This window comes from Lissotriton vulgaris, chromosome 2_1 (assembly GCF_964263255.1).
Source record: "Lissotriton vulgaris chromosome 2_1, aLisVul1.2, whole genome shotgun sequence".
In the NCBI taxonomy this organism is placed as follows: domain Eukaryota; kingdom Metazoa; phylum Chordata; class Amphibia; order Caudata; family Salamandridae; genus Lissotriton; species Lissotriton vulgaris.
This window is the reverse complement of record NC_141687.1, coordinates 97,325,637-97,469,815: the sequence shown is the minus strand read 5'-3', so window position 1 is coordinate 97,469,815 and position 144,179 is coordinate 97,325,637.

Below are 144,179 nucleotides of genomic sequence, written 5' to 3'. Positions count from 1 at the left end.
TATAGGCTATATATATCTATACATCACCATCCCTTCATCCGAGCACGTATCAGATAAGATAAGATTAGATAAGAAAAAGGACTCAGTTGTTGAAAGCAGAGCTCAATAAAACGTTCAGTTCGAAATTGAGTAGGTGAGGAAAAATAATTTAGTCCGCCCAAAAATCCAAAATCTGACCAGCATGACATTGTAATGTCCACTGTTAGTAAAGACAATAGGTCTGATTAAAAAAATAATGTCCATCATAATTCGGGAAAACATTTTTTTTTGAGAGAAAGAAAAAATCATGACGTCAAAGGCTTCAATAGGAGTCAGCCTAAAAATGAGTATGTGAAATAAGCAGCAACCACTTCCAAAAGGAAGTCACTGTTATCATCTGAAAATAACTCAGCCATCCAATTTAATAGTGAGAAAGAACATACATGCACTTCAATTACCGGAGCCTCTAGTACCATCAGAGGACAACTAGGTGGGTTCTCAGTGAAGCTGTGTGCCAAGAAATCTTGCGCCGCTGCGAATATATTCCAATGACCCAGAACTCCATGCATCACTGCAAAGGCCATAATCCTGTGTGTTAGTTCGCAAGGTTTTGTGCGTTTTCGCGAGCCGCTTGTAGCGCAAGGCGCGAAGTTACCCTCGCGGTCGTTCAAGGGCGCGGCCATCTTGTTTGCATGACGTATTTCCGTTTCCGGGCGCGAAGTGTAATCTCGCAAAGTGTGCGGCTCGCCAGTACAATTTCGCGAGTGTTCGCGAGGAACATCTTGCGCGAAGTTACCCGCGGGGTCGTGAATGGGCGCGGCCATCTTGTTTCTCATTCATTGCTATGGTTCTGGGCATGCTTTTTGTATCTTCTCTAAATCTCTGCCATCCTTTGCTTGTTTGAAGTGTTTTCTGATCTATTTTACTTATTATCTATCCCTCTATTTTTCTAGCCCTATATTTTTGTGTTTACTGCTACTTTTTGTTAATTTTAAACTACTTCTTTAAACTCTTTTCTTTTCTTCTCTTCCCTATTCTATTTTCTTTATTCCTTTCCGCCCAGACCATGGTGAAGGGAGCCGGGAAGCATCCCGAGAAGGGGAAGGGTCCCGCACCCCGTGCCCGTCTCCCGTGCGGGCGTTTGAGGGGGGAGCAAGTGATGCCACGGGAGATCTTTAGCGCGGAGGAGGTGGCCGCACTAGTGTTCTATGTACAGCGCCACCTCCCCAGGACCATCATAGCAGGCAGCAAGATCGGAGGCGGGTGCAGGATGCGGGATCGCCGGAAGTGGTGGGATAAGGTGTGCCGGGCCATGTACCACCACTCTCGGGTCCGGCGCACCTACAGCCAGGCCACCCACCGCTGGACGGATGTCCTGACCTGTGAACGAGATCTGCTCGACCTGCTTTACCTCGAGATCTCCGGGCTTGGTGAGTAGTAGTAGTAGCTATTTCTTTACTACTCTGTTTTCTCCTGCTGTGTTATTATATTGCATTTTTTTTTTTTTACCAAGAGCAATAATGCTGCTCATTACATTGTAGGTAAATTATATTTCAAAATCTTCTGTGCATTTCAGGTGCACTGCTCTCCTTCTCAGTAGTGTTGCTACTATGCTTATTTGTTTTCGATTTTGTGTTCATTTCATTGGCCTGTGAAATTATGTATGAGTGTAGTTTAAAGAACTGCGTAATGCTACACACTAAGGTTCAGATGTTTAATTACCGGCGCATCCCTGCAAAGTAGCAGGGATGTGCCAGTAATTGTGCGCCACGCCACTATCACCCATGGTGCGCCGTATTCACAATGTGGCGCACCATGGGCCCAAAACATCACCAAAGCGTTACGCATCTGTGCCGTAAGGGCGGCGCATTGCTGGAGTTGCGTCGCAACGATGGCGCAGCTCCATCAATGCTCTGGGGTACCCTATCTCCCCAATGCTGCGTCAAGCTGTACGTCTGCTTCAAGCAGGCGCAGGGTTTGAGTCACGCATCATTGTCGTTAAAGTGAGTGATTGAAATCTTGTAGATTTCCCTCAGCCACTTTTAGGATGCGTTCCTGCGCAGGAACGCCCTCCCTTGTGCCGGAACGCCCCCTGATGGCGCAGGGCTTTACAACGTGATGCATCTCCCATATGCGTCACGTTGTTAATATACGCCGCACCATTGCGCCTCTTTTGTGCTGCCGCTGCGTCACAAAAGTCACGCAACAATGGAGCAAAAGAGCCGAAAGGGGCTTCTAAATCAGCCCCTACAGACTCAAGTCCAGTCCTTCCTTTGTACACATGGCGATAAGAAGAAATAGTGGTGGTGGATTGATAGTTTGAGTATTTTAATGACTGGTTAATGTATTAGGAAACTTTAGTGTTGTCGCTGATCTGCAATCACGATGGACTTTGGCTGTCACTTCGCTTGCTGCGGACTGCTGCCTGCCAATTCTAGGCAAACCTTTTTAGTACTTTGTGTAGTGAGTTAAATAAGAAGTTTCCAATTCGACGGTCCGCAAATCAAGCAATACTAATAACGTAGTAGACCACATGAGATTGGTCAATAATATATCCCGTGGAATAGTTGTCTATTTGCTATTTCGCCAAAATATTTTGTTAGTTCTTTTGAAATGTTTGATTTGGTTGACAAATATCATCCATGTTTTCTGTTTTTCTTTCTTTCATGTTGTATATCAGCTTCCCCCAGGGGCAAGAGGAGGACACAGGAGGAGGAGTAGGGTGCTGTTGAGCATGCAGGCCAGGATCGGGCAGGCGAGGGCTCCTTTGCTGGCCCCAGTAAGTTTTAATTTTAATATAGAGTACTTATTTTTTCCCCGCGTTCCACATTCGATTTTTTCAAAATCGTCTTTGATATTATTGTAGACTGGATCTAAATTCTTATCCTGCCTCGACTATGACTCCGTGTGGTATTACTAGATTATTCTTATTAGTCTGTCTGTGTAGCTAACTAAGATTGCACATTTGGCAATTCCATTGGACTACCATTCTAGTCAGCAATAGCTCTATGCACAGAGTGCAGTCCTCTGGGATTGTCCATAATGTCTTTTCAAGTCTTCTAAATGTTTATGCTTTGACAATTGCCAACAATAAAAAGGTGAATGACCACCAAGAAAGAATAAGATACTACTTTACTTTTGGTTTGGATAGGAGGACAATCCATTCTACTACTGTTGCAGGGACAAATCTGCACAAACAGAACTATGGACACTAAATAATGCATTGCTTAGCTTATCAATTATAATAGGTGCTGTTAGACTTTCCACATACCTCAGTGATAACAGACTTTGTAGTTTAACCCCCAATCTCCTTACTGACTAGATAGTGTGGCAGAGTCATTTAGCTCCCAAAGTCACCGATGATTATGATTATTCCCCAAGGATGTCAGAGGCACGGACTAATGCTTGAAAAAATTGCAAAACCTATAGCTCATCCACTCTAGTCTGGAGGACCAAAAACCATAGAGTCTATTTAAGTTTAAAAGCTTTATTAAAAGTAAACACATTTATTAAAATCAAGTTTGTCATAAAAGTAAACGTTTACCTGAAAATGGAAAAGTGCTTAGTGCTGACGATTAATTGGACACATTTCTTGTGGTCGAGCCGAGCTCTCACCTGGTTTGAACTTGATCCTGCTTGTGTTCTTAGAAGTCAAGCTTCTGTCTGTTAGGAGAAAAAGTGGTGCGTGTTAAAAATAAAAAGCAAGCATTCATCAGTTGTGCCAAAAAGTGCAGCAAGACAACAGCCTTCCCTGGAAAAAGGGACATTTTTACTTTAGAGGAGACAGTCACAAATTATTAAATTGTATACTGTTTTTTTCACATTTCTTTCTTCCTCCTAGACCAAATATTATATAGTAGTGAGTGGTGTATTCTAACATTATTAAATGTACTTTGTAGGTGGAACATCTGGAGGCGGGGCCAGCGCGGAGGTGGTGGTGGCATTGGACGAGGAGGACAACTCTGGGGAGGAGGCGGTGGAAGTGCCGGACAATTCTGTGGGGGATGACACAGTGGTGGCGGGCAGAGGTAAGCTATATATTCCTTACTCATTGAGATTGAAGACTGCAGAGTGTGCTTTCTGCACGGGTGTATTATAAATAAACCAGGTAGTAGCCTCCTCTAAATGTACTTCAACTTAGCTGTGAAGTTTTTGGCGAGAAGAATCCCAATCAGATCTGAGATAAACTTGATGGATGGGATGAACGAAAAGCGAAAGAAGGGTGTAAGTAAGTGTGGAAGGACGAGAAATGTAATGATGACTGGCAAAGAAGAATGATATGTGTTTGCTTGATCCCCGAGGTGGCTGGGAAGGAAAGAATATGGTATGGTGCATGGCTGGGTGAATGATGAAGCAAGGATGGGTGGAAGGAGAACAGCCTGGGTGGGTGAAACAGAAACTGTATGTGTGCATATACTTTGAATGGATGGATGCCTGGATCATTCATGGTACTATCTGACTCTTAGATAGCATATGTGTATCTAGAGAGAGTAGACGGTCACTGGATGAACTAAGTGTTACTTTGAAGAGCATGTAACACCGCACCCGCACGTCCGTTCCAGTGTAGGAAAGGCAAGGAAAAGAAGTTGTAATTTTGTCCAAATACTACCATGAATAGTAGCAGTAGTTTGTATTGCAACTGCAAGCACAGCATATATCCGGTTATTACGGTGGACACTCCCTACCTCTCTTAATAACTTTAGTTTAGTAGTAGTACGTCATTCATGTGTGGGTGTATCACTGTTCACTCAATAATAAGCAAAGCACATAAAGTCATCCCATATGTCATCAAATACATCCCATGTGAAGTGATAGATAATCAGATTATTTAGCTTCTTCATTTTCCTTTTCTAATACTCATGTGCACTGTAGGGTGAAAGCTAAATTAATTAAGCAGTAGCCCTTTTAACAGAGTATTCTCAGTGCCACCCGTAATAGAAAAGTAAGAGCTTCACCACCTGCATGTACTGGACCGGTACAGTAACGCAAGTCTGTCTCACTCACCATGGTGTGCGTCTGTTTTTCTCGGTGCAAGTTCACTGCGCTGGAATTATGCCGGCTTGCATAAGATAACGTACCAATTTTCCTAAACAAGAGAGAAGAAGAAGAATAAGACTGGTGTACTGTCATAGTCGACTGTAATGGAAGTCCATAGTGCTCGTAGAATTTGTTCCTTCAACTCCCACTAATGTTAGAGCAAGGATGAAGAAGTCGGAGGTTACATAGATACTGTCCTCAATAGTTATGTACTGTGCTTTCAATTTGCTACTTGTACTGTGACAACTTTTTGCTCAATCATTTTGTGTTAATCTTAAGGAGCATTGGTTACAGACTATGTCTTTCTTTCTTCATATAGTTGCTCCTTCCAAATCCAAGAGATCATCAAGGAGGAAGGAGCTGGCTCGAATGGCCCGGCAACGGAGGCTGGATGCCACTGTCACTGAATATCGGCGGCTGGTGGCCCTGGAGGAGGAGGAGACGCAGTCTGGTACTACAACAATTTCCACTGGGACAGCTGCATCCTCCTCCGTTCGGGCTGCCAGCCAGCGCAGTGCTCCAGCGGTACGGAGCCGGGCTACCAAAGCCAAACGCCACAGCCGAGCAGCAAAGACAGCAGCTGCCCCCCACAGGATTTGCAAGGCACGCCGGCGCCGCTTATCCCTCAGACTGTCCTACCTGGAGCAGGAGGTCCTGAACTATAAGAACTTGGTGGAGGGCCTCCGCTTCCAACATGCCACCCTCCGCAAGGAGCATGATGCCCTGGTTGCTAAAGTCAACAGCACCCTGCCATAGTGTCCCTTGCCCCTTTTTTAGAGACTTTTGGGGGGTGGGAATTGGGAGTTGGGTTTTTTGAGGACTTTTGAAGGACAATCGTTGGGGTTAGGGAGGGTCTTGCGGGAGATTATTTTGTTAGGGCTATAAAATAATACTTTTTGAAATTTTATCTGACCATACCTGTTTTTTACTGCTTTTGAGTCTGGTGGGTGGGGGTTTAACAGTAAGTTTGTTTTCCTGAATAGTCCTAGGACTTTAGTAGTACTACCGTCAATCTCTCGTCTCTCCTAATACTCCATTATACTACCTCCAACCAAACGCTTATCTTACCTGTAATTTCTGTTTGAAAGTAGGGCTAGGCCCAGGGCTGGCTCCACGGGAAATGGCGATTAAGGTTGCAATCCAGGGCTGCTGAAATTTCCTCCTCATTGCGGTGGTACTAGTGGTGTGACACAGTGGGAGTTGCATGGCTATGGAAAAAAAGAAAATGAAACCTCGTTTGTCCTTACTGTAGCATTACAATGGTAGGATAGAGAATATAGCAGGTGACAGTACACTAGACTACAACAGTGCCACAATGTAGCCTAACAAATGGTAAAGTATTGATAGTATAACTTGTACGTGTGTAGGATTTCTTTGACATTGGCTACTACTACAAGAAATAGTACTGAAGCTGAGTAAGTCTAGAATATATCCTCGGATTCCTTCACCAGCCTGTTGCTATGACCTTATCCTCCCCAGCAAGTGTGTGGAATTATTGATGTCATTTAGTCACACATCAAGCAAAACCACACAACCCGGGGGAAAAGGGTTAGGGTTTGTAAAATGGATAGGGATGGGGGTTTCTTTTTGGGTAGGTTTTGTTGAGAGAAAAAGAAAAGCGAGAAAAAAAAAAAGCACAGCACTGACAAACAATAATTGAACAAAAAGAAATTTTTGGGTACAAAGCTAACCATAAATCTTTTACGTGACATAAAGGAAGTGCATGCACTACTGAATGCATTTTTACAGAAAAGTAAGTAGTACTTTTGACAACCGTGAATGACAGAATGCGACAGTACAGGGCTACATTAAATTAGGTTTAAAAAATAGCCGAAGTAAAACCTATAGAATGGCTGTAGGGATCAATTTAAAAGCAGAGAGAGATCCAAGAAATGCAGTCACACACACTCATTGAATAAAAGAATGGATACTGTATCTGTATTGTTGTAGTTGTCCTGTTCAATTTGGTAAGTAAGTTGCATGCAGCAAACAATTCCTCTTATTAGCGGCACTCCTCCATTCCAGCGGACGCTTCGTCCATCAATGTTGGTGACCAGAAGACACCCTGTCCACTGCCTGCCTGGCGGATGCTGAATTGCGGCTCGCTAATGTGAGGCCTGACTCCATCCTTTTTTCCCCATTGCAGACTGAAACCCGGCCTGTAATTATTGAACGAAAAACAGCACTGATAAATAAATATAAGGTATGTACGCTGTGTAGTGCAAAAAGTCACACTTTGATTTTCCTAATAGACAGTACAACATTTTTGAAAGTGCGTACTCTGTCTGAGTCACCTTTTCAAGGATAAATAAGTATGGGCAAATTAATTTAGGGGATCTTTCCCCTCAAGCTAGGTGTACTGTAAACTGTGTTTTAGAACAAAAATAGACCTTCTCAGCAGTGCTTCCACCCAGACCCTTACTAAAGCCAGTTGCAAAAATGTAGAAGACCCCCGATCAGATCTCAAAAAACGAGGCCTAGCAGAAAATTGGTGACAAAACCTACTTTGAAAGTAAAAGTAGGCCCAAATACCCCCTTACCCACCGTGGATTGTATTCAAACCACTTGCAAGCAAGCAAATGTATCCATAGCCAGCATCGCTCCAAGACTCGAAAACCCCCCCACCCAAACACATGCAATAGAAATACTGCTAACCCTAACGAGCCCTAAGTTAAGAATAGTGGCAGAGGCTTTCTTTAACTATGCCAAATCCCCCCTTTCCCACAATGGATTTTCTTCAAATGACTTGCAACCAAAATTACAAATTCTCACAAGTGCTCTAAGACCCCAGAACTCAGTTGCAAAAATCTAGAACACCCCAAAACACATGCAATCCTGCTGTTAGGGCTAACCCTAACAAACCCTAAGTTACAAAAAGTGCCAAAAGGCTTTTCCTTATGGATTTTGTCCACTCCCAACCACTTCTATCCGGTATTAGACCTTCCCAGGAATGCCCCAAGACCCGCCAACCCACCCGCCAAAAAGCACAACACCCCCAAAAAGCCCAAAAGCAAAATCTCATACTTACAATATTTCTCGGCCTTCGGTCCAAAGGCGCAGTGCAGCTAGGCCATAACTCCAGTTTTCCAACACGGATTTCCTGAAAAGCAAATGCAATCAAGATTAGAGTGTCCCAGCAGTGCTCCCAGACCCCAAAACTCACCCACAAACAGCCAGAACCCCCCCAAAGAGCACCTCAAAGGCAAGCAAGTCAGCAAAAACACAAATAAATTTCCGCCTCCGATTTGGTCCAAACCACTTTTATCCGGTATTAGAGCTTCCCAGCAATGGCCCCAGAGCCGTCGACCCAGGAGAAAACGAGTAGAAGACCCCCAAACAGCCAAAGAGCAAAAGTACAAAAATGGGGACTTAGTCATTTTTTTGCCAATTTCCCAAATCACTCCGCGTGCGCTCTGCAGCTAGGCCCTAACTCCCCTCTGCCACCATGGATTTGCTTCAAACCTCTTGCAAACTAAAGTATCCGTAGCCAGCATTGCTCCCAGACCCCGAAACCCACCCACAAACACCAGGAAGCCCCCCAAACAGGCCCCCGAAAACGCTACATTGAGCAAAATGTCACAAATAGCAAAATAAAATCAGCGTGGATTTTGTCCCAACCACTTCTATCCGGTATTAGACCTTCCCAGGAATGCCTCAAGACCCGCCAACCCACCTGCCAAAAAGCACAACACCCCCAAACAGCCCAAAAGCAAAATCTCATACTTACAATATTTCTCGGCCTTCGGTCCAAACGCGCAGTGCAGCTAGGCCATAAGTCCAGTTTTCCACCACGGATTTCCTGAAAAGCAAATGCAATCAAGATTAGACTGTCCCAGCAGTGCTCCCAGACCCCAAAACTCACCCACAAACAGCCGGAACCCCCCAAAGAGCTCCTCAAAGGCAAGCAAGTCAGCAAAAACACAAAAAAATTCTGCCTCCGATTTGGTCCAAACCACTTTTATCCTGTATTAGAGCTTCCCAGCAATGGCCCCAGAGCCGTCAACCCAGGAGAAAACGAGTAGAAGACCCCCAAACAGCCAAAGAGCAAAAGTACAAAAATGGGGACTTAGTCATTTTTTGCCAATTTCCCAAATCACTCCGCGCGCGCTCGGCAGCTAGGCCCTAACTCCCCTCTGCCACCATGGATTTGCTTCAAACCTCTTGCAAACTAAAGTATCCGTAGCCAGCATTGCTCCCAGACCCCGAAACCCAACCACAAACACCAGGAAGCCCCCCAAACAGGCCCCCGAAAACGCTACGTTAAGCAAAATGTCAGAAATAGCAAAAAAAAATCAGCGTGGATTTTGTCCCAACCACTTCTATCCGGTATTAGACCTTCCCAGGAATGCCCCAAGACCCGCCAACCCACCCGCCAAAAAGCACAACACCCCCAAACAGCCCAAAAGCAAAATCTCATACTTACAATATTTCTCGGCCTTCGGTCCAAACGCGCAGTGCAGCTAGGCCATAACTCCAGTTTTCCACCACGGATTTCCTGACAAGCAAATGCAATCAAGATTAGACTGTCCCAGCAGTGCTCCCAGACCCCAAAACTCACCCACAAACAGCCAGAACCCCCCCAAAGAGCACCTCAAAGGCAAGCAAGTCAGCAAAAACACAAAAAAATTTCCGCCTCCGATTTGGTCCAAACCACTTTTATCCGGTATTAAAGCTTCCCAGCAATGGCCCCAGAGCCGTCAACCCAGGAGAAAACGAGTAGAAGACCCCCAAACAGCCAAAGAGCAAAAGTACAAAAATGGGGACTTAGTCATTTTTTTGCCAATTTCCCAAATCACTCCGCGCGCGCTCTGCAGCTAGGCCCTAACTCCCCTCTGCCACCATGGATTTGCTTCAAACCTCTTGCAAACTAAAGTATCCGTAGCCAGCATCGCTCCCAGACCCCGAAACCCACCCAAAAACACCAGGAAGCCCCCCAAACAGGCCCCCGAAAATGCTACATTGAGCAAAATGTCAGAAATAGCAAAAAAAAAGTCAGCGTGGATTTTGTCCCAACCACTTCTATCCGGTATTAGACCTTCCCAGGAATGCCCCAAGACCCGCCAAAAAGCACAACACCCCCAAATAGCCCAAAAGCAAAATCTCATACTTACAATATTTCTCAGACTTCGGTCCAAACGCGCAGTGCAGCTAGGCCATAACTCCAGTTTTCCACCGCGGATTTCCTGAAAAGCAAATGCAATCAAGATTAGAGTGTCCCAGCAATGCTCCCAGACCCCTAAACTCACCCACAAACAGCCGGAACCCCCCCAAAGAACACCTCAAAGGCAAGCAAGTCAGCAAAAACACAAAAAAAATTCCACCTCCGATTTGGTCCAAACCACTTTTATCCGGTATTGGAGCTTCCCAGCAATGGCCCCAGAGCCGTCAATCCAGGAGAAAACGAGTAGAAGACCCCCAAACAGCCAAAGAGCAAAAGTACAAAAATGGGGACCTAGTCATTTTTTTGCCAATTTCCCAAATCACTCTGCGCGCGCTCGGCAGCTAGGCCCTAACTCCCCTCTGCCACCATGGATTTGCTTCAAACCTCTTTCAAACTAAAGTATCCGTAGCCAGCATTGCTCCCAGACCCCGAAACCCACCCACAAACACCAGGAAGCCCCCCAAACAGGCCCCCGAAAACGCTACATTAGGCAAAATGTCAGAAATTGCAAAAAAAAATCAGCGTGGATTTTGTCCCAACCACTTCTATCCGGTATTAGACCTTCCCAGGAATGCCCCAAGACCCGCCAACCCACCCGCCAAAAAGCACAACACCCCCAAACAGCCCAAAAGCAAAATCTCATACTTACAATATTTCTCGGCCTTCGGTCCGAACGCGCAGTGCAGCTAGGCCATAACTCCAGTTTTCCACCGCGGATTTCCTGAAAAGCAAGTGCAATCAAGATTAGAGTGTCCCAGCAGTGCTCCCAGACCCCAAAACTCACCCACAAACAGCCGGAACCCCCCCAAAGAGCACCTCAAAGGCAAGAAAGTCAGCAAAAACACAAAATAAAGGCCGCCTTCGATTTGGTCCAAACCATTTTTATCCGGAATTAGAGCTTCCCAGCAATGGACCCAGAGCCGTCAACCCAGGAGAAAACGAGTAGAAGACCCCCAAACAGCCAAAGAGCAAAAGTACAAAAATGGGGACTTAGTCATTTTTTTGCCAATTTCCCAAATCACTCCGCGCGCGCTCTGCAGCTAGGCCCTAACTCCCCTCTGCCACCATGGATTTGCTTCAAACCTCTTGCAAACTAAAGTATCCGTAGCCAGCATTGCTCCCAAACCCCGAAACCCACCCACAAACACCAGGAAGCCCCCCAAACAGGCCCCCGAAAACGCTACATTGAGCAAAATGTCACAAATAGCAAAAAAAAAATCAGCGTGGATTTTGTCCCAACCACTTCTATCCGGTATTAGACCTTCCCAGGAATGCCTCAAGACCCGCCAACCCACCTGCCAAAAAGCACAACACCCTCAAACAGCCCAAAAGCAAAATCTCATACTTACAATATTTCTCGGCCTTCGGTCCAAACGCGCAGTGCAGCTAGGCCATAAGTCCAGTTTTCCACCACGGATTTCCTGAAAAGCAAATGCAATCAAGATTAGACTGTCCCAGCAGTGCTCCCAGACCCAAAAACTCACCCACAAACAGCCGGAACCCCCCAAAGAGCTCCTCAAAGGCAAGCAAGTCAGCAAAAACACAAAAAAATTCCGCCTCCGATTTGGTCCAAACCACTTTTATCCTGTATTGGAGCTTCCCAGCAATGGGCCCAGAGCCGTCAACTCACCCGCAAAGAAGTAGAACACCCCCACAAGTGCTGAGTCTTTCTTCATTGAGCATAATCCAGCCCTCTGCTTTGATGGAAATAGGAGTCTGGAGGAGGAGGATAGAGGAGCATGTTCTTCTGAACTTGTGAACCTGAGGAAAGCAGACTGCGGGCACCTTCAAATCAATAAGCAAACAAGTGAAGACAGTTCTGCTGATGGGCTTGTTTTTGTGATTAGGTGATTAAAGTTTGAATTATATTAACTGTGCACAACAAAGAAAGACAGACACACAGGAATGAAAGTGAATAAGGACTAAAAAGAAAGTTATTGATTCATTGCCTCATTTTCAGGGCTCGGTGTTAAGGTCCAGGAATAAGAATAAGGCTTCGTCATCATACTCTGCGAATTCAGGCAGGGTGAGCTCCGTGTCACCTGACAGAGTAGAAATTCCCTCATCTACGTTGCTGTCCACCTCGTCTTCATCCGGCGCACTTTCTCATACTCTGCAATCTGGTGGTATGAGGTGCTGATTCATCTTGATCATTGTTAACCTCTCCACATTTTTGGGCGAGAGGCGGCTCCGTTTGGGAGTTACAATGGCACCAGCAGCACTGAAAACACGTTCAGAAGACACCCTTGTGAGTGGGCAAGACAAGTAGCTTAAAGCCAGGTTGGAGAGCTGTGGCCACAATTCTTTTTTCCCATGCCAATACGCCAATGGGTCAGCATTAACATAGACCTCTGTTGAGTCATTCAGATAGTCCTTCACCATCGACTCAAGGTCCTCCTCCAAGGTTCCTCCACTTTGCTTAGATGTTGCTGTGACCTTTTGAGAGCCAAACCCAAGCCGAGCTAGCCAATCCTCTTCAGCCTCCAATGTTTCTGTTGTGTTTGGTGCAGATGATCCGGTTGCCGGTGTCTTTAACGGCTTAGAGGTCATTTGTGCCACAGCCACAGGTGCAGAAGTGGATTGTTTTGACTGGGGATGGCCTGCTGATGCTGATGTACTGCCTTTTCCTTCAATTTTCTGCTGTTCTCTTTCAAACCTCTTGGCTGACAAGGCTAGCCAACGTTTGTACTTTGGAACATGTTCATCATCAAAAGGAAAGAATGCTCGGCCTGCCAGCGCCTTTTTGAAGCGTGGATCCAGAATAGTAGCACAAATGTAATGCTGGTTTGAGTGGATCATTTTAAGACGTTCATCACCTTGTAGGCACTCTAATAATTTCTCCGCCAAAACAAAAGGGTCTTTGTTTTTTTCATCTTTTTGAAACACAGAACACACCTCCTTCAGTTGGTGCTCCAGCATGTACAACAATGGGATAGCTTTTCCCAAATTACAGTCCTCCTTGCTGACTGCACGCGTGAAGACCTCAAAAGGACGAAGCATGCGTGTCAGGCTTTTAACTATGTCCCATTGCGCCGCACCCATCCTCAGGTCCTTCTGAGCTGTACCCTGTGTTAAGAAATATTGATCGAGTACCGTATACTGCTCATACAGATGCTCAAGCATGTAGAAGGTTGAGTTCCAACGTTTTGCCACCTCCTTGATGAGTGCTTTCACTGGCATTCGACGTTCATGTAGCAGGCTCCTCAGATGCTTTAGGGCCTTAAAAGAATGGCTGAAATGGTTGCACATTTTTCGGCAGGTCTCCACTACCTCGTACGCTGGACTGTCTTTATCACTCAAGAATTTTTTGACAACCAGGTTTATACAGTGCGCCAAACACGGCACTCTGAAATACTGACCCAGCTCCATGGCCTTAACTACATTGGCGCCATTATCCGTGGAAACATAACCAATCTGGCGTTTTTTTGGGGACAGCCAGTCAAGGACCTTTGTGTTAAACTCATTCAAAATGTTTTGTGCTGTGTGACGTTTCTCCAAACCAAACATGGCTAGTGTTGCATGTTTCCGAGCAGCTTTAAAAACTTGGTCCGGGTCAACACCTGCGTTTAGCTTTGCTTTAACCCCTGAAAAAGAGACCCAGTGTGCAGTGATGCACATGTAATCAGCGCCTGCGCCACTGGTCCACATGTCTGTTGTCAGATGTATAGTGTGAACAGCACTCTTCTGCAAAGCTGCCCCAATCACCTCCAGCACATCTTCATGTAGTGCTGGAACCGCAACTCTGGCAAAATAGAACCGGCTAGGAACCTTCCATTTAGGGCAGAGCGCTGCCACTAATTCTAGAAAACCAACCCCTTCTACAAAAGAAAAAGGGAGAAGGTCCAGAGCTAGCATTTTAGCCAGCTTAGTGTTATACAGACGCGTCAGTGGGTGGTTGCGTTCATATTGCGCTTCTGTAAACAACATCTTTTTAATGTTGCCCTGGACCAAGCATTTACGGGATGATGATGATATCTTCGACCCAGTTACGCTCGCTGATGAACTTTTTCGCATTGGTTTTTCACTCTCTCCCACACTCTTAGTGTGGCTCACATGGGGTGTGCTGCTGACAGGGGTACTGGGTGTAAGTGAAGTGTTTGACACGTCTTCTTCCTCCTCGTCATCATCAGATGAAACAGCATTACCTGCAATTCGGGCTTCCTTGATCGCCTGTAGGTGCACAAACCATTTGACAGCGTGCTTTCTTTCAAGATGACCTCTCTGGCCTCCGGTACCATAGTTGGAACCAAACTTACCACGACTAATTGCCAACTTTCAAATGCTACAAATGGCAAAGTTTTCCTTTTTTGGGCAAACACTAAAGAAGTCCCAAACTGCGGACTTGAAATGTCTTTGGGGGCCGGAGGAGGCGGCGATACTGGTGGTGGTGACCCTGCTGCTAATGCCAGATGAAGTGGAGGATGTGGATTGCCGAACTTCAGTACGTTTTGCACTTTCACCACCACTAATTGAGGTCGAGGTGGATGGAGGTCCCTTCAGGCGACTAAGAAATATGGAAGCGGTAGGTGTTGGTGTACTAGTTAACTCCAATGATTGTGGTGTTTCTTCCATTGCCTCCTCGTCGACAACATCATCACGCTCAGCAGCTTCTCGGGCTAGGGTCAAAATGTCTTTTTGCTGCATGCCCGCTTGGGCTGCAGTGACCTTATGATGACTGCGTCGTCGTCGTGAGAGCCTTCATCAGCAGGAGTATCCACCACTTCTTGTTGAGCCTCATCACACTCCATAACTATGAGTTTTTCGACGACCTTCCTTTTACGCTTAAGTACCTTTGTCAGATCATGGTGTGGCTCACTCTCAGACGGCAGTGGTGCTGGTTCCCAATTGGGATCCGTATCATCAGAAGGAGGTGGGCTTGAAGAAGATGTAGACACCAACCTTGATCTTTTCCTTGCTAGGGATGTGGAAGACAATGAATGATCATCAGGAGGAGTGGCTTCCAATGATACCTCGGCTTGATTGTCGATTTCCTGATGTGCCCCTACTTTGGGAGGAACAACTATTGTGGGCACTTGTGACCCTCCATGCACCTCTGCTTGCCCATCTCCTTGCGCTGCCTCTCCTTCCACATGTACTTGGGCTTGTACTTGCACATGTGGTTGTTGTTGCGGCTGTGGTTGTTCAACACTTGTCAGATGAGTTACAACAACCTGTGTTGATTCAGGGACATTGCTGCTACTTTCTTGCGATGAGCCAACATCACTGGTCGATGGTGATTGAAGAAGTACACTGACTGCCTCTGCAGCACTCAAGGGCTTGGACTTAAGTTGGCGTGGTGGTGGTGGTGGAGGCACTGAGCCCAATGGAGTGGGGGTGCTTCTCCCAGCTTGGTCCCCAGCAGATCCCGCTGCTGCTGCAGGCGTACTTTTTTTTTTACTCCCAAAAAACGCGGCGCCCGGCACACCAGCCTCCTTGGTAACTTGCTTCTTCTTGGGGCCATCTTCCTCAGAGCAGGTCAGAACAGCAGCAGTTGCAGAGTTGTCTGTGGCCAGACGTGACGTCGCGTGACGTTATGCTGCACACACACACCGCTGCAGGACTTCTTCCTGGCACTGGTGGTTCTCTTGAGTCTTGTGCACCTAAAAGCAATGGAAGACAGAGGAACATCAGTTCAGTTATACACCCCCAAAAAATCGAAAAAAACTGAAAAATCAGCACAATCCCATGCCCTCCATGATGTTTAAATTCAAGACACCCCACAGAAAGACTAGGCCCATGCAACACTCACTAGTCACTACCCCTGGTGAAAAGGCCACAACAACAGGCCAAAAAAACGAAAATCACAGAAAAATCAGCACAATCCCAAGCCATCCAGCCCCTCCATGATGTTTAAATTCAAGACAGCCCACAGAAAGACTAGGCCCATGCAACACTCACTACCCCTGGGCATAAAGGTTGAAAACTAGGCAAAATGGTTGCAGGTCTAACAACACTGCCTGTATTCAAAATGGCCCCCTCCCTCCCAGCACATGGCCAGGGCCTGTAGCAGCACTCAAAAAGGCCCCCACCCACATGGCTTGTCCCCATGAACACCCCCAAAAAACGAAAATAGCAGAAAAATTAGCACAATCCCAAGCTATCCAGCCCCTCCATGATGTTTAAATTCAAGACACCCCACAGAAAGACTAGGCCCATGCAACACTCACTACCCCTGGGCATAAAAGTTGAAAACTAGGCAAAATGGTTGCAGGCCTAACAACACTGCCTGTATTCAAAATGCCCCCCTCCCTCCCAGCACATGGCCAGGGCCTGTAGCAGCACTCAAAATGGCCCCCACCCACATGGCCTGTCCCCATGAACACCCCAAAAAACAAAAATCACAGAAAAATCAGCACAATCCCAAGCCATCCAGCCCCTCCATGATGTTTAAATTCAAGACAACCCACAGAAAGACTAGGCCCATGCAACACTCACTACCCCTGGGCATAAAGGTTGAAAGCTAGGCAAAATGGTTGCAGGCCTAACAACACTGCCTGTATTCAAAATGCCCCCCTCCCTCCCAGCACATGGCCAGGGCCTGTAGCAGCACTCAAAATGGCCCCCACCCACATGGCCTGTCCCCATGAACACCCCAAAAAAACGAAAATCACAGAAAAATCAGCACAATCCCAAGCCATCCAGCCCCTCCATAATGTTTAAATTCAAGACAACCCACAGAAAGACTAGGCCCATGCAACACTCACTACCCCTGGGCATAAAGGTTGAAAACTAGGCAAAATGGTTGCAGGTCTAACAACACTGCCTGTATTCAAAATGGCCCCCTCCCTCCCAACACATGGCCAGGGCCTGTAGCAGCACTCAAAATGGCCCCCACCCACATGGCCTGTCCCCATGAACACATCAAAAAAACGAAAATCACAGAAAAATCAGCACAATCCCAAGCCATCCAACCCCTCCATGATGTTTACATTCAAGACAACGCACAGAAAGACTATCCCATGCAACACTCACTACCCCTGGTGAAAAGGCCACAACAACAGGCCCAAAAAACGAAAATCACAGAAAAATCAGCACAATCCCAAACCATCCAGGCCCTCCATGATGTTTAAATTCAAGACACCCCACAGAAAGACTAGGCCCATGCAACACTCACTACCCCTGGGCATAAAGGTTGAAAACTAGGCAAAATGGTTGCAGGCCTAACAACACTGCCTGTATTCAAAATGGCCCCCTCCCTCCCAGCACATGGCCAGGGCCTGTAGCAGCACTCAAAATGGCCCCCACCCACATGGCCTGTCCCCATGAACAACCCAAAAAAACGAAAATCACAGAAAAATCAGCACAATCCCAAGCCATCCAGCCCCTCCATGATGTTTAAATTCAAGACAACCCACAGAAAGACTAGCCCAAGCAACACTCACTACCCCTGGTGAAAAGGCCACAACAACATGCCCAAAAAACGAAAATCACAGAAAAATCAGCACAATCCCAAACCATCCAGGCCCTCCATGATGTTTAAATTCAAGACACCCCACAGAAAGACTAGGCCCATGCAACACTCACTACCCCTGGGCATAAAGGTTGAAAACTAGGCAAAATGGTTGCAGGCCTAACAACACTGCCTGCATTCAAAATGACCCCCTCCCTCCCAGCACATGGCCAGGACCTGTAGCAGCACTCAAAATGGTCCCCACCCACACGGCCTGTCCCCATGAACACCCCAAAAAATCGAAAAACACAGAAAAATCAGAAAAATCCCAAGCCATCCAGCCCCTCCATGATGTTTAAATTCAAAACACCCCACAGAAAGACTCAGTGCACCCATCACTGAGTACCTCTGGGCAAAAGGCCCCAAAACAGCCCAAAAATCGAAAATTCCAAAATTTTAGTTGCAGCAACTGTAATGCCCCAAACAAACTTACTTGTGAAATTTCTAATCCAAAAGTGATCCAAAGAAAGTCAAAAAGGCCTCAAAGCCAAATATCCAGCAGCATCCACAAAAAGTAATCCTTCCAGCCCCAGATCCAAATGAAAAGTGACCAGGAGATGGACAAAGCACTGGGAGGAGCCTGCTGGACAGGAACAGGAAGTTGAAGACTGTGGGGCACTTCCTTCCTCCCACCCCCCCCTCCCCAAAATGGACTCCTCGCAAAAAAAGTGCAGGCAAATGTCAACCTGAGGAGTTATTCAGATAAATATCATCATTTCCAGAAGGTTTATGCTGCTTGCTGGTGGATTTCTTGTGCATAATTGCAAATTTTGTATTTTCGCGAGTGTGAGATTGTTGCTGCTCGCCGCATCTAAAAGCTCGCAATTGCGAAGTCCCGCGATACGTGATCATGGCGTACTCGCGTTGACAAACTCTCGCTGTGCAAGTTGGCAAGCCGCGATGACGAAATCGTGCTCGCCAAATTCCCGCGGGATCCCGCAGCAAGATCCAAAATGGCGCAGCACTCGCAAAATATCGAGAAAAACAACTCGGCAAAGGCTGAATGACGGTAAGTAAACTCTGCGCGCCGCAAAATTGTATCACCAAGAAAAAAAAATCCGCTGTGTGCGAATTTGCGGATTTTCGGTAAATTCGCGAGCGTTCGCGGATTGCGAACTTACCGAAAATCTGCAAAATCCGCGAGCGGAACGGATTTTCCGCCCATGCTTAATGCACTTCTGTGCGGGTGTTAGCTACGTGAAGGGCAAATGTTTCGCGAGCAAATGTCAGGGCAACTTCTTTTTGTGACAATAATGCTCTTATTCTGCTCATCTTATTGAACTCTGACTTCAAGTTTGGAATTTTCGAACAGATGGAAACATCCAGGTTCCCATGGATACAGCACATTTTTACAGCAAACCACACGCTCACTCACTTACAACATAAGCTATGCCTTTCAATAACCCATAACAATCTTCATTATTTAAAAGTAAATAACTCCCGTTTGCTAATAAAGTAAAAGTCAGGACAATAGCAGGCACTGGTGTACCTTTCAAAACACATGCCAAATTAGGGCCGTCTTGGTTACAGGAGCCATGCAATTGGATGTGTCTACACATTAATGAGTGATCTGGTGTTTCCGTACACTCTTCCCCTTTCAGATAAACCTCCTTTCCGTCCCTAAGGCATCTATAAGTGAAAGGGAGAGACCAGGCTTCATGTAAATAGGAACTACCAAGTGGCTCGTATCTGCCAATGTCAAAATATTTCATGCAATTTGTAAACTGGAAAAGCGCAAAAGGTAAAGTTATCAACCCGTGGATAAGCCACGTTGCAGCCGTGACCTCTGCCACTGAAAAGGGCAAAGACTCCAAGCGTTCAATGTGTAACATGGAAAAAGAAGCTTCCCTCATTGAAAACAAACGTTGTTTTTCAGTTAAATTAAAAGGTGCAAACAGAGATGTGACATTAATGTAATTCCAAGGCACTTTTCAGTTTTTTAGTGTCTGCAGGGTACACGCAAACTGCATAATAGAACGCAATTGATTTTGACCATGGTACAAAACAGACACTTCATCCTGTACAATTTCAACAACAGATGACAAAATATTATCTAATGTGTAAATTCGGGAGGAAAGGGTGTTAATACTGTTATCCACAACTGCAAGCACCTTTTCCAAATTAACCTGATCGATTGCCCTAAGGCGGGTAGCCGCTTCAATCTGTGATGTTTTCCATAGTTCATTATAAACGGCATAGATCCATCTTTTAGATCTACCTTTAGCCGGGCCCTTAATGAAGTCATTCAAGTCAACCTCGTCGGTCAGTTTAGATAAATGTAATTTTACTGACGCCAATGTAGAGTGCTTGAGCCAATTCTGACATAATTTGCCTACACAATAAGTGGTAACAGAATGGTCACTCTCAAAACGGGGATCTACTCTGACTTGTGTAAAGCCCTTAGCTAGGCCCAACAATGATGCTGGCACGAATCTGCACTTCTGTGCCACATCAACCAACCCTTGGGATTCAAACTGGATATGAATTTAGCAAAAGGGTCTGCAACTCTCTAATCGAAAATTGTGTTGAATTTTCCCAACCCGAATACTCTTCAAAATCAGGGAAGGAAGGAGTATTCAATTTTTTTGAAGTAGCCAATCCAAAGCATGTTGTCTGTGAGATAGTAGAATTCAAAAACAACATATGATTTGGGATGAGACATGCACAGTGCAAAGCCTCAGTGCATCGTACCTGCCAACTTTTAGAACCCCAAACTGATTTGAGGTCAATTGTTTCCTTCCACAACTTGTAGCCACCTACAGCTGCCTGGTCTTGAAAGGACTTCGAATACAACAACTTAGTATCGGTAAGTCTAACCTTGGACTTGGAATTATCTGACATTTTAAAATAAAATGAAGCTGATTAAAGTCAGTGAAATAAGTGTACTTTTTCAAAAATGTGTTTGAGCTGCCTCTTAAAGGAGCTGGGCAATGTTCCCACTGGGTATAATTCACAGTACTCTTCCTAGAATTAGTTTTGTGTAAGTAATGATTGCCAAAATGCTGGAAACAAAACAAATTGTCACGTTCTAATCTAGGACCCCGATCAATACTGTGACCTTATGCCCCTATACTGCTATAATCCATTTATTCCCCTATAATGGCATAAACGACCAAGAGTAATATTTCAGAAACTCGTCTCTGGCCTAACACTATCAGAGCCACATTTCAGAATCACTTCCTCTGCAGCTTCCTCTGCAGCTCATTAGAGCAAATGACACAGCAGAAGCCACTATCTAAGATTCCTAGATTACACTCCGAGTTCTTCAACAAGATAAAACTCAGCAACCTGGGAAAACCCCGCATGCTATGTTTTGATTAGTAATAGAACTCTAATGAGCACTAAGAGACGATCACTTCCTAGTGACATCTTTATTGACGTCTTATGTCCAAAAACATACGTCAAACAAGGCACCTTTCAGGTATAAATATTACCAACGTTGCCTTAGGCTAACGCTGCCTCAATGACATCGATGATAGCGATGGTGTGGTGAACATAGGAGCAGAACGGCTGTCCCCTTCAGAGCCCAGCAGATACAAGCTGCCCACGGACGCTGCCCCTCCTCTTCCTCGACGCGCTGAGAGAGACGCTGTCTTTTTCTCCTGCCGAGAAGATCCAGCTCCGGCGTTTCCAGCCTACTCTTGCGAGTTACTGGGATATCGAGTCCTGGAAGGAGATAGAAGACCTCCAACATTCTATTCCAGAGGTATGGTGTTAACTAAACCCTTATAGAGAATTCTTGAAGCAAACCTTGGCAAAACCAACTTAATTAAAACTGCTACATACTTACTCCTTCCCAAGTATTAGGCTTAGGTCGGGTACACTGGGATAGGCATAGTTAGAAGCACCAGTTGAGTACGTTAGACAAATGTACATATGAATGTATATATTTTATTCATTTTAACCACTGTATGGCTAAGAAACCATATCAATGCTTTTACAGTATTATTTCGCAAACCTCATTTTACTGTACGCACTTTTTATACTAACTAGTCTTGCACTTGTGGCAATTCATTTCTCTTGCATGAGAAGAAAGACTGTTCAATAAATAATACCTTTTTATTGAAAACGCCCGTCTCTCTATTCTCTGCACTTTGGTGAAAGTAATCTGCACAAAACTGACTGAGTAAAATAACTGTCTATTGTTTCACACGACTCTAGAGTTTGACTCTTATTCTAAGGAGCAAAGTTGTCATGTTTATGCGGTTGTTGGAAAACTGAATCCCTTCTTGTCTGTACCAGGGAAGCTGATCACTTCCTATTCAGTCAAGAAAGTTTCCAGTGACCTCTAAGCTAGTTGGTAACAAACCCAATTAAGTTTAGCATAGTCAGTGGAGACCTGGAAGATCCGCACTTCTACGTCCATACTACTGTTTATGTTATTCCAATGCGCAGGGCCTATTGGGAAAATAGGAATTACACTACAAAATCACCATAATTAGCAGATTCTAAATATAAATCTTTAGCATCAAAGGCAGCATAATATTTCAAATCAGCAAAGAAAGCCTCTACGGGCTGAACATCCCAATCATCAGAACGTATGTTTTGTTGAACCACATCCCCCATGTTAACTCTAAGCACATTAGGAACATTAATAACTTCAGTCGGTCCATGGATTTGAAATTTAACTGCATCCCAGACCATTCCATCCAGGACAGGCCACGCGGTGATGTTAACAAACGCCAAGTCTCTTTTCAATCTGTGGGCTGAATGAGATGAGGAGTGGGGAGCCAATGTTCCATTCGGATGTCTAATGCATGTTCTCTCCTCGACATAATTTCCATTGATAAATCAAAAAAAATAAAACACAAAACCAATTGACATAAAAAGATAGAGAGCAAAAAGCCCCAGCCAAATGTAAGTCCAAGGGGAAATCAAAAAATGTTTTTTAAACAAAGTCGCATAGGCTCTCAGCCTTGTGGGCTTCCCTGATGTATGTGAAATAGTGTCAAATGAAAATCTGGATTCTGTGGCTAAACGGGTTTGCAAAGCAGGCATCGATAAGTCAGTTGGGTTGGTGTAATCTGTATCATCAAGCGAGTACCAGGCAAATCACTCAATAAAGGACTTGAAACTGCAGGCATCTCAAGGGCCACCTCCGGTGCACGATCCGAAGCAGTGGTCAAAACAGAATTTCTCACTATCGAAGGACATGAGACTGCCGGTGTCATGCTAAGAAGAATCGGCCACTCTGTGTATTTTGACATTGTCAATGGAGATATACCTGTTCTCTTCACGACCTGAAAGTGGTGGTAAAATGACTGTTCTTGTGCCCCACACTCCAAGCACGGGAACCGGAGCACGGTATGAGGGACCAAATTCCTTTTTGTTATCGATCTTCTCCCGAACCAGTTCTCCAACTTGGGGTACCCAGCCAACTACCGGGATCTGCAACGCATCATCCGAGGTGGAGGGCAAATGTTCCTTTGCAAGACTTTCTCTTGTATCTTGTAGAGTCTGTAAAACATTGCAATGTTCATCTACGTCAAAGGAGGTAGCCTAACCGACCGTGTCTAGACGGTCAAGGTCCGGGACATACATCTTGATACCAAAGAGCATTTCGTATGGAGTCCGCCCACCCAGAGACCTTCTAGGGAGATTATTAAGAGCATGCTGCACGCTATTGAGATGGGCCAGCCAATTTCTGCCAGTGCCTATCACTCGAGCTGTCAGTGATTGTTTTAAGACACGGTTCATTCGTTCCACAACACTATTACCTTCAGGCCGGTATGGAGACGTGAACTTGACTTGGACCCCCATCGAAGCCATGGCATCCTTTTACGCCTTAGAGGCGAAAGCAGGAACCTGATCCGAATGGAAGGTACCACAGGCAAAAATCCCTACAAAGACACACAAATCCCTGATGATAGTCCGTGAATAAGCGCTGCGATGAGGCCAGACCCAAACAAAGCATGTGCATGAATCAACTGCTACTAAGATGTACTTATAGGCAGTATCAGAAGAAAAAGGACAGCAGTGATCTAAATAAACACAACCAAATGGTTTATTAGAAATTAAGAACTGTGTTTGGGGCGGACCCTTAGCAGTTGAAGGCTTAATCTGCTGGCAAATGTCACATTAAAGGTCATAGTAACGCGTCTGTTTGTACAGTCCCAGCCACCAAAAACGTTGTTGCAACTGAGACACAGTAGCTGAAAAGCCCACATGCGCAGATTCAACCCCTTCATGGGCCACTGCGATCAGTAAATGTCTGCGATCAGAGTTGGGAATCAACCTCTCCTCCACTGCAGGTATTTTCACATAAGGAACCTTATCGGGGCTTAAGTGGTATGTGTACTTCGAAGGGAACCCCGCAGGATAATTATCTCCCTTCTCAGTGGCAGCACCAGCTGCCAAGATATCATCATCAATCTTACCTTTGGACCGCGTGACTGCTGCAACTAAATATGTCGATACCGCTGATTTTGCTGCTTCATCAGCAAGCGAGTTCCCGACAGCGTGAACTCCAATGCGCTGGTGACTGAGAGTATGAATTACAAACACGAGTGGCAACTGCTCCTTAAGCTCAGCCACTCGGACCCTGATCATTTTATGTTTTATTGTGCTACCCTTGGAATCACGAAAGTCATTCTGAATCCAAAAGAACAAGTTCTCTTTGTAAGACTGGACACAGTAGTAAGAATCACTTACAATAAGTGTCGTCACACTAGGATCTGCGTACTCTAATGCAAGCATCAGAGCACGAAGCTCTGCCAATTGTGCGGTGCAGTCCCCTAGAGTCTGCGTGTGCACTACTCTGGACTTGAACTCATCATTCACCATGGCACCTACCACAATGGCGCATGCCGAAACGTAGGCGTGTTTAGAACCATGCGCAACCTGCACCGAACCATCAGTGTATATGATGCAATGGAAATCCTCCAAAGGCCGCATAGCCAAAGGTGCAGGATGAACAAATTCATATAGCAAAAACTCCTGCGACCGTAAGGAGGCATCAAAAATAAACGTGACATCTGGAGATGTCAAAGAAGCAGCCCATTGTATCCACCGAGGGTGCAAAGCTTTAGAATTTGGTACACTGGCTTTCGTAACTGCTTCCAAAGCAGGACACGGGGTAACAATCAACAACCGTTTTCCCAGTGACAGAGAGCGTTCCTTCAGAATCGCCATCTGCACAGCCGTCAAAACTTTCTCCACAGTGGAAAATCGCATTTCAGCCGAAGTGTACAAGTGTGACTTGTAAGCAATAGGTACTGTATCTCCTTCGTTAAAAGTAAGGTATGTGAAACCCACCGTCCCAGGGATGATTCTTATCACCATGTTGGTGTGATTATTACAAGTCAATAAGTATTTAGAAGCGAGCAGATCAGCCAGAAAAGATTGGAGTATAGCCGAGTGCTCAGGCAGCCAGTTCGATTTAGTAAAATTTGGTTGTATCAAAGCATACAAGGGCTTGATACCCTAGGCATATTCAGGTATGTATGTTCTCCCGAAATTTAAAAATCCCAGCAAAGACTGTAATTTCTTCAGGGTTATCAGAGCGCGCAATTGTGCGCATTGTGCGCATTTCTCCAAGAAGTGAGTAGCTAATCCTCGTTCTTCATTGTTGAGGTCGTAGCCCAGGAACAAAACTGTATACTCTGCAATGTGCGATTTTGCAAAGTTGAATTTGTAACCGAAGTCCGCAAAGCTACAAATTAAGCGGTCAACGCGACACAGATGCTCCCACAGTTCATCATCTGTGAGATAAATGTCATCCACATATGAACAAGCATCTGGGTCAACCCTCTCTAAGAGAGAGACTATGCGGGCAGCAAACACTCCAGGACTATTCTTGTAGCCCATCTGTAAACATTTGAAATGTTTTTGGACACCGCCGCAAGTAAGGGAGGGCAAATGGGGAACTAAGACCATCCAAATGGTGGGCATAAAAACCATTAGAAATGTCAAGAGTGGTTTTAAACCACTTACGCACAAGACTATCCACTAAAGCAGAGCCGTAAGTATTCTGTACTGCACAGGTACGGCAATGCGAGTTCAAATGCCGGTAATCCAATACCAAATGATACGAACCGTCAGGCTTGGTCACAGTAAAAAGAGGGTTATTCATTGGTGACACACAAGTTTCAGTAACACCCTGATATTCTAATTGTTCAAGGATTTCCGCAACGGAAGCCTTCGCTTCGCACTTTAAGGGATATTGAGGTTGAGGCTGAGGCATAGACCGCAAAGGAATCTCGTGGTGAGGGGAAAATTTATCCCATCCACAGTGAGTATGGTACAGAGCCGGCGCAATGGCCTTAGCCCACACAAAATTCAGCGCATGCTCCTTTGAGACTGTGTGCGCGAAACTAGGGAGGATTTCCTCCTCCCCTCTAGGAGCTGTGAGCACAAAAGGTGGGGGCCAGTCAACCTTCGCTAACAAAATGTCATAGGTAGTCGTAAGATTCTCCCAAAATACCCCTTCTATGGTACGTTGAATGTCACGCTCCGCTCAATGAATAAGACTATTTCATAGAGTCTGTCAGGGGGAGCTACTCTAGTGTCAGATGTCTCCACAACAACATAATGGTCAGTCACAGTCGCCTTCAGTAGTGGACCCATGGCCTCTCGCACTATGGTAATCTCCGCTGCGCTGTCCAGCAAGGTCAGAGCCCATGTCTGATTCCGAAGCTGGGTTCTCACTATCTGTGGCATATCTGTGTGCTATTAAAGCAGGGACTTTCTTTTTCTGAAACTGGGGTCTCTTCGGTGTAGACTCGTCTTGCTTGCCTTTACCGTCTTTTGGGCAGGGCTGGTCGCGTCCTTGCTGGCCACCCCAACCCCCGCCGCCTCCTCCATGACCGGACGAAAAGGGTGATGACTCCTGAAAAGAATGAGGAGAGCGTTGGTCAGAAACCTGAAAACGATCAGGTGATTTTATCATCGCGCGATCGCTCAAGTCATAAACACTTTCGGTGGGCGCAGGCAATGGAGACGCAGGATGAGACTCCTGTTTCTGTTGTTGTTGTTGCTTCCCCTGTTTTTTTATGCCAATTCTGTTTTTTGGACTTGGGCTGGTCGTCGGTTTCCGACTTCTGCCCTTGGGGTTGTTTTTTCTCATTAGTAGAAAAAGGCTTGAAACCCCTACTATTGCGGCCCACGGTTTTATAAGCCGCCACAATAATCCTCGCCAACTGTCGGGGTTTTTCGGCTTTGGGAATCGCCTGCAAAGCATTGGCAACCTGAAAGTTCACCGCATCCCCCTTGACATTCGCAAGAATGAGATCGGAAACCACATCAAAGGTGCCACAGAGATGCATACCCAATTCCACCACAACCTCCGGTCCGTGTTCACCCTGAACACGTTTAAGGACCGTCGGCAGGACAGTGATAGACGGAGTGCCGTAACACCTCGCGTAGACCGCCGCAAACGTCTTTCCCCAGGTCTCACAGTCACCGATTTCAGGGGTCAAATACTTCGGAAAGCTAATTGTCAGAATCCTGTTTTTCACCAGGACACGTGTTAGGAAATACTGCTTCCAATTGGTCAAACTTTTCGGCAAGCCAGAAAGGAAATTCATCCTGTTCTTGGGGACGCTTGCCCTTCACATCGTTGACCATAACGGGACTGAGCTTCATTCCGCCCTGTCCGGCAGGAAGCACCGCACCACCCGGGGCCCCGCCCAGGAGATTGCGGGTAATGTATTGCACTAATGACCTAATCACGCTAATTGCGACTGCATGTAGTCGTCTTAACTCAGCTACGTTACATGCTCCATGCAGAGGATGAGGCGTAAATCCAGCCAAAACAGGCCAAGTTGCGCCTGGAATGGACAAAGGACCTAACCTCGGAGCAGCTAAAGAATGGGGTAGGGCGCCATTAAACCAAACTCGATGCTGCCAAGTATCAATAGGAATCTCCTGTGCCCTATATGGTGCATATTCAGCTGGCACAGCCGTGGGAGTGTACGTGTCGAACACACGAGTATTTGCATTCATAGCTGGGAAGGTCACCCATGAGTAGAAAATCTCATACGGGTAAGGCACCTCTGCACTCACTACCATGATCACTGCCATACCATCTTCGGGGACATTATAAATCTGCAAATGATTGCGCACCTCAATGCGGCTATGTTGCGCAATGTCCACCGCAGCCATATTGACACAGAAAGAAAAAAGGTACAAAGGAAACTTTGTAGCACAACTGGGTAGTAACTCAATGAAACCGTTTTATAAAGATTCAAGCTTGAAAGGACCTATACGCATACAGGTAGGTTAATCCGACACCACTGTTAACTGAAAACAATAGTGAAGGTGTTAAGGACTGAATGATGTACTACTCAATAAGACCACCAACTATTGGGTGCCATGTCACAGGGATTCCATGCTAAGACAGAACTGTGCATAGAGGCTTGGAACCTCAGTGAATTAGGGTGTGCCAAAACTCACCTTAGTACCCAAAAATCCCCTACCAGACTAGCAATCAGTGTCTCATTGGTCATAATAAACTCCTAATGCTTAGACAAACCAGAACATGGACTTAGTACACCTCAGGTAACGTGGAACACATGAACACTCTTTCGTTATACAATCATTTCAATCCAGAACAAGGAGTAAAAGAGAAATGTTTATTCACTAATGCAGTGTTCTCAAACACAGTGTCTTAGCTAATACAAGCAAACATATTATAAGAAACAAAGTAATCAGCATAGTCACTAGTCCATAGAACACAAACGGTGAAAGCATGGTATTATGCTAAAATGAATAGGGTTTAACCCCTTCAGCGCGGCGCGAATTTTCTCGGTGTGCTGAAGGTTCTAATGAGCCTATCAGCTCATGACGGAACGGTTCCATCATGAGCACAGCTCAACCGACGCTCATGACGGAACCGTTCCGTCATGAGCATGGAAGGGGTTAATAAAACCTAATTCTCACTTTCCCTAGCTAGTATATTATATTATATCTAAGAAGGTCTCTTCTGGTTTTAGCAGAGCGGCCCCATACCTCAAGATCCTAGTGGTAAGGGATCACATCATCAGCAACCAGCTCTCCTGCATGCGAAACACCATCAAGTGTGTTTTTATGCTCTCGTGCAAAGCAATATAAAATGCGCCTAAAGCCAGAACCTGGCTGCAGCTGCATGTATGTTATGTCTAGGAACGTGCGAAGATCAGTGCTCACAACAACTACTGTGTTGAGATATCCTTGAAGGTTTCAGCACTCACTGTACAGACACAGCTCGCCAAGCAAGGCTGATATCAGTGTAACAACATATTATTCTCGTATGAATCAAAAACATTCTAATAGGCTCAAAGCTAAAGCAACAACTATTGAAGTGTTTTTATCTAGTAACCTGAATCAATATTACCATTTTATGCCCTCACACGGCTATAATCAATAAATATCCCTATAATGGCATAAGAATCAGATCGATATTTCAGTAAATCGCCCTTGCAGTCCAAGGCACAGCAATAGCTACTTCCTTAGATTCCTAGAAAGCACAGCGAGGTCTTTCAACACACCAAACCTCCAGCAACCTGGGAAATCCCCGCTTGCTTTGTTTTGATTTGTAATAGAACTCCTGCGAGCACTGTAAGAACAGCCAGTTCTTAGTGACATCTGAATTGACGTCTTATGTCCAAACCTTACGTCAAACTCCGCACCTTTCAGGTATAAATATGCAAACGTTGCCTTAAGCAAACACGCGGTGGTGGTTCTGGAGCAGAGCAGCTAATCTACTTGCCGAGAGCCCAGCAGACGCGGAGAGCCCACGGACGCTGCCCCTCCTCTTTGACACGCTGAGAAAGACGCTGTCTTTTCTCCTGCCGAGAAAATCCAGCTCCGGCGTTTCCAGCCTACCCTTGCGGGTGACTGGGATATCGAGTCCTGAGAGAGAGATACCAGACCTCCTACATTCTATTCCCAAGGAACAGTGCTGACTAAACCCTTAGAGAGAATTCTTGAGTCATATTCTTGGCAAAAACCTACTTAACTTAAACTGCTACTTACTTACACCTTCCCACATATTAGGCTTAGGTCAGGTACACCGGGGTAGGCGTATTTAGAAGCACCAGTTGAGCACGTTAGCCTATGTATATATGTATGTATATTTTATCCATTTTAAAGTGTCTTATGGCTAAGAAACCATATCAATGCTTTTACTGTACGTACTTTACTTTACATTAAGTATTGCAATTGTGGCAATTCATTTCTCTTGCATGTAAAGGAAGACTGCTCAATAAATTATACCTTTTATTGAAAACGCCCGTCTCTCTCTTCTCTGCACTCTGGTGAAACTAAGAATGCACATCTGACTGAGTGAAATAGCTGCCTATTGTTTTCACACGACTCTAGAGATTGACTCTTACTCTGAAGGAGCAAAGTTGTCATGTTTTTTGCGGTTGTCGGAAGCTGAATCCCTTCTTGTCTGAGCCAGGGAAGCTGATCCCTTCCTATTCAGTCAAGAAAGTTTCCAGTGACCTCTGAGCTAGCTGGCGCAAACCTAAATTAAGTCTAACATAGTCAGTAGAGACCTAGATGAACTCAGTCCTACGTCTACACTGCTGTTTATGTTATTCCAATGTGCAGGGCCTATAGGGAAAATAGGAACTACACTACACTATGTGTTGTGTGCAAAAGCAGCAGAAAGGTAAAATGGTGTTAAAACTCCTAAAAAGCTCGTCCTAAATTAACACAGTATACAGGTTATATATATCTATACATCAAGTGAGGTTGGAGGTATTGCCCAAAAGCATAAGCTCCGTTTTGTCCCTGTTCAACTTCAAGCAGGAGAGTGTCATCCATTTGACCACCTCTACCAGACAACCTCTCAGGTTGTTAGTGGTGGTGTTAGGCTGGTTAAGGGCCACCACTAGCTGAGTATTGTCGGCATATGTGATGATTTTATGCCAAAAGGGCAAACTATCTCAGCTAGGGGGCTCATGTAAATGTTAAATAGTGTAGGGCTCAGGGAGGAGCCCTGAGGCACACCGCAACTGAGTGGCATTCTGGAGGAAGTGGTGTCGCCCTCGAAAACCTAGAAGGAGCGGTCCGCCAGGAATGGTTTAAATCATTTGATGACATTTCTTGAGACTCCTAGCTTGGTGAGACAGTGTAATAATATGTCATGGTTTACAGTGTCGAATGCGGCACTTAGGTCCACCTGCAAAGTGGTTTTGGCAAATAGGGCTATTTGTTTCAGTTGGTTGCTAGTGATTGGCAGGAGCGCTTATATACAAAGCCACTGGAATTATGAGACAAGGGATTGCACAACTATGCAGCAGGCTTAACTAAATTAGTTGGCAAGATAGGGATACTATGTGGTGTAATTTGGCACATTTTGTGATATTATTTTTTCATTATTTTGTGTTTTTATACCTCTGGGTTAAGGTTTGATTTCACTAGTGCTAGTTTAGCACCCAAATACAGGAAAATACAGGTGGTCTGTCAACCGTTGTATAAGGACTCCACTGTGCATCAACATGTTGTTGCATTTTTAATCTTTTGATCCATTTGAGCTGGAAACACATTTTTCTGCTAGAACTGAAATATGGGGCGTATGCAAATCCACAATGATGCAAAAAAGGCAACCACATAATTGCATATTTCCAGGGGCACTATTTATTAGTGGGGACAGGGCCTTTCAAAACAAATTGTCCAACAGACAGTAGTCCATATCTTCTGAGTTAAATATCCCTTGAGTCCTGTTCTATCTTACAGGGAAGGGAAGGGAAGCTAACTCCCAAGTACTGACTTTGCTTGTCAGCCAGTCATCCAGTACTTGCTTCAGTGGCTTTACAATAACATAATGTAACACAGTAACTCTAACAGTCAGTAGTCAGGGAGTGGTACAGAGCAGCTTGTCACTGTGCTACGGTATGCAACGGTTACCACGCATATTTTACAACGCGGTACCGTTACAACGATACTTTTACCACGCAGGCCGTTACAACGAAATGCGCTGGGGGGCTCTCCAGGATAGTAAATACTTTAATTTACTATCCAACTCCTTTCCCTAGAGTCCACGGGGACTGGAGTTGGAATAGTAAATTAAATAATTTACTATCCAGCGCCCCTCCACGCAAGTCGTTGTAACGACTTGCGTGGTAAAAGTAGCGTTGTAACGGTACGCGTTGTACAAGTACGCGTGGTACCGTCATACATCCCTGTGCTACTCTACATCTTAATTGCTCTGTTGATAAGTTTGGCTAGAGCAGGATATGCATGCTACAGATGACACACACATGAGGTGCAATTTTCCCTATGGCCTTGTTGAGGACTACTTGATGCTCACCTCTCATAGTCCACTTCACAGAGGGTCCGTTTGGGCCTGTTGCCTAGTGTGTTTAGTGGATGAACACATAATGGACTAAATAGGCAGATCAGCTTGACACTCTGCATGGACAGAACCTGGCTTTGCACTTACTGAAACCTTCTGCTCCAGCTGCATGGTATGACCCAGACAGCTCTGCAGTGTGTGAGGTCTTCCTCTTGGCCATCTTTCCCATCTCTACAAGTGTCAACTTGTGCTTGGAAAATCCTGAGATGAAGGGAGAAAATGGACTCAGACCCAAACATTTGACTGGCTCACTTGAAATGCAGATTGGCTTCTCCGCCTTGGTGTAGTTCCTCAAGCGGATGCTTTTTGCAATCAGCTGGTGCACCTTCTACAACTGTATGCCAATTTCAAACCAGCAAGTGTCATCCTGTGGGTTAACATACCCCCTGCTGTGCCACAGTCCAGGTACTTTGCCTTTTTTTAATATCAGCCTGAAAAGGGGATTTTAAAGGTAAAACTTTGTGCCAAGAAGCAGAACTAGAAATTTGACACATTTATTAATTGCCTTGTGCTTTCCAGCCCAAGCCTGCTTTTTTCTTTCCATTTTCTGACGTGTATTCCACAACTGTTACACCATCTGTAGGCTGTCACTACAGTCTTATCACTGCTCATCCTACCCTCTATCCTTCCCTCTCTCCCTATAGTCACTCTCCACTTTCCCCATGCCGCTGCTTCCTCTCCCGCTCCCTGTCATCTTTCTTCCCTTATCATTTTTCCTCCATCTGACACTTCCCACTCCTTACATTTCAATGTTGTCTTATTTTGTTATTTACCATTGTCTTCATCCTTTTGTATCTACATCCCTGGTCTTTCTAAATGTCCTCACTCCAAATGAAGACCAAAAAGAATATCACATTGACCTAAGAGCAATGTCAAGACTGCAATCACAACAATGCCTGAATGGTGAGGAAGGCAGAGGAGGTAGGGAGTGTTTAGGAAAGAGTGAAATAGAAGATGAGGTAAATATGGATAAGAGTTTAAACTGCAATGCAAACCATCACATGTCTAGTGTGTTGCTGCACAACGTACCAATAAAGTTGAGAAAAATCCTAATTTTAAGGCTTTCATTATTCACAGAAGGCATTTAGGAGTCCCAAAGTTAGGACTCCTAACTTCTGCGAATACTGAAATGAGTAAGTGCCTTCTGTGAATACCAAAATGAGTAAGTGCCTTCTGTGAATACCAAAATCGTAGTAAGTTTAGGATTTAGTCTTAAGTTAGTTCTGTGAATCGGGCCCATAGAGAACAGCGAAAAAGAAGAAAGTGAAAATTTGATAGAATATGGAGGGAAAAGAGAAGAATGTGACTAAGAAAGCAAAGAAAAGAGGAGTGTGAAATGGGAGATGGCAGAGTGAGTGATGTGTGAACAAATAGCACAACAATGACGCTAAGGCAAATTTAACAGCACATTTCACAAATTACTTTTGCTCCCTTTTTCACCAGAAGTCTGTATGTCACCTTGTCAGTGGGTTGGGCCGTGCTGTCAGTGGATGCCGCAGGAACAAATGACTAACATAACATTTTGAGCACCAGCACCTTGACACCTGGGGATCTAGATATGAATCCAGATTGGCACTTGACTGAAAACTGTTCAGTTCTGGACAAATCACTTAATCTCACTGTGTCTAAATGTGTGAGATGCCAGTGCAAATGTGTGTAATTCAAAGATAAAGGCCCCACTTGAGATCACTTCCCATAATGTATAGTGCTCCAGTGCTAACTAGCCAGGTCTGTGCATTATAAACATAGCAAATAAATGTTTTCACATTTGTGAACAGGCATTTAAGTTTTCCCACTTTGGAAATGCCCCTACCGTACAAGATCTGGGTGACCCATCCTCATTATGTGACAGGAAAATATAAGCCTCTCATCATTTTATTAATTCCAGTACATTCTCTACATCATTATTGAGATCCATTTAAATCTACTTCTCTGTGTCTGTGGGAGCGCATGCATGTGCTCATTGGGATATCTTCCCACAAATACTTCTTCCTTAGAAGCATTTGTTTAGTATGTGGCGTATGTTGCATTTAGTAATAAAAGACACCGTTTCAAAAAGGCTGCAGTGTTTTCATCTCTGTGTGTCAGACATGAAGACTCAACACAGGACTCACTTGGTACCACCTTGCAGGCATCTGATGCTTGCAAGTCTGGTGTACACTCTTGAAACTCCAGCGTTGCTACATGTCTTAGGGGATAGCACAGGCAAAGCCAATAAATTTGAAAGGAAAAACAGACATGCATAAATGCTGTTTGCATACATTAGCATATGAGAGGCAACCTTTTGGCTTTGCTAATGTGTGGATTCATACTGGCTTTAAAAAAATGCCTCCTTCCTCATTGCGTGAAGTGGGAGCCCCACCACCCTGGCTTGAACTACAAGCTACCCTCCCCGCCAAAGTTTTAATCTAATTGCGCCCCTGATGAGGAGGGGCTAAATAATGCAGGTAATCTAAAAAGTTTGGATGATGGTTGTGAGAAAAATAATTGGCATTTGAAGAGTCCAAGAGCCATGAGATTCAAAACAGCAACAAGGGGCCAGATGTACTATCATTAGGCATACTGATTTCCGAATTGCGAATCTCTTCAAATCACAGCACCGAATCACCCTAATCGCCACCACCGACAACTTCAAGACCCAGCTAGACAACGGCGGAATCGCAGCCCTCATCCTCCTGGACCTCTCGGCCACCTCACCAAGGACCCTTCCACCGCCAAAACCAACCTCCACGAAGGAATGAAGGCCGTCACCGAATGGATGAAGAACAGTCGCCTGAAACTAAACTCTGACAAGATGGAGGTACGCATCCTTGACTCCACCCCCTCCGTCTGGGACGACTCCTGGTGGCCGGCCACTCTGGGAGCTGCACCGATTCTCACCGACCACGCACGCAACCTGGGGTTCATCCTGGACTCATGCCTATCAATGACCCAGCAAGTCAACGCCATCTCCTCCTCCAGCTTCTACACCCTCTGCATGCTTTGCATGATCTACAGATGGATCCCCACCGGAACCAGAAGGATTCCCAGGCCCTCGTCAGCAGCAGACTGGACTACGGCAAAGCCCTATATGCAGGAACCACGGCCAAACTACAGAAAAGACTTTAAGGAATTCAGAACACCTCCGCACACCTCATCCTCGACATCTCCCACCACAGCCACATTACTGCCCACCTGAGAGACCTGCACTGACTCCCCTCCAACAAGAGGCTCACCTTCAAGCTGCTCACCCATGCTCACAAAGCACTCCACAACACCGGACCAACATACCTCATCAAACGACTCATCTTCTACACCCAGAACCACCAGATTCAATCCGCTGACCTCGCACTCGCCGCCATTCCACGCATCCACGAACAACCACCGGCGGCAAATCTTTCTCCCACCTCGCCGCCAAGACATGGAACACTCTCCTCATCCACCTGCGACAGACCCAGGACCTGCTGACCTTTAGTAGGCTTCTGAAGACCTGGCTGTTCGAGCAGTGTAGAGCCATCTCCCCCTCCCCCCCCCCCAGTGCCTTGAGACCCTCACGGGTGAGTAGTGCGCTCTACAAATGTTTGATTGATTGATTGATTGAATTAGGAAATCAGTATTCCTAATGAACGAATCTCTTTTGAGTTTCATTAGCGATTCCTAGTGGGTCGTAAATAGACCTACCCAGTGCTTAATTTGTAAACAAAATAAGTGCCAGGGCTCTAGTAAGGATGCCTTTGCAGCTTGCACCACCCATTACCACTGCCAGCATTTGCAAAGACAGTACCTACACAACTACTACCCGGCACACTTTTACAAGTGTGACAATTCAGCCTATTTTAGGCCCCCAAAGCTATAAAAACAGCTTAGGCGGTAGGTATTAGTTGTTTTTAATGCACACTGAATTAATATACAATTGTTGTTGTGATCACCTATAAATTATACAAACAGTGCCACCATGTGGCAGCTGTCTTAAGTGCCAATGTCGGCAATGAGGTGCTGGTGCAGACAATTAAGTGCTATAGCTGAGTACCAGAAAGCACCGGCTCAAATTACGCACCGGACCTACCTCGTGCATTTTTATTGGGCAGGTCACAATTTGCGACACATTTGAGGTCAGCAGACCACCATGTCTGAGATTGCTTTAAATAAAGCAAACATTTTTTTTTTAAATGCAACCGGGTTTCCTTAAAGAAAAACAGGATGTGTTTAAGAAGATGAAATTAAACTTTGTAGCTTCAATTTTTAAGAGTTGGCAGTGGTCCATGGGATCACTGCCTTCTCTTAACCCTTTCGATGCTGATGACGAGCTGAGCTCGTCATCACCCACGGGTGTCGTGTGCTGATGACGAGCTCAGCTCGTCATAGTGCCACTAAAATGGCATTTTCCAGCACAGGGGGGGGGAAAACGCCCAGCAGCCATGTGGTTAAAACATATTTGTTTTCCATTCCTGAAAAGGAAGGAAACGTAATTTGGACGCAAAACTTTCTTGCATCCTATTCAGGTTCAATATTTGGAAGGGATGCCCTAAACACACCCCCTCCAAATACAAAATCGAAAACACAAATTGTGATTTGATAACTCATAAAAGAATGTTTGCGGTTTGAAAGGGCCCCAGCGGCCATTTTGGACCGCAAAAATGCTTACTTTATCGGCCCATCAGACCCTAAATACTAGCTCTCAAAGTCAAGGAAAGGATCGCAGACACATAGCACCACTTAGTGGTAACACCAAATTATTACAAAAGCTCTGAAACATTGACTCCTTCAATTGAATGGCAGGAGCTCCAGCAGGCAATTTTTTATGTTGCCTGAACCACTGCACATCCCATACAGTTCCTGCTAGCATTGCCTCTGTTACTAAACTGTTAGAGGCCCTTGAGGATCCAGTGATGTAGCTAGACCTTTCGCCGCCTGTACTGTCCCTGTGTTTGCCGCCCCGTGATGGCTGCAGGTAAGAGCGAAGAGCGGGGGGATGGCGGAGAGACAGACGATGACAAGGGTAAAAGTGCTGCTGCCCCCAAAACTCACGCCACCCGGGGCAGACAGCCCCCCACCCCCCGGGACCCTCCCCCTCCCCCCACCCCCAGCCCCGCCCTGCTAGGCCACTGTGAGGGTCTACACAATAATGTGTTTTTCATCAAACTCTCAATTAAAGTGAGCAGTTCAGTAAATAAACAATCCAAGCCTTGGCTACTGCTCAGGGACAGTTGAGTCACCTTTGTGCTTTTTGTCATACCCAGAACAAACTCGAGGCACATATCTCACCCCGCTACAGCTATCCTGACAAACCCAAGAGAGCAGACAGCCCTCAAAACACCTGAAATACCCACCACTAAATTCCTACCTGCTGTATCTAAATCCAAGGTTGTCCGGAGGCCCTGTGTGACGTGGTGACTTTCAGACACCCCTTATTTTGCAGCCAATATGTCCACAAAGGATGAGCATTTTAAGCTCATAATTATAATGGCTCCAACATGTTTGGTGCTGTCTGGAAAAAAACATTAATAGCTGGAGGTCACCCTGATGACAGACAGCTTTGCCAAGCTCTGCAGATTACTACAAACTGCTGTAATCCCAGACCTTGCATTGACTAGGAAGCTGTGCTTTGTTCTTCAAACCAATTCGTGTTTTGTCTTGTGTGCAGTGCCCCGTGCCACCTCACTTCGCTTTAATTGTACAAATTAAATATAGCGTGCCTATTAGTGTCACTTGTCAATGCAGATTTGTAACATCGACTGCCCTTTTCAAAAAATCCATCTAAATACTGAAAATACCTATGTTCTCTTAGCTGACAGTAATCAGCCGTAAGATTGTTTGTACTTGATGTTATGTTCGGTGATTTTAAGGCTTCGCATGACACCATGTGGCATATTTAGGAACAGCACCTGGGTGTCAAAACGTTTCACTTTCAGAGCGTTAGAAGAGCTCGTTCAAAGGAACAAACAAAAAAAAGCCATATATAGCCATGTACACATGCCCAACAATTTTGAGTAACAGCTTCAGCTAATACTTTGTCCATTAGTAACCTTAGCTTAAGGTTACTTAAGGGTTGCTCTTGCTATCCCTCCCAGGGAACATAAAGAATAGCTGCCACGGTTTCAGAATTCTATGTGTGACATTTTCATCATTTCAGTGTAATAATGAGTGACATTTCAGCGACTATGATTGACACTTTCCCATGAGCAAAATCAAGCAATGAAGACAGGGAAAATACATACGTTAAACTCATTCGAGCAACCAGAAACTTTAAGAAGATGTTTAAACTGCTGCAAAGCACCAGGGGCCTCATTTATGAAGCTCTGCGTCACTTTTACGCCACCGGTGCGTCACTTTTTGTGACGTATCAGTGGTGTAAAAAATGCGCCTTGTTGCGCCATATTTACAAAGTGACGCATCTAGGTAGATGATTCACTTTGTAAACCCCTGCGCCAGGTATAATGTATGCAAGGGGGGGCGTATTGATGCAAGAAAGGGTCATGGAAGTGACGCAGTGAAATCTATGAGATTTCACTTCGCCACTTCTAGGACTCAAATGCGTCAAAATCTTACGCCTGCCTCACAGCAGCGTAAGACTGACGCAGGCCCTTTCACATGGGGCTTGTCCCATGTGAAAGGACACATTGCTGGCGTTACGTCACTTTTGTGACACACTCCAGCAATGCGTCACTTTTGCGCCTACAGATACGTCAGAAATACTGGCGTATCGGTAACTCCTTGCGACATGATGCGTCATACTGTAAATATGATGCATCATTGGTGTCGCAAGGAGGGCGCAATGAAAGTGACGCAACGCTGTTTTCACGCAGCGATGCGTCACTTTTCATAAATGAGACCCCAGAAATGGAGAGACACTTATGAAGCAAAGGGGTGGCATAGGACAGGAAGCGTTTAAAGACACACTTGTTCCAATAGTGTCTTCCATGTCCTCGGGTCTTACAGCGCTGGGATGCTCAAGAGTAGCCATGCGCTATAGAAGAGGGTATTCATTCATTCATTCATGTTAAGTGAGAAAGAAGCACTCGACTTCCTTGGTGGAAAGACTGATCAGCATGGACAATGCATATGACGTAGCGTGCCTGCTGCTAAGCACTAACATCAGACACAAAAGAAAGACCAAGGGGCATATTATCAAGCAACAGCGTTAAAATTATCGCCGCTTTGGCGGCAGGAAACTGCCACTAATACTGCGATAATGGGCTTGATAATATGCTCTTGAGAATTCCAATAGAAGCCCATGTTAACACCAGAACATGGGCTTCTATTGGAATTCTCAAGGGCATATTATCAAGCCCATTATCGCTGCTTTAGCGGCAGTTTCCTGCCGCCAAAGCGGCGATAAATTTAACGCCGTTCCTTGATAATATGGCCCCAGCTTCTTGGAAGTGTAAAGTGACCCGGAAGTAACTGTTTTTAGAGGTACATTTTTATACAAATATATTTATGCAAAAGGTGGGACTCGGCTGAGAAATGCCCAAATGGGTCACTCCTCGTCATAAAACATGATATAAATCAAGGATTCGTGGTATATCTGCTGCGCTCATGTATGAGACTAACAAGCATACATTTAAAATGCATTTAGTAAACTACGGTTGCGAATACACAATTGAGACAGTTCTTGTTAAAAAAACGTTTGCAGTAACAGATTAGGGTTGGCAATCATGATGTGCTCGTGATTTGCAATCTCAAGAAAAGAGCACTTTAAAATGCAGACATTGTTGCACTTATTTGCTTGCATTAAAGTGTGCTCCTGACATCTCTGCCTACATCATCCTCACGGTCCTGGATGAACGATGCCATCTGAAGGACCGTGGCCATTTTTTTTTAACGTGCGGGTAAATTATCATTGTTGGTGTTTTTCCGGTGCACGCTGGAATATTTTCAAGAGAGTAAGTTGACTTTAGAAAAAGGCCCAAAATGTCCCCGTTTAGAAACAACAATGTGGATAATTCTATGCGACTTAATGAGGGAGACAGAGAACAGATGTACATTTGCATATATGACACTTCTAGTTGTTTGAGTAGATGAAACTCACTTATTTTATGTAGGGGGGGTATTGTGATGATTTTAATTAATCAAACATTAAACTGAAACTGAGGGAAATATAAGTGACGTGCTGTTAGGGTTTTTAATATTCGCAGCCGTTTGTTTAACATATATGACCATAGAATAAAGTAAAGTGGTAGACTATCAAAACTTAAGAGTCACTCGTGTTTATTTTGCATGGTGCTCACTGGCACCTGCAGGCAGACCCTCATCAGTTTTTTTTTTCTTTTTTAAACATCTTTTTATTAAACAATAATAAACATATGCAATACAAAACAGACCAGAGCGCCATGAGTGACTGCCAATGCATACAATGGGAACATAGACCTCCGCTGGAAATGATAGACGGAATACAGAAATATAAAGCGCGGGCTCAGGTGTCCTCTGGTTCAATATTGTCAGGATCTATCTCAGGTGGTGTACAAATGTCTCCCCTGAAGGCGTTCCACGCACCCAAGACCTTGCCCCACTTCCGGGGTCGCCCCCTTGATACATACACGGACCTCTCCCGGAACATACACTAGTCGAGATCTTCCATCCACTTCCCAACCCGAGGCGCTAGGACCGCACCCCATAGCTGTGCAATATTGTGTTTAGCTATCACACAAGCTAATGTGACCCATAGTTTACCGTGTGTCGAAAGGTCAGAGGGCTCCCATACATTTCAGCAAACATCGACGCGCCTTCAACTCAATCCCCACTCTCCACACTTCACTCATCTTCAGAGGTACACAGACAAAATATCGAGTTTTAAATTTCGATATACAATTATATCGAAGTTTAAATATCGATCGGACAAAATATCGAAGGTAAGTAATATCGACAGTCTTAATATCGATATTAGTATGATATCAGTAATATCGAAGTTTTAAATATCGATGTCAATAATATCGAAATAAATAACTTCGATGTTACTAATATCAATTTTTAAATAAATTTAGTGTATATTATATTGTATTTATTATGTTTTATTATTTATTTTTAATGTAATTTAAATAAATATTGTCTTTTACTACTGTAGCGAGTTGTGGGTTTATTGGGGAATAGGGTGGGAAGTAATTTAATTATGTTAAATTAATTATTAATTAGTAGGAATTATTAATTAATTAATTGAGAATTAATTTTTTATTAATTTTAATTAATTGATTAATTGATAAATATGTTCTGTAGCGGGTTATGGGTTTATAGGGGAATAGGGTGGGAAGTAATTTAATAATAATTAATTAATTAATATATGTTTGTGAATATTTTAATTTATAATTAATTGGTAATTAATTTATATTAATTAGTTAATTAATTAATATAATTTTGTACATATTTTTTAATTATTAATTAGTTGGTAATTAATTAATATTAATTAGTTAATTACATAAATTAGAGTAATTTTTTTATATATAATTTTTTGTTATTCTTAATTAATTAATTGGGAAAAAATAATATTAATTATTAAATTAAATTAATTACAGCTAATGTGCTAATATATTTACTTTATTGTTATTGTTAATTAATAATTAATTGGTAATTAAATAATATTAATTAATTTTGGGTAAAGGAGTATTTTTAGGGTTCAGGGTCAGTTTTCAGTTTTTGGGTAAAGGGGTATTTTTAGGGTTCAGGGTCAGTTTTCAGTTCTTGGGTAAAGGGGTATTTTTAGGGTTCAGGGTCAGTTTTCAGTTTTTGGGTAAAGGGGTATTTTTAGGGTTCAGTGTCAGTTTTCAGTTTTTGGGTAAAGGGGTATTTTTAGGGTTCAGGGTCAGTTTTCAGTTTTTGGGTGAAGGGGTATTTTTTGGGTTCAGGGTCAGTTTTCAGTTTTTGGGTAAAGGGGTATTTTTAGGGTTCAGGGTCAGTTTTCAGTTCTTGGGTAAAGGGGTATTTTTAGGGTTCAGGGTCACTTTTCAGTTTTTGGGTAAAGGGGTATTTTTAGGGTTCAGGGTCAGTTTTGGGTTTTTGGGGTACAGGCGTACAGGGTAAAAATAAAAATAATTTACATTAAATCAATTAAATGAAATTAAAAAAAAGAAAATTACATTAAATTATTAAGTGTTGTATTTATTTTAAATGTATATGTATAAGTTTTAATTTTGTTTCAATATTTTTATTTAATATTTGTAAAATTATATGTATTTTAAAATTATTTTTACATTATTATTAATACATTTAAAAAAACAATATTTTTTATTTCGATATTTTTGTACTACGATATTATTTTTTCGATATTTTTGTACTTACCTTTATGAAGATATGACTCCGATATTTTTGATGTCGATATTTTTGTCCCGATATTTTTGTATTTCGATATTCTGTCTGTCGATATTATGTCAGACATTCATCTTCAGATGTATCCTAGTCCAGTAATCACGGACCCTTTCACACTCCCATAATATATGTAGAAATGTACCAGGCAAACCACATCCTCGTCGACAATCCCCATCCGCTGCCAACCCCATTCTCACCAGACCAGGGCCCGAGGTGTAGGAGCGGTGCAGAATCCGTAGTTGTACCATACTAAGTCTCATCAGTACAGCCACAACTCTAGGGGATGAAACCGGCTCCCTCCAGTCTTCTTCATCCAGAACCAAGCCATCTGCCATCCATTGCTCTCTTAGCCGCTCCAAGGGATCCCCAGAGTGATTAACGAGTTTCCTATATGTCAGCGATACTGCTTTGGTGGGTAGATGACCATCCAGCAGTCTGTCCTCCAGCGGGGAGGCCACCGGGAGGGACACACCACTGGGAACCGCAGCATGCAGAGCGTGGCTGACCTGAAGGTATCTGAATCGTTCCGCATCACGCAGCTGATACCTGGCTTGCAACTCCTCAAATGTCAGCACCCTATCTTTGCCCCACACATCACGCACCTGAGAAATGCCAATCAAATCCTATCGGTCAAACCCTTTCGATTTCCAGAGAGTACCCAGCTTCTCCGAACTCCACAATGGTGTAGCTAGCGTTATACATCGCTTGATAGCTCTGTTGGCCTCATGCCATACTCTCGTCACCGTCGCTGGAGGACCCACCAAAGGGAAACGACCGTTCCTCGCATACAACACTCTGGTGTACTCTCCCCCGGGCATCTGACCCCGATCCATTGCGTAACCCGGGTCAGCTGGTGAACCATAGATGGCATGGTTTATTGGAGCCAGCTGAGACGCCCAATAGAACTTCCTGATATTAGGGAGGCCGATGCCTCCATCATACCAGGGCAACATCAACTTTGAGACTCATCCGTTTTAAGAAGAGCTCTGGCTTCGCTGAGAAGGTGCTATGAATGCATGACAATGAATTGCAGTGCTGTCATGTGGACCATCACAATGAAATGCGTTTGTCTAACGCATAATGCGTGGTACCTGGCAGGGATGATAAAGATAGCAGCAGGAAGAGAAAAGGCGCTAAAAGACTGCTTCCACTTCTCTGACTCCTTACCAGGAAATAGGAGGACTCTGAGGGCTCTGTAGGATAAGTAATAAATCTTGTTATGTCTTCCAAGGTTAAAATTTGAGGGCCTCATTTACAATTTGACACAGGGCAGCTCTGCACAACACTTGGCTAAGCTGCCTTAGTTGAAAGAAAAGGGCAGAGATGTGCCATATCTATGAGATACGATGCATCACTGTCCTCTTACAGTGTCAAATGTCTGCCTAGCACCAACACAGGCTCCCTTGCACCATGGCAAAAGGATGCCTGCATAGAAATCAGGTTGTTTTTGTACAGGAAAGGACACATTCCTTCACCAAAACAACAGTTACTCCACCCCTTGGGAGGCGCAGAGTTTTGACGTATTCCCAGATTTACGCTATGTTATAAATCTGGGAATATATCAAAAACCATGGCTGTTGAGTGGGGACAGCCACCGCTCACCGCACACCTCCCTGAGGCACTGTGAGGCAGCGCATCGATTTGCACTGCGTTGCCTTACACCATATCTACGATGCCATGAAAAGCCACACAGGGTGACTCTCCGTGGCCTCGTACATATGAGTCTGCACTCTGCAGCACTGGTGCATCAAAAAAGAGTGTTCTGACGGTGCACTGGGTCAGTAAATAAGCCCCTGAGTGTACTCTCTTTAGTTACCCTGTCACTATGGTAAATTCACATCCATGTGAGTGCATGAGTAGAGACACGTTGACGTCTAGTGGAGAGTGGCAGATAGGGATTACGCTAATGCTTACTTTGTATAACAAAATAATGATGAGCCCAAGATTTATCTCCTGGAGCCTCTGCAGCTTTCACATCCCAATTTCCCATGCAGTGCCGCCAAAATCCAGTACCAAAGGTACAGATTTACCATCACTTTCCCATGATTTTTTTTTTATTCTGCCAGCTCTAATCTATACTTCTATTATAAAGGAAGAACTTTGAGGCTTTGAGGCGGGTAAACTCGGAAACCACAGTGCCAATCCACACACCCGATACATCGTTGGAATCCTCAGGGTGTGCAGATGGACATAGGCTATATAAATTTAAAAAATACGTTATATTTAAAAAATTTACATTTAAAAAAAAGTAGTCCCCTCAAAGTAGCGCCGGCCGCGACCTGCGTGCTGACGTCGTTCAGGAGCATGAGGAGGAGTGGCATCCAGGAACGCGAGGAGGAGCGGCGGACATGGCGCGGGGAAAGCACTGAGGAGCGACACATAGGCGGTGAGCAGCAGCAGATCGGCGAGGAGCATTGAACTGAGGAGCGGCGGCTGAGCGGCGGACATGGCGAGGGGGAGGAGCACTGACGAGCGGCACACAGGCGGTGAGCAGCAGCGGACCAGCGGAGCAGCGAGGAGCACTGAACTGAGGATCGGCGGCTGAGGTAAGGCTCCGGGGGACAGTGTCGGGGCAGGCGGGGGTCGGGGCAAGCGGGGGACAAGGAGTTACAACAAAAAGGCTCCGGGGGACAATGTAGGGGCAGGCGGGGGTTGGGACAGGCGGGAGACCCTCTGGCATAATTGTGTTCAAGCTCCCGACTTCCGCCAGTCGCTCCATACTCTGTGAACTCCTACTCTTATCCCTGCAACCTCTGCTCATCCTCGCCTCCCTGCAAACAGAGTGACAGAGCCCCACTTACCTAGAAAGCTCCCCAGTGCCTCAGGTGCTGCTGCTGGCCACCACTGCAGCACTGGGCCTCTGGCATAAATGTGTGAGGTAAGCCCCCGAAGGACAATGTCAGAGCAGGCGGGGGTCGGGGCAGCCGGGGGACAGGGCGGACGGGGGCCCGGGCTGCTGGCCAATGTCAGGGCAGTCGGGGGTCGGGGAAGCCTGATTGCTCCCGGACAAGATCGGGACGGGCTGCTAGTTTATATTTATAAAATCAGTACAGTGTACCAAATGCATATAAAACTTTCAAAATGCACCTTCAAACAAAAGAAAATTGAACAGCACCCACTGATTCTTCACATGTTTCTGTTTTATTCACAGAAACATATTCAGAAGGTGAAACACATTACCATATAGTACAGTGATTATAGAAAGGTTGCTCCAAAGGAAGAGGGCGAAGGAATAGTGCTCAAGTGTAAAGTATTGGGAAAGGGGTTTCACAGAGTGAAGGAAGTTCAAATGACCAAAAACGACAATGATTCTAATCGGAACTGGGTTATTTTTTGCACCAACACCAGTTAGCTAAAGTCCTGTGCTTCATTTGATAATTTTACATTGTTGCTCTTGGAAATTTTTACAAGCAATTTCAGAAATATATCATCTCTAGGCGGAACGGGACAAAAGAGGAATAAGTTAAAGGCCAATTCATGGATGAATTTCGACGTTACGACGCAACTAAGGGGCAGATTTACAAGCCCCTTGCGCTTCTTTTGCGCCGGCGTTGCGTCACAAAAGTGGTGAATCTTCTATGGGGGTCCAAAAGGAAAAGGGGCAAATTAAATACTCTACAGAGGAGATGGGGAAAAGGGGGGTCTAGAGGTTCCTAGGCTGGGCTTTTACTAAATGACGACACAGCTGCAACACGCCATCCAGTGGCTGGATGAGGATGACAACTAGGAGAAGCGGCTATTGGAGGGTACCCATGGCATGACCCCTCTCCCAGACCTCCTTATGATAGGCTCCCGAGTGTCAGAGAGTCCTCCATATATTATAAGACATGTGGCTGGGATTTGGGAATTCGCAATCAAAACTGTGGTTAAGATAGCGCTCTATGCCCTGGGAGCCCCGTTGTGGGCGGTGGTGACGTTCAAGAAAATAAGTCAAACTTTGTTCTTTCCTAGGTGGACGGAGGGGGGCTGCTCCATGATGGGGGATCTATATTTGGGACAAAAGTTCATTACCAGGGAGGAGGCGGGAGCAATTTTGAGCTAGATAGGGGGCAATATCTTCAGTATGCCAAGATCTCTGCGGTCGCAAGTGAGGTGTGGCCGATGATTCCGGAGGAGCCACCTACTACTGCTACGCTTCAGGCTCTCGTGACATTATCAGGGGCAGTAGATTGGTCTCACACATCTATAAGGCATTGAGAGGGGATCTGGGTATGCATCTGCTCCATATTCAGGCTTAGTGGGATGCGGTCCTGGGAGACCCCAGAATGGAAAAATGTGCATGAAGGGGTTAAACGTATAAGCTTCAATACCAGATTTAAGCTTACACAGTTTAGCATAGTGCACCAAACCTACCTGCCACCAAGTGTACTACATTAAAATATACCCGGATCGCCCTGCTGTGTGTACCCGGTGTGGGCATGGCGAAGCCCAGTTCCTACATATGATATGGAATTGGCCACAGCTGGGGCTCGTCTGGGGATCAATATTGGAGACTTTACGCAGAGTGATGGGGTGGACATTACCTCAATCCAATACAGAGATTTTGCTAGGACTGCTCCCTAGACCTAAAGGGAAAAAGCTTACACGTAAGAGGCCCCCCACGGTGAAGCAGTGGACTGGGGATCTGCAGGAATGGGTGACGGCAGAGCTGATTCGGATGAGGCAAGTCCGAAAAGATGAAAAATAGAAGAAGATGTGATGGCTATAGATATAGAAGAAGATGTGATGGCTTGGTGTGTCATTATCACATATCACCATGGGGGGCAGGGACTTCCCTCACAGGTAGTAGAGATACATGGTACTGGAAGTAGTAACTCCGAGGCAGTAGCAAGCCCACAGTCCTCACATAACCTGGGCGCAGAGTAAGCCATCTTTACACATACTCAGTATCTGGCCAGTAATGCACCTGTAAGTGAGAATGATTACATATGTGATTGGGGGGTGTCGGGAGGGGATAGTTAGAGTTATGATGTCATGTTTTCCTTCATAAGACTGACCAGGATACATCTTAGTACAATACTATACAGATTGATACGACTGTTGTGAAAACACATTGCTATTTTTTATTCTTTTCCCTTTCATGATGTAATTATATCCATGAGAGGATACCTCTTAGGTATACTTATACAAGAAATGTCCTGCTTACCCAGTGTATTGTACTATGTTTGCACGGCTAAATCAATAAAGACGTTTAAAAAAAAAAACTATTTGAAGCAGGATATTATCCAAAAGACTGGAAGGTAGGCTCTATTTTGCTATTATTAAAAAAGAGCAACCTAGATTTGGATGACCTTAAAAATTATTGACTAATCACTCATTTACCATTTCCCTCTAAACTGATCGAAAACATGGTTAATAATGAATTGAGCACCTTCCTAGACAAATCCAAGTGTCAGGAGTCTACACAATTTAGTTTTTGTAATCACCATAGTACCGATTTGGCACTGATTAGCTACAGAAGAAATCAGGCAAACCATAGATAGTGGAGGACTTTGATCCTTTTGGATCTTTCAGCCGCATTTGATACGATCAACCACACTCTCCTAAATGATCGCCTTGAAACAATTCATCGATTTCAACGTTACATTTCTTCTTGCCCTATACGCTCATCCACAAGCGGTAATCTTGAAATCCCCAGATTTAAAATAGCTGTCTGGGGTGTAAGAGGTTTATTGTATGCACCTCGAAGCTGTGGAACTCTCTTCCTACAGAAATTAAATTGAAGGCAAATCTGTTAGATTTCAGGAAACACCGAAAAACCTGGCTCTTCCGCAAATAACTCTGTCATCGTTCTGGATCATCCTAGTGTCTAGATACACCCACGTAATTGCTGCGCTTTATACATTTTATTTTCATTTCATTTCAATTATGCTGCCTGCAAGCTAGAAGTCAGACATCGGAACAGAGCAGGATTAACACGAAGTGCAGCAGGAGGCACAGAGAAGAGCCAACATTGCAATTTCGCTCATTGCCTGTATAAGCCCACACAAGAACAAAACAAAAAGGCGCAAGAGAACAGAAACACCTAAAAGCTGTGTGTGACGAAGGACGAACAACGAACAACCGCAACCTCTCAAGGCCCCAAAGGTCAGTGCGCGCAGCTAGATCAGCAGATGGTTCGCTATTGAGCGGTACTCCCCCTCCTCAAAAAAATCAAAAATAGCAAAAAAATCAAATAAAGCAAACATCTACGAAGAGAGCAAATCGAAAACGAAACCCGCTAAGCGCGCAGCCATTTTGGGGAGCAGCTCTCACGAAAACGAAACTCGCAAGGGGCACGGGGGTTCGAGGTGAAGCACATCAGATACTAGTGCCATCTTAGAATGGGGTACAGGAGGAAAGAGGCGATATTCTAGCAGACAATTGATCGATGGGCAAAAAGAAACAAAACACAAGTGGCAATATCGGCACAATAACACTAAAAGCTAGAAGCCTAAAGCAAAACTACAAAGCTACAAAAGGCGGCCAACTGAAGAGGTGTACAGTAAGAAAAAGGTTGCTGAGCGAACTCAGGCTTCAGGCAGAAATTCTGGCGGTGGGCAAAGAACAACAAAACACGAGCGGCAATATTGGCACAATAACGCTAAAACCTAAGAACCAAAAGTGAAACTACAAAACTACAAAGGGCGGCCATCTTGAGAGGCGAGAAGGAGGAAAGAGGTGCTTAATGAGCGCAGACATCTGGCAAAAATCTGTCGGGGCAAAAAGGAACAAAATACAAGCAGCGATTATGGCACAACAACGCTAAAAGCCAGGAGCCAAAAGCGAAACTACAAAGCTACATAGAGCGACCATCTTGAGAGACGAACAGTTGAAAAGAGGCGGCGTATCTGTCGGTGGGCAAAGAGGACCAAAACACGAGAGGCAATATTGGCACAATAACGCTAAATAGCAAAGGGTCAAAAGTAAAACTACAAAGCTTCAAAGGGCGGCCATCTGGAGAGGCGAAAACCAGATGAGAGGTGGCTTAACGAATGCAGAGTTCAGGCAAAAATCTGTCGGTGGGCAAAGAGGAACAAAAGTGAAACTACAACGCTACAAAAGGCGGCCATCTTAAGAGGCGAACAGTGGGAAAGAGGTGGCTAAACGAGCACCAATATCGGCACAATAACACTAAAAAGCTAAGAGCCGAAAGAGTACCCTCAGAAAGTATAACATAAACAACTGCATCCACAACCAAAGATCAAGCACAAGCAACCGGTCTCAACAAAAGAGCCTAGACACACCACAGGCCCTCAAAAGACCAAAAAGGAACAAAGTCCGCCAAGAACATGTAAATATGGCCGCAGCAATGGTAAAATGTCACAACAACAAAAGAAAAACAGACTCGAGAGCAATATGGACTCCCCAATTAAACAGAAATCAGACATCGCCAGCACGTTAGAAAGTATCCCAAAAAAACTGGCGGACGTCCATGACCTAGCCAAATCAATCAGCAAAGGGTCAGTGACATTGAAGACAGGTCACTACTCACAGGCAAAGCCTTAGGAAATATCGCCAAAGCAACAACAGATCTCCGGAGACACACAGCAGAAGTCGAAGACCGCAACAGTAAAGGCAACATAAGGATCTTGTGAATTCCGGAAGGAGAGGAAGACAAAGCGGGCTCATGTGTGACTCTTATAAAAAACCTCATCCCAAAGCTAACAAACCTGAGGTTCGAAGGACCATTCGAGCTGGACAAGGCGTACAGAGTGCCAGCAATCAAACATACGGGCAGAACAAACCCTAGACCGATAATATGCAGAACACTACGTTCATACCAAACGGAACCATATTCGGGGTAGCGAGGAAGAATCCCAACCTGGTATGTAATGGCCACAAAATCATCCTAACGCAGGATTACTCAAAGCTGACAGTCAACATCAGAAAGAGCTTCCTAGCCCAGAGAGACAGGCTAAGAAAAAAAAACATTGCCTTCTCATTCACGGGCCCTGCAAAATTCAGAATACACAATAAAGGAATCACAATGACTTTCGAAGACCCAGCTGAACTCTCACGGAATTTACAAGGACCTTCAATGCAGGAAAGGGAGGACTCAAAACCGACGGGCAAAAGAAGCGCCTCGCCAAGCACTGTAACAGATAGCGGCTAAGCACCAGACAATCTATACAGTAGAGTGAACAAACAAACGGACACACAAGCAGACCCACAAGAGAAAAACCTAAGGCCTTCCCAAACAAGGCCCATCGTGATGAAAGAAGAAGTTAACGAAACGATCAGAAACTACATCTCTACCTCGCAAGGAAGAAAAAGCGCAACTACCTCAAGGAAGAACATGAACAGTACAACATATATACCTCAAAATTCCACCTCGCAAGGGAGGAAAAGACGCAACTACCTCAAAGAAAGACTATACAAGGATGAACATGAACATTAAAACAAATCTACCTCAAGAGACCCACATGTTGCATCTATATATCCTTTATAATCCTTTATACCGCTTATAAGCGAGATCGAGAAAGACAAGGGGCTCGCTTTCCTGGGGTCAGGGCGGTAGGGGGAGGATCTTGCTGTCGCACGCCCACAGCACGAAGAAGCAATGGAGAAGGAGAGGGAGGGAGGGAGGGGAGGGGGGAAGAGGTGAAGCAGGGAGAAGAATAGTTCGTCCAGTAAGTCTTGTATGTCATCATGTTTGTCGTGTTCGTCTTGTTCATTTCTTTGTCAGCGAAGTAACCAACACTCGGTATGGATCGTCACCCACAGCCATATCGTGCTTAGCCCACCGCATTTCCAACAATGACACAGTCAGGTTGCAAATCACTACTAACAGACCTCAAGATCATCTCACTCAACGTCAAGGGCCTCAATCACCCAGTCAAGAGGAAGAAAACATTAGACTACTTAGCCAAAACAAAGGGGGACATTATCTTACTAAAAGAAACAAAGCTATACATGGAGGAAGCAGACAAACTCAGAGCCAGGTGAAGAGGCCTAGTGGCGTGCTCACCGGCTGTGGGAAAAAAAGGGGAGTCATTACCCTGATCAGTAGCAAAGCTAACATAACCATTGAGAACGTCCAGCAAGACAAGGAAGGTAGACTACTGATCTTGCAGCTGAAAAGGGGAGAGGAGACAATACTAGTAGCAAACATCTATGCACTCAATACAGACGACACTCCATTTTGGGAGAGGGTAACCAAAGATCTAGAATTCAGCTCACCACACGACATGATGGTTGTGGCGGGAAACTTCAACATGGCGTTAGACCAGACACTAGATAGACAGGCCAAAAACAAGACACGTACTCCGACACAAGACACTGACGAACCTATGCAGCAAACTCAATCTGGTTGACCCGTGGCGTTTGCAACGCCCCGATACCTGAGACTACACCTTCTACTCGCACCCACACAAGTCCTACAGCTGATTAGATTACATCCTCATATCAAGCACTCACACACACCTAACCGAATACACAGGAATTGCGGCCAGAACAATATCAGACCATGCCTGCATTAGCCTACACCTGGCGGGGAGACATAATGAACAGCTAACACGCAGATGGCAACTCAATCCAACAACCCTAGCAAAACAAGAAGACAGAGTCAAAATCCAGAAAGCCATCGCAGAATACATCTCAAACAACGAAACACCAGACATAGACCCCAGCATGTTGTGGGAGGCACTCAAAGCCACTATCAGAGGAGTACTAATAGAAATAAAAGCGAGAAGAGACAGAGAGGCGAGAGCTCAGCTAGCTCAGCTAGAAAAAGACATCAAAAGGCTAGAAACACAACACATTGAGGACACCACAAATCAAAACACACTAACGGAACTCACAAAAAAGAAATACGAATTCAACAGAATACTTAGCGAGCGAGCAGAGCTTTGGATGAAAAAAATACAAAGAGATCAACCTTTGTGAAGCAAATAAGGCAGGGAAAGCACTGGCATCATACCTCAAACGCAAACACAGACAGCACAACATCACATCAATCACAGATACCACAAGCAAAACACACACCCGACACTAAGACATCATGAACATCTTCAGGGAATTCTATAAGGAGCTATAAAACAAAGATGAGGGGCTAGACATAAAGGGAACGAGTTCCTATCTAGAAAATCTAAAACTCCCAAAAATAACGGCAGATGAATCAAAGGCGCTAGGCCAAGAATTCAAGACCCATGAGGTTAAGACTGCCATTAAGTCACTAAAAGATAACAAGGCCCCAGGACTGGATGGCTACACAGCACCATTCTACAAATCATTTCAAGAACAAATAGTACCGACCCTAATGAAAGTCTTCAACCATTGTTGGGGCCTAGGGGAAGTTACTGCAACAATGTCACAGGCGAACATCATAGTCATTCCAAAGAAGGGTAAAGATCCACAATGGCCAAAAAACTACCGGCCAATGTCACTCATTAACCTTGATTGCAAACTATATGCCAAGATAATAGCAACAAGGCTCAGCAAAGTGCTCCCACAGTTAATAGGCAACACACAGGTAGGGTACATGAAATGCCGAATGTCCAGCAACAACACCAGACTCCTCTGCCAAATCATAGAACACTGCTCAAACTCACACAATTCAGCAGTCACAATCACACTAGACGCAGAAAAGGCCTTTTACAGAGTGTCTTGGCACTTCCTAGGGGAGTGCCTACAGGCATACAACCTGGGGAAGACGTTCGACAAGAAAGTCATGGCCCTGTACAAAAAGCCAAAAGCGCAGATTGCCATTAATGGAACAACCTAAGCCCCATTCGACCTCCAAAGAGGGACCAGACAAGGCTGACCACTATCCCCACTACTATTCCTACTAGCTCTAGAACCAATGATCAAGGACATCCTCACCAACAAGAACATAGCAGGCATATCCATCAATAAAACCATGGCCAAGCTGGCGGCCTACGCTGATGACCTGTTAATCATTACAGAAGATCCAACAGAATCCATACCTGCGCTCATGAATACCATTGACACCTATGCTTCTCACTCCGGGTACAAACTAAACAGAGACAAGTCAGAGTGCATGCCCATGAATGTACACACAACCAGAGAGGTATTAGGCGACACAGGGTTGACGTGACAAACGCAATCTATTAAATACTTAGGCATCATCTTTCGAAAGAACTTAAGTATCACCCTCGAGCAAAACGAAGAGAATACACTGAAAAAGATAAAAGGCCTGTTGGAGAACTGGTTCGCCCAAATTCATCACCTGGTGGGGGAGAATAGAAACAGTCAAAATGATGATCACACCAATAGTTAACTACCTGGCCAGTATGCTCCCCCTAGCACTAACAGATGACTTCCATAAGAAGATAGACCAAGCACTGAACAAATTCATTTGGAGAGACAAAAAACCTAGATTAGCCCTACAAAAACTAGGATTGAGAAAAGAACTAGGAGGCCTCAATGTTGCAGATCTGAGAACATTTCAGACAGCCTGTATAGCCAGGCAGGGGCTGCACTGGATAATACAAAACCAGAAATACACACCAACCTGGATATCCCTAGAGAAGGCCATCCTCGACAACTCAGACCCCCTAAAACCCCCTCACAGCCAACAAACAGTCACTAAAAAGGAACCCAATATTCAAGATAACAAAAATAGCCCTCCTTAAGGTAGATCAGAAACTAGAGGTAAGCCTCAAAAACTCAAAGTGGGTGGCACTCTGGGCAAATCCAAAGATAAAATACAGAGGTAAACCCCTAGAGATAAAAACGTGGAGGACAATAGGACTCTCCTTTGAAAATAACAAAGACCCCCTGATTATGGAATAAATTCCTGGGTCAGGGTAAGACAATTTGTGTAAAGTAACAGGCCCAGGCAAAATATCTAAAGAAGGCAATGTGAGTAAAAGAAACAATATGTGCACTGAAAATAGCAAAAGTATTCAATTTAATAAATTCAAGATAAGATCATAAAAGTACTTTGTGATGTGTATGCGTAAAAGTACATAGAATAAAAAGTTATATATATCAATAATTAAATACAGTTTGAATCAATATCGATGGCAATAGCTCAATTCATATGGGAAGACAAGACTGTTTCTTCTACGCGTTTCGACACAGGCGTGTCTTCATCAGGAAACTACCATCTTTCATGGTGAATCTAAAAACAAGTAAACATTTAAAAAAAATATAATATATAAGTATATTATACAAAGTGCATATACATAGACCAATTTGTGGTACAGTGCATTTATTTTTTTTTGTCCTCATTTTGCGATTAATATGTATAAGGTTTGACTCGGGAGCCCATTCCATCAAAACCTTTATACATTCACAGCCCCTTATTGGTTAAACTGAGGAGGGGAGTTTCCCATTACCGGTTGTTTTGAGTTTGGGGTCTCTCCTGTGACCTTTATCATAATCAATAATTCTGTTTTTTGGGGTGAGCTAGCCTCCCTGGCTACTCGACGGGAATTATTCCTGTCTGAATTATTGTCTCCGCTTTAATCATTGGACTTTGTATCACAAGACCACATTCTCACATTAACTTTAAAAAAAAAATTCAAAAATAATTTTACTTGTTTTCCCTTGTTTATCATTTCTGATAATTGTTATTACTGAGTTTAGTCAGTTTCCATGTTTTTTATTTTATAAAAGGTTTCCCAGATTTCCCAAAATGTAAACTTTTTACTTGGTTTCCCTTGTCTATCATTTCTGTTGGTTTATGGTAACGAATGCACCCGGGAGCATGTATATCATTTAAGTGACACGCCCCAAGTAATTAGCAGTTCAAAATATACTTATATTAAATGCCTGTGCTAAAATTGCATGCCTGAATAGATGCAGTTCATGAGGCGGCACGTTTGGTCAAATATTCCGCTCTCGATTCAAGGCGTAATATTATTGAGCAGGCTCTTTCTGTTGAAGTACATAACCCGAGTTAGTTAATGGCCACGTTTGATTCTAAATGGAGCGACGAAGATTAGAGGTAAGGTACATACCTCGATATAGGGCCGTTAGGTTCTCACGAGGTGTTCGATGATTTCTCCAACCGGCAGCAACGGGTGTATGGTGGCTGTCGGTTGGTTTATGCAGCAGGATGACAGGACGGATTTGAATGTCCCGCCTATTCTTAAAGAGAGAGGCACCCTAGTTAAAGGTCAAGCAGATGGGGGTTACGATCAAAATAACCAAAGCGGTATGGCAGCCAAAGTTCTTATGAGTCTCACAATGTGTGAACACCCGGGGCTAATACCTAACCTGATGAATGTGAGATGATTAAGATGGTATATAGATGAGACATAATGGGGAACAGAATTGAGATGTGCATCTAGAGTAGAACCTGAACGGGCAGGAGTGGCAATTTTTCCTGTGGATAAGTAGTTATATGATGGCGTTTTCCCATGGCAGTTCGTTATTGAGACCGTGATGAAAGGTGTCAAGCGAAAATATCCAGAACACCTCTCTTTTTTTACGAATTAGGTCCCCACCATTGTCAGTGGATCTTTTCTAGAATGCGCCATTTGATGTCCATGGGTGAATGTTTAAACTCTAGCAAATGGCTGACTAGGTGTGCTGAGTGTTTCTTTGTTTTAATTGCTGACCTGTGCTCTGTAAGTCAAGTTTTGATGGTGCGGGAAGTTTCTCCCACATATCCCAAGTTACATGGACATGTAATGAAGTAGATAACATTACGTGTATTACATGTCCATAGTTCTTGTGCGCAGATTTTATAGTTATTTAACAGCAGGGTTTCTCCAGTGAGTATGTTATTACAAGATAAACCGGTTGCGCAACGAGTAGTACCTCTAACCGGATTCGTGCCATCAATGGATTTCTGAATAAATGGTTGGTTAGTAGTTGTAGCAGTGTATCTGGATCGTACTATCATGTCTTTAAGATTCTTATTGCGACGGTGAGCAAAAAGGGGCTTAGGTATCTTTTTTTTGGGTTTGATCTACATTTAGTAGATGCCAGTTGGAGTTGATTACTTGTTTGATAGTTGAGTCTAGTGTGGAATGTTTAGTTATGCATACAAGTTGGGAGTCTTGTTTAGGTTTTATAGCATTGAACAAAGAATCTCTATCATAGAACCGGGCCCTCTTGCAGGCTTCTCTAACTAGTCGATGAGGGTATCCATGGTCAAGAAATTTCTTCTTCATAGTTACTGCTTGGATGTCATAGTCTTTTAAGTTTGTACAATTGCGACCGACTCTAAGGAATTGTGAAAAAGGAATACCATTCTTTTGGTTTCTTGGGTGGTAACTTTGGAAGTGGAGGAGGGTGTTTCTTGCAGTTGGTTTGGTATATAAATCTACCTCCAGTTTCCCATCATTGTTTCTAAGTAGAATATCTAAGAATTCTATTTGTTGACAGTCAGTGTGGGCTGAAAAGCGTAGATTGAGATTGGTCAGGTTTAGCCAAGTCAAAAATTCTTTCAGAGTCTATTCCCCATCGGTCCATATAAAAAAGATGTCATCAATATATCGGTACCAATGGGAAACAGACTCATAAAAGGGGGCGATTTTGTTGTAGATGAACTTAGATTCAAAGAGCGACATATATATATATTCGCTATTGATGGAGCTACTGAGGCCCCCATGCTTACGCCCTTGATCTGGAGGTATAATGACTCTCCAAATTCAAAAACATTTTCCTTTAGGGCTAGGCGGAGACATTCATTAATGAAAGATTTAGAACAAGGTATGTGGTGCTGATCTATGAACCACATTACTGCATCTATTGCTTCTGATTGAGGAATGTTACTATATAATGATTCGAGATCTAGAGTTAATAGCATATCTCTAAGTGGATTAAATATAAGGAGTTCTACTTTAGATATTATGTCTCCTGTATCTTTTATATAGGAAGGGCTGAATGGAATGAAAAGTCTCAAGATGTTGTCAATGTATTTTGAGAGTGCTTCTGTAGGTGTACCTATAGTAGAAACTATAGGACGATAAGGGGGGTCGGATTGGTTTTTGTGTATCTTGGGTACACCATAGATACAGGATATTTTCTTGTCCGATTTGTTTAGAAAGTCAAATTCTTTGTTGGTTATAATATTTGCTTCAAGTGCTTTGGTGGTGATATTTTGAATAGTTTTAACAATTCTTTCTGTTGGCTTGGCTGTGATTCTTTTATAGAAGGTTGCATCATTTAGCATTTTTAGCATGTTGTTTTCGTAGTCATTCGAATTTATAAGAACAATACCTCCACCTTTGTCGCAACATTTGATGGTCAAAGTTTTGTTGTTCTTAAAGGCAGTAAGGGAGATAAATTCCTCTTTAGTGATATTGTATCTAGGTTTAGGGACAAAATGAAGTGCTTGTTCTAATCTTTGCAGAACTACCTTTTCAAATATGGCCACTTCTGGGCCTATTTGTTCGAAGGTAGGCGTAACGGTAGAGGGCAGAGCTACTAGATGTTCAGTTCTAGTGTCACAATCAGTTGTATCTTTGTTTGCAAAGAATTTTTTTAATCTAATCTTTCTGAAGAAAGAATGAATATCTTGATGTAATTCAAAAAGGTTGGTGTAAGAGTGGGGGACAAAGGAAAGTCCTTTAGATAGTAGCGACATGCTGGCCGTATCAAGGTTGTGGGATGATAAGTTAAAGATGGGTATTATATCCCTTGTTTCCAGTATTGTTTGTTGCGGGTTTGGAGATAGTGGTAGGGGTCTGGAGGATACTGATGGTTCTGGTAGTGGCCTCTGGATTAGTTCTGGAATCTTACTATTGGGCGCCCCCGTGTTGCACCACGCTGGCCTAAAAAAGGTTGGGGATTATATAGTCCTTCATCATGATAGTTTGAATTTCCTTCTCCCTCTGAATCAGACGTGTCAGAGAAGGTGTTGATTTTTTGGAAGTTTGGGTTCGATTCTCCCTGATAGTGGTCTTGTTTATAAAAGCTGTCATTGAGGTATGGATATGTACGCTCAATGGTGTGAAATAGGACTCTCACACCCGGCACACCTAGAAGAGGAAGGCAAACCGCTCACCTTCAATACTATAAAGGGTAGGTTTGGCCTCCCAGAAGTAGAACTATACAACTTCCTGGCCATCAAAACAGCGATCACAAAAGCAAACCTAAGTAGTCGAACCCCCTCAATTTTGCAATTTATGGAAAACCTAAACATGACTGGTCACCATGTATCGCACCTATATAAACTCTTCCGCCCAACTACCTCAAAACTTAACAAAAAAAAAGCGTTACTGGGAAACCCAGACGGGCAGGAACCTCACAGAACAGGAAACAGCTACCATGTGGTTATCCCCCATGCAAAACATAATATCACCAGTACTCGCACAAACAAAATTCTGGCTTCTGCACCAAGCACACTGGACCCCGGCACGACTTGCGAAACTAGGTCTAAGAGAGAATAGCAAATGCTGGAACTGCAATAATGCAATAGGGGACCTAGAACATCTAATCTTCCAGTGCAGCAAGGTCAGAAAATACTGGGATGAAGTGTCCGACTTCACCAACCAGACACTAGGCTGCACCTTGAAAAGAAAGTTCTGCATCCTAACAACAGCACACCTTAACACCGATATCAACACACAACAAGACAGAAACCTTCTAGACTTCCTCCTAACGAGTGCCAGAAAGATTGTACTAGCCAAATGGAAAGATACCTCCAAGGCCACCTTCAAAGGATGGCTAAATTGGGTAACGTTCTTAAGGGGAGCCGACAACACAGCACTAAGATGCACACCGTGGAGGAAACCCAACAGAGAGATGTGGTCACCACTAGATATCGCCCTAGATCCGTCAAAGCCACCATAGATAACACAAGCACCTGGTACCGGGCACAGAGCCACAGGCGATCTTCAACCAGCCGCCAACAACTATATGTTACATGTTCATGTTATATGTTTTAGTAACGAGTACAGGGCCCAAAAGTACAAGTCAGTAGCAAAGCTGTCACGATAGCTATTAGCCCAGAAGGACCGGTAACCTACCTCCCAACTACTACAAACAAAACAGATGTTACGTTTTTTATGTTCTATAAAAGAATAAGAGTATATTTGCTACAAATGTTACTTGTCTTTATTTGTACGTACCCTGTAAATGAAAATACAATAAAAATATTATAAAAAAAATATATATATATATTTTTTTGAATTGTTAAATAGTTTACTAATGCTTAATAGTAGATGAGCAGCGCCACCATGTGCTGGAATTGTGGAGCTCAGCAACCAACCACCTGTACAAATTAAGTACTGGGTTAGGTGTGAATTCCAAAGGTCTGATAGAAGAAGTTGGCAATCAGTTACCAGTGAAAACTAGCTACATTTCAATACCAACCTGCGCAGATGCAAGTAGATGGAAGAGATGTGTGAGTCTGGAGGTCAGTGGGCAATGACTGTATGGGTCCCCCTCTTTTCCAAACAAATTCCTTCCTCTTAAACAACAATACTGCTATGCAGTGAGGCCCACAAGAGAGTGATACATCGAAATGCTAGGAGAATAGTCACCACACCAACCACATGAAAGGCGTGGCTAGGTCAAGGTGCAGCAGATAAGGGCATCAAAGAGCAAAACGTGGTACAGGAAGGTCCTGACACACAGTCAGCGAATTCCTGCCCTCTGCAAAGCCTTCCACACTTCCCAGAGGTGGTGTAGATGTTCCTCCGAAGTGGCGCTGAACACTGCCATGTCATCCAGGTAGGCGGCACTGAAATCCTCCAGTCCAGCCAACACCTGGTTGACCAACCTCTGAAAGGTGGCAGGGGCATTCTTCAACCCAAAGGGCACCACCCGGAATTGGTAGTGCCCCTCTGGTGTTGAGAATGCGGACCTCTCCTTTGCCCCATCAGTTAAGGAAATCTGCCAGTACCCAGATGTTAAATCAAATGTACTGATGTACCAGGAAGCTCCCAAACGATCAATGAGCTCATCAGCTCTGGGGATGGGGTGCTCGTCAGTCCTAGTGACTGAATTGAGACCTCGGTAGTCTACACAGAACTGGAGTACTGGTGTGGCACCGGGTGCCACAGCCTTTGGGACCAAGACCACTGGGCTGGCCCAAGGGCTGTTTGAGGGCTCAATCACCCCTAGCTCTAATATCTTGGAGACTTCCTCCTTGATGCAAGCCTTGACCCTGTTATTCACTCTGTAAAGTTTGTGCTTCACAGGAACTGTCTCCAGTGCCCACATCATGAACACACTGCTGAGTGACACCAGGGATCAGGGAGAACAGAGCAGCAAACTGTCCCAACAATTAGCAATAGTCACTCTGCTGTTCAGGAGTCAGTGCGGGGGAGACTGACACACAGTCCACTGACCCATTGTGCTCCTTTGCAGACAGGAGGTCAGGAAGAGGCTCAGTCTCCTCTTCCATCCCAGCATCTGTTGCTATGAGCATGCCCACTTCGGACCTCTTCAAGTGGGGCTTCACAAGCAGGACCCACAAAGGGTTCCTAGGAGACTGCAAGTCCACCAAGTAGGCGACGTTACTCGTGCGCTGCACCACCTCAAATGGTCCGGTCCACTTATCCTGGAGCGCGCAAGGCTCCACTAGGGCCATGACCCATACTTTTTTCCAGGCTGAAACTCAATCAGAGTGGCATTCTGATCATACCAACGTTTCATCTCCTCCTGGCTGGCTTCCAGATTTGCCTGAGCGAGTTGTCTGAAGTGTTTAGTCTAGTCTAGTTTCTGAGGGCCAGCATATAGCTATATACATCCTGGGGAGGTTTACTGGGAGCTTTCTCCCACACTTCTTTCACCGGACTCAGGGATCCTCTTACAGGATGGCCGTCACAGTCCAGGGAGGCATGGCTTCCGGATATTAAGGTTACTAAGGCCAGGATGAACCTGTTACCCATGGCTGTCTTGGCTCATAGGGGGTGCTGACTACAAGGAAAGGTTGGAGAGGAGCCTTTCACTTCTTCCCACTCTTACCACTTGCCTGGCAATTCTGACAAGACCTACAGTGAGTATCAGAACTCTTACGCATTTGGGGCAGTAAAAGTGGGTGACAAGCCGGTCAAATGTCTTGCCTTGCTCCAAATGTCCTGCCAAAGGCACATCAAGAGCCAGACCCAGTAGGAAGGCTCTGAAGTGCATGAGTACTACCAGCACATGGGCTGACCCAGGCTCAGCAACATTAGGCTCACTATACAGGAGGCCATTCTCCCAGTAAATCCAATGTGATCTAGACTGATCACCTGCTGCCTGGTTTGCAGCCGGTTGCCGCAAACCAACAAGAGAAGGGCACTTCTGCTGCTCCTCGCAGAATTCTTCCCTGGAGGGGCCTCCTTCCTGCTGCCAATGGGTCAGCTCAGGCAGGTTCCCCTGTTCAGTCTTTTGTTCCCCTGTAGGCTCCAAGGCATTTCCCTCAAGGTTTGCCTCTTCGTGAACCGTGGGAACTTCAGGGGCTGGTTTCCCGCGCCCACTGCCTCTTTTTATGGTCCGCACCTGGGCCACGCTTTCAGACTCCAGGTCCTCTTGAATGCTATTACCGGCTGCCATTGACCGAGTGGTCACACAGGCCCATTCAGGCTGACCCAACATTTCTAAATGAGACCCTGCTCCACCGTCACCCAAGGTGAGCTCTCCAAATCAATGTAGAACAAGAAGAGTTGGAGGGTCTGTGAACCAAAAAGCCGAGTCTACAAGGTCCTCGTTAGAAAACTACACTTTTGGATTGCACTGAACCAGACCAAAGTGGTCACAAGACACTAGGTGTATGATAGATATCCTATCAGCCCACCCACTTGGCGGAGCCTCGTCATGTAGGACGTCTAGAACCAGGATGGTGTGTACAAGCCCAGATGAATTGGCTAGACAGCACACAATTCTGGTTCATACAGTGGAAGTGTCCATGCCACTGGGCGGTGCTGGTAAAGTGAAGTGCAAACAGAAAAAGTGAATAAGTGATGTTAAAATGACGGTCGAGGCAAAAGAAAAACTTTTTATTAATAATCACCAGGACGCCAGATTAAAAAGAGATGTAGGACAGTGTGACAAAATCACTGTCTACTTTGCTGTGTTGTTAAATAGGCCAACATGTTTCTGCCAACAGGTGAAACTACACCGGCATTCTTCAGGGCCACTTATATGAGATGTTGCTACTGCAAAGGTACACTCTAATAGTAATATATAAAGTGAAGAAGACAGACCAAAAGTAAAGGACTGTCAGACTAATGGAGTGGTCACACGGACCATCCTACTGTATCCTCTTGAACCATTTGTTGATAGAGGATGCAGTCCTCACATATATAAGTGGCCCTGAAGAATGCCGGTGTAGTTTCACCTGTTGGCAGAAACATGTTGGCCTATTTAACAACACAGCAAAGTAGACAGTGATTTTGTCACACTGTCCTACATCTCTTTTTAATCTGGCGTCCTGGTGATTATTAATAAAAAGTTTTTCTTTTGCCTCGACCGTCATTTTAACATCACGTATTCACTTTTTCTGTTTGCACTGCACTTTACCAGCACCGCCCAGTGGCATGGACACTTCCACTGTATGAACCAGAATTGTGTGCTGTCTAGCCAATTCATCTGGGCTTGGACACACCATCCTGGTTCTAGACGTCCTACATGACGAGGCTCCGCCAAGTGGGTGGGCTGATAGGATATCTATCATACACCTAGTGTCTTGTGACCACTTTGGTCTGGTTCAGTGCAATCCAAAAGTGTAGTTTTCTAACGAGGACCTTGTAGACTTGGCTTTTTGGTTCACAGACCCTCCAACTCTTCTTGTTCTTCACAGTTTCATTAGGGGTATTTGAGTTTGGACGGTCTATAAATATATTCCCCTTGACCCTCCTCAAATAGTTGTTTTTCTCTCCAAATCAATGCCTAGCAGACAGTCAACAGGCATGGCTGGCCTCACAGCTATTTTCAAGGTACCTGAGACCCCCACCCCGCACTCAAAGGGAACCTGTGCCACTTTGCAGAGGCACTCTAAATTGTCAGCGGCAACTACTGGGTGAAATGCGTTGAGGACCATATGCACTTCAGACACTAGCCGATAACTGACAGCTGTCACCCTGGCTCCGGTGTCTCTTAGAGCCTCCACACTATGGCCATTGATGGTCACCCACTTCCTGTACTTCTTAGTGTTATCAGGCAGATGAGCCCTTGGGACCATTTCACTGTCTCCTAAAGAGACCAGGGACATCTCTGTGGGACCCCACCCATACTGGACACCCAACACCTCCCCCAAGCCTACATTAGCCATCTACCAGGGCAGTTCACCAGTGGGTGCGGTGGTAACCTTCTTGGGACACCTAGGATCTTGGGACCCCTTGGACATTGCCCACCTGACCACAACCATAACATGTCCTGGAATCCCTGTGAACAGGCTTACCTGTCGGGAACCAGGGTTTCTTTTCTGTCGGAGGCTGGGAACCCATACCTTGGTTTCCTTGGGAATTACTTTGGGAATTTTGGGGCCCTTTCTGGAACTCCTTTTGTTTACCCTTGTCCCCCCTCTTCTGCTGGGGACCCTGCCCACCTTTGGGATAGTCTTCCACATAACCCTTTTTGACCCTGGTACTGATCCAGCGGTCCGCCTCTACAGCAAGCTTCCTGGGGTCAGTCAGCTTACTGTCAATCAAACAATTATCTGACAAGTGCTCCCATGCAACCAAATCATAGAGCCCCTGCATATCATTCACCTTGCTACCCTTCACCCAACCTTACTCTGCAAGAGTAAGGCAGATACCCCACCCATGTACTGGACTCCAGCTTCCTACAGTTCCTGAATTTCGGTCTGAACAGCTCTGGAGTCAACCCATACCTGGCTACTAAGGCTTCCTTCATGGGGTAATAGAACATATGATCTTCAGTGAACAATGCTAGCAATGTCTCCCTTCCTTCACTAAGAAAGTGTACCCACAACACCGCTCCTCAATCTCTCTCAGTGACCCGGTGGGACTTCATCGCTACTTCATAGGCTTTAAACCACTGACCAATGTCCTCATGCTTCATGAAATCCTTAATAATATCCTTGGGAGTGTATACCTTCCCTTCCCCAGGCACTGATGGTGTGCTGCCACCAGAGGGATTTATCTCTAAACGTTTTGCTTTCAGATACAACTCCCTCAACACTTTCTCCTGCTCTAAAAGCAACTTTTTCTCTTCCATGGCCAATCTCTTGCTCTCCAACCCCAAATTCTTATTTTCTAACTCACCCTGGCTTCCCAGCTTGAGTTTAGCTAGCTCCAATTCATGCACCTTGCTTCTTTCCCTGTCCTCCAACTCCTCTGGAAATGGGCCCTTTGATGAAACACTACTGCCCACCCTGAAAGCGCTTCCCCCCAGTCAGGCCCAAGATCCCCTCCTGCTGCCCATCTAAATTCTCGCCCTCCACCATAGGCTCTTCTGAATGCTCACTGGAATTTCAAGATTCCAACCAGGACCTCAGCACCTTTTGGTATGCCTCCCTTCTGGTGAGGCCTCTCAGAGATTTTAAATTTTTGCAGAAAGCTTTGAGATGTGGCACAGGATAGGTATCAACCCTCTCTTCTTCAAATTCAATATCCACAGAAGCAATGGATGCTGCTTTACTCATGGTGAAAATTGCCAGTGTTCAAGATGCAAAAAGCTCAAGGAAAAAACTCTACCATAATGTATGTGGTTGCATAATGGTCTGCACTCACTAGTAGTGTACACCAATCACTGAATGTAAATCACAAACATAGTCAAGGTAAGGGGGATACACTCTTAAAATAACCCCTGCTCACCCCCTTGGTAGCTTGGCACAAGCAGACAGGCTTATCTCAGAGGCAGTGTGTAAAGGATTTGCGAACACATACAGTGAAAACACTATAAAAGGACACCACACCAGTTTAGAACAATAAGTAATGTTTATCTAAACCAAAACAAGACCAAACAACAAAAAACCACAATACAGTTATCAAGATATCCTTAAAAATAGGTTATTCACTCATATAAAGCTTGTAGCAGCAAATAGCTACACCTGGAGTTATAACGACGTTGTGACAGATGAAAATCCCAAAGCATGGCACCGACCGCGAAGTGTGCGGCGTTGGGCCCACAAAGAGGAGGTGAGGCATATGTTCCTTACTGTGTCAAGGAGGGGAGCCCACAAAGGCAGTGAGGCATCTGTCCCTTACGACAGTGCGACGTTAATGGATTTGGGAGTCACTCACGCCGAGGACCGGCTCAGCATTGATGAAGCACTGGCGTCACTGAGTTCGGGGCTACGGTGCAGGTCGGGATGTCACGAGCGTCTTCCTTGGCTCTGGTGTAGGTAGCGGCCTCGATGTCGGCTTTTGAGTTGATGTGGCACTGCTTCAGCAGGCGTCGGCCCTACGGTGCAAGTCGGGGTGATGCAGCACTCTTCACAAGTGGCACCCATGACTTCAGGGCAGGTTACGGCATTGCTCGCCAACGTCAGTGTTGCAATTTCCTTCTGTGGCAGCTGAAACAGCAGTTCCAGTTGCAGAGAGACAGAAGGGGTGACATCTTTGTGTCCCTGAGATTTCAGAACAGGAGGCAAGTTCAGTTTCAAGTCCTTGGAGTTCTTTTCCACAATCAGGTGACAAAGCAAAAAGCAAAGTCCTTTTTCTCCTTGCCTTGCAGCAAGAAACCACTCTAGGACAACCCCAAACAGCAAACAGCACAGGGGCAATATTCCTCCTCAGTTTTTCCAGCTCTTCTCCTTGGCAAAGGTTTGGCTTGATTTCCCAGAAGCGATCTAAAAGTATGGGGTCTGGGCCCCTGTTTTTATACACCAAAATTCTTTGTTCTCTGACCGCAGAGAGTTGCTGTACCTGGCCAAAACCAGTTCTGTCCTCACTGGTGCAGCTTCCTGGCAGGAGATGGAGACAGCTTTGTTGAAAACAGACCAGGACTATTCAGGTGAGAAGAAAATCTCCTCCGCCTACTCTAAATGCAGCCTAGGTCCATTCAGCCCAGCCCTGACTCAACAGACTTCTGGAGCCACAGCCCCTCTCCAGCCCCTTTCATCCAAAAGCCAGATATGCAATACAGAAACCTAGCAGAGGCACACTGGATGGTTAGGCAAGAAAATACCTACTTTCTAAAAGTGGTATTTTCAAACACAGAATGAAAAAGTAACCCTCACGAAAAGATGCACTTTAACATTCTGAGTTCAGGCATACTAAACTTATTTTGAAAAATGTTCCCATGGCCAGTTATGTTTATATAACGTTATAAACAAACTCCCCATTCTATCCTATGGGAACAGGTAGGTAGCCAACGAAATTGGCAGTAATTCACTAACAGGACATGCCACACACATCAGGGCATGTCCTACCTTTCACATACAATGCACCCTACCCACAGGGGTACCTTGGGCCTACCTTAGGGGTGACTAACATGTAGAAAAGTAAAGGTTTAGGGACTGGAAAGTGTGTGTACCTGCCAAGTGGACATGGCAGTCCTAGATTGCACACAGGCTCTGCAGTGGCAGGCCAGAATTACATTTTACAAGCTGCTTCTGTGGGTGGCACAATCAGTGCTGCAGTCCACTAGCAGCATATGATTAACAGGCCCTGGGCACTATACTCTGACAAGCAAATCAAATTGCCAATCATGGAATCACTAATCCATAACAACAATTTACAAAGGCAGCACTTGCACTTTGGATCTGAACAGTAGTGGCAAAGTGCCCAAAGTATCTAGACCAGCAAAACGGAGTCCAACACAAAGCAAAAACATAGGAGGCAAAAGCAAAAAATGCAGGGGAGACCAACGCCAATGGTGCCAGGTCTAAAGAGGAGGTTTAAAGACGGCACAACCAAGATTGTCGCATAGAGCACCACACATGTGAATGTGAGTCCTGGGTGTTTGAGTGGCCTGCCCTGAACTCAGAAATGGAGACACAGTGCTTTGAATTCTCCAAACTGTACGTTTAAAAAAAATATCTTTCATTTAAATGGCCTGAACAGGTGGAAAAGTATATAGAGACCAATAAAATCATAATGAAAGTGAACCAAGGCACAATGTGAATTGGACCTGCTAGACTTGGCCCTTTCTAAAGGGTTATCCGCATACTTTTTGTCTTCACTTTCTTGTTTTCAGAACACATTTTTTTTGCCCCTAGGAGTCTGGGCACATTACCACTGCTAACCATTGCTAAAGTGCTTTTGGTCTCATCTTTAAATATGGTAGAATTGGCTCATACCCAATTGCCTTATTTAATTTGTTTGGGAGTCCTTAATAAGCACTAGATCTTCCGAGGCTTGAGCCGGGAGAAGCACGGAGGAAGTTTGTTTTCGCACTTTGCGATTTTGCACATGACAGCATTGTTTGCACAATCTTATGGTTAATTTGAAAAATTGATTTTAAAACTGATTTTAATACTGGTTACTTTGCCGCATTCACCTCCCAGGGGTTGGAACCAGGGGGAAACTGTCTCGGAACCGAGAGCCGGGCGGGGCCGCCATCTTAGGGGGAACGTCGGTCAGCGGACTAGGCTTTCTCTGACTGGAACATAAATTGCCAGGCTGGTGCGAGTGTGCAGCACAAGATCTCCTGAGGCTTGAGCCGGGAGAAGCATGGAGGAAGTTTGTTTTTGCACTTAGCGATCTTGCATATCACAGCGTTGCTTGCACAATCTTATGTTTAATTTGAAAAATTGATTTTAAAACTGATTTGAATACTGGTTACTTTACCACATTCACCTCCCAGGGGCTGGAACCAGGGGGAAATCGACTCAGAACCGAGAGCCGGGCGGGGCCACCATCATAGGGGAAGGTCGATCAGCGGACTAGGCTTTCCCTGACTGGAACATAAATTGCCAAGCAGGCACCGGCGCGTAATGGGAGCACTGTAAGGCGCGCTTAAGGCAAGCCGTCTGCGCCCATCCCCGCTTGGCCTGCGCTCAGCGTCAGGACCCCTGGTCACCACAGGTCAGGTAAGGCACCCATTCTTAGCTATGATAGATCTACCCTGCTAAAGCTAACGGGGGCAGCCAGGGGCTGCATCTGCCTATCGGTGGATGCATTCCCGGCAATTCTCCCAGGAGTCTGTCCTAATTGTAAAATCCCCTTACACCATGATCTTAAATCTGCCCACACGCACAAGTGATGACAAGTGGACAGGGGTAGCTGGCAGTGAGACTCAAGTATTCAAACGCATACTACTAAATGAGAGGTCCTTGGTCAAACACAGATTAGAGTGCGCTAGGCTTATTGAGGAGAAGGATCTTAAAATGGCTTTCATTACAGAGGCTTAAACAAATGATTCATCTGGCCCTGAAATAGTGAAGGTCAACCCTCCAGGGTTCTTATGTCATACTCTAAATAGGCCTATTGGGAAAGGAGGAGGCCTGGCGGTGATCTACCATGGATCGATTAAGGCAGCTTTTCAGCCTATTTCAATAGCAACAAGTGTAAATGTAAAAAATGTAAATTGATACTTGTGTAGCGCACTACTCACCCGCAAGGGTCTCGAAAGGGTACTAATACCGCTGTGGAACCCAACCTGGCTTTCCCTGTGAGGCGTCCACTCCTGGGCACCCCCAAGGTGGAGGCCAGGCATCCTTAGCATTGTGGGGGCCGTTGTGGACATTAAGCAAGCTATTGCCCAGAGTTGCAGAGTGGGACTCCATGATTGAATAGGCACCGAGGCGAGAATTATCGGGTCCGTGGAATTTTGAGCCCAAGACCCGCCGAGGCGGGGAATCGAACCCTGGTCCCGGGCTAGACCTCTGCATCAGGGTCTGCCTGAGGCATTGTTTTTTAACCTCAGTCTATCCCATCATCACACTTTCAAGGGATGTTTACTGTAAAGGCCGCCAGGAAGCAGATACCCCTTTTTAGCTTCCCTAGGAAATATACTGGAAGAGGGTGTTTATTCAGAGGTCTATACGATTATGGGAGATTTTAACTTTCACTTGGAAGCACTTGCCGAACCAGACACTGTGATTTTGAATGATCTGATGCTTAGCGCCGACCCGAAGCAGCGAGTAGCTGGCCCTTCCCACATGGCAGGACATAGCTTGGATGGTATCTTTTCCAATCACCCGAGCCTTCAATTCATGGGTCTCCTACCCCTGGTGCGGTCTGATCACGTCGCCATTCAATTTGAGTTAACACTGACAGAGCATTGCGCTAGGGGTCTCGGTCCAAAAGAACATATAAAAATGAGAGCCTGGAATAAAATTGAGGGGACAGCTTTGCAGGAGCTCCTCACCTCTACAGCAGTTCAATTGCCACTGGAAATGGAGGTGGTGAGTTTGGTATATACGGAATGGCTGGAGCAAGCCTGTGATATAATAGCTCCAGTTAAAACCCTCCGTCCTAAAAGATCACAACCATGTTTTACAGAGGAGTTAAGAAATCAAAAACTCATTTGCAAACGGCTCGAGCAGAATTGGAGAAGAAGCTATAAGGAATCAGAGAAAAGTCTTACAAACTTATCCTGCAGAACTATAAACAACTCATCTTCTCTGCCAAACAAAAATGTTATGCAATTCGTATTGCAGGAGCGAAGAATTCAGTAAAATAATTTGCCATAGTTCAACTATGCGTGGGTACAGAGGTGTATTGTAGCTGTTGTGGTAGTGAAGTAAACAACAATTACTGCATACTGTAGCATGCAGTAATTGTCATGTGCCACCAATCACTACTCCTAGTTGGCACCGCTACTGCTCTGAAAATAAGCTCTATCACTGGGCATAACCTCTTGTTGCAAAACAGACCATACTGTATGCACTAACTTTAGAGTGCCAAAACAGAGGCCCAACACCCCCATTCAGCATCAGGGGTGGACCGTTATGACACTGTTCACTGCATGCTCTAAATGTTTGTAGTTTCCACCAATCTCTGCAATCTGCTGCCTTGGTACTACTCTCATTTGGGCACAGCAGCAGGTGTTCTACCTTTACCAGTAGGGATGGTTGTTTCCTTTCCAACAACCCAGGTCCCTTCCATACTTCATAATGGCCATACAAGCCTTTTGTACACTTTGGTATATTGATACTGCAAGGATTTTCACCAAGTCCTGTAACTAAGACTTAACCCCCTCCGTTTTTATCTCACCTACCCCCCCTACTGCTCCTTCTCCAGCCTTTCCATGCCCTACAACTCTGTTTCTTAATCTCTCCACAGGTGTCAAATCCGCCCAGAAACAGGACTACTAGGGCCCCATAACAGGCTACTTCCAAAAGTCTTGGTGCCTCTTTTTCCTCCTTTTTTCTAATCCCCCTTTTTGTGCACCTTAATTCACTTTGGTCCTGATGAAGTGCCCACCGATTCCTCTGGAACAATTGGCACAAAACATGTCGACCCCACTTTAGAGACCGCCTGCTAGGAACATTACATTCCCGTTGGGCGTCCACTTTATTTTAGTTAGGCAGGTTCCACCTCCACCATTAAAGTTATTGCTACGAGGACCGACCCTGACCTATTTTAAAACACTCCTACCTGTGCACACCAAACCCTTTTGCCCCCACACTCGCACGCATCCAATGGCTTCCTTCAAAAGATGTGCGACAAAGAGCAACGGAAACGGTGAGCCGATCGAGCATTGCAGCGCCGGCCCGACGAGGAGCAAGGCCCAATGATGAAGCATGACACCTCTCGGGGTGTGTGAGGGCAACAAGACAAAAGTTGCGTCCCCCCCCCCCCTTTCTCTTCCACTATTCCCTTAGGAACTGAACCCCATTCGTTATGGATGAAGTTTGTGCCATGACCAATACTAATAGAACTTATAGTGCGACCAGAAATTTTGACATGAGTATAGTATGTTTCAGATGTGGTAGTTTCAACCATGTTGCATCATTTAAATTTTGTCCAACAATTGGTAAGGAATGTACCAAGTGTGGTAGAATAGGACATTTCGCCAAGGCATTTAGAGATGACAGGCAGATGAATTTCAACAAGGGTAAAACCATTATTAAAAACAATGAAGTTTCTTGTGTATGTTGTACTCATATCAGTGATGCAGGAAGCTCTAAAGAGAAAGGAAAGATTGTTTCCTTAATTGATCTGTGTGCTCTAGAAGTTGGAACACTTAATTATCCCAAATGTTTAGTGAAGTTTTTAGAGAAGGATTTAGAACTCATGGCTGATTCTGGGTCCACTTGGACAATTATCACAGAAACTTACTTCAATGAAAAGTTTTCTGATAAGATTTCTATCAAGGATTTGTGTTTCCAGGATATTACTGCTCTAGGCTTCAATGGGTCATCTATAGATTTGATAGGTTTTGTTGCCTCCAAAATACAGTTCTAAGACAGATCTGATTATATAAAACTTCATGTTGCAAAAAAAGGTGTGAATGTGTTGGGTTGGAGAGACCAATGGAAACTGGGTATAATTGTAAACCCTCAAAGTAAAGAACCTGTTTTGGTAGTTGAAGAAAATGAGTCTTTTAACCTGTTTGAGGAGGAATTACCTAATCTATTCTCTGTGAGCTTAGGAAAACTTAAAGGGTTCACACATTTAATAAAACTTAAACAAGGTGCCTTGCCTGTCAAACAAAAACTTAGAAACGTCACCATTAATATACGGGATGATTTGCGTAAAGCTTTACAACAGATGTTAGATAATGGTGTGATAGAAGAGATGGAGTCATCAGAATGGGTTTCTCCGATCATTTTGGCACGGAAGGCGGAAACATTTTTGAGATTATGTGTTGACCTTAGGGCCCTTAATGCTAACATGTTGATAGATTGTCATCTGTTACCTAATATAAAAGAGGTGGTTACCATGTGAGGTGGAGCCACTATTTTTTCCACTCTAGATCTTCGATCTGCATATCATCAGATTGAGTTGGCCAAAGAGTCACGGCACTTGACAGCAGTCATAACACCACAAGGTCTATATCAATTCAAAAGGATGCCTTTTGGATTGGCATCTGCCGCTTCCATTTTCCAAAGGCCTATGTATCATCTTTTCAGAGATATGCAGTTATTTGTGAAATGTTTTCAAGATGATATCTTGATATTCTCATCAGATAGGGACACACACAGAGAGCATCTCAAGAATGTTTTTTACCCCTTCTGTGCCTATGATGAGCTGGACTCATCATGGAGCACAGTGACCGTGTACCCATGACGAGTCCAGCTCATCATGACACCCATGCCTGCCTCCCCCGGACCCCCCTCCACGTCAACAATGACGTCAGTGCGTGAGCCGTGCTGACGTCATTTGAGGTTTCCCTTTCTTCTCCAACGCGCAGGAAGCCATTTGCTTCCTGCGCGTCGGAGAAGAAACAGTTAGGTTTGGAGCTGGGGAGGGGGGGATTGCACTAAAAGAGGAATCGAGGGAAAGGGAAGGGTTTTTCTTTCCCCCGATGCCTCTTTTGCCCACTAGAGCCAGGGATTTTTTTTTTAAATATGCAACTGATTTTTGATGTTTGGGGGATCGGCCCCTTAGGCAAGGGATGCTCCCCCTATGGGCCCTATATTTTTGGATGTGTGTTGGGCCCCTTGGGGGGGCAGATTTTTAAATTATGTGTTTTTTTTTGTTGTTTGGGGGAGCGGCCCCTTAGGCAAGGGTCACTCCCCTTAGGGGGCCATGTTTGTTTTGTTTGGGGGAGCGACCCCTTTGGAAAGGGTCACTCCTCTTATGGGGCTGTTAATTTAGGCTTTGTCTGCCCCCCTGGGGCGGCCGATTTCTTATATTAATAAAAGAAAAAATGCCCACTGCACCAACAGGGAGTGTTTGTTGGGGAGTGGACCCTTGGGCAAGGGTCACTCCCCTTAGATGGCCATGTTTGTTTTGGTTGGGGTAGCGGCCCCTTTGGCAAGGGTCGCGCCTCTTTTGGGGGCTATTAATTTAGGCAGATTTCTTATAAGATAAAAAAATGCCCACTGGACCACCAGGGAGTGTTTGTTGGGGAGTGGCCCCTTGTGAAAGGGTCACTCTCCTTTGGGGGCTATGTTTTTGGCTGTCTGCCCCCATGGAGGGGGGGGGGGTATATTTCGCCATTTTTTAATCTAGGGCCCACTATGTCTCCAGGGTGGAGAGTGACCCCTTGGGCAAGGGTCGCTCTACTTTGGGCTCAATATTTGTGGCTGTCTCTGGCCCCCAGGGGGCCAGATCGCCCTGTTTTTCAAAAAGAATTAGGCCCACTAGACCACCAGGGATTTGTTTGCAGGGAGTGGCCCCTTGGGCAAGGGTCGTTCCCCTTTGGGGAGCATTAATTAATTTGTAGTGCCACTAGGCCACAAGGTTTTTTTATATGTGGGAGCGCCCCCTGGACATGGATCGCTCCCCTTTGTAGGAGGATGCCTGTGGCCATTTCTGCTCTCTTTGGGTTGCAGAATAGCAGTATGTGTTTAGGCTCATCTGCCTCCAAGGGGAGCAGAAGCCAGTAGACACCAGGGTTTTTAAAGTATTTGTGTTGGGGAGTGGCCTTGCGGGCAAGGGTGGCTCCCCATTTACGGGGTGTATATTTAATTTATACTCTTAGGCCCACCTACCCCATAGCTTGGCTGCTGGATCATGTGTGGACTGGTGCTTTATTTGCATATATGATTGTAATGTTTTTTTCTCCTTTTTATTCTAGTGTAAAGCTTTTGCTTCCTGTTTGCGGTTTCGACAGTGGTTGTTCTGTAGTTTTGCACAGTTGCATTTTTTTGGTAAGAAAAACATTTTTGTTCTATTTACTCCAAATGAGTAATATTGTAATGTATGAATTTTTTGTAAGTGGTGTCATAATGGTAGCATATTTAGTTATTGTTTTGAGCAAGAAATTCTTTGCAATGTGTTTTGCATGGTCTTATGTGTATTTATTTGATCCATACTGTGTCTGTGCAGAATAGGGGGTGGTGGTGAGTTTAGCTGCCTCTGGCAAGTGAGTGGTATCGTTTTTGAGTATATATGTGTTTTTTATAAAGGTGCTTTTTGTTTATTACAAATTTTTCAAGTGTTTGTTGTTGTTGTCTATTTTGGCAAGTTACCTTTATTAGTAAGCATTATGGCTAGCCATAGAATGACTGCTCAGCAGGTGGTTGGTATGCGTCTTGAATCTTCCTCTGATCCTGATTATGAAACTGACAGTGCGTCTGAGGGAGAGGAGGCAGGGGAAGATTCTGGCAGTGAGTTTTCTCTCCACATGGAATCATCGGATGATGAAGGTTCTCTCAGTGCAGATGAAGGTTCTCTTGGTGTGGATGGAGCAACTCTCAGTGCAGATGAAGTGCCTGTTTTAGAGGAGGAAACTGCTGTGCCGATGGTGCAGGAGGCATCTGGATTGCAGCCTGAGGCTGCTAGGCTTCCTACTGGAAGTGCTGGACTCTGGGTAGATCCAAACATGGTCCAGCCAGTGTTGCTTGCCTTTAGCTGTGATGCAGGGCATAGAGTGGATTGTGAACATTTTTTGCCTATTCAGTTTTTTCAGTTGTTCATGGATGATGAAGTTTTGGGTGAGATTGTTGACCAGACTAATTTGTATGCTGAACAGTTTTTGAGGGACAACAGTGACAAACTTAGGCCCCAGTCTAGAGCTACTCGGTGGACTCCCACAAATCTGGAAGAGATTAAGACATTTTTGGGTTTGACTTTATTGATGGGTGTGGTAAGGAAGCCATACCTGGCTTCATATTGGTCTACTAGCCCCTTGTTTGCAACAGCCATATTTCCTGCAGTTATGACTCGTAACCGGTATTTACTTTTGTTACATATGCTGCATTTTGTTGATAATTCTATGGCGTTGCACAAGATCACCCTGACTGTGACCGTCTTTGTAAGATTCGTCCAGTTCTTGATCACTTTGTAGATCAATTTTCTGAGATCTACGGGGCATATTACCAACGTTTAGCGATATTTACCGCTAACGATGCTTAGCAACGAATTTTTTAACGCTAAGCATCGCCGGAAATTATTGCAGAGATAACTTGCTATTAGCAAGGTTTATATCAGTAGTGATAAAAATCCTCGCGCTAACTGCCAATTGAGAGATTATCTCTGGAAAACCAACGATAATCTCTCGGAGTTTGGAGTTAGCTTGATAATAGGGGCTCACAAACTTAGCCATGATATCCACCTTCCATAGGATATCATGGCTAAGTCAGGAAAATACCAGGTGTAAAAAAAACAGTGCTAACCGCGGTTAGCGCTGCTTTTTTTTATCACTAACAGGGTTAGCGAAATCCTTGATAATAGGAGAAATGTTGCTTAACAACATTTCTCCTATTATTTTTCTCTGGAACGCCCCCTTTGCATCTCATTAGAGATGCAAGGGGAAGCTTAGAGTAAAAGGGTACTAACATGCGAATTTGCATGTTAGCACCCTGTTGCTAATAGGGAGATAATTTTATCTCCGCTTTCTTGGCTTTTAAAGCCAAAAAAGCGGAGATAAATCCCTTGATAATATGCCCCTACATTCCTGGGAAAGAAATATATATTGATGAGTCTTTGGTCTTGTTCAAGGGCTATTTGGGTTTTAGGTAGTACATCCCTAGCAAGAGGGCATTCTATGGAATTAAGCTGTGTATGTTGTCTGAGAGTAGGACAGGATATGATTTTAATTTTGTGTGTACGCTGGTAGAGACTCTACCCTCAGGATGTCCGTCCACTTTTGGAGTTTCAGAGAAAATTGTGTGGGATCTTGCTAAAAGACTGTTTAACAGAAGCCACCATGTGCACCTTGATAACTTCTACACTGCTGTGCAATTATTTAAGGAATTGTTTAAAGTGGACACTTTTGCATGTGGCACAATCCACTCTAACCGCAACGGTTATCCGAAAGAGCTTGTTTGCAAAAAACTTCAGAGGGGACAGTGTAGTTCTTTGCATAGTGATGAACTACTAGCTGTGAAATTTGTGGACAGGAGGGATGTGTACCATCCATGATGAGAGTACTTCACTTGTGGCTGTTTGGGGGTCAGGTTGCTGAAGTGCGCAAACCAGTGTGCATTCTAGACTACAATAAGCACATGGGTGGTCTTGACAGTGTAGATCAGAGGGTGGAACCTTACACTGCTATTCGGAAGGCTTATCTTTGGTATAAGAAGTTGGCCATCCATGTCTTTGAATTAGCAAGTTTCAATGCTCTTCTTGTGTTTAAGGAGTGTTCTCCTCCGTCAAAGTTGGCATTTCTTCAGTTTCAGCACTCTGTGATAGCTAGCCTTGTTCTTGTGGAACAGGCAAGTGTTCCTAGATTTGGAGTGGTGGAGGATGTGGCTTTATTGAAAGATTGCCACGTTCCTGATCACATTCCTCCCACATTTTCATAGGACTTTCCCACTAGGAGATGTAGAGTCTGTTGGCGGAGAGTTTGCGGAAGGAGTCTCACCTTTTCTGCCCCGGGTGTCCTTCTAACCCTGGGCTGTGTGTGCCTGCTTGTTTTAGAGCGTACCACATGCAAAATAAATTTTGGTAGCATCCATGAGTGGTAAAGTGAACTGCCTGGTCTGTATTCTTTAAAAAAAATATTCTGTTTCAAGGTTGGCATTAGTGCAATGTATTTACTTTCAGATTTCGTGTTAGTAGCCAAAAACCCAGGTGACCCCCCTTGCAAAAGCAGGTGGTTTTGAGATGGGCAATTTTGATGTCGCCTCACTACGTTTGGGTCCCTTGCCTGTCGCTGGTACTTGCGCCTCCTACAAAAGTGAGGCACCATTTTTATCGGGAGACCTGGGGGAACGCTGGGGGGTAGGAAATTTGTGTGCGCCCAGTGATGCCACACTTTCCCACACAAATGTGTGAAAAAACTGTTTTGTTCAGCAAAAATTGAGGTTTGCAGGGGATTCTGGCTAAGGAAATGTTGGGGGGTTCATGCAAGCCATACCTCCCTGGAAGCCCTCGGGTGTCTAGTTTTCAGAAATGTGTGGGTTTGGTAAGTTTCCCTAGATGGCCGCTGAGCACGGGGCCAAAAACCCAGGTGACCCCCCCATGCAAAAGCAGGTGGTTTTGAGATAGGCAATTTTGATGTTTGGGTCCCTTGCCTGTCGCGGGTACTTGCGCCTCCTACACAAGTGAGACACCATTTTTATCTGGAGACCTGAGGGAATGCTGGGTGGTAGGAAATGTGTGTGAGCCTGGTGATGCCACACTTTCCCACACAAAAATGTGTGAAAAACTGATTTTTTCATAAAAAATTAAGGTGTGCAAGGGATTCTGGGTTAGGGAACTTTGGGGGATCCACGTAAGCCATACCTCCTTGGAAGCCCTTGGGTGTCTAGTTTTCAGAAATGTGTGGGCTTGGTGGATTTCCCTAGATTGCCGCCGAGCACTGGGCCAAAAACCCAGGTGAACCCCCGTGCAAAAGCAGGTAGTTTTCACTATGTTTGATGCCCTTGCCTGTCGCGGGTACTTGCGCCTCCCACACAAGTGAGGCACCATTTTTATTGGGAGACCTGGGGGAACGCTGGCTGGTAGGAAATTTGTGTGAGCCCGGTGATGCCACACTTTCACACACAAAAATGTGTGAACAAAAATGATTTTTTCAGCTAAAATTGAGGTTTGCAAGGGATTCACGCAAGCTATGCCTCCTTGGAAGCCCCCGGGTGTCTACTTTTCAGAAATGTGTGGGTTTGGTAGGTTTCCTTAGGTGCCGGCTATGGTTATGGCTCAGAAACTACAGCTAGGCACTTTGCAAAAAAAGGGTCATTTTTCACTGCGAAATTGAGGTGTGACACGTTGCGTTTTGTGCCTATTCCTGTTGCAGGCACTAGGCCGACCCGCACATGTGAGGTACCATTTTTCTCGGAAGACTTTGGGGAACGCTGGGTGGAAGGAAATTTGTGGATGCACACACATTCCGGAACTTTCCACCACAGAAATGTGGGGAAAATGTTTTTTTATTTTACAACTCTTTAGGTTTGCAAGGGTTTCTGGGTAACAGAACCTGGTAGGAGGCAGTCAAGTCACTGCATCCTGAATTCCCCTGGGTGTCTAGTTTTAAAAAATATATAGGATTGCTAGGTTTCCCTAGGTGCCGGCAGAGCTAGTGTTCAACAACTACAGCTAGGCACTTTGCAAAAAAAGGGTCATTTTTCACTGCGGAATTGACGTGTGACCACGTTGTGTTTTGTGCCATTTCTTGTTGCAGGTACTAGGCCGACCCACACAAGTCAGGTTCCATTTTTCTCAGAAGACTTTGGGGAACCCCAGGTGGAAGGAAATTTGTGGATACACACAGATTCCAGAACTTTCCACCACAGAAATGTGGGGGGAACATGTGTTTTATTGGACGTTTTTTTAGGTTTGCAAAGGTTTCCCTAGGTGCTGGCAGAGCTAGGGTTAAAAAAATTCCGGTTATGCTCTTTGCAAAAAAAGGGTCATTTTTAACTGCGAAATTGAGGTGTGACCACGTTGCGTTTTGCGCTGTTTCCTGTCGCAGGCACTAGTTCGACCCACATATATGAGGTACCATTTTTCTCAGCAGACTGTGGGGAACGCTGGGTTGAAGGAAATTCGTGGATGCACGCAAATTCCAGAACTTTCCACCACAGAAATGTGGGGAAAATTTGGTTTTTTTGGACAATTTTTTAGGTTTGCAAGGGTTTCTGGGTAACAGAACCTAGTGGGAGGCAGTCAAGTCACCCCATTCTAGATTCCCCTGGGTGTCTAGTTTTCAGAAATGTATAGGTTTACTAGGTTTCCCTAGATGGCGGCAGAGTGCAATGTATTTAGTTTCAGATTGCGTGTTAGTAGCCAAAAACTCAGGTGACCCCCTTGCAAAAGCAGGTGGTTTTGAGATGGGCAATTTTGATGTCACCTCACTACGTTTGGGGCCCTTGCCTGTCGCGGGTACTTGCGCCTCCTACACAAGTGAGACACCATTTTTATCGGGAGACCTGAGGGAATGCTGGGTGGTAGGAAATGTGTGTGAGCCTGGTGATGCCACACTTTCCCCACACATAAATGTGTGAAATAACTGAATTTTTCAGAAAAAATAAAGGTATGCAAGGGATTCTGGGTTAGGGAACTTTGGGGGATCCACGTAAGCCATACCTCCTTGGAAGCCCTTGGGTGTCTAGTTCTCAGAAATGTGTGGGCTTGGTGGGTTTCCCTAGATGGCCGCCGAGCACTGGGCCAAAAATCCAGGTGAACCCCTGTGCAAAAGCAGGTGGTTTTGCACTAAGTTTGATGCCCTTGCCTGTCGCGGTTACTTGCGCCTCCCACACAAGTGAGGCACCATTTTTATTGGGAGACCTGGGGAACACTGGCTGGTAGGAAATGTGTGTGCGCCCGGTGATGCCACACTTTCACACACAAAAATGTGTGAACAAAAATTATTTTTTCATCTAAAATTGAGGTTTGCAAGGGATTCTGGGTAAAGAAGCGTTGGGGATCCACACAAGCTATGCCTCCTTGGAAGCCCCCGGGTGTCTACTTTCCCAGAAATGTGTGGGTTTGGTAGGTTTAATTAGGTGCCGGCTATAGCTATGGCTCAAAAACTACAGCTAGGCACTTTGCAAAAAAAGGTAATTTTCCACTGCGAAATTGAGGTGTGACCACATTGCGTTTTGTGCAGTTTCCTGTTGCAGGCATTAGGCCGAACCACACAAGTGAGGTACCATTTTTCTCGGAAAACATTTGGAAACACGGGGTGTGTAGAAATTCATGGATCCATGCAGATTCCAGAACTTTCTACTCCAGAAATGTGGGGAAAATGTTTTTTTGGGACAATTCTTTAGGTTTGCAAGGGATTCTGGGTAACAGAACCTGGTGAGAGGCAGTCAAGTTAACACATCCTGGATTACTCTGGGTGTCTAGTTTTCAAAAATTTATAGGTTTGCTAGGTTTCCCTAGGTGCCGGCAGAGCTAGGGTTCAAAAACTACAGCTAGGCACTTTGCAAAAAAAGGGTCATTTTTCACTGCGAAATTGAGGTGTGATCACGTTGTGTTTTGTGCCGTTTCCTGTCGCAGGCACTAGCCGACCCACACAAGTTAGGTACCATGGGCCCGATTCACAGAACTAACTTAAGACAAAATCCTAAACTTACTACTTTTTGTATTCTCAGAAGTTAGGATTTTGTCTTAAGTTTGTCTTAAGTTTGTCTTAAGACTAAGGGTGGGCGCAAGACTACGCTCCGCCCAAGGAGTGTACGTAGTGTTGCCTACTTTGCATTTTGCAAAGTAGGCGTATTAGGCAACACTACGCACGCTCCATGGCCGGAGCGAAGTGGCCTGCCACCCGCCTCCCTCCCGCCCTCCTTTACATACATACATTTAAGTAATAAGTGCAGTGGGCTCCTTCTATTTTGCGCCAACTTCTCCCATCGAAATGTGCATGCGCGGCCGCCCGCACATGCGCATTTCTTGCGAGAAATGCTCATGCGCCGGCGGCCGCGCATGCGCATTTCGATGGGAGAAGTCGGCGCAAAATAAAAGAGGGAGCCACGGGACGCCGCGGACCAGGTAAGTGCTTTTATTTACTTTTACTGCACTTATAACTTAAATTTATGTATATAAAGGAGGGCGGGAGGAAGGCGGGAGGCGCGTAGTGGGGCTACACGAAGAGCGTGAGCAGGCGTTGCATCATGCCCACTTCACGTAGCTTCACGTAGCCCCACTACGCCTACTACGCCCACCCTTACTTAAGACAGACTTAAGATAGACTTAAGACAGAATCCTAACTTAAATCTGTCTTAAGTCTGTCTAAAGATAAAATCCTAACTTCTGTGAATACCAAAAGTAGTAAGTTTGGGATTTTGTCTTAAGTTAGGTCTGTGAATCGGGCCCCATTTTTCTCAGAAGACTTTGGGGAACGCGAGGTGGAAGGAAATTTGTGGATACACACAGATTCCAGAACTTTCCACCACAGAAATGTGGGGAAAATGTGTTTTTTGGACAGTTTTTTAGGTTTGTAAGGGTTTCTGGGTAACAGAACCTGGTGGGAGGCAGTCAAGTTACCCCATCCTGGATTCCCCTGGGTGTCTAGTTTTCAAAAATGTATAGGTTTGCTAGGTTTTCCTTGGTGCCGGCAGAGCTAGGGTACAACAACTATAGCTAGGCACTTTGCAAAAAAAGGGTAATTTTTCACTGCGAAATTGAGGTGTGACCACGTTGCGTTTTGCGCTGTTTCCTGTCGCGGGCACTAGGCCGACCCACATAAGTGAGGTACCGCTTTTCTTGTATGACTTTGGGGAACACAGGGTGGGTAGAAATGTGTGGATCCACACAGATTCCAACACTTTCCACCACCGAAATGTGGGGAAAATGTGTCTTTTTTGACAATTTTTTAGGATTGCAAGGGATTGTGGGTAACAGAACCTGGAGGCAGGCAGTCAAGTCACCCCATCCTGGATTTCCCTGGGTGTCTAGTTTTAAAAAATTTATAGGTTTGCTAGGTTTCCCTTTGTGCCGGCAGAGCTAGGGCTCAAAAACGACAGCTACACACTTCGCAAAAAAGGGTACATTTTCATTGTGAAAATGTGATGTGTTCACGTTGAATTTTGAGCCCTTTCCGGTCTAGACACTATGCCTATCCACACAAGTGAGGTACCATTTTTACCGGGAGACTTAGGGTAATTCAGGTTTGTAAAGCAACTGTTATTAGCTATTGAGTTTTGATGCATTTCTGCCTTCCAAATGAAAGGCATTGTGTAAAAAAGAAGTCATTTTAAAAAATGACCAATAATTCTCATGCTAGTATGAGTATTCCTAATTTCGAAAATGTGCAAATATGTACTGTTTCTAAACTCTATAATTTGTACCCATTTCAGAAATACATAGGTGTCTTTCATATCGATTTTTCCATGTATACATGTTCATACAATAATTGCTACATACCCGATTCATAATAAAAAGCCATTGCAAATTGCTACTCAGTTTTTGACTCTGGGTTCGTCTGGTTCTTGGTGAACCTACAAGTCCTATATATCCCCACAACCAACGGACAAGCGGATGTAACGGTATAGTGCTTTCAAACAGCTGTCATAATTACAAGAAGTTACAGGTGAAAATGTTGACACAAAAGGCTGTTTTTTTCAACTAATTTTCAACTTTTCCAATATTTAACTGTTAGTTTCTATAAAGAAACCTTGATAGATCTACAGAAATGACCCCTTTCTGAATTTAGAATTTTGTCTATTTTTCTAAAATGTATAGCTTTCTAGGATCCATTATTGCTTTCATACTCATTTTTACCATTAACTGGAAGGAGGTTGAAAGCACTAAAAATAGCAAACATAGGCTATATCCCAGAAAAATGCCAAAACTGCATACAAATGTTGGTTTTCTGACAAAAGACTGTAATTTACTAAAAGCTGGGAAAATGGTGATTTCAGCCCCACAAACCCTTTTTTGATAACATTTGCAGGGAAAACCCCAGACGCTTTCATTTGTAGCCCATTTTTCAAATTTTTCACCAAAAAAACAAAAATGTTCTTTATTTTGGCTCATTTCTGTGACCCCTCTAGGGGAAAGCACAAACCCTGAGTACCTTTAGAATCCCCATGATGTTGGAAGAAATGGACACAAATTTGGCGTGGATACCTTATGTGGTCAAAAAGTTACAGGGGCCTCAGCGCGCATTTCCCAAATAGCCAAAAAAAGGTGTGGCACTGGAGGGGGGAAAAGGCCTGACAGCGAAGGGGTTAATGTATTGAAGGAGCATGGTCTGACCCTAAATAAAAAAAGTGTACATTGTTCCAGGATTCTGTAGAATATTTGAGAAATACGTTGTCTAAAAATGGTGTGGAACCAAAAAAAAATCTGGTTGAAGGTATTTTGAAAGCCCTAGCGCCAGACACCAAAGACAAACTTCTTTCATTCTTGGGGTTCTGCGAATACTACATGGGTATGCTCAGACGTGAGTCCCATGCTCTCAACACCAGTGGATTCAAGCAAGCCGGGCTGAAGATGGCTGGAATGCCAGAAACCGGTCCTCAGAAGCTTGTTTCCGGTCCAGGGAAGGCATGGCTTGACAGTTCGGGCTGGACTGTTCCCATGAGGCACAGGGTCAGACTGATTTGCATATGGCCATGTCTGAACTGGGGTGGTGTGGAGTGCAAAAAAACGATGGATTTAGGCCCAGATCTCTGTACTGGGGTGAATGTATGACATTGTTCTTTATTCTGTCCATCAACTGTGGTTTTTGCTGTATGAGAATCCAGCAGAAGGAATGTATCCCTTCTGCTGTACGGCATAACTCTGAGCATAACTGGCACGTTGCCTCTGTTACTTTGACTTTCCTGTTGCAAAGAGTGCACATCACCCTCGTAGCCCAAATCAGACCACCACTGCTCAAGGCATCCTCAATGAAGGTCCTAGCATCGGAAGCACTCTGCGACAACAGCCTCGTTGAAGACTCAGGACTATGCATCGCAAGCCCCCCCAAGCCCAACAGCTACTTCGGATCCAGCTGATGGATTATGCATCCTCGGCACAGGACTTTGCATTGAAAACCCCCTTATCGACGACCTCCTGGATGACGACACAGGACCTCGCATCGCAGCCTCGCAGCTTCGCCCGGCTGTGCAACGTATCCTTGACGCGGAACCTCGCAACTCTCCAGAACCAGGATTTAGGGTACCCAAGTTCAGTGGGCCTAACTGGGTCCTTGTAGCCAGGTTGCCATCCATCACCGTTGGCTTGAACTTGTGCATTTGTCCCGGTCCGGTGTGACCCAATACCCACAGTGGCAGCTTTGTGCTTTTTGGTACTATTGTCACTGAAATATTTAAATGTGCATATCTTAAGTTCTACTGATTAGATTTTTGTTGTTTTAGTCTGTTTTTTATTTACTAAAGTTAATTCTATTTTTCTAATTTGGGGTACAATGCGTATTGTGTTGTGTTTTCACTTTATTACTGTTTGAAGTGCTACCTAAATACTTTACATATTGTGTCTAAGTTAAGCCTGACTGCTCCATGCCAAGCTACCAGACGGTTGGTATTTGCTTGTGGCTTCACCCTGACAAGCATTGTGGTTGCTGCTTGAGTTGGGTTTCATCCCATCAATCAGTTAACAATTTTCTTCCACCCATGAGTAAAATGAAAAGCATATTTGATCCTGCAGGTTTCTCAGAAACCAATATGTTATAACTCTCAAAGCATGAGTACATGACTACCAGAGTAAAAATATGCTTCCTATGTACTAACACCAAATCCAAATGATGGCACTCTGAAAGTGTATATTTCATCATATTTTAGGATTAGTTCTTAGCACATTTGACAGAGTGGTGTGTATATTTACAAACACACAGTGCTGTGTACATTTGAAAACATAAACCTATTCCAACCTGCCAACATATGAGAACCCTCCAGTTAGTTCTAGCTTTTTATCTAACATCACTGGGCATTCAGGTGCTTGTAATTTTGTGTTTAGCTTCCTGGCATGGGTTAGAAATCCTTCTTTGTACAGTGCTTTTGGGCTTAAAAGCCAGTAATGACCTACGGGGCCATGTTAGAAATTGGGTCACTAGTTGGCAGAGGTATGCACCCTATCCAAGTAGGGACCACAATCCTAGTCAGGGTACCTCACAATGCAATCCTAAATTATCCTGTGCTCACCCTCTGATAGCTTGGCACAGAGCAGGCAAACTTAACTTTGACTGCAATCTGGAAAATATTTGTGCAATTGCTCATACAATAATACAGTAAAAACACCACAAACAATCTCCACCACAGTTTAGAAAATTCAAATAAAATAATACCAAAATAACAAAAAAACAATGTGTAGAAGTTGAGTCTTATTTTTGAAGAAATAAATGCAGGAAAGCGCATAGAAGGAAATAGTGCTAAAAGGTTACTTTGGGTCGCGTTGGACTGGAGAAAAGTCAAAGTTTGGGCCAACTGCAACGGAGCACCGGCTGGCCACAGAGCCCATGCAGGCCCAATGAACAAAGTACCTTTCCTGGTGACAAGCCACGAGATGCATAGATCTTCTCCAAACAGTGAAGGCAATGCATCAGTTCTGAAGATGGGGCCAGAGTTGAGAGGCATCGACCGATGCACTGCTTTCTGCCACGCAGTCCATGGGATGTGTCGATCTCATTAATCTTCAGCTGTGGCTATATGCTGCCCGATGCGTCGATCTATGGTGGGGGGGAGTGCTGGATCTGAAGTGATGCGTCAATTTTTATCCTGCAAACGGGTCAATGTGCCAGTTCTGCTACAAGAAGACAAGAGATGCATTGAAATCCATGTTGCAAGTAACTGGGCCACTTCTAGTGAGTCAGGAACAGGAGCAGAAGTAAAGACTTTGATTTCTCTGAGTCTCAAGCCACAGGAGGCAAGCCGACAAGCTCTTGGATATTACTTGGAAGTAGGCAGAGGTCAGGTCTCCTTCAGCAGAGTCAGAGAGCAGCAAGACAAAAGCATAAAAGCAAGCCCTCAAGATCAGCAGTCCAGCTGAGTCCTTTGAGCAGCACAGTAGTTATTCTGACAGAGTCCACTTGATGGTCCAGAAATGCCTAATTTGTGGGGGTGAAGGAGCCAGTAAGTATACCCAAAGTGCCTTTGAAGTGGAGATGACATCAAAGGCTGCCCTCTGAAATGCACACAACCTCTTTCAGCCCATTCCTGTCTGCCAGGCTAAGCCTGGGTGGTAAATCTGTGCTTTGTGTGTGGACAGGACACTACCTATTGAAGTGTGTCAGCCCCTCCCTGCCCCGGATGACCCATAAGAATGCAGATGAGTGCTCAGAATGCAGATGAGCCTTACCTTCCTGTGTTTGCAGCTGTCTAGAGGGAATGCAGTATGTGTAGCTGTCACCCAACCCAGACTTGTATTGGAGACAGCCTAAAAGGCACAAAAGAGCTAAGTGCAAAGAAATGACCACTTTCTAAAAGAGGCATTTCTAAAATAGTAATGTTAAATCTAAATTCACCATTAAAAACACATATGAAACATGAAAAAGGTACTCCACTCTGGTCAGAAATAACAGCTAAAAAGTATATTAAGGAATTCCGAAAGCTAGCCTATAAGAGGAGTAGGCCTCACAGTAGTGAACAACAATATAGGCTGTTTGTCACTACCAGGACATGTAAAACATAAAAGTACATGTCCTAACTTTTACGTACATAGCACCCTACCCTTTGGAATACCAAGGGCCTTCGTTAGGTGTGACTGATATGTAATAAAAGGGGAGTTTAAGGCTTGGGAAGTTGTTTTAAATCCCAAGTCGCAGTAGACTGCACACACATGCCCTACCATGGCAGGCCTGAGACAGGTTTGAAAGGCTACTTGTATGGGTGCACAATCAGTGCGGCAGGCCAACTAGTAGCCTTTAATTTACAGGCCCTGAGTATATGGTATACCACTTTACAAGGTACTTACAGGTAAATTCAATATACCGAACAGGCGTAAGTCAGTCATAACATTTTTAAGGGAGATAGCACTTGCAGTTTAGCACTGGTTAGTAATGGTTAGGTGCTCAGAGTCCTAAAACCAGCTAAAACAAGTACAGAAAAATGGACGGAGAAGGCCACTCTAAGGCTGTCCAGTCTAACAAGTCACATGTGACATGTTGCCACTTGTTAGCTGTGCACCCCTATCCGTTCACATCATATATTCTGTTTTGTCATATAGGCTTGCTTTGGTATTTGCTGCCTTTGGATTCACTCACTCAATCAATCAATCATGAGTTTATTAAGCGCAACTACTCACCCAAAAGGGTCTCAAGTTGCTAGGGGGAGGGAGGTGAGCAGTTCCTTTGGGTTCATGCTGATTCGTCGAAGAGCCAGGTCTTAACCCCTTTAGCGCTAAGGTACAATTACTCTTTCACTGCAATTTCCATTGAAATCAATGGAAAGTCCATGACGAGTTACCCTTGTCATTAGCGGCGAAGAGGTTAAGGTCCTTCAGGAACTTGGAGTGTGTTGGTGTCTGGCGGAGGCCGAGAGGGAGGGTGTTCCATGCCTTGGCTGCGAGGAAGGAGAAGGAACGGGCTCCTGTTATGGTATTCTTGATGCTTAGCACCGTTGCAAGTGAGAGCTGGACTGAGCGGAGAGATCTTTGGGGTGCGTGGAATGAGAAGCGGTGGTTCGTATAGGTGGTACCGGTGTTGTGGTGGGCGTTGAGGGCGTGGGTGAGAAGCTTGAAGGTGATTCTCTTCTCAACGGGGAGCCAGTGTATTGCCTGCAAGTGTTGCGAGATGCGGCAGTAGCATTGCAGCGACATTCTGGACGTTCTGGAGTATACGGGTGAGGTTCTTATTGATCCCGGCATAGAGTGCGTTGCCGTTGTCGAGTCTGCTGCTGATTAGGGCATGGGTGGCGGTTTTCCTGTGTTCGAGGAGAATCCAGTTGAAGGTCTTTCGTAGGAGATGGAGGATGTGGAAACAGGATGAGATGACGGCGTTGATTTGGCGTCCAGTTTGAGTTCGGAGTCCAGGATTATTCGAGGTTGCGTGCGTGGCCCATGGGTGGGGGTGGGTTCCCGAGTGGGGTGGCCACCAGATGTTGTTCCAGGAATCGGGATGTGGGCCTATGATGGTTTTGTTTGTGTTAAATTGTAGGCAGCTGTTATTCATCTACCTGGCGACTGCCTCCATCTCTTCTTGAAAGTTGTGTTTGGAGATAATGGGTTCGTTGGATAGGGAGAGGAAGAGTTGAGTGTCATTTGCGTATGATACGATGTTGAGTCCATGCGATCTGACAATGGATGCGATTGGGGCCATGCAGACATTGATGTCGCTGATGAAGCAACCTTGGGGTACTCCACAGGTGGTTGGTGTGGGATCCGAGAGGAAGGGAGGGAGCCTGACTCGTTGCGTTCTGCCGGAGAGGAATGAGCGTATCCAGTCGAGGGCTCTGTTCAGGATTCCTGCGTTGTGGAGTCTGCGGGTTAGGGTACGGTGTGAAACTGTGTTGAAGGCTGTAGAGAGGTCCAGGAGGATGAGGGCAACAGTCTCTCATCTGTCGAGGAGAGAGAGGAGGTCATGTGTTGAAGCAAAAAGGGTGGTTTTGGTGCTGTGTTTCTTCCTGAAGCCAGATTGTGAGGAGTCGAGGGTGCTGTTTTCGTCAATGAAGGAGGCGAGTTGGCTGTTGGCCACATTTAAATGAATGTTGCCGGGTACACAAATAATGAGATTGGTCTGAAGGTCTGGAGGTAGGTGGCTCGACTTTTCTTGGCTGCTTCCTGCATCACAGCCTTGGCTTTCACTGGACTTCTGGCTGGGTAGCTTTGGGCTTTTGAGACTATTTGGTGCCTCTGGCTTCTTTACCTTCTTCAGGCTCTTCGTGACTTCCATGGCAGAATTTCATTGGGTATAGGGTGCTTGGACAGCTTCTGTCTATACAATACATCTTGTGAAGGTGGCTGTCTTTGCTCCTTGTTTTCCGTGATGTTTCGCTTTTGTAATAGATGTCTGCAGCACTCCTGTTCCCGCTTTGGTATCTATTTCATGAAGAAGACCTCTACAGATGCTGCTCATATTTTTCATGTTTAGTGCGAGAGAAGCTTTCACAACTGATGCCCATGCTGGTCCTGTTTTGCTGTGGAGGTTTCTCCCTGTAATGCCCTGCAAGGAAGGTGTGCACGGCTGTTGGTCATAAATAACCTGTATTTTGAACTCTGCAACTGCCTCTGGTATGCCTGTGTACAATCAGGGAAGCTTGCAGTGCATCTCTATGCTATTCTCCTTCAGAGTGAAGGAAATCTACACTAGTGCTGCTTTTGCATGAGCTGCATGAGGAAAGTAGCACTGCCGCAACCTATGATCTACTACTTGAAACTGTGAGACCCTTGTACCTGTGCTTTGAGTAAGAAACTAGCTGTATTGTTTATTTAGTTTTTGCACCTATTGCACATGTTGAAAATAAATAAATGCACTTAGGCAGAGGGCCCTAAATAATCCAGTGGTGAGACAAGTCTGACAAAACGAAGGATGTAGGCATATAGGGGAGTTAGGACTTGGCAGGGTGACAGAGAAAGACTAAGTAAATACAATGTAAGAAAGGAGAGAGTATCAAATGGACAACAAAGGGGAAGGAACAGTGAAGTAGAAGCAAAGGGAGAGAATACGAAAGGGGCTAGAAATTTGGAAGGTAGCGGAAAGAAAAAAACCTGAAAGCCTCTAAAAATGAGAGAATAAAATGGATGGAGGTAACACATAAAAAATAAAGCTGGTGGTACAAAATGGAAAAGCAAAAGAGATATCAGAAAGTGGGTAATAACCAACAAATACAAAATGAGGAAGAAACAAAAATGAAAAGGGAAAGGCAGGAAAATCCAAATATAGAATCGAACTGACAGGAAAAGAGCAAAGGAGTTTGAAAAATAGAAGTGAGGGGCAGAAAGAATAGAGAAAGTAAGATCAACAGCTGAACAATGGCAAAGATCAGGAGCAGGAGCCCATGAATGAGAGAATGTGCAAGAGTGGGAGGCAAACACAAAACAGAGAAAGATATCTGTTGGAAAGTGTAAAGGAATCAGACAGGATAGGAAAATACATTATAGGATGAGTGAAGTTATGAAATGGGAAGAGAGATGACTCGATTAAAAAAACATAGAATTAAAAAGGGGGGTGAGTAAAGGAAGAAGCAGGAAGTTGAATGAGCTGAAAGAAAATGTGGAATGGCAAAAGTATGAGAGAAATGAGAAGTAAGAAGATACATGGCAAGAGATAGGAGGGAAGGAAACAAGTGTGTAGGAACTTGAAAATGAAAAATATGGTGAAAGTTGGAGGTAATTCAGAAACTGGGGGTGGAGTAGCAAGATTACAAAGGCAGTGATGGTAGTGAAGGTGTCATTGACTGATATTGAGAGAATGAGAGAATTAAGGGGGCATATTATCAAGGACCGGTGTCAAAATTATCGCCGTTTTATCGGCAGGAAACTGCAGATAAAACGGCGATAATGGGCTTGATAATATGCCCTTGTTAATTCTCATAGAAGCCCATGTTAATACCAGAACATTGCTTCTATGGGAATTAACGAGGGCGTATTGTCAAGCCCAGTGTCGCCATTTTATCAGCAGTTTCCTATTGATAAAACGGCGATCATTTTAACACTGGTCCTTGATAATATGCCCCAAATTTGGAAGTAAGAGATGAGCTGAAAAGAGAGACATATTTAGTGGTCAAAGGTAATATTAAATGTCAAAGAGAGAGCGGATATATATACATCCATCCATACAATATATATAAGAGATTGTGAGATGTTCAAGTTGAAGGTAAATGCGAGGAGGGAAGTGAGAATGAGCGGTAGGATGGTAGTGAAGGTGGAAAACGTAGAGGTGAGCGTTAGATAGGTCGAGATATACTTTAGCGAACGAAAGTTAGAGAGTTGGAGGAATTCACAAAATTGGAAGAAATAAAACGAAAAATTCAAAAATATAAAGTGCAAAGAATCCTAGGAAAAATAAAGGAGGGTACAATTGTTGAAACAAGTAAGAAATGTGTATAGGAATATATATGGCAGAGGCATAAGAACATGAAACAAACTTGAGTGTGAAAATAAAGCTCCAGGAAACGGATGAAATTGGAGGACAGAAGTGGAGTTAGGAGGAGAAGTGGGAGAGCGAAGAGAACAGGGTGAAGGAGAATGAAAAACTGTGCACATGGGGGAGGGGACTTAAATGTATTGGTTGCAGTGTTAAAAGAATGAGAGTTAGGCTGACATGTTCCGAGCAGAAAAGGTAATGAAAGAATGAGAGCAAAAGATGAGACGCAGACTCGGAAAGATGGGACTGAGAAATGTGAGATTTTAAAATGACCAGGAACAAGATCCATTGGTGCATAGTGGCGTCCATCATGGATTGGAGGTGGTGGGGCGGGGGGCAGGGTGAGTGGGGAATGTAATTTTTTTTAAACGTACCTTATTGCCGCATCGTTCTGTCTCTCCTACTCATCAGATGGAAGCAGGAAGCAACCAGACTCCCCTGACTAATCACAACGCTGCAATGCAGCATTACGTTTGTTCTGAGCACCGTAGTTCAGTGCTCAGATGGGAACTGGGCATGTTCTCCACGCAGGCTGTAATGCAGGCTGTGTGGAGAACATGCAAAGTGCCCATTAATGATTGGTCGGCCCGAGGGGGCCGACCAAGCATTCGTGCGCACTTGGGGCGAGGCAAACCAGTCCTCCCTTGTCCTGCTCCGAGAGCAGAGCAGCCCCGCCTGCCCTGGGCGCAAAGCAGCAGGAACAAATAAAATGATAATAGCGTTGATTTACTGCCATTTTCTTATTTGTTTAGTTAAACTGCATAACAGGAGTGGGGGACGCTTCTCCGCCTCAGCGGAGGAACAGCCACTGGGGTGCATTGCAAATGACATTTTCAATAGCCCAAAGTGACAATCTTTGCCCGTCGTCATCTTTACTATGCGCATGTGCTCTGGGATCCCTCCCTATGTCATCAAGCATGTTGGTGACCCTATGGCTCTATTTTTTTAAATCAATAATACCAAACACATTTTTGTTTTGCCCTAATTTCTCCGACTGCGGAACTTGTAGCGCTCCTTGAAGCTATGTATATCACTAACAACCTTGCTGATAGCGTGCGGTAGGTTGCAAGGGTGTGGTGCTTGAAAACAAACATCGGGTGGGGGTGGGGTGATCGAATTAAGGGGGCTCCTTCCAGTACATTGCGGGGAAGGAGGGGATATGGTTCTGTTACGTTTCCTTGCTTGCTAAGCCTCTTCTGTTGTGTGTGAGCACGACCCTTCACCTTCACTGTGTCCAGGTCTGTCGCTTTGCTTGTTAGGTCTCGGCCTTCGCAACTCGCAAATAATGTAAATGTTGTTATCTAGTGCCTGCTTTATGTTGTTAGGCACTACCACAATAAGAAGGCACGCACGCAAATGACCAAAGGCGGGCGCATGTCCCACCTCTTTGTTTACTGGTCACTCCCACCAAACTTCAAAACACTCCTGGCAAAACACTTATAAGGTCCCAGAGGCGAGACCTATTGGCTATGCCAATGCTTGTTTTAAGTGCACACGGAGCCTGTAATAAATCATTTTCCAGCGCCTGCGCCTGCTTTTCAGTTGGAGACGCCTGTGGGCGCTCGATGGGGGGGCCTGTTTGCGTAGATTAAGACAAAGGATTAGAATAATGACAAGCCGCCTCCGCGCGCACCCCGCAGGAGGCGGCGGTTGTGCATCTGGAGGGGTTCATAAGCGCCCACACTCACAAGCCAAACACTTCAGTGTACCGCAAACACACCTCAAATCAGCGCAGGCTAATGACGACAGCAGTTTATAAACAGAGGAGAAGCCGCGTGCAGATGGGTTTGTTATGACAGACGCATTTGCACCGACTTCCAAATTAATGAATGTTGACAGGGCGCTGCAATTACTGAGCTGGGACACTTCCCGTGTTGCTGTTTGTTTTCTCAGAAAGAGCTGTGAGATACGCAGCTGCTGTCTTTCTGTTAAAGAATCTTTTGTTCGTGGGTGTGAAAGTGAGGTGTTAATTAAAGGAGGTGTTTTTCTTTTCAGAACATTGAAACATTAGAAGGAGTCAGTATTAACCTGGTTTATTCATGTTCCTGTGGAGCATTTTGGCCTTGCCTTTCATACTTTTTCAACACTTAGGACAGAATATGGGGGCATATTACCAACAAGTAGCAATATTTATGTCTAAATAGGCTTAGCGTCGATTTTTTTATCGCTGCCTATCGCTGGATATGTTAGCGGAGAAAACATGCTATTAGCAATGTTTTTCTCCATTGCGCTAAAATATCCAGTGACAGTGGTGAAATGCGTGAATATCGCTGAGAATACAGCGATATTCACGCATTAGCGCCGAAATGCTCTTAGCCATGTTATCCACCTCCCATTGTATAACATGGCTAAGAACTGGTTTGGGCAGGTGTTAGTATTTGGAGATATTCGCGCTTAGAGCAAATATTTCCAATGCTACGCCAACCTTGCTAATACGCGATAGCGACGTTAGCGACTGCTTTCAGTCACTAACTGGTTGGGTACACCCACTTTGCATGTCATTAGCAATAAACATCGCTGACATGCAAAGTGGGCCGCAAACCGCTCGCTATCGCCTAAAAGCTGTCGCTAACATCAGTTAGCACAGCTTGCTAATAGGGCGATAGAATAATCGCCGCTTAGCGGTCGAAAACGGCCGCTAAATTGGCGATAATTGCCTATCGCCCCCCTTGGTAATATGCCCCATTATTTTTAGAAGCAACATTTAGCGTTTAGATTTCTAAGACGGCGCATTTAGATAGGCGCTATCCTAGAAAGGAGGCTGTAACCTTATTTTAAGTTTATGCTTTCTGGTTTCTCATTGTTTCTTTAGTTAATTTTCCTTTCCACGTATATTTTCGTCAAAGGGAAACCCTCGAGAGAAAATTACAGTTTTATTTTAAGTTCCCCCTTTCGTTGTCGGCGGTGATTGTTTTTAGCCACGGCACCCAGACTTTATGCTTTTTCGCCTTCTGTTTTGACCCATTTCTCTTTTTTTCTGAATTTTTATCTAGAGCAGCGCAAGGGCAATGTCACAGAAGTAAACAAAAAGGTATCCAATAGATGTCACAACATGGCCGACAACGTTCAATGAGAGAGAGCCCTATAAAGTGCATGCGTACACAGCAGCAATCTAATTTCTGAATGTCTTACATAGATTTCACAGCTTTTACATTCATCGACCTATATAGCTTACAAAAATAAAGTGCAGCTGCAATTATAACAACGTAATACTTCATTTATCATAAAAATACAAATTTCATCCAAAAGTACCTAGCCACCTCCTGATTTCAATCATTTAAAATTCAGTGTCGAAAGTGCAATTCACATTGACTAATTTATATAAAGGAGAGAAAAGCTTTCCCATATTAACCCACATCTTTGAGTGGCACTAACTCTCTTCGCATAAGCTTCTTCAAATCTATATGTCCTACACATTTTACTAATCCAATGACCCATCGTTGGCTGCTCAGTTCACCAATTCTGTAAGATGAGTGAGCTTGCCACAGTATTGATATCGATATAGAATACTGCTGGTGCTTCCTAAGATATTTAACCTCACTAGAAGAACCAAATAGAACCAACATACATGATGGGTCAATTGCAGTGGACACACAACAAGAAATAGCTATAAAGACTTTGGTCCAAAATTGCTGTATATGACTGCATTACAAAAATATATATGTACCCAACCACCTGCATCCTGCTTGTAACATCCAAAACAGTGGTTACTCATAGTCGGATAATTTTTTATAATTTAAATGACGTATCATACAGCAACCATCTTGACCAAAAATTAATTCTTTTAAAATTAGCTCCCGGTAACCATTTGTAACTCAGCTGGCAGTGCGATGACCATTCTTTTAAATTAAATTTACAGCCTGTCTCAAAATGAATTTTCAGCAATTTGGCCAAGAGATCTTTTCCCTCTTTTTTGCTGTGGTGCAACAGATGGTACCATGCGCCTATTTCCAATTTCTTGATCGCCATCTGTCTAGCAATCTGATATGCGGACTCCTTCAGAATACTATAATTACTTAAAAAAAAACTCACAATATGAAAAAAACATAAACATAAAGACGTCGAAGGGAGGAGCCAAGCGTCGGGCCAAGATGGTCGCGTGACACCTCGGCTCCGCCACTACCGTCCCCTGAGCCCAACATCCTGACAACCATCCTTGCCCTGCACATCGGCGACTGCGTGAATGCAGTAAGCAGCGCCGCTTTATGAAATCCCAGACTCTCGGTCTTACTGCAAACCGGAGATAAGTGCCCCACAAGATTGGGCCTGTCTGCGGGTGAGGAGCCGGGGACTTACTTGTTTTTGCTGCCGCGGCAGAAGTGAAGCGGCCTGGGTGATCCAGGCCGGAAGTCGCCGGTTGTACGGTGATTGCCGCCCGCGGCCGCATCTGGCCCAGAGGCAACATCTCTGTCATCGCTGGAACGGAGAGGGGCACCCCCCTGGTCCTCCCCCTGAGTGCCCACTCACCATCGGGACCGGGTGCAGAGGAAAGCCCTTGAGTTGCTGTGGCACCTGTGCTCGCTGCCTCCCAGGTGCTGTGCGTGCATGGAAGAACACGCAGACCTGCTGATCGCCGTAGTTGAGCGATACTTTGCCCGTGGTTACTGTGGTGCTGAATCAGGCCGGGAAAACGTGCACCGACTGGAAAATACATCAGCAGCGTGAGAATGGGAGAGTGTTGACGTAACGAACGCTGCCCCCATTAAGGTCTCGCCGAGGATGACAGCACTACACAGCTCGGTTAAAAACCAGATATTATCTTCACCTTACTCGTGGGGCCGATGCACTGCTGGACCTGCGCCGGAGCGGGGGCCTTGTGACCCCCCCTCCCTCCCTGTATTGTTGTGTGCTGGAGGGTGCCCAGGGCCAAGAGGGGGGTCAGTCAATTCAGGCAGTGCCTACCTGATGGTCTGCAGGCCATGGAACACGCATGAGAGGAGCTACAGGATGGCGAAGGCACCGGCGTGAGACTGTTAACCCTTCAGACCAATCCATAGCTAGGAGGTAACCATCAACACTGCGTAGGCTGGGAGGAGGCGGCACCGGAATCAGTACAGAGGTATTGACTGGGATATTACTGCGGGCGGACACTTGACCCTCGCAGGGATTTCTTCTCCCCCATTGGCATTTGATTGGGGAACAAGCCACAATTCGCGATTTGGTGGTGGTTATGGCAGATAAGGCCATAGGCTCTATGAGAGGGTCCGGGGGGCGGAAGTGCCCCCATCTTACGTTGCAACCGGAAAATTGCCTCGGACACAAGGAGTCCAGTCGGACTGACTGCTCCCACTGGGCGGCTCACCTTACGGAAGGCACCTCCTTACTTTCGCCGACGTCTGTACTCAGGAGGGGAGTTCCTTGTGCCGGGACCACCGGTGTGCTCAGTTACTTGGCCTACAAATGGTGAACAAACCGGAGGGAGAGAAGTCCAGGACAACAAATTTGATCGCTATACCCTACCCAAAGGCTCACCGACGGATCCGCGCCACGCCCTAACAGTTGCGCTAGACTCCACAGGCACTGCGCCAGAACTGACCTTACATGATGTTATGACTGCCATAGATGGGGTCAAGTCCTCCTTAGGCCACAAAATGGAGTCCCTGGAACATAAGCTGGACACTGTCTCCATAGAGATGAATCTCATCCGAGCAGATCTGACCAAGGTCAATGAAAAAGTTAAATCCCTAGACCTAAAGACGGCCAGTCTTAAGGATGATGTGTCACAGCTCCAGCAGGAGGTACGAGACTTAAAATCTTTCTGTGAAATGACCGAACGATAGTTGGACAATACGAAGGGAGGTCAAGACGCAACAATATTCGCATGCTGGGAGTGCCTGAAAAATTAGATGGGTCAGCCCCTGATCGGTACATGGAGGAACTTATATTATCACATCTCAAGCCCATCGGACTGGGTATATTTTTCCCTCATTGAACGTGCTCACAGGTTCCCGAATGGACGACCATAGTCCGGGGCACCCCCGCGCCCAGTGATTGCATGGGTCCTAAACTTCAAGACAGAGACGTTATCCTGCAAGCCGCCAGAGCGACGCCCCCCTTGCGCTATGAGAATGCCACCCTCTCTTTCTTTTCTGATTTCAAGCAACTGGTACAGAAGCAACGCAGGAACTTCCTCGCCGTCAAGAAGAAACTTAGGGACAAAGGACTTAAATACGCCATGATGTTCCCGGCGCGTCTGTGTGTGGAGGCTGAGGGGAGAGCGTGGTTTTTTGACAATTCTGAAGTGCCCCTGGTGGCTCTGGAACATGTGAAAAAGGCGGAGAACGAGAGGAACGGGAGCAGGAGTGAGAACCAGCTACTATGGTTGCAGACTGTATTTTGCCAGGTACTGTGGTCACAGACCCCGCAGTTGGACAAAAACTCTTAGCATATGATCGCACAGCTGTAATGTATAATACAATTTTCAAAGGGACATTTATTTGTGTTGAAACGGGCTTAGGCATGAAGGTCAGGAGTGTTGGCTTCCTCCTCTATACTACCTTTAGTTATTTATTAGTATGAGTGTGAAGGGCGACAGGCACTCTGTCAGTTTTGTGATGGACGGACACCGCGGGGTGCAGGGAGGGGGAGAGTTGGGAGGGGTGTGTATTGTTTTTTTATTTTGAATTTGATTTGTTTCTCAATCTTGCATTTGAATTGTTTACAGTTTTGATTGTTTCGACACCCTCAAGGGGAAAAGCAGGACAAAGCTACTTTCACATAAGCGACATATTGATGAGCGGTAGACAGAGATCAGGGGGTCAGTGTCCTCAGTTGGAATGTGAATGGGCTGGGGTATAAAATAAAGCGGGAAATGGTCAACCAGTTCATCAGGAGACATGCCCCAGATGTAATTCTTCTACAGGAAATGCATCTAATTGGAAACAAGTGCATGGCCCTACACAGGGGAGGGTATAAACTAGTGGTGCATGCAGGATTCACCTCTGGATCACGTGGAGTGGGCATACTGATTAAAAATTAATTCCCTTTCACAATACAGGCCAGATGGTCGGACAAGCGTGATAGGTATATAGGGGTCTCGGGCCAATGGGAAGGGACGACAGCCACGTTCGTCTCAATCTATGTCCCGCCTGGCCATCAGGCAGAAACATTCAAAGACCTGAGCTTGATTTTCTTGACATTTCCACTGGGACTCCTGATACTGGGTGGAGACTTTAATGTGGTTATGGCTGTAGACCTGGACAGACATCTGTCTCGTGCTCTTATACCCGCTCAGAGGTGGCTACCTGAATTTTTAGACACAATGGGACTGGTGGATGGCTGGTGAACACGCAACCCACACAGAACACAATACATGCATGTATCCAGTGCAGACCATAGTCTGTCACGCATAGACGATATCCTTGTCCCAGGGGCACAGGCCCATGCTCTCTGGGAGGTATGTCATCTGGCACGGGGCATTTCAGATCACTCCCCTATGTGGTTGAGGATGGTTGAGGATGGAATTGGATCACGTTAATATCGATAGAGTAGGTCCCATTAATCCGTGGTACTTGAAAGATCCGACTACTCGGAAGAACGTTGCAAAAGCCACCAATAGATACTTTCAAGAAAATGAGGGTATGGTGGACTCCGCACAGACCTTATGGGAGGCGTACAAAATGGTTATCCGGGGAGAGACTCTCTCCCTGATAGCAGGGAAAAAGAGGGAAAGACAAGCCGAACTTGAAAGAGCAGAGGAAGACATGTTAAAATCAGAAAAGGAAATGGCCCGTGCGATAACCCCTGAAAGCCTCCACCTCCTGAGGTTGAGACAAGATGAGTTCAACAGCCTCACCAGGGACAGAGCCAGGGCGCAGAGTAGAGAGGTCCAGGGTAGAATCTACAAACAAGGAGGGAAAGCTGATTGCGTGGCTGATTGCGTAGCTTGATAGACAGGAGTGGGCGTTGAGACTTGTACCTGAGGTGCAAAGAAAATATTCCAGTACTATCACAGACCCACAGGACATTGCAGACACGTTTGCAGAATACGATCGGGCAGTGTATAGAACGACCGGCAGATTCACTGCAGCGGACAACAGCGAGATGATTAGAGATATCAAACTATCCACGCTCTCGATCGAACACAGGGATTACTTGGAATCCCCTCTGATGGACGATGAAGTAGCGCAGGCCATCAGGGGCCCAATGGTATCCCCATTGAACTATATAAACTGAGGTCTAATATGCTTGCCCCATATATCCGCTCTATGTTAGCGGAGAGTAAAGAGAAGGGCCTACTCCCATATGACCAACGAGTGGCCAACATAGTGGTCCTATACAAAGAGAGCAAACTCAGAACCAGCTGCGCATCTTATAGGCCAAATATTGCTCCTAAATGTGGAGCCCAAAGTCCTTGCAAAATATCTTGCAACACGCCTCCTTAAAGTCATTACCAACCTGATCCACCCAGATCAGTCGAGCTTTATGCCTCATCGCAACACAGCCCTTAACCTGCGTCGACTACATGGAGCTCTGGGCAGAACTCCTACCATACTAGAAACGGAAGCCCTGGTGTCATTGGACGCCACCATGGCGTTTTACATGGTTGAGTGGACCTACTTATTTGCGGTTCTGGGCAACTTTGGCTTCAGTCCGGAGTTCACAAGCTGGGTTCGCCTCCTGTACTCCGAACCGATGGCCCGGGTAGTGTTGAATAACCGTAAGTCCCCAGATTTCCAGTTGAGCAGGGGCACTCAACAGGGTTGTCCCCTGTCTCCGCTCCTTTTCGCACTGGCACTGGAGCCGCTGGGGGCATGGATTAGGCAAGACCGATCCATACGTGGTTTGCGGTGGTCATTGGAGTGGGAGGACGATATATCACTATATGCGAATGACATTCTGCTCTATCTCACTAATCCGAGAGCATCATTGATCTGCCTTCTGAATGTGCTAGCAATCTTTGGGAGATACTCTGGATTCATGCTTAACTGGTCCAAATCGGTAGTTTACATCCTTCGGGATGACCCGCCTGCCATTCCGAGCAACTGCCTGATACAAATTGCACTTGAAGGTTTTAGATATCTCGGTATCTACATCACATTAGATCTGAAACTCCGCTTTGCCCATAAACTGGATACACCCATGCAGAGGCTTAAGAAAGACGTTGCACATTGGAGATCCCTTCTAAGCATGGGCGGAAAATCCGTTTCGCTCGCGGATTTTGCGGATTTTCGGTAAATTCGCAATCCGCGAGATTCGCGAATCTCCCGCAAAATCTGCAAATCCGCGAGCAGCGGATTTTGCTCGCACTGTTCGCACTGTTCGCGTGAGTTCGCGCCCCGCGAATAAGTGCAAAATTGCAGAAATACGATCTTAGCAAAACTGAAAGTAACTACTTACCAGGTTCAAAAGTTCAGGCTCATCATTAGTAGCCATTTCCTGTAGTGCTTCCTGAGGGGCCACTCCAGAGTTCAGTTGCCAGTTGAAACTATTATGTGACCCTGCTCTGAACCTCAGAATAGTTACACATATGCCACAAAGGTCCTGAATTACAGCTAAGGGAGACAAGCAGGAGCCAGGCTGGAAGTTCAAATCCATTAATCAGCCCCTAATGCATTATTGTCAGTTGGGGCAGGGCAGGTGTTGTAACTAATTTTGCAACAATGAAAGCACTTAGCAAGTGCAAAAGATCACTAATCAGGAAGCACTAAGGAAGCAGGTGCCAGCTAAAAAAATATTCTGTGACACATTAATCAGCCCCAAATTAATTCAGGTCACTTGAGGCAGGGAAGGTGTGCTTGCGTTGCCACAATAATGTACACTGACTGGACAACCAGAGGGTGCTGTGATGAAACAGAGGGTGGCATGGGTGGGCCAGAGGGTGGCATGAGTAGTCAGAGAGTGGCAGTGGTGACAGAGAGTGGCAGTGATGAAGAAGAGTGTCCCAAACAGGCTGGACACGTAGAAACAACAAGTTCGCGAAACTTGCGACCCGACAGGTAAGTTCGCAATTTGCGACATTGTAAAAAACCCTCGCGAACTGGCAGAAACCCGCGCAAACACAAAAAAAAAAAATCCGCAAATTCGCGAGAATTCGCGGATTTTGCGGATTGCGAGTTCGCAAATCCGCAAAATTCGCGAACGCGAGATTCGCAAAATTCGCCCATGCTTAATCCCTTCCCCTCTAGATGCTGGGCCTTGTCTCGGTTCTTGTATGCACTCCAGAATACAATGGACCCGGTCCTGGCGTCCTATTTCAGAGACATTGAGAGTCTCCAGAGACAGCTTCTCTGGGATGGAAGTCCCCGCATAGCGTTCTCATAGTTAACGCTCAACTGGTACGATGTGGGAATTAGTCTGCCCGACCTAAAGAAATACTACTAGGCGTCCCAGCTTGCGGCTATCAACCATGGGATCTATGGCCACCACAATGATTCTGGATACGCCATGGATAGGTGGCTGCTCCCAGGGGGAGAGTATACTAGAGCATTATACGCTAAGCCCCGTAGATTCCCGCTGACTGGCCCAATGGCGCACACTGTCCAGATATGGCATACAGTCACTAGACACCTGAGGTGGGAAAACAAACTTACACTAGCCACGCCACTGTGAAATTCGGAAAATTGGGGAACCTCTGGAAATCCAAGGGTTTTGATAAGTGGGACCTCATTGGGTTCTCACGAATCAAAGAGGGGAGGGAACAGTCCACACATTTGAGACACTCAAAATGCAGTTCAGCTTGACAGATACTGAGTATTACCGTTACCTACAGGTTCGTCATGCACTGCTCACCCAGATCCCTAGTGAGACAACGCTCCCAGAAGCCTCCCCTCGAAGACAGAGTACTAGACGGGCATCTCCCAGAGAAAACCATCTCCCTTATAAGTAGGAAATTAATCAACAACATGAAAGATCCATTACTGACCCTTAAAGGAGAATGGAACGAAGATGGCCTTGAACTTGATGATGAAGACTGGCAGGTATCAGTCTCTTCCCCACGAGTCGTTGCAATCAAGCCAGGCTGAGGTTAAAATATTGCATAGGACTTAAGTAACGGGACCCTGCCTGGTCCGAATGGGTCATATGGTTAGCGGGGAGTGCAGTCGAGGGTGTGGGGAACTTGAACATTCAGTTACATACTGTGGCACTGCCAACATATACAATCATATTGGAGGGATGTCCATTATACTATGCGGGCGGTCCTGGGGATTGACATACAGCCAGAGGCTCGAAGGTGCATACTAAGGGGCCGATTAGGATGGAGGATTTTCCGCCTCCTCCGGGCCGGCGGAAGCCACCTCCGGCCCGGAGGAGGCGGAAAATCCTCTGCGGAGTCACCAAAGACCCACCGCCAAATTAGGATGGCTGGTGGGTCTGGAATTCCGTCCGCCGCTTTTCCGCCGCGGTCGGCTTCCGACCGCGGCGGAAAAGCTATAACATGGCAGGCGGTGTCTATGAGACACCGTCCGCCATATTATGATGTTTGTGTAAAACTGCTTTTCCAAGGCGGCTTTTCCGCCATGGAAAAGCATACGGACATTCACTTTGGGGGCCCGTTGCGGGCCCCCTGGGTGAATGGGGGGTGGGGGGTGCACATGGGGGGTACCTATGGTACCCCCCTGCATTTGCGTGCACAAAGCGGCAGGCACCGTGCGGTCCCCGCCGCTTTGTGCATGTAAATGTAACACATGCTTTTTTAACATTGCGGCGGGTGCAGCTTGAAGCTGCACCCGCCGCAATGTTAAATATAGAGGATGTGACCGCCACCCTGGCGGTCACATCCTAATCAGGACGGAGGGAACGCCGCAGCCCCTGCGGACGTTCCCTCCTCCTCAAGGGTGGCGGACGGACGCAAGTCCGTCCGCCATCCTAATCGGCCCCTAAATGTCTGGAAGCCAACGGATCTTAACTCTTTCACCATGCAACGGGCAACTTTAGAATGTATGATAGCAAAACAAAATATTGCTCAGCAGTGGGGTGCTACTCAACTGCCTCAAGTAGGGAGGTGGAGGGAGGACCTTGACTGGTGCATGTACAGGGAGAAGTCAGTCTACATAGCTCAGGAGTACCCTGGGAAGTGGAATAAGGTGTGGGGGGATGGAACCGTTACAGAGGCGATGTATGTCTCCCACCTGCTCGGCAGATTGACACCTGATGCGCTTGAAACCCCTTGATCTACTTAATGTAAAAACTGTAAAATATTTTGTAAAGTAAACAATGTTACTGGGAAACGATGAAGTCACCTGCTTGTATTCTTTTGATCTGCTTTGGTCGATCTGTTTAATAAAAAGAAATGTAAAAAAAAAAACATAAAGCTGTACTTTAGTTACCGGCTTGCATTTGGACCTTTTCCCATCTATCAATATTTTTAAAAAATCCAAGTGGAACAAATCCTAGTTCATGCCTGGTTTGCACAAGTCTTTTAGAAAGAAATAAAGCACCAGCTGCGCAATTCTGAAAAGGGGTATAGGCATGATAGGGCAAAATATTTAGAGAATTAAAAAAAACTGATTTCTCCCTTAGAACGCCAGTAGCACCTCATATCTCATTTTCTTGGGGAGTTTTGCTACTCGTAGGAAAGTTGGCAATTTAGTTGCACTTGCATTTAGCATATGATTCAAGAGGAAGTTATCATAAATTGAATTTGACTGACTTGTTTGGCTTATAAAATTAACCAGAGATGCCTGAAAATATCTTGCAAAACGGGGTAGTGCTAAGCCCCAGTATGATGTATTCAGCTGAAGTGTGGCTAGTTTCACGCGAGTCTGCTTATTATTCCACACAAATTTCTGAATCAGACCATCCATTTATTTAAAAAAAGAATTATAAACTTTCAGAGGGAGGTTAGTAAAAAGAAATAAGAGTAGTGGGAGGCCAGACATTTTGACCATAGATACACGTTCAACTAATGATAGATTCAGTAACGTCCATCTATCTAGTAGTCTCTTCACCTGTGCCAGCATCCTTCTGTAATTTAATGCGAATGTCTTTGACTAGAATCCTAAAATATCTAATAGGGCCGGGCGGTACAGGTAGTAAGCATGCTGGGGTCTCTGCAGGAGACAAATTAAATATAAGAATTTCTGTCTTTGTTTGGTTCACCTTATATCCCCCAATATTTGTAAAATTGTCAATTTTATCCAACACATTCTTTATATTTGAGCCCTGTCCTTAAAGATATAAAATTATATAATCTGCATATAATTTTATTTTCGGCATCACCACCATAGGGGGTATATTCTGTGAATTAGCTCGAATTTTAGCTGCCAGTGGCTCAATAAAAAGAGCAAACAGCAGGGGGGATAATGGACATCCCTGCCGAGTGCCCTATTAATATTTACCCTCCCTGCTATATATTTCTTTTAGCATACCTTATCAGCTGATTAGGAAAATCAAACTTCTCTAATATAAAAAAGAAGTCCCGCCAATCCACCAAATCAAAAGCCTTCTTGACATCCATCATCAGTATTGCTGCCGTAATCTGATTAGCCGAGAAGTAGTCAATTGCTTGTATTAAAAGATAGGTATTGGTTGCCAATAATCTCCCCTGCAAGAAGCCATTTTGTTCTCTGTGGTCCACTTGATGGGCTGAAGGTTCAATTCTCCTTGCCCAGGTTTTGGTAAAAATCTTATAATCTGTATTTAACAGACTAATCGGTCGATATGAATTAGGATCACAAGGATCTTTATCTTTTTATTTTTTTTCATCACTACCAACTCCTTGAATCCCTTAGGCACAGCAGCACCCTCTTTTATTTGATTTAAACAGTTGAATAACACTGGAAGTAATTCATCTTGAAACCTCTTATATACTTCTACGTGGATCCTGTCACAACCAGAAGCTTTAGCATTGGGCATATTTTTCAGTGCTACTTCAACCTCTAATAATTGTATAGTAGAGGTCAACTGCTGGATATGTTCCCCCGGTACCTGTGGCAGCTCTAGAGAATAAAAATATGAGCTTTGATCATGCTCTGCTATTATCTGCATTTTTGTATACATTTTTAAAAAATGCGAGTGAAAAATATCTGCAATCTTCTGATTATCCTCTACTAATTTATTAGACATTGGATCCGAAGGATGTGACTGTGAAATCGGTAGGGGCTGCATCCACTTCTGCCATACCCGTGGTCAATGCTGTGTGTGATGACAGTGCGCCAGCCTCCCCCCTCGAGAAAAATGGCTCCAGGTCTTAGTGGAGGAGTGTGGCTCAATGGTTAAAGCGGCAGACCCTGATGCAGAGTTCTGGCCCGGGACCAGGGTTCAATTCCTGTCTCAGTGGGTCTTGGGCTCAATTTCCTCAGACCTGACAATTCTCGCCTCAGTGCCTATTCTAATCATGGGCCCAGCGCTACAACTCTGGGCAATAGCTTGCTTAACCTCCACACTGGCCCCAACAGCGCTAGGATGCCTGGCTTCACCCTGGGGGTGCCCAGGAGTGGACACTTCACAGGGAAAGCCAGTAAGGGTTCCACAGTGGTATGAGTAATAGCGCCAGGAAACCGCTTTGACATTTACATTTACATTTACAGGAACAGACTCTGGATAGCTTAGTGGACTTCAATGGGGCTACTTTTAACAATAGCACAGCGCGGTTCGGGGGTAATGAAAAGGCTTTTGAAGGTGGTGATGAAGGGAATAAAGAGAGAAAGGAGAAGTGTGGCTCAATGGTTAGAGGCGGCAGACACGTAGGTAGAGGTCGGCCCGGGACCAGGTTTCAATTCCCGACGCGGCCGGGTTGCAGGACCAATGTCCGCGGGCCCGATAACTCTTGCCTCGTGCCACTCTAACCATGGGGTCCCACGCTGCAACTCTGGGCAATAGCTTGCTTAATATCACCTCCGGGGATGCCTGGCTGCACCTTGGGGATGCCCAGTAAAGGGACCATCTCACAGGGAAAGCCCGGATGGGTTCCCCTGTGGTTCAGTGCTGGGACGCCCCAGGGTAACCACGCGCTCTATAAATCCAACATTCATTCATTCATTCATTCATTCATTCATTCATTCATTCATTCATTCATTCAAAGAACCCCAGCCAATTACGTTTTTCCCAGTGAACGGCACTATGGGAATTGCAGTCCCATATATGGCATTAATGGCAATTAATATTCAACAAACTCCTGAATCACCCAATCAAATTACTGCTGTTGGAAGCCTAGCTTATCAAGGGGCTTTCCCAAATGCCTCATCTGATGTTAATGGGCATACAAAGGAACCCAAAGAGGGAGATACATATTTTTCGATGTCAGGATCATCAGAGGATGAAGGTCCAGACAGAGAGTGGACAGATGATGATAGTGATCTCGATGACTCGAAGCATCAAAGTACGAAACTTCACCCCGTGGCCCTCGTACGGTCCATAAGGCTATGAAATTGAAAAATCAAGGGGTTCTGTCAAATAAGGACCCGGGGTAGCTGGGTTCAATGGTGTGGAACTATTCTTTCTCCACGCAGCCAGGCTTAGTTGGCAATACCGTCACTGTGGTTGGAGGTTGCGCCACCAACCCCTCTCTGGTGCCTCCTGGAAAAATCACTTTGTCAATTATCTATCAGACCATCATGGCATATTGTGAGGCGACGCATCAGGAGAGCACCCGGACAAAGGGAGCATGCCGTAGGATGTGGAAAGGATTTCCACCCTGGAGGATGAGCTTGCAACTCAGAAGGGACTTGCAGATCTGATCAAAGTACAAAGGGATGACATGTTTTGGAAATTGACTGACTTGGAAAATAGGGCTAGGAGAAATATTTTAAGGATACTGGGAATTCTGGAAGTCAGGGAGGGGTCTGACATTAGGCAGTTTGCTGTTGAATTGTTTTCCGAATCTTTCCCGGATGTCATACAGTGGGACTGGCAACTGGAAGTTCAACGTGCGCATCACTTTCCCTTCCAGCAAAGGCAGAATTCTGGCTTGGCTGCGATAAGCGTCAGGCAATATTAATTTGTTTGAATAACTTCTTGGCTAGGGAGAAGGTTTATGACCTAGCTAGGCCAGACAGGAAGAGGGTAGGGAAAGATTGTGAATTTTTCGTTAGACCAGACTTTTGTCCGGAAACTGTTGAGCGGAGGTGGCAGCTCCGCCAGCTGATAGCCACATTCCAAGCAAAGGGAGCCCAATCTTTCTGCTCTATCCATCCAAGTTGAAAATAATCCATCAGGGCCAGACCAGGTTTTTTGTATCTGAGGTTCAGGCGAAGGAGGTTTTGAATTCTATTTAGCTAGAAATGTCTGCTTCTTTGGGTCATACAAAAAAATCCAGAATACGGATAAGGAACCTAGCTGTGTAAATGGATTTGCATCAAAAAAGTGTGTTTGATGTGGTCCAGAAAGGAAAAATGTCTTTTCTTGAGTCCCCTCACTCACCAGGGTTTTCCCACGGTGACATGCTTCATCATAGGGGCCATCCCAACCCACTGCAGGTTGAGGTGTGCTGCGACTTGCGAGATACGTAGGAAGACTTTTGTGAAGATCTAAGTGTGGTGCAGTGCTATGTATGGAGTGGAGTGATTTAAAAATACCTTACCAGTGGGCAGAAATACTATATTCGTGCTCCTAGCCGACATGTTAAAAATGGGGCAGTCTCTAGGTGTCAAGAATCAGTTACCTGTATACCCTGTTTTCTTCGGTTGGAAAGCTGAAGATAATTTTAACACACCCCTGAACTCCTTGCACCAACACACTGATTAGAAACAATGTGAAGATAGCAAGAAACCCAAGGGAGGGGGTAAATTGGACAAAATAATAAACAGAGAAACAAAACACTGCTCCACTGGTTGCTGATTCCTAAAGGGCTGGATTCTTGACAGTGTTGAAGTCTAAACAAATAAAGATTATAAAAAACAATGTAATCTTCTCTTAATTCTTAGATTTCCTACATTAATATATATACATATATATATATGTTCTAATAAGTACACCTAAGAAATACCGCTGTACTCTGGCTCAATATCGTGCCAGAAATGTGGGCCTGAAGTTTGCGTTACTTCTTCTTAACATAAACCCACTGTTGCTTATAAATTAACTCTCCTTCTAACTCCGTGATTCATAAATGAAGATTGACAAGAACTCTTCTTGTTTCAAAGTTATTTTAAAAATCAAACTCTGTCTTCCATTCACAGTATTTCAACTTTCAAAATTATACATAAAAGCATTTCTGTTCTGAATGTCCGGAGAAATTATTCTTTCACCTTTTAATGTCAATGCTTTGTTTTAAATAAGAAAATGAGTCTTTGTTTTCACCAATGATTTCAAAATACTAAGTCCGTTTCTTAATAAAGAATATTGACACTTACTTTCAGTGTTCTGTTCTTCACACGAAATACCTGACCTGAATAATGTGTTTCTTTTCTCTTGTATTCCTTTTTGCAGACGGAACGAAGAAACCGGAAATGCTGGGGAAGAATCTGGAAGAGGATAAGCAGAGACACGATGACTTCCGGAGCTGAGGAGTAGGAATGATGAGGCTTTGTGGCGAAGGACCTTACAGAGACGCGATGACTTGTGGAGCTGAGGAGAAGGAATGATGAGGCTTTGTGGCGAAGGAAGACAAGACAAGGAATGCGGGAGAGTACGGAGCTGGCAGGATACACAGGTAAGCTGGGGGATGACGATCACGAGCAATTGACAAGGCTTCCAAACCTGCTTTTATAGGCAAAGACAGGCGGGGTCTCACACGCGCTGCACGTTTCCAAAATCTACAGTTAAGAACGTGCAGCGCTAATTTGAATACTGGCTTTCAATCTGTTTCTTCATTAGCACAGCTAAAAGAGCCTAATAACTTCTTCAACAAGCCTTGCTACAATCAAATAAACCAGGCTCACTAATGTTTCTTGTAAGTTGTATATAATCAGAGAAATAATGTGAGCTCTGCTAATATCTTTCTGAAACCAAGAGAAACAAACTGTGCTTAATGAAAATAGCTTCCATCCTGCTAAAATATTGAAAACATGTCTATTTATTTTAGGGGCATGCTCTCTGTACATAGACTCGCTCCCTGTTTAAAGCAAACCCTAACAGTCGCCCCCCCTCAAAGTCCCCCTTACGGATCTTGGTTTATCTGGATTCCTTAACCGCATCGCCGCGGCGGCTTTTCCCGCTGTGCGCGGCATTTTTAAAAATCCCGCGTAACGTGACAGAGCCAGCTCGTCATCCGCGCAGCGCAGGTAACGCCCATGACGAGCTGGCTTTGTCATTAGCGTCGAAGGGGTTAAATAAAATGTTCTAAGTAAGCGTGGGGCATGAACATTGGAAGCGGGTTCCCAAGAGTTTTCTGTATTGTTATAACATTTTCAAGCAATTAAATAAAATAGACAACCCTGAATCTTTTTGGCATCTAATATTTTCTGAACTTCGTATTCTAAATGACCAGCTATAGGAATGGGAGGTGGGGGAGCTTCTTTTCGAGTAAGGGGATTTGAAAGATTTGAGTAAGGACACATGGAATACTGGCTGTACCGGGTAATCATCTGGAAGATCTAATTTCACTGTGACTGGATTCAATAATTCTTTAATAACGAAAGGTCCTATGAATTTTGGTTGTAGTTTACGGGACCCTTCCATATTTAAATTTCTTGTGGAAAGCCAGACTCTTTCTCCTACTTTATAAAGAGGTGCTTCAGTTCTGTGCCTATCAGCCTGTTTTTTCATTTGTTCTTTATAAGTAGTCAAATGGTTTTTGGCTTTTTCTTGTATCTTTATTAAATTAGTTAGCCTCTCAGTAACTTTTGGGAGTAGTGAATCATCTAAAAGAACTGGCAACGCTCTTGGATGAAAACCTTGCATAAAATAAAATGGAGTACAATGAGTTGCAGAATGTATTGTATTATTATATACAAACTTAGCGATTTGCATTACCTCCAACCATTCACTTGAGTATTCTGCTAAAAGGCATCTTAAAGTCTGTAGTAACGTCTGATTTAAACGCTCCATTTGTCCATCTGTTTCTGGATGGAACGCTGTAGAGAGAGCTGGTTCTATTTTTAACTTATTACAGTCAGTCATGCACCTACTAAATCCTTCATCCAAACACTTATACATCCACTCATTATTTAATATGTAAGACATATTTTAACTTTACAGAAACATGCAGTCACTGGATGTTGTCATCAGTGATGTCATCAGTGATGTCATTTGAGATGTCATCAGTGATGTCATTTGAGATGTCATCAGTGATGTCATCAGTGATGTCACTGACCATGTCATGAATGATGTAATATGTGACATCATCAGCAGTGGATTGCGGGTGCGCGATATATAGTTATTGCAACTAACTATATATGCAAATTTCTATGGTTTTGTGCGAGTAAATTAAGGTTTTGTAAATGCTAATCCCTAACTATATATGGTCTATAACCAATGGTTTTTTCAGTGAATTTTTATGGTTTTGTAAATGCAAATTCCTAACTATATATGGTCTATAACCTATGGTTTTTTCAGTGAATATATATATGTGTATATATATATATATTCACAGAAAAAACCATAGGTTTTACACACGTTATAGTTAGGAAGTAGCATTTAAAAAACCTATGAAATTCACTGAAAAAACCATAGGTTTGACACATGTTATAGTTAGCTGGAAATTTTACTGACATAAAACCAATGAAATTCCACGTTATAGTTAGTTGGACTCACTATAACTTGCGCGTGCAATGCACTGCTGATGACGTCACATATTACATCACTCATGACATGGTCAGTGACATCACTCATGACATCACTGATGACACCATCCAGTGAATATGTGTCTTTCTGAAAAATAAATATTAGTGAGTAATGTTTCAATATTTAAATATATATATTAGTGTTTCACTTTGTGTATAAGTGGCTACATGTGTTGGTAAGTAGCTACATGCGTATGTATATGGGTTATTAGATGTTTCTCTTAGTATCAGTATGAGTGTCTATATGGTTTGGTGGGGGTATTACTTAGCACATAGATGCATGAGTGACTGACTCTCTGTTTGTATGTGTTTTGAAGACAGCATATGTGCAGGACTGTATGGGTGGATGAGTGTGTATATGTGTTTGTTAGTGAGTGAATGACTGTCTCACTAGTGTCTTTATCAGTAACAACATATGTTTTAATCTAGTATATGTGAATATTGATGTATATAAGTGAGTATATGTGAGAGTAAGAGATTGAAAGAGTTCCTGTTTAATTAAGTATGTGTTTCTATAAGTGATTGTTTAAGTGAATAAATATGTGTAATTTTCAATAGAAGTAAGGTGGAAGTGTGTGTATAACTCTATATTCAAATAAATGGATGTTCAATAGTTTATTTGCACGTGTGAGTATGTCTGTGAGTAACTTTTCGATGATTGTCGGTGTGTAACAGGATGTATAGGTGTATCATTTCATATGATGAGTGAGTATATGTATGAGTGGATGTGTATATAGATGGTGGAATTACTGAATTACTTGTTGTAACTGATATGGGTATCTGCATTTTTTTAAAATTTCAGTTTCTATTTTTGAATATGTGTTTCAAGGGTTACATTACAGTGAAAGGAGGTCTGTCACTATGTCACAAGGATGGTGTCATGAGTGATGTCACTGACCATGTCATGAGTGATGTAATATGTGACATCATCAGCAGTGCATTGCACGCGCAAGTTATAGTGAGTCCAACTAACTATAACGTGGAATTTCATTGGTTTTATGTCAGTAAAATTTCCAGCTAACTATAACATGTGTCAAACCTATGGTTTTTTCAGTGAATTTCATAGGTTTTTTAAATGCTACTTCCTAACTATAACGTGTGTAAAACCTATGGTTTTTTCTGTGAATTTCATTGGTTTTTAAAATGCTAATTCAGAAAAATGTTGTGTATGCAACCCATACTTTTGGCAATAAAGTTCTAGCAATATTTTTTTCGAAAACAAGCCGTTTTCTTCACTGTTCAAGTTGCATAGAGACCCCTTGTAAAGCAATACAGAATTCGAAAGTCTGTACCTTGCCTTTTTTTAAACACATTAAAATTTGTCTATAAATAAAAATAGCCTTACTAAACTTTCGTGCGCGACCCGGTGTGCGCACTCTCGGCAACAGTTGTCAATAAAATGGATATCGCATTTCCAGGCTTTCGTGCGCGACCGAGTGCGCGCACAGGCCTATATATTTCGTAAAAACCTTGCGATTTGAACTTATTGAATTTCTTCATACACCCCTCAAAGAACTTATAGTACGTCAAAGAGACTGTACCTAGACTTCTTTTTTATTCTTATGAAACTTTTCAGTAAATGGAGCCGAATGTCTTTTTAAAATTTCGTGCGTTACCGGATGTACACACCTTGGTATTTTTTTTAGAAATATAAAACGTTTCATACTTTAACAATTGTGCGCTTAAATCCAGCTCAGAAGATATACAAAATCATGATGGTAGTTGGTTCAACCCGGACCGTTTATTAGAGGTAGATCGTCCGACTCCACCGGAGGACCCCCCTAATAAAAAGGACATATATATAAAATGCGGACTATCCGCTGTATCGTGCTAGCAAACTATAACATATAAATCGTTAGAAAAAACAAAAGGAATCGAGCAAAATCAGTAGGCCACTGATAAGATCTTTTTTTGACCTCGCTAAAATAGAAAAATTAGGAACAACCCCTCATGAGAAATATGAAACTAGTGAGAGAAACCGAGCTCGACGCCATGATGGCTGCAAGACAGCTCGGCTCCGCCGCCCACCCCACCCAAAATAACGACAAATATTATAAAGATACACAACACACCAGCAAAATAACAGGGTAAAACGTTTTATTAAATAACTATTTACATGGCAGCCTACTGCAACATGAAAACAACACTTTCAATTGGTTCTTAATAGTTTCAATTCTGGAATTTACACGCAGCACTCCACCCACTTCCCTCACTATCTTTTCTACTCTCAAGAGACAACAACGTCCTACATCTTTCGGAAGACTTTGGTGAAATGGCTACCATATCTCATTCATCTTCCGAATCTGACCAAAATGATCGACTACCTTTAATAAGAAAAAATAAATCTTTCATCTGGCAATTTTTCACTTATCCTGAAGATCAAAAGAAAGTGAATGCACCAAAAGTAACCTGCACGATATGTGACTTGGTTCTCTCAAGAAGAAATCCAGCAAAAAAATATTTATTTTCCATACATACCATGGTGCGGCATGTCAAACAAGTGCACCCTCTGCAATTTGCAGAGGCAACGACAAGAGCCCTGGCCACGCTATTACCATTAGAGGTGGCCAGCACATCTTCTGATCGACGACCTGTATCTCCATGGAGTGCAGAGATGGACTTCAGATATTTAACTATATATGGTCTATAACCTATGGTTTTTTCAGTGTTTTTCTTTGGTTTTTTAATAGCAAATATCAAAAGCTTTTTTGTGGAAAATGACTAAAATTAGGTATACATAAGCGGCGTTCATTTATGTTCACCACAGCCATTGTTAAAAGTAAAGTGAAAGTCGCGAAACAGTGGCCACGCCATCTAGTCCCTTTTAGGCCCCATCATGCACGTAAGTAACAGCCATTTTCTGTGTCATGGCCTCTCTGCCCACTGCCAATAGCCTATGATTGTTCGAAATTGGTTCTCTTTGGGTCATACTTTGTTCACAAATAAGCATAAAGTCGCAATACTCTATTTAGTTTTTGCAGATAGTGAAGGATAGGTAGTGCACACTTTTGTCCCCTTTGTAACCCGTCATGCCTATCTCTGCCCCGTTTGTTGGTAGTTGGTTCAACCCGGACCGTTTATTAGAGGTAGATCGTCCGACTCCACCGGAGGACCCCCCTAATAAAAAGGACATATATATAAAATGCGGACTATCCGCTGTATCGTGCTAGCAAACTATAACATATAAATCGTTAGAAAAAACATGAAACTAGAGAGAGGAACCGAGCTCGACGCCATGATGGCTGCAAGACAGCTCGGCTCCGCCAACCACCCCGCCCAAAATAACGACAAACACTATGCAAATATTATAAATATATACAACACACCAGCAAAGTAACAGGATAAAACGTTTTATTAAATAACTATTTATATGGAACCTACTGCAACATGAAAACAACACTTCTAATTTCTTCTTTGTAGTTTCAATTCTGAAATTGAACACCCAGTACATCCAGAGGTCATGTCCGACAAGTTGTGTGGGGGGATGCCTTGCTAATGCCGCCACCCCCACCACCTTCTGTAGGAAGGACTCTGGATATCCTTGGTCCCTGAGAGGCTTCGATGTCCCTGCCTTGCACAAATGTCATAAGTTCTGGATGTTGAGAGCCATACTTCAGGGTCCGACAAGTTGTGTGGGGGGATGCCTTGCTAATGCCGCCACCCCCACCACCTTCAGTAGGAAGGACTCTGGATATACTTGGTCCCTGAGAGGCTTCGATGTCCCTGCCTTGCACAAATGTCATAAGTTCTGAATGTTGAGTGCCATACTTCAGGGTCCAAGAAACGCGGACTCGGAGGGGGCGCTTGGCTCCTGCCCCCTCCTCAAGTCTTGTTCCCCTGGTATGGCCTAAGATCGCCCCCGACATAGGCGGCCGGCTCCCGGGGTCAGGCGGAACTTCTTGCCTTTTGATGCCTCTTCCATTCTGGACCTTGTCCCACAATCCGTTTGACCTGAAGACACGTCCTGCGGTGCCCTGGTCCAACCATCACATTTACACCGTCTCACCCGCCATCCGGCTGAATTGCACCCACTCTTCCGATACAGCGACAGGCGGCTGCCACGGAGCTCAGGAAATGGCGGTCGGCTCCACAGACTTGGGCCTGGCCTGCAAGGATGGCTCTGGGCAACCCTGGAACTCGGACGCTTGACTGCTAGGGCATGAGCCCCATTCTCAAAAGCGTCCCGTCAGCCTTGAAGATTCTACAAGAGTCACCGAGGCCCCCGACTCCTGCAGACTTCCGGTGGGGAGCGACTGCCATGATTGCTCGCGGAATGGCCACGACGTAGCCACGGGGTGCTCTCATGCTGACGCCAGCTTCAGTCTGAAACATCCAGAAACACTGTAGACTACCAATTCGATCAGTTCCGGTGGAGCCCCAATGACGTATCGCGTTCTTGCGTAATCCGTCATATGACGCGCCGCGTTAGCGCACCCGGAAGTGCTCCGGTGCGCGAGGCGCGAAGCGCAGCTTCCCGGAAGCAATGCGGAGCGCGTAACGTAAGCAATTACATTTCAGTTGGTTCTCCCTCACAATATTTTCAATGTCACATAAAAGTCACCCATCACCCACTGCCATCTCTGGCTGTTTCCATGGTAACACCTCATTCTGCACCTGGCTGAAGGCACAGGTCAAAAGTTCATATCTCAACGTTCTACAGCAAAGTAACAACACTGTTTTCCCTCCAGAAACACCTGCCAATCCACAGCCCTGTTACATGTCTTTTTTTTTCACACCCAATAGTACTTTTCGTTTAACATAAACATTAACATGTAACGTACTGTTCAATCTCCACTTCTTACAATCAACCAATCATTTTTATTTTTTAAACCACACCCAGCCTCTTCCTTTTTCTTTATTTAGAATTTCAACTTCTAACTACCATTCCACTTCCAGAACCAATCGGAGGACGACTACAAATCCCTTGAAAATGAAGGTCTGGCTAAAAGGACACAGTTATATTCACTGGAGTGAAAAATATGCAGTAAGCAGACGAATTTGCAACCTCAGCTTACCAAATGTACACATAACATGGATTTCCAAAAGAGGATTGAAATGTCACCAATTGATTCCATTGGTGAAAACTTTTATGCATCTCCCAGAACCAGACCTTATAATTGTGCACTGTGGTGGAAACGATCTAGGCACAATCACTGGGGTAGGTCTGGAAATGCTTCTAAAAGACACCTTTCGACAATTGATGACACTTTTTCCTCGATTTGCCTTGGTATATTCCAATATATGCCAAAGACAGAAATGGAATTGGTCCAATCACCATTGTGCACAATTTGAGAAAACAAGGAGACATGTAAATAAATCTGTTTCTGCGTTCCTCAGAGATTATAGCATGGGTTCTATTTACCACAACAACTTGCGATACCACATGCAAGACGTCTATAGGAGAGACGGTGTTCATTTCACGAATGGGGGAAACAGAATCTTCCTCTGCAACATCAGGCTCTGCATCGGTACTTACTTATAAATGCAGAAAACACTCAATTAACACAATGGCTCTTTTCAGAGCCACCTTATATCTAAGCACTCAAACTTCTGATTTATCTCCATTTTCACACTCTTGTAAAAAGGTGTGCGCGACCGAGTGCGCGCACCACGCAACTTTAAAAAAAAAATATATATATATATTTTCGCCTTTAAGGGCCTTACTGCACACCCTGAGAAAACCTACGCAGCAAAACAATCTCTACCTTCTCCCCTTTCCATATTCCAACGCTTTGAAATCAACAATATATTTACTCGCAATGACAAAATGGCGGTCAACACTTCCTGATTTCCTTCGAATCGAACGTTAACAGACGTCACGCAACAAAATTCCGCTCGCGCGCGCAGCCGTTTGGGTGCGCGCACATGTGCGCGCGTATAGATATATAATTGACTTTAACTTTAATTTCCTCAGCAACTACTGAACGGATTTACACCATTCCAAAAAAAGCGTAATCTGCGAGCCGGACTGTACAGTTTTGCCAAATTTCTTATAAATCCATTCACCCGTTCGACCTGTAGCCGAGTCTAAAGGTCCTATGGAAAATAACATGGAGAAAACATGTTTTGGGACCCCCTTTTTATCTCAGCCCCCACTTGACCAATCCCCCCCAAACTTTTGGGGAAGGAGCGCAGCGGACCGAGCCATCTTCTTTGAGAAATTCGCTAAGATTCTTCAACCAGGGCCAAAGTTATTCCAAATAGAATGTTGAGGATTTCCTATGGAAACTAGGTCCAAACTATAACTACCTACTGGCGACCGCCAGTAGGTAATGTGTATATATGTATATATATACACATATATATATACACATATATATATATATATATATATATATATATATATATATATATATATATATATATATATATATATATATATATATATATATATATATATATATATTCAATGAAAAAACCATTGGTTTTAGGCCATATATAGTTAGGGATTTGCATTTACAAAACCTTATTTTACTCGCATAAAACCATTGAAATTCCATATATAGTTAGATGCGCTAACTATATATCGCGCACCCGCAATCCACTGCTGATGATGTCACATATTACATCATTCATGACATGGTCAGTGACATCACTGATGACATCACTGATGACAACTCAAATGACATCACTGATGACAACATCCAGTGACTGTATGTTTCTGTAAAGTTAAAATATGTCTTACATATTGAAGAATGAGTGGATGTATAAATGTCTGGATGAAGGATTTAGTAGGTGCATGACTGATTGTATGAGGGAGTGATTAAATGTGTCTCACTGAGTGCATGGGTTAGTGATTAAACTGTATTAATTTGTGCATCATTATATCTGTTGTTCTGTAAACTGCTGCATGTGTTGATCAGTAGCTATATGAATAACTATATGGGTTATTGATTGGTTGCTCAAGTATTTGTATGGGAGACTGAGTATGTGTGTGGGTGGCTGGGAGGTGTGTGACTCTGTGCATAGATGTGTAAGCAGTTGATTCACTAGGTGTATGAGTTCAAGAGTGCATGTGGAAACAGCTATATGGGCGGTTGACTGTGTGCATGAGTGTATTGGTGAGTGAATGGATATCTCAGTGCTACATGTCAAAGTAAGTACATATGTAAAACACAGTACATGTGAGAGTTAACATATATAAATAACTGTGCATAACAGCCAGTGAATGTGTGAGTGCCTGTATGGATCATTGTGAACATGTATCAAGGATTGTATAAGAGAGTAAATATGTGTTAGAATATGTTTCAATAAGTAAGGTGTGTATAACTGTATAGTTGAGGAATTGGAGGTGTGTTTGATTCTTTGCATGACTGTCTAGGTGTATGAGTAACTCCATGGATGAGTGACAGTCTGTGAGTGTCTGTTTTCACTGAGTGTATCTAAGGATATATCAGAGTCTGTAGAGGTTCATCGTATTAACACATGAATGATGTCATCTGTGATGTTGTCAGTGATGTCATTTGAGTTGTCATCAGTGATGTCATCAGTGATGTCATTTGAGATGTCATCAGTGATGTCATTTGAGTTGATAGTGAAGGGTAGTTAACGCAGGCCTTTGCCCCGTTGTAATCCGTCGTGCCTGCTTCTCTCTCCATTTGATTGATTGTTATCCAAGCATTTACTGTTTTAGAATTGGTTCTCTTTGGTTCATTCTCTATTTACAAACAAGCACAGAGTCGCAATACTCTGTTTAGTCTTTGCAGATAGTGAAAAATCGTTTAAAAAAACAAATGGAATCGAGCAAAATCAGTAGGCCACTAATGGGATCTCTTTTTGACCTCGCTAAAATAGAAACATTAACCACAACCCCTCATGAGAAATACGAAACTAGTGAGATGAACTGAGCTCCACACCATGAGGGTGCAAGACAGCTCGGCTCCGTCACCCATCCCGCCCAAAATAACGACAAACCCTATGCAAATATTAAAAATATAGACAACACACCAGCAAAGAAACAGGGTAAAACATTTTATTAAATAACTATTTACATAACGTTGGTTTATAAGATGATGTCAGTAGTGGACCGATGTGTGAATAGGTCGGAAGTAGCACAAGGCGCCAAGATCCGGATGAAAAGTCCTGGATGTTGGGTGCCATAGTTCAGAGTTCTGAGTTTGAGCCTTTTTCAATGCCTGTGCGTTGTTGTTTCCCCTCCATCAAAAACAAAAAAAAATATAAAACTGTGCAAAAATACAAAAAAATCAAAAAATGTTTACAAAAGCAGTGCTTGTAAGACTGTCTGAAGCTTATTTCCACCTACTGCAGCTTCACTATTCTCAAAGTAAGTGAGGGTCGTTTGTGGACCTGACTGCATTTGAAAACAATGTTATATGGTACCTCCCTAAACCGCTTGACGGAGGCCCCCGAGGGGCGGTGTGATGGCACGGACTCGGAGAAGACGCTTGGCTCCGACCCCCTCCCCAAGTCTTATAGCATTGGTGTAGCCTGAGATCGCCCCCGACATAGGCGGCCGGCTCCCGGGGTCCGGCAGAACTTTTTGCCTTTTGATGACTCTTCTATTCTGGACTTTGTCCCACAATCCGTTTGACCTGAAGACACGCTGTAGTGGGGCGCCCCTTTACCGTTTTAGTTGCCATTCCGCCCGCTTTTGCTACACTGTGCCTCTTCCGCCATTCAGCTGTTTACCGCCCGCTCTTGCAACTACAGCGTCTCGCTCACCATGTAGTTAAGTTGCTCCCGCTCTTGCGGTGCAGCGATAGGCGGCTGCCACAGGACTCTCAAAATGGCGGCCGGCTCTTCGGTTTTAGGCCTGGTCCACTAAAATGGCCCTGGGACACCTTGGAACTCGGACGCTTCCCTGATAGGGCTTGGGTCCCATTCTCGAAAGCGTCCCCTCAGCCTTGAAGATTCTACAAAAGTCTTGGGGGCCCCCGACTCCCGCAGGCTTCTGGTGGGGAGCGGCTGCCATGTCTGCTCGTGAAATGGCCACGACGGAGCTACGAGATGGTAGTGCTCTCATGCTGACGCCAGCTTTAGTCTGAAACATCCAGAAACACTGTAGTCTACCAATTCGATCAGTTCCGGTAGCGCCCCAACATGACCCGGAAGAGAAGAACTTGCCCTCCCCTCTTTGACTGATGGTTCTTGTTGCCTGTCCCCTCTGTTGTCATTTAACAGAACTTTTTGGACTGCTGAAAGGGGTTGTGTTCCGAACGCTGGTTGGTGGAGACATTTTGACTATATTCTTGACCTACGTTGTCGCGTAATGCGTTTTATGACACGCCGCGTTAGCGCACCCGGAAGTGATCCCGGGCGCGGCGCGCAGCGCGTAACGTAAGCATAACAGGTCATGTGACTTGTTAATAAAACTTTTCATTGGTTCATTTTACTTTTGTTATTTTAATGATGAAAAGCTTGGTCATATGACCTAAAATTACGCTTTTTATTGTTTTCGAACATTATTTTTTTTCAAACATATATGTTATAATATTCCAGGCTAATGTACTTTCCCGGAAAATTTACAACTGTCCTGCAAGTAAAATATATTCCTTTTTCGAGAAAAAGGGCGTTTCTTCGTTCCATGACGGAGCCGTTGAGTAAAAGAGACTCGGCCTGCTGTCTTAGTCGCCGATACGCCTGATTATCAGATTCTTATCGATCACTTTATGTTGCAGGAGTGGAAAACACAACTGCCCTTGACCATTTATCTTTACTGCGTTCCTACATATTATACCTTTTATCCGTCATGTAATTGGACTGCTTTATTTCACTTGCCTTTTACTGATTCGAAAACAGTGACTAAAAGTAAAAACTTTACCAATCTAAATACTACTACCGTGTTTTGTTTTAAAAACCTTTATTGTGAAAATGTCAGTATACAAATACGGGCCTATAACCACGTGGGCCGGCCACGGAGCAAACTGAAATCGTATATGATGAGGAGACATTTACACTGTAGAGGAACGTAACGAGCGGGCCATTAGGTTGCAAGAACTAAGGTGTCTAACAGTTGCGGAATCGGTGGACGTACATTTTGTAATGAAAATAAGACAGGGCCACTTACAATAAAATTTTCTAGATATACATTTGCGGGCAAGGAGTTACGAGTCCCATTTATACCGGCGCCATTTTGGGCGAGGCCGGGCAGGTCCAAGATATAGTCAAAATGTCTCCACCAACAATCGGCCAGACCAGAACCCCTTTCGGCCCTTTATGCTACAAGATGGTGTCTTCCATTCAGAAAATATTGTTGGCAGCATTTTGAAAGGAAAGTTAAACAGCCGTTCTCCTAGTGAGTCTCACATTGTTACATTTAGGAAGAATGTTGAAGAGTAATATGTGGAAAATCTGAAGCCATTTTTCTACAAACTCTCAATCAGCCTTGGATGGAAAAAAAAATCCTGAAGAATGTACAAACTGAAAACCAATTTTTGTCTGTATAGCATCAACAGCAACGCTTGAGTCAGCTTTGTGTCAAGTCGCCATTTTCATTCAATCAATAGCGTCCCCCTGCACACATTCAGGAACCTGGTCGTGTCTTCAGGTGAAACGGATTGTGGGACAAGCAGAAAGGAAAAGGAAAAAAGTTCCGCCGGACCTCGGGAGCCGGCCGCCTATGTCATGGGCGATCTTTGGCCACACCAGGGCAATAGTGAAGCTGCAGCAGGTGCAAAAGAGCTTCAGACAGTCTTACAAGCACTGCTTTTCTAAACATTTTTTTGTATTTTTGCACAGTTTTATAATTTTTTTTTGTTTTTGATGGAGGGGAAACAACAAAAAACAGGCATTGAAAAAAGCTCAACAGTGCAGGGCGCCTTGTGCTGGTTCCGACCTATTCACACATCGGTCCACTACTGACATCACCTCATAAGCCAACGGGGCACCCCACACTGACTTTCGGCGCAGCATTGTAGGATGGCCACACCAGTGCGGCAACTTGCTGGACACCACCTCGGTGCCATCCGGATCTCGGCGCGTTCGAGTCACTGTACCGCAAGAGTGACCGGAACTCAGCTGGTCACGCCGTCTTTCGGCGCAGCATTGTAGGATGGCCATACCAGTGCGGCAACTTGCTGGACACCACCTCGGTGCCATCCGGATCTCGGCGCGTTCGAGTCACTGTACCGCAAGAGTGACCGGAACTCAGCTGAACACGCCGTCTTTCGGCGCAGCATTGTAGGATGGCCACACCAGTGCAGCAATTTGCTGGACACCACCTTGGGCAATAGTGAAGCTGCAAAAGGTGCAAATAAGCTTCAGACAGTCTTCAACTTAGTCTGATTCTTATAATAAACTTCAGATAGTCTTACAAGCACTGCTCAGAACTCTCAACTATGGCACTCAACATCCAGGACTTGCCATTCGGATCTTGGCGCCTTGTGCTGGTTTCGACCTATTTACACATCGGTCCACTACTGACATCACCTCATACGCCAACGGGGCACCCCACACCGACTTTCGGCGCAGCATTGTAGGATGGCCACACCAGTGCCGCAACTTGCTGGACACCACCTCGGTGCCATCCGGATCTCGGCGGGTTCGAGTCACTGTACCGCAAGAGTGACCGCAACTCAGCTGGACACGCCGTCTTTCGGCGCAGCATTGTAGGATGGCCACACCAGTGCGGCAATTTGCTGGACACCACCTCGGTGCCATCCGGATCTCGGTGCGTTGTGCTGCCTTCGGCCTACTGTAGCCACAAGTGCGGACGCAACTCAGTTGGACGGCGAGTGAAACGCTAAGGGGCGCCGCACTGCAGCCGAGGAGCCTCCATCTTGGGGGAGACGCACAGCCCCCACTGACTGACGTGACCTCACAGGCCAACGGGGCGCCCCACGCCGACTTTCGGCGCAGCATTGTAGGATGGCCACACCAGTGCGGCAATTTGCTGGACACCACCTCGTTGCCATCCGGATCTCAGCGCGTTGTGCTGCCTTCGGCCTATTCGCACATCGGTCCGCTACTGACGCCGCCTCACGTGCCAACGGATTTTCTACGCTTTTTGTAGCCCTATGCCGCATAACAGGTCATGTGACTTGTTTATAAAACTTTTCATTGGTTCATTTTACTTTTGGTTTCCTAAAGATGGAAGGCTTGGTCATATGACCTAAAAATAACACTTTTCATTGGTTTAGAACATTTTTTTTTCCCAAACGATGAAAGCCCCACCTTGTTTCTGGATGTTTCAGACTGAAGCTGGCGTCAGCATGAGAGCACCACCATCTCGTGGCTCCGTCGTGGTCATTCCGCGAGCAATCATGGCAGCCGCTCCCCACCGGAAGCCTGCGGGAGTCGAGGGCCCCCAAGACTTTTGTAGAATCTTCACGGCTGAGGGGAAGCTTTTCGAGAATGGAGCCCAAGCCCTAGCAGGCAAGCGTCCGAGTTCCAAGGTGTCCCAGGGCCATTTTAGTGGACCAGGCCCAAAACCGAAGAGCCGTCCGCCATTTTAAGAGTCATGTGGCAGCCGCCTATCGCTGCACTGCAAGAGTGGGAGCAACTCAACAACATGGTGAGCGAGACGCTGTAGCCGCAAGAGCGGGCGCAACTCAGCTGGATGGCCGCCACCTGGGGAGGCCCGTTCACGCCGCCTCCCCCACGCCCCCCCCCCCGGGCCGCCCCACGCCAATTTTCGGAGCAGCATTGTAGGATACCAAAACCAGTGCGGCAGTTTACTGGACATCACCTGGGTGCCATCAACATCTCAGCGCGTTCTGCTGCCTTGGGACTATTCGCACAACAGACCGCTACTGACGAGGCCTCCCCCCGCACCACCCGGGACGCCCCACGCCAATTTTCGGAGCAGCATTGTAGGATACCAAAACCAGTGCGGCACCCAGGCGACATCACCTGGGTGCCGTCCAGAACTCAGCACGTTGTGCTGCCTTCGGACTATTCGCACAAAAGACAGCTTCTGACAATTGTTGCTTTTTTTGGTGAAAAATGTTTAAATGTTTTTACAGTTTTTGTTCCGTTCATTATATTTAAAAGTTAATAAAGTTTTATAATGTTACTTTGTTGGAGTGTTATATATTTTTTTTAAAACGGGTGAATGGGGACTTGAATCGGGTTATTGTCATGTGTGGGCTTTGCAAGTGTACTGCTACAGGATCGGACATTTCAAACTCAAATGCACGTTCTTTTTCTTACCTTTCCGAAGCATGGAGCGCAATAGCAGGCAGAGAAAGGGTGATGCAAGTGTTGAACACTGCCTAGCCTGGAAGTTGCTGGCATTCCCCCCCCCCCCCGCCCGCTCCTGAAAGAGGACACACACACACCGCCGCCCCGAGTACTTCACAGATCTTTAAAAGACCATGCGCTTGTTTATGAGGCTTAAATGGTTTATCACCCCTTCTAGAACCCCTGCATCGACCCTCTGACGTTTCCTGGAAGAATTACCACGTAACACAATACCAAGCCCTGTCAGCTGAAACCCCCGAGGAATCATGGGGCATATTATCAAGGGGGTTTATCTCCGCTTTTTTGGCTTTAAAAGCCAAGAAAGCGGAGATAAAATTATCTCCCTATTACCAAGCTGTCGCTAACACCAGTTAGTGACAGCTAAAAGGAGATAGCGACCATCGTGGGCCCCGCTTTGCATGTCAGTGATAGTGCCCTGAGCAGTTCTTAGCCATGTTATCCAATGGGAGGTGCATAACATGGCTAAGAGCATTTGCTCGATAATACATGAATATCGCTGACTTTTCAGCGATATTCATGCATTGCGGCCGTTTTTTATCGCATTTGCGATAAACCTTGCTAATAGCAAGGTTTATCTGCGATAAAAATCGCCGATGTGCGGCGATAATTTTTGTCTCTAAACAAGTTAGAGACAAAAATTATCGCTAGTTGTTGGTAATATGCCCCCGGGTTTTTGCTTGCAGAAATCGGGAGGCGGGAGACTAGCACTGAAATCAGTAGTCTCACGCCTGAATCGGGAGGGTTGGCATGTCTGGATTCTCTACAGCTGGGGCCATAAACTACATCCGCAGGGGTAGGTGATAGCCTGGGACCAGCCTGGCATCTAAAATGGCTGCCGTGCACGACAAAATTGTGGCATTGGAAAAAAGGCAAGATGGCGCAGACAATGTTTATCAATAAGGATTCATTTATAACAAAATATTTTATCGCAGTGACAAATTGGCGGTCAACACTTCCTGATTTCCATCGAATCGAACGTTAACAGACGTCACGCAGCAAAAAAAATAAAAAGCTCACGCACAGCCGCTGGAAGAGATGTATCAACATATATGAGCCTCCTCAGCCACCCTCATGAAACATAGGGGATTAGGATACGTCTCCCGCACCCCCTTATACCTAGTAATTTAATTAAAACGAAGCACAAAATGGCGAATTCCCGTTTCGCTACCAGTTTGCGGCCCAGTTCGCGGCCCGTGAAGCGCTTCTACCGTGAAAAATCATTTTTTTTTTTATTTTCCTCACGGGACCCTTTAATAACCCCAACAACATTCCTAGGGGGTCAAGAGGGGTATACCTTGCCCCCTTTCATTAAATTCCCCCTTCGTTTTTCACCTCTTCTTCTCTCTCGATCCTACCGAGAGATAAGATGGCGGCCGCTCCGGACTGTCACGCAGCAAAAAAAAAAAAAAGCTCACGCACAGCCGCTGGAAGAGATGTATCAACATATATGAGCCTCCTCAGCCACCCTCAGGAAACATAGGGGATTAGGATACGTCTCCCGCACCCCCTTATACCTAGTAATTTAATTAACGAAGCACAAAATGGCGAATTCCCGTTTCGCTACCAGTTTGCGGCCCAGTTCGCGGCCCGTGAAGCGCTTCTACCGTGAAAAATCATTTTTTTTTTTATTTTCCCCACGGGACCCTTTAATAACCCCAACAACATTCCTAGGGGGTCAAGAGGGGTATACCTTGCCCCCTTTCATTAAATTCCCCTTCGTTTTTCACCTCTTCTTCTCTCCCGATCCTACCGAGAGATAAGATGGCGGCCGCTCCGGACTGTTTAGAATGTTGACAGACACCGGAGAGCCAATCAGCTTTCTGCACGCAAAGTTCCGTTTCGCGAAAAGTAAGCGAACCGGAGCACAGCCTGGAGCGCTGTTACAGATATATATCTTGTTTTGAACGTTAATTTCTCAAAAACTACTGGAGAACATATATTGAGACCTAGCAAAGGCACATCGGGCTAACAGTCCCTACAATTTTGCCAAGTTTCGTGCAAATCCATTCAGCCGTTCGAGCTAAAAGTGAGTCCAACCGCCCTATGGAAATTAACATGGGAAAAACGCGTTTTGGGACCCCCCTTTTTTCTCGGCCCCCCCTTGATGAAACCCCCCCAAATTTTCAAGGGCTGCTCAGAAACAAAATGTGCCATTTTCCTGAAAATTTCAGCCGATTCCGTCCACAAACGCCAAAGTTATTAGACATAGAATTTTCAAAAATCCCATAGACAAATAATCCTAACTATATATACCTACTGGCGAACGCCAGTAGGTAATATTAATATATATATATATATATATATATATATATATATATATATATATATATATATATATATTACCTACTGGCTATCGCCAGTAGGTATATATAGTTAGGATTAATTCCCTATGGGATTTTTGAAAATTCTATGTCTAATAACTTTGGCGTTTGTGGACGGAATCGGCTGAAATTTTCAGGAAAATGGCACATTTTGTTTCTGAGCAGCCCCTGAAAATTTGGTGGGGGTTCGTCAAGGGGGGGCTGAGAAAAAAGGGGGGTCCCAAAACGCGTTTTTTTACATTGAGTTTTCCATAGGGCGGTTGGACTCACTTTTAGCTCGAACGGCTGAATGGATTTGCACGAAACTTGGCAAAATTGTAGGGACTGTTAGCCCCATGTGCCTTTGCTAGGTCTCAATATATGTGCTCCAGTAGTTTTTGAGAAATTAACGTTCAAATCAAGATATATATCTGTAACAGCGCTCCGGGCAGCGATCCGGTCCGCTTACTTTTCGCGTTTCGGAACTTTGCGCGCAGAAAGCTGATTGGCTCTCTGGTGTCTGTCAACATTCTAAACAGTCCGGAGCGGCCGCCATTTTATCTCTCGGTAGGATCGAGAGAGAAGAGGTGAAAAACGAAGGGGGAATTTATTGAAAGGGTGCAAGGTATACCCCTCTTGACCCCCTAGGATTGTTGTTGGGGTTATTAAAGGGTCCCGTGGGGAAAATAAAAAAAAAATTATTTTTCACGGTAGAAGCGTTTCCCGGGCCGCGAACTGGGCCGCAAACTGGTAGCGAAACGGGAATTCGCCATTTTGTGCTTCGTTTTAATTGTTTAGAGATAAAAATTATCGCCGCACATCGGCCACAATGCATGAATATCGTTGAAAAGTCAGCGATATTCATGCATTATCCAGCAAATGCTCTTAGCCGTGTTATCCACCTTCCATTGGATAACATGGCTAAAAACTGCTCTGTGCGTGAGCTTTTTTTTTTTTTTTTTTTTTTTTTTTTGCTGCGTGACGTTTGTTAACGTTCGATTCGATGGAAATGAGGAAGTGTTGACCACCATTTTGTCACTGCGAGTAAATATTTTGTTATAAATGAATCCTTATTGATAAACATTGTCTGCGCCATCTTGCGTTTTGTCCAATGCCACAATTTTGTCGTGCACGGCAGCCATTTTAGATGCCTTGACCAGGGCCACTCTCTGCACGCCGCCGATTCTCAGCATGGCTCCCCACCCTCGCACGCATCTCCCCCACGCAATGGTCACCCCCGCTCTCTCTCTCATGCATGGGCTATATACTTCCCCCCATCTGCGCTGCTCTTCTCTGAGAATCACACCCTGTGCCCGCCCGACACCTCCCTTTCACACTATTCACTACCGCAGCCTCTGACACTCCTCTTCCTCTGTGTCCGATTGTCCAGGCCGGACCCAGGCTATCACCTAGGCCTGCGGATGTAGTTTATGGCCCCAGCTGTAGAGTATCCAGACATGCCAACCCTCCCGATTCAGGCGTGAGACTACTGATTTCAGTGCTAGTCTTTCGCTTCCCGATTCCTGCAAGGAAAAACCCGGGGGCATATTACCAACAACTAGCGGTAATTTTTGTCTCTAACTTGTTTAGAGACAAAAATTATCGCCGCACATCGGCGAATTTTATCGCACATAAACCTTGCTATTAGCAATGTTTATCGCAAATGCGATAAAAAACGGCCGCAATGCATGAATATCGTTGAAAAGTCAGCGATATTCATGCATTATCCAGCAAATGCTCTTAGCCATGTTATCCACTTCCCATTGAACAAGCGCATGGTCTTTTAAAGATTTGTGAAGTACTCGGGGCGGCGGTGTGTGTGTGCCCTCTTTTAGGAGCGGGCGGGGTGGCACTGCCAGCAATTTGCAGGCCAGGCAGTGTTCAACACGTGCATCACCCTTTCTCTGCCTGCTATTGCGCTCCATGCTTCGAAAAGGTAAGAAAAAGAACGTGTATTTGAGTTTGAAATGTCCGATCTTGTAGCAGTACACTTGCAAAGCCCACACATGACAATAACCCGATTCAAGGCCCCATTCACCCGATTTTTAAAAAAAATATAGTACTCCAAGACAGTTACATTTTAAAACTTTATTAACATTTAAATATAACGAACGCAACAAAAACTGTAAATATATTTAACCATTTTTTGAAATTAACCAGAACTATAACGATAACAACAACAATAATATAACTTTAATGCCTAAATTACGCAAACATTTAACTAATCTGCTAAAGGGGGGAGTCGCAATTTCTTTACAATAATCAATAATGAAAAATCCACATCAATAGGGTTGCCCGTTTTCTCGATGCAGCACTATAGTGCAATATACACAGCACCTGGGGTGTCAAGAGTGAACAGGTCTTTCTTTGTTCCTTAAGATGTTATCTCCGAGAATGCTGATGCATTGGTGTCTGTACACTTCTTTGTCAATTCTGTCAAGATGATAACTGCTTTATAAACAGACGATATCTTTGTTTAGTCATTAGTGTTAAGTGTGTCTGAAACTACAGTGCGCTTCTGTTTTTTTTTCTTCAGGCTCTACAGAGTTTTGTGTGTTGTTCTTTTGAGCGACAATTATTCCAGAGGTTTCAGGTTCACTTGTTTTGTCCTGCAGTGAGTTAACAGCTTTAGAGAGTTCATGTTTATTTGCTATGTCCTGCTGTTCGTCAACTGCTTCAGAGACGTCAGCCTCATTTTTTATGTTTCAGTAGATCCTGGACCTGCCCGGCCGCGCCCAAAATGGCGCCGGTGTAAATGGGACTCGTAACTGCTTGTTGTGTACTGGTTGCCCAACCTTGATATCACGAGATACATATGCAGTTTTGAAGCACATGGCGGAGGCTTGTCTGCTGTAGTGGGGCGCCCCTTTATCGTTTCAGTCGCCATTCCGCCCGCTTTTGCTACACTGTGCCTTTTCCGCCATTCAGCTGTTTAGCGCCCGCTCTTACGGCTACAGCGTCTCGCTCACCATGTAGTTGAGTTGCTCCCACTCTTGCGGTGCAGCGATAGGCGGCTGCCACAGGACTCTTAAAATGGCGGCCGGCTCTTCGGATTTGGGCCTGGTCCAGTAAAATGGCCCTGGGACACCTTGGAACTCGGACGCTTGTCTGCCAGGGCTTGGGTTCCATTCTCGAAAGCGTCCCCTCAGTCTTGAAGATTGTACAAAAGTCTTGGGGGCCCTCGACTCCCGCAGGCTTCCGGTGGGGAGCGGCTGCCATGATTGCTTGCGGAATGGCCACGACGGAGCTACGAGATGGTGGTGCTCTCATGGTGACGCCAGCTTCAGTCTGAAACATCCAGAAACAAGGTGGGGCTTTCATCGTTTGGGGAAAAAAAATGTTTTAATCCAATGAAAAGTGTTATTTTTAGGTCACATGACCTAGTCTTACATAATTAGGAAAAGAAAAGTAAAATGAACCAATGAAAAGTTTTATTAACAAGTCACATGACCTGTTATGCTTACGTTACGCGCTGCGCGGCGCGCTCTGGATCATTTCCGGGAAGCTGCGCCTTGCGCACCGGAGCACTTCCGGGTGCGCTAACGCGTCGCGTCATATGACGCATTACGCGACAATGCAGGTGCAGAATATAGTCAAAATGTCTCCACCAACCAGCGGTGGGAATACAACCGCTTTCAGCAGTCCAAAAAGTTCGGTCAAATCTTAAGAGCGGGAGCAACTCAACTACATGGTGAGCGAGACGTTGTAGTCGCAAGAGCGAGCGGTAAACAGATGAATGGCGGAAGAGGCACAGAGTACCAAAAGCGGGCGGAATGGCAACTAAAACGGTAAAGGGGCGCCCTACGACAGCGTGTCTTCAGGTGAAACGGATTGTGGGACAAGGTCCAGAATGAAAGATTCTTCAAAAGGGAAAAAATTCCGCCGGACCCCGGGAGCCGGCCGCCTATGCCGGGGGCGATCTCAGGCCTCACCAGGGCAACACGACTTGGGGAGGGGGCAGGAGCCAAGCGCCCCCTCTCAGTCCGCGCCATCTCACCGCCCCTCGGGGGCCTCCGTCAAGCGGTTTAGGGAGGCACCGTATCACATTGTTTTCCAATGCAGTCAGGTCCACAAATGGACCCCACTTACTTTGAATAGTGAAGCTGCAGCAGGTGCAAATAAGGTTTAAACAGTGTTACAAGAGCTGCTTAGAACTCTGAAGTATGGCACTCTACAACCAGGACTTATGCCATGTATGTAAGGCAGTGATATGGAAGCAAGTCAGGGACAAAAAGCATGAACGAACATTCACGTATGAAAATCTTATTTGGAGAAGGGGTAGAATCCAAATGCCCCCTGCCAGTTCGCGCCACTACACCGTATGTGGAAAATCTGAAGCCATCATTCTACAAACTCTCAACGCTTGTTATCAGTGCATGAGTTTCATGCTCGATCGATTGAGCTAGCCGGATCGGGCAATAAAAAGTATAAAATAGTTATGTAAATAGTTATTTAATAAAATGTTTTACTCTGTTTCTTTGCTGGTGTGTTGTGTATATTTATAATATTTGCATAGGGTTTGCCGTTATTTTGGGCGGTGTGGGTGGCGGAGTCGAGCTGTTTTGCAGCCCTCATGGTGTGGAGCTCAGTTCATTTCACTATTTTCGTATTTCTCATGAAGGGTTATTCCTAATGTTTGTATTTTACCGAGGTCAAAAAGAGATCGAATTAGTGGTCTACTGCAGACATGCCAACCCTCCCGATTCAGGCGTGAGACTACCGATTTCAAGGTTAGTCTCCCGCCTCCCGATTCCTGCAAGCTAAAACCCGATTCCTCGGGGGTTTTAGCTGACAGGGTTTTGTATTGTGTAAGGTGCTAATTCTTCCAGCAATATTCAGAGTGGCGATGCAGGGGCTCTGGAAGGGGTGAAAAACCAACAAAGCGTAATTAACAAGGCAATGGTCTTTTAAAGATGTGTGAAGTACTGGGGCGCTGTGTGCGCGCGCGGGGAAGCTATTACAGCCCGGGCTGCCACACAGGAGGGGGAGGAGGAGTGAATGCACTGCCAGCAACCTGCCAGGCCAGTGCACAACACTTGCATCACCCTCTCTCTGCCTGCCATTGCGCTCCGTGCATCTGAAAGTTTAAAAAAACACGTGCATTTACGTTTCAAATGTCCGATCCTGCAGCAGCCACTTCCAAAGCCCATACATGCCCGTAACCCGATTCAATGCCCCATTCTCCCGATTTTTTTTTTTAATTCTCCCACTTTGCTCTTCTGAAATGTTGGTATGTATGGTCTACTGATTTTGCTCGATTACTTTTATTTTTTTACACGATTTTTCACTATCTGCAAAGACTAAACAGAGTATTGCGACTTTGTGCTTGTTTGTAAATAGAGAATGATCCAAAGAGAACCAATTGTAAAACAGTAAATGCTTGGATAATAATCAATCAAATGGAGAGACAAGCAGGTACGACGGATTACAACAGGGGTAAAGGTCTGAGTTAACTACCGTTCACTATCTGCAAAGAGAGAGTACTACTAAGAGAAAAGAGGGGAGGGGGGGGGGCAGCGTTCAAAGCACATCAGCGTGCATAAACACGAAAACGTTTTTACCTATCACGTACTTGACATTTGACAGCTTTTGATATTTGCTATTAAAAAACCATTGAAATTCACAGAAAAAACCATAGGTTATACTCCATATATAGTTAGGAATTAGCATTTACAAAACCTTGAAAATTCAATGAAAAAACCATTGGTTGTAGGCCATATATAGTTAGGGATTTGCATTTAGAAAACCTTATTTTACTTGCATAAAACCATTGAAATTCCATATATAGTTATAAGCGCTAACTATATATCGCGCACCCGCAATCCACTGCTGATGATGTCACATATTACATCATTCATGACATGGTTAGTGACATCACTGATGACATCACTGATGACATCTCAAATGACATCACTGATGACATCACTGATAACATCTCATTTGACATGACTGATCACATCACTGATGATATCATTCATGTGATAATACCATGAACCTCTTCAGACTCTAATATAACCTTAGATACAATCAGTGTAAACAGACAGTCACTCATCCATGGAGTTATTCACACACCTAGTCAGTTATGCCAAAAATTAATCACACCTCCATTTTCTCAACTATACAGTTATACACACCTTACTTATTCAAACATATACTAACACATATTTACTTTACTCTGTTATACAATCTCTGATACATGTTCACAATGATCCATACAGCCACTCACACATTCACTAGCTCTTATGCACAGTTATTTATAGATGTCAACTCTCACATGTACTGTGTTTTACATATGTACTTAATTTGACATGTAGCACTGAGATATCCATTCACTCACTAATACACTCATGCACAGTCAACCGCCCATACAGCTGTTTCCACATGCAGTTTTGAATCTATACATATAGTGAATCAACTACTCACACATCTATGTACAGAGTCACACACCTCCCAGCCACCCATACACACACACTCAGTTTCCCATACAAATACTTGGACAACCAATCAATAACCCATACAGTTACTCATATAGCTACTGATCAACATATGCAGCAGTTTGTAGAACAACAGATATAATGATGCACAAATTAAAACAGTTTAGTCACTAACCCATGCACTCAGTGAGACACATTTAATCACTCACTCAATCAGTCAGTCATGCACCTAGTAAATCCTTCATCCAGACACTTATACATGCACTCATTCTTCAATATGTAAAACATGTTTTAACTTTACAGAAACATACAGTCACTGGATGTTGTTATCAGTGATGTCATCAGTGATGTCATTTGAGATGTCATCAGTGATGTCATCAGTGATGTCACTAACCATGTCATGAATGATGTAATATGTGACATCATCAGCAGTGGATTGCGGGTGCGCGATATATAGTTAGCGCTTATAACTATATATGGAATTTCAATGGTTTTATGCGAGTAAAATAAGGTTTTCTACATGCAAATCCCTAACTATATATGGCCTACAACCAATGGTTTTTTCATTGAATATATATATATATATATGTACATATATGTTCTAATAAGTACACCTAAGAAATACCTCTCTACTCTGGCTCAATATCGTGCCAGAAATGTGGGCCTGAAGTTTGCGTTACTTCTTCTTAACATAAACCCACTGTTGCTTATAAATTAACTTTGCTTCTAACTCCGTGAGGCTTTGTGGCGAAGGAAGACAAGGCAAGGAATGCGGGAGAGTACGGAGCTGGCAGGATACACAGGTAAGCTGGGGGATGACGATCACGAGCAATTGACAAGGCTTCCAAACCTGCTTTTATAGGCAAAGACGGGCGGGGTCTCACACGTGCTGCATGTTTCCAAAATCTACAGTTAAGAACGTGCAGCGCTAATTTGAATACTGGCTTGCCATCTGTTTCTTCATTTGCACAGCTAAAAGAGCCTAATAACTTCTCTGTACATAGACTCGCTCTCTGTTTAAAGCAAACCCTAACACTAGGTCAAACTGATATACAATGAGTCAGGAGATCTAGTAGAGTGCAAACATGTTTCGAACTTACCCACAAGCTCTTCCTCAGGACATCACAGGGACCAGCCCCGTGAATATCACTCCAAAATGTGCAATATATACAGTGATTAAAAATGCTGGTTACTAAGCATTAGTTGACAAATACATACGGCATGTACTAATGTTCTAATAGTGATCTGTAATATAGAAAAGACTAGATTGAAAACCACCCCCTGCTTCGAGCAGGTCTCCTTAGGAAAAACAAATTATTCTTCCACGTGGTACTTTTGGCGGATGTGTCATGTGTCAAGAAAAAATTGCATAGACCCTAAAAGGGCCTGTAAAATGAAAATACATGCGCCTGTGAGTCTGAAATAGGAAAACAACAAAGTAGTGCGCGGTGTCCCCTTAGTGCTCTAGGCTGGGACATTCTTCTAGCAGAAAGACCAAAACTTGATAGTGCCACAAAAAATACATACGAAATGTAAAACTATTCACACAACTTAAACATACTTGTTACAAGGCTACGATGTGCCTCAAGGTTATTGAGAGGGGCTTAGAAAGTTGCCCAGGAATTCTGAAAACTGGAAAGAAAGGTTTGTTATTTCTCCGTTTCTGCGGGGACCTGGGGTCTTCTGTGGTTGTAAAGCACAGGTGGCCTGGTTTGTCTCTGAAAAAGAACGGACTTACTTCCATTTCTGCTCTCCCGGTTGAGTACCTACTCCTGCTTCCCTCGAGACGGCATTTTGGCGTGTCTGTGAATGGAGCTCGTATTTAAGGAAATTAAACCGCCTAGTCATGTGTGAATGACTAGAGTGGCAGCCAGCTTTTGGGCCAACAGTGCATTCCTTTTGGAAATGCTCCGCAACGGACAAATGAACACAGAACAATAGTACAAACAAAAACTGTGATTTATAGAGTCAATGTTTTAAAATACTATCTGCCAAATGCAAAAGTGGTGTGCAGTCCCTCGACTATTGAGACTGTCTGTGGGGTTTCTTGTTCGACCGGTAATGATTCCTATCATAGGATGGTATGGCTAAGTGTTATGAGGTTCTGGCTTTTGGCCAACTGTGCATCCATTGGGAAACTGCTCCCAATCTGACAAACAAACATAAAACCATAGTACAAATGAAAATAAACGAAAAAAACATACTGTGATTATAAAATACCATTTGCCAAATACTGAAGTGGTGTAGAACCCATCGACTCTTGGGACTATTTGTGAGGTTCTGTGTTCCACCGGTTAAGTTTCTTATCTTAGGATGGTATACCAGAGTGTTATGAGCTTATGTTGGTGTGCTATGGTCATCCAAATGGCGCTTAAAGGGGTTATTGTTGGACTGGTTGGACTCTATGTTGGGCCTCATCCCTCTTGCTCGAGATAAATAACTGTGTTCAATGCCATGGTGGCAGGTTCTTGTAGTCCAACTTAGGGGCCCCAATGCAATTAGATATGTCTCAAAAGTATATTTCATCCTGCAGTTCTAGCAGAACATTGGACATTGGACAGCTCAGACCGCTCAGATGGCGACAACAACAACAGTCAGAATAGACAAAGACGTCCCAGGGGTGGATGCTTCAGGAACCATCGAAGACAAGGTTTTGGATGGCCAAGACACCCAGTGCCATCTCCATATGGGGTCCACCGCCTTTCTCCTATGGCCCACCATTGTATCAACAGCCATCATTCCAACAACAACCCAATATGTACTGGAACCAATCCCAAGGACATGACAAACAGAACCAGTCTTTTTTAGGCCAGGGCAGAGGACAACAAAAAGGAAGACCCTGAAAAGGACAACAAGTCCAATTGGTGCAACCTCTGGAAACATGAGCCACACAAGGAGCATGGATCTCCAGGAACAACCAACAACCAGCAGGCCACCAGCCTAGTAGTAAACCTTTCTGATACTGTCATCAGCAAAACACAAAAAATAGGCCTTGAATAAGGACTGGGGTTTGTCCCCACACCACCAATGGATACATTTCAACTATGTTGCGAACTCAAAGAGTTCATAAGAAAAATAAAACTTCAGGTTTTTTTCAAGGACAAACCACCAATTTCGAATAAAGAAAGTGACACTAATCTTCACAAAAAATTCACCTTCACTCCACCTACCGCCAGTTTACCAGTGGTGTTACTGGCTTTTGAAAAGGCTGTGATGAAGGAAGTTTCTGAGATAGATCCCAGAACCATTAAAGTGTTTCACAACACCAGTAAAAAGGAGTATGAGGCATTACAAGAATTGTAAAAGGAGAAACAAATCACCATAAAACCAGCTGACAAGGGGGGCGCAATAGTACTACAGAACACCAACTCTTACAGAGAGGTATGTCTGAACCTCCTTTCAGATAAGAGGAATTGCATTAAGATTAAAGAGGACCCAACAGATCGCCTACATAAAGAGATTGCCTTCTTGATATAGGAATCCACAGCTAACAACTGGATGACGAAAAAGGAAGCAGATTTCCTGGAAAATACAGAACCAACCATACCGTACTTATACCATACCTAAAATTCAAAAATAATTACAAAATCCACCGGGTGGACCCATTCTTTCCGGTATAGGTTCAATCCTGGAGCCATTGTCCAAGTTTGCGGACGCATTCTTGAGACCTATCATCCAAGCAACCAATACTTATCTGCAGGACACAAAAGCAGTCCTTTGCCTACTACAAGATCTACATTTTGACCCAACGAAAAACATACTGATTTCATTTGTCTGGATGTTGAAAGCTTGTACACAAGCCTACCACACAAGGAGCCACTACAAATACTGAAGATGTCCTTTTTCAAAAACCTTGGGAATATCAGACCCCAAGACATGTGATACTCGAATGATGCCGCCTGCCCCTGACCGAAAACTTCTTCAGATTTGAGGATATACTGTTCCGCAAAACGCATGGTACCAGCATGGGCAGCACTTTTGTGCCGAGTGTGGCGGGACTTTATGTCCACCACCTAGAAGACCAGTAGATGCTAACTGAATCCAACCCTCACAATGGACACCTGAAACTCTGGAAAAGATACATTGATGATGTGTTGTTGATCTGGGAAGGAACAGAATTGGAAGCAAGAAACTTCATCGACTGGCTAAATCTCCAGGATCCCTTTCTCAAATTTACTTACACTATGAGTAGGTCCCAATTCGTTTTTTGGGACCTTAACATCATAGCCGCCGAAGGTATGTTAACACCTTCAATGCTACAGCAATTCTCCCTGTATGCTGAACCCCCTTGAATCCCCTTGTTCATGACGAGCTCAGCTCGTCATAAGCACCCGAGCACTGTGCTGCATGACGAGCTGAGCTCCTCATGAGCATGGAAGGGTTAAGAACAACCACGCACGTAAAACCAACAGCCGGGAACTGTTTACTCATTTTTGACAGCTTCCACCTGAGACAACTCAAGGAAAATCTACAATTCGGCCAGTTCTTAAGACTAAGGCGTAATTGTACAGAAAAAAAGGACTACACCCTCCAAGCAAAAGACCTCTCAGACAAACTAGTGGCATGTAACTACCCCAAGCAGCTAATCTCAAAAGCGAAAAAACGAGCTGCCAACAACCACAGAGAGGCTCTGTTGAAACCAAACAGTAGACAAACCGATACAACAGAGAAAAGACTAATATGTATCACAACCTACAATATTGCATCAGACAAGGTAACCAAAATCATAAAAATACATTGGCGAACCATGAACAGCGGCAATCTAGAGATCCCCAAACCTATGTTCAGCCACAGGAAGGGGAAGAACCTAAGGGACTATCTAGGTCATACACGCCCCAAGAATGATCAAAAGAGTGACCAGAGAACCATACAAACTCTACCAAATGGACACTACCCCTGCAACAATTACAGTGTCTGTCACCTCACTACTACCATTAAGAAAGTCCTCTTTAATAACAAAATGACCTGGGAAATCCGTAATTTTACGAATTGCAATACCTCTGGACTAGTCTACATGATCACCTGTATTTGTAAACCTACATTGTATAGGGATGACTACAAGAAAAGCCAGCACAAGGATGGTAGAACACCGCAGCAGTATTAGGTGTAAAAGAAAAAGAAAAGAAACACCACAAAAATGACGTCACATTTCATCGAAAAAAAACACACCCCAAATGATATGGCATGGGTCATCCTTGAGCATCTTAAGAACTGTGACAACCTAGAGAAACGTCTCCTTGGAAAAGAGCAATGTTGGGTGTTTAAATTGGGCATTGACACCGAGGGTCTGAATTATTCCATCCCGTGAGGACAGTTTCCTAGATAAGAACACATATGTTGTTTCCCTTATCCAAAAGAAGTGTCCAATATTCTGCTAGAACTGCAGGATGAAACATACTAGTGAGACATATCTAATTGCATTGGGGCCCCTAAATTGAACTAGAAGAACCTGCCACCATGGCATTAAACTCAGTTATTTATCTCGAGCAAGAGGGATGAAGCACAACATAGAGTCCAACCAGTCCAACAATAGGCCGCTTTTTAACCCCTTTAAGCGCCACTTGGATGACCATAGCACACCAAAATAACCTTATAAAACTCAGGTATACCATCCTAAGATAAGAAACATAACCGGTGGAACACAGAACCACACAGAGAGTCCCACGAGTCGAAGGGTTTTACACTACTTCTGTATTTGGCAAATAGTATTTTATAATAGAGACTAGGGAATTGAATGTATAAAACACAAGTTTGCCGGGGCACAGAATAGTGCATGCATACTCTATAGGGGTTTTAAGCAGTCCATACCCTAAGGCTCACTTTACCCCATGAGTACTTGGGTTTCGGCTGAATCTTTACAGTTCTGCAAGGAGAGTGTCTAGCTGAATGTATAGCAGCTTTACTTTTACAACAGTGTATAGATAAGGACATATTTCTGTATGGTTCACTATAATACTGAAACAGCAGTGTGGGAGTGTTTGGTGAAAGTGTAACGATACAGACTGGGGAAATTGAAGATATAAAAGGCAAGTCTGCAGGTGCATAGACAACTGCAAGCATAGGCTATGGAGGTTTAAAACAGTCCATGGTCTAAGGCCTACTTTGCTCCATAATTACTTGGGTACTGACTGCATGATTACAGTTCTGCAAGGAGAGTGCATGACTGAATCTAAACGAGCTTCATTTTTTCCACAGTGCATAGATAAGGGCATTCTACTGAATAGCTCAGTACAAAAATGAATCAGCAATCATAGAGAGTTTGTTGGAAGTGTAAGAAACAAGACTGGGGAATTGAAGGTGTAAAACACAAGTTTGCCGGTACATAGAACAGTGCACACATAGTCCATAGGGGTTTGAAGCCGTCCATGCCCTAAGGCCCACTTTGCACCATGACTACTTGGGTACTGACTGAATTATTACAATTCTGTGAGGAGAGTGTCCGGCTGAATGTATAGCAGCTTCACTTTTAGAACAGTGTATAGATAAGGACATTCTGCTGAATAGCTTAGTACAATACTGAATCAGTAATCACTGAGTGTTTGCTGGAAGTGTAAGGGCTCAGACTGAGGAATAGAAGGTATAAAACACAAGTTTGCTGGTGCATAGAACAGTACATGCATAGTCTATAGGGGGTTGAAGCAGTCCATGCCCTAAGGCCCACTTTGCACCAGCTTCACTTTTAGAACAGTGTATAGATAAACACATACTACTGAATGGCTCACTACAATACTGAAACAGTAGTGTGAGAGTGTTTGGTGAAAGTCTAATAATACAGACTGGGGAATAGAAGCTGTAAAAGACAAGTTTGCCGGTGCATAGAAAAATACAAGTATCGTCTATAAGGGTTTGAAGCAGTCTATGCTCTAAGGCCCACTTTGCACCATGAGTATTTGAGTACTAGCTGAATGATTAAAAAGGTGAGTGTCTGAAACCATCAATATTATATAATAATACATTTATTCTTGTAACATCTCATAATTTAATAGAGCTTCTAAAATAATTTCATCAAGTATTTCATTTTCCTGGTTATCAATTTCAAAAGTCATATGATCAAACTCAATTTCATCTAATGCTTCCACAAAATCAGCATCCAAGGTTTTGTCTAGAAAATCACAGCGGATATCTGCAGCATTCATTTCTTCCTCTCCATTCTTGCTGCTCATAAAAGGTATGTTCAGCTCTTCTATGACACTGTTACTAATTTTGAAACCGTCTTCCATATTGTTCTGTTGATTTTCCATAGTGAATTTCTTATGTTGTAGGTCCTTGTACAAAAACATAAACACTTCATGTTATCATTTTTCCTAATACAGAACACAAAACTAGCTTTATCAACTAATTTGCCCTTTAAGAAATATTATACAAATACCATTCTCAACTACTTTATAACATTATATAAATATAATTATTTATATGAATGTTCAGTTTTTAAAATTTCTTAAATGATCAAACCAGTCACTCCTTATCACTATCGGAAAAAAACGCAGGCTGTTATCATAAAATGCAGTAACAACCTGAACTTCATGGCGCATGCTAATCAGACAGCCGCTACGGCTTTCTACAAACTACGACTGGTAAAAAAGGTCCTTCCTTTTCTCCCAAAGAGCGCAGGCAAGACACTGGTAAGCGCGTTAGTCCTGTCTGCGTTAGATTACTGCAATGGCTTGTTAGCCAATGCTCAAATTAGGGTCATTAAGAAAATGCAGACAGTGCAGAACGCAGCTGCCAGACTTCTCTCGGGAATTCCTAGATTCAAACCCATAGCTGACACCTTAAGAAGCTATCACTGGCTTCCCATCAGGAACAGAATTAAATTTAAGACCTTGTGCATAGTTTATAAATCACTGCACCAACAAGCCCCTCAATTCCTGAGAGACCACCTCACTCCATACAATCCTTCCCGACCTCTCTGTTCAGCTAATTTGAATGATCTGGTTGTACCCCGTACTAAATTGGTCACTTGGGGAGATCGACGTTTTCTGGTTGCTGCCCCGAAATTATGGAATACTCTCCCCCAATCCATCAGATCCAGCCCAAAACTCTTGTCATTCAGAAAGCAACTGAAAACCTGGTTGTTTAACCTCTAGAAGCATGAAGCCTAGCATAGGAGAAGTCTGCAACAGTACAGCCCCGCGACGACTGCGAGCAATTGTTCGCGCTTTATTAAATATCAAAAATAAATAAATAAAAAAAATAAAAAAAATAAAAAAAGTGCAATATGTCTATTCACCTTACCTGTTCCAAACTAGTAGATGTGTTGTAGTAAAATGCAAAGAATACTGGTGCACTCAGTATATATATATATATATATTCTAAGTTTTTCAAATGTATATAAAAGATACAAACCATCTTTGCACACTCATGTACTCCATCCATGTTTTGTTATTTCAGCTCTGTAGAAGCACACTCCAATGGCCATTTTTAACAGTTACTTATACTTATCTTAAACATAATAAACAATAAAAAAGTATATATTATAAAATGAGAAATCTGTGTTAGACAAAAAAAAACATTTACAATACATCCTTTACAACACCAAATAATTTGTAATGCATTTCATTTGCCTTTTTTGCTGTTCTCAGAATATATTGATTTCACTAGAAACAGTGAGTTCAATAGTACTCATCACATAACAGCGGGCAAAAAAAAGACAATCAATACGATTATCTTAAAAAAACATTCAACATTCTCAATAACAATCTAAAAAATAGAAATAAAACATATGTTACATGTTGTTTTTCAAACAGCAATTTCTTACATAACTATGAGATATCTCAAAGAATCTTAAAATACCAAAACACTATCATTAATTTTCATACACTGTAACCAAAGTTACTTTTAAATATATGCTGACAAAATATACAACAATTAGTGCTTAATAGTTTTTTTTTACTTTTCCTCATGGCCAAATAGTATATCTCAAATTCTTAGTAAAGAAGTTCCTCAATAGTAATCCTCAGCATCCATCTCCCAACTTTGGATCTCCCAACTTTCTGATCCAAAACCACCGACATCATTTGCAACGTCCCCCAGGGCTCATCCCTCAACTAGACGCTATTCAACATCTACATGGCATCCTTACACAAGTGGCCCACCATCACAACCTCAACATTATCTGCTAAGGCAACTACATCACCTCATCTTCTCCCTCACCAAGGAGCCAAACATCACTGAAAGACGTAACCAACTGCATAAGGATAAACTCTCTAAATCTCAACTCGGACAAACACCTACAACGACTACAACGAGTCCAAAACACTTCCGCCCGACTGGTCATCAATATCCCCTGCCACACCACCTGAGAGATCTAGACTGGCTTTACGTCAACAAGAGAATCTCCTTCAAGCTCCTCACCCTCACTTACAAATTACGCTACAACACCAGATCAACCTACCTTAACAGCAGTAATCCTGAAAGGCCAAATTTTGTTCCTAAAATTTTGGCCCTAAAAATATTAGGTAAGAATCTGGTAACTCTTTAGGCAAACGTTGTTTAAAAACCAATTGACTATCATTAAAATGTATCCAACCTTTCAGACATTTTAAATAAACAGTGTAATGTCCAGATGTTGTAGAAGGTCCATCATGAAAAATAATTGCAACATCTACAAAAGTTCTTCCTGATATTGATACTTGAGTAGCTACAAAACTTTTTAATTAAAGTTTTCAATTTTCTTCCATCAGCTCTACAACGTTGCAGCATTAAAATTACATACTGTCCATATCTTTGTATAAATAATGTTGATGACATTTCTGATTTACATTGGCTACACCTCATGTTTTGACTTGCTCCTCTAACTAGATTGTTAAAAGACACTGATTCACAGTCAGGTAAAGTCAAATATATGAATCTTTCAGTGTCTATGTTAGCAGTACATGTAAACAAACAATTTTCACAGTCATGTTGCCATTTATAAGAAAGGCCAAAAAGGTTTTCAATATCTATGCCTTCATCTTCCAATACAACAAGCATAAACAATCAAAATTCCTGACAATCTTGCTGAATATTCTGCGTAAATTGAGTAGAACCAGAACACATGTCCAAAACATTTCGAGTATCAGAAACAGTTTATATTTTACTTTTATAACTACTACATTTCTCATAAACAGAATACAACAAGGAACAGAATCTTTCTTCCCGATTTTCAACAATTTGCTGTTGCAAACTTTCAAGAACAAAACACTAACAACTACACTAGCATAGCAGTTGACACCAGAACTATTTTCAAACTGATAATCAACATTCTCTTCAACACTGTCCTTTTTCTTTTTCCTTTCTCTACAGCTTCACTACTGATATTCTCAAATCTTCTTTTTCTACCTACCACACGCTTTTCAAATACTGGATATTGACCTAAATTGAGTGCATATTCTCTTCTTAACCTATTATTCTCTTTCACACAATTTGCATCTGCACTAACCTTTGTCTCATCAAAATCAATCAAGTACAATCCAGATAAAGTTCTCACTCGAGACAAAGCAACATATGCCATACCTTCTTTAAACACGGTACTTCCAATATTCACTAAAGCACTATCTACACTTAAACCTTGAGATTTATGAATGGTAACCGCATACGCCAAAGAAATAGGAAACTGTTTTCTCCGTACATACAAAACTTTTACAAGCAAAAACTGAGCTGAACAACGACTAAATTGTTGTACTTCTGCAATTTCAAAAAATTAGATTTTTCAAAAATGCTATACCATCTCTATTTACATAATTAACGAAATCAACAATTGTATCCATTGCTCCATTTACTAAACCTTTTTCCACATTCAAATTACGCCATAAAATTACCCTACAGTTTACACATGCATATAAATTCTTTTCTAAAGAATCCAATTTCCTCTTCAACTTTTTGGTCAAAATAATAGTGATTCCTTCATGTTCTATTTTATCAAATAGCTTCCAATTTTATAATTTCTTCATTTTCCATCTTTAACATTTCTTCGTTAAATATAGAACATTCACACAGTGTTGGCATTAAGCAGATTACAGATTTGTTTTCTGCAATTCTCATATATATTTTCTCAGGAACAATATTTTCATTTGGAAACAAATTGGAAAGTAATAGTCTCTGTAAAGCTTCTTTGCCATGTTTAGTCACTTTCCCAATTCTTATATCTTGAAGAATAGTTCCATAATCAGCATCATTTGCCTATCGCTTATTTGTAATAAGTTCCTTATACTCAAAATATGACCAAATGTTAACATTTTCAATGCTCCCCAAAGACTTTCTGGTATCTTCATGCGCCAGTGTTTTAAACACTGGTTGTCCTTTTACAGGAGTAAGTTGTAGTAGATCTCCAAAAACGATGACGTGTTTTCCTCCAAATAATATGTCACACTCTGTTTTAAGAATTTGCTGCATTCTTAAATGCACAAAGGCAAGCATTAAGTTTGATACCACGCTTACCTCATCAATAAAGAGAAGTTTCATTTTCTTCAAGACTCTTGAAACTTCACAACAAGCTTCTCCATATAGCTTGTGGTATTCCAATTTGTTTTCATGCTCTACTGGTAGCATTAATAAACAATGTAAAGTAATTCCTTTAATATTGTATGCTGCCAATCCAGTTGGAGCAGTGACAACACAAGACAAATTGTTTTCTGTAGAAAAGTGTGATTACTTTAATTAAACTACTTTTGCCTGTTGCAGCTTGTCCACTCACGTACATGCGAATAGGTTGAACTGACGAGCAAGAGCACTCTTTCTACTCATGAAGTAATCCATGGTCAATCTGTCCTCTCACTTGCTCATATATTTGTTTCTGCTCAATATTCAGTTGTTCATCCAAGTTTCCTAAGTTTGTTACATCTTCTTGAGCTTGATACATTGCTGTTTCCACCTCTTCCATAGCAGTTGCTGCTTCGTTTTGAACAATTGGTTCTCCTAGTGGATCCTGACTCAAAGGAGCAGAAGTTTGACTGTCTTGAGAACTGTCTCTAGCAATCTCAGCTGCAATTGTAGCTTCTTGCTCAATTTCGTCGTTCAACATTTTCACATCATTAGAAAAAACAGGACATTCTATAGTATCTATACTTGCGATGAACAAATCTTCATAGCTCTCAAAATCTCAATGTAATTCCAATTCTGAGCGCCACGGCTTGAAAAGTTGCAAAAGAGCTAAATAGTCAAATTCCTTTTTGTCAGCAGTTTCACAACTCAGTTTACGGTGATTAATCAAATGTCCTTTTCTTTGTTTCACAAAACATCCTTCAGAACCAATCACGGCATATATACCATTATTGATGTTTTCGGTAACATTCCGTTTAAAAATATAGTTTTGCAGCACTTCATAGAGACACATGTTCTCGGGATGATGACTTCTATTTGGAAAATAT